The 144,179-nt window shown below is 38.2% G+C and overlaps 5 protein-coding genes, 1 long non-coding RNA gene and 1 other non-coding gene across 14 annotated transcripts in view; 3 read left to right on the top strand and 4 right to left on the bottom strand.

Moving 5' to 3' along the window:
- LOC117296854 (dimethyladenosine transferase 1, mitochondrial-like) overlaps positions 1-1,124 on the top strand; it is a 7,811-nt gene extending 6,687 nt beyond the window's left edge. For both annotated transcript variants that reach the window (XM_033779937.1, XM_033779936.1), the window contains one exon: positions 575-1,124. In XM_033779937.1, the coding sequence (XP_033635828.1) occupies positions 575-749 (175 nt within the window). In that variant the 3' untranslated portion in view covers positions 750-1,124. The remainder of the gene's footprint in view (positions 1-574) is intronic.
- A 1,715-nt stretch (positions 1,125-2,839) lies between these two features.
- On the bottom strand, positions 2,840-7,567 carry LOC117297005. Its single transcript, XM_033780122.1, has 3 exons — positions 7,186-7,567; positions 5,476-5,631; positions 2,840-4,280 (listed from the first exon to the last, which is right to left on the bottom strand). Exons 1-3 carry the CDS (start codon positions 7,411-7,413, stop codon positions 3,387-3,389), a joined length of 1,278 nt encoding a protein of 425 aa, XP_033636013.1. The 5' UTR covers positions 7,414-7,567; the 3' UTR covers positions 2,840-3,386.
- A 7,671-nt stretch (positions 7,568-15,238) lies between these two features.
- LOC117296709 lies at positions 15,239-16,336 on the bottom strand. The gene has a single exon (XM_033779747.1). It carries the CDS (start codon positions 16,334-16,336, stop codon positions 15,239-15,241), a length of 1,098 nt encoding a protein of 365 aa, XP_033635638.1.
- An 18,589-nt stretch (positions 16,337-34,925) lies between these two features.
- Positions 34,926-48,336, top strand: LOC117296946 (fucolectin-like). The gene is made up of 5 exons (XM_033780050.1): positions 34,926-35,008; positions 45,148-45,285; positions 45,945-46,034; positions 46,709-46,954; positions 47,765-48,336. The coding sequence occupies exons 1-5, from the start codon at positions 34,939-34,941 to the stop codon at positions 48,067-48,069; spliced, it is 849 nt and encodes a 282-aa protein (XP_033635941.1). The 5' UTR covers positions 34,926-34,938; the 3' UTR covers positions 48,070-48,336.
- A 5,226-nt stretch (positions 48,337-53,562) lies between these two features.
- LOC117296425 (synaptotagmin-like protein 4) lies at positions 53,563-125,888 on the bottom strand. Of its 7 annotated transcripts, XM_033779341.1 has the most exons (14): positions 114,592-114,733; positions 108,133-108,451; positions 87,362-87,373; positions 81,766-81,987; positions 77,867-78,388; positions 74,550-74,686; positions 61,996-62,174; positions 61,009-61,095; positions 59,713-60,045; positions 57,779-57,963; positions 56,990-57,254; positions 56,251-56,498; positions 55,580-55,788; positions 53,563-54,108 (listed from the first exon to the last, which is right to left on the bottom strand). In XM_033779341.1, exons 2-14 carry the CDS (start codon positions 108,315-108,317, stop codon positions 53,960-53,962), a joined length of 2,733 nt encoding a protein of 910 aa, XP_033635232.1. In that variant the 5' UTR covers positions 108,318-108,451; positions 114,592-114,733; the 3' UTR covers positions 53,563-53,959. The 7 variants fall into 7 exon arrangements, with proteins under 7 accessions (XP_033635232.1, XP_033635233.1, XP_033635227.1 ...); XM_033779342.1 differs by lacking the exon at positions 59,713-60,045; XM_033779336.1 differs by lacking the exons at positions 53,563-54,108; positions 55,580-55,788; positions 56,251-56,498; ... (4 more) ...; positions 61,996-62,174; positions 114,592-114,733 and adding exons at positions 66,753-68,983; positions 125,699-125,888.
- Positions 74,236-74,308, top strand: Trnaf-aaa. The gene has a single exon. It is a non-coding gene; the product is annotated as a tRNA-Phe (tRNA).
- A 3,239-nt stretch (positions 125,889-129,127) lies between the features above and the next one.
- Positions 129,128-135,344, bottom strand: LOC117297055. The gene is made up of 5 exons (XR_004519850.1): positions 134,848-135,344; positions 134,117-134,356; positions 133,034-133,162; positions 131,352-131,531; positions 129,128-130,454 (listed from the first exon to the last, which is right to left on the bottom strand). It is a non-coding gene; the product is annotated as an uncharacterized LOC117297055 (long non-coding RNA).
- Positions 135,345-144,179: the final 8,835 nt, after the last annotated feature.

Here is a 144,179-nt window from a genome sequence, read left to right as displayed (position 1 = left end):
GTACCTTGGTCTGATGTGTGTTCAACTTTAACCCTCAGAGCAGCTGAGGGGCACGGGTGTAAAGGACCTACATGTACGCCATCCAACGGGCATCTTACTTAATCCATCTTCTTTATGCAGGCATGATATTCTTCCTGCCTTGGTCCATTTTTCTGATTTTTATGCCCTCAGAAAAATCTGAAAAAATTGTTCCTAATAAGGCCTGAATAATCTACTTGGGCCTACACCTTGTGTTTCTGTACATGTATGTCAGCCCTTGTACTTGACAAAATGTTCCTACTTTTCCCCCAAGGATCATGTATGATTATACACAGGGCCAAAGGTGAATAATTTGTTTCACAAAACAACAGGGGCCTTTCTTAAATCCCAGTTTGGGCTCTGTCTCCTGCTTGGGCTTCACACGCTGTTTACCCAGTTGAAACACAGCGAGTATTAACCAGCTTTCAGTTCTACACATTTTTGGAGCGGCGTGTATTTTGCATGCGGTGGCGGTTGAACATCCCAAGTCGAGGTTTGAGAAAGGTCCCAGCATAATAGCACCTTTAAAATGTCTTCAACCCTTTTACTTCTTCAGGAGTTTGTTTCCTCTGGAGAGACAAGACCTGACCGATGAGATATTTCAAGTAACTAAGATTGATCCAACTCAGCGGCCGATGTTGTTAACCATGGAAGACTTTAACCTGATGTGCCACGCATACTACAACATCTGTCAGAGAATCCCTGGCATGTTTGATTACAACTACAGGTAGCACTCAAGAACAGGAGACCAGGGCCCGATTTCACAAAGAGTTATTAAAAACCAGTCTTCTCGAGTTAGGACTAGCTCTTAGTTCTTACTCTTTGTGAAATCGATACCAGAGCCTGATTTCACAAAGCAATAAAACTCCCTGCAAGACCAATTCTCAGTAGTGACAGAGATTTGTATTGTGACATCACACTTTATTTAGCAACTTTGATTGATTTTGAAGTTAAGATCAATCTTAGCTCTTTGTGAAATCGGCCCCTGGGCCCAATGGCTCTGCTTACTGCCAAATTATGCGCTTACGTTCAGCAATCTCTGCTTACTGTGCAAGCGCTAAATTTATGCGCTAGCTGTGTAAGCAAAGAATGCCTTGTAACGTGGAGTAGCAGTCACACAAAAATAAAAATTCCTTGCTAACCCGTGAAATACGGTTGACATAAGCACAGAATTCCCTGCTTCTGTAAGCACTGATTATTTACTTGCGGTAAGCAGAGCCATGAAACTGGGCCCTGTTATCTGGGAATGGAGTTGGGGCTAGAAAAGGAGGACAAGATGAGGATTGAACTAAACCCCAGTCTTAATTAACAAGCTTGCGATGAGTTTGCGAGCAGTTTTCCATGCAGCTCTAGGCAAAAAGTGTCTGCACCAAGAACAGATTCAGTGGATGTTTTATATGAATTAAACAATAGTGCGTCCTGAGCATTTTGCCATAAACAGTAAAAAATATAGTAAAGTTACTGAATGGGGTTACAACAAAAAAGGTGTGCCTTGGAAAGGTGACATGGTTTTAAAGAGTGGTTTGAACTCAGAAATTGTATACGTTATTATAACACACAGGCTCTCAACCAATCTCAGTCCATAAATTCTCGATGAGATTTATTACCAAAATATTTCTCTACGGGCTGTAACTTTGTTTGCAATAGCCTTACTTCTAAAAAGTTTACAACTTTTAAAAAACTGTTTGAATTCTGTACAAGTTACAGTATCCGGTTGTCATTAAAAAGTAAACACCAGCAGAAAAAAATGTAATTATTTGTCTCCTTTCTGTTTAGAATTTTTAATGCTTGGTAAGGTATGACAGTGGTAGAGCCCTCGCGTACTGTAATCTGGAGGGAGGGTTCGAATTCCACACTAGTCGATTGGTCTTGAAATAATATTTTTAGATATAGTTTCAGGCAGTGTGTTCCCCTCACAGGCTTGGTGATTGTTCACTGACAATAAAAAAACTGATTAAAAAGTTCAAATGATAACCAACCTGTGCCCAATTTTATAGAGCTGCTCAAGCAGAACATAATGCTTAACAATTGTCTGCTAAGCAGAAACGAGCAGGATACCAGTCACAAATTGTACACGCGACATGGTGGGTTGGCTAGTAACCTTATTCTGGGAAGCAAAAAATGTTGTTGTGCTTAGCTACTTTTTTGCTTAAGCAGCTCTATGAAATAGGGCCAAGTACTTCCTGATCATTCAATATTTATCCATCTTGGCTCTAAAGGAAAGATACACTATGCCAGCCTGCAATATGATATCTTATCTTCCAGTAAGCGCTAATTCTCCAATCAGATGCTCGAACCAGAGTGTGATATAAAAAGCTATAACCTACTCCAAGTTTTTATGTTGCACTCTGTGTAATTGTCAGTGTCAGTGCGTCACGCTCCGCAAACGGTCAGTGCAAAAAATTACATTCTAAACTCTGCGCGTGCAAAACCAAAAAACAAAAACAAAACCCAACCTCATTGACTTAATGAGGCTGGAAGATAAACTTGTTATCACACTCGCGCTTGCAATGTGAATGCATCTACACAGTAGACACTAATACTAGACACTCAAGCCTAAAAATAAGAAGCTGATAACTGTCCTGCACTTTCTGACCATTCCATACCATCCACTTTATTTTTGAATGACACTGTACTGTGAATGTACCTACACAGTACATTCCACCCTCCTGTAGACCTCTATCACGGTGTGGCCGTCTTGATTTTACTCCATTCCAACTCATTGTAACCAAACTTGAGGCTGGACGAAATAATAGTCTGGTGCCAGGTTTGTGCAACGAATGCTAGCATTCATTACTGTTATGGAAACGGGGAATATGACCAAGATGTTGACAGCGTGATAAAGGTCTGTCAGTGTCGGTTCAATATCATCCACCATGATTTCAATTGATATAAAAACTATACCAGCCTCCAATATTTGATGTGGTGATTGCATCTGCACACAGTACACACAGTAAAGCCTGCATACTGTCTGATTGTGTTGTCTGAATGACAGAGGTCAGGGGTTCGAATCCCACTTGAGTAGTAGCCTGTGGACTGTTTTCCATGGGACTCGGGGGAAAGCAAATAAGTATACCATGCGTATCACACATTCATATAGGGTAAACAAGAAAATAATATATCCTTTTTACCTGGGGTGGTTTTCACAGAGTTAAGGTTAGTCTTATCTCAAGTTAGGACGAGTTACTCGTCCTTACTTGGGACTAGCCTTACGTTTTGTATATCTCCTAGGACTAGTAGGGCTAGTCCCAACTCTTTGTGGATTCGACCCCTGATGCAGTTACTTTACCAAAAGTCAAAAACAAATAATCTTATTGGGATAAAGTTTTGTTATACTTTTGAACTACTTTATATATTAACAGCTGAACTTAAACAGCAGGCAAAACCAAATCTTCTCGCTTGCCCTCAGTTTCAAACATCATCCAATTTTGTTCCTCTCTCTTTCGTTTGTCTGTATCAAGTTTTGTAATAAACTCTTGTATTCGTTGTTGGAGAGCAGCCTCCCCTACATTGCTCTTGGCATCATGTCGAGCAAGCCACATTTTCCTCCTCAGTGCCATCTCAGAAGCGGTGATGGCGTCAATGTGTGTCAGGCGACTTAGCTCTCGTCTTGACCGACCGTGCAAGACTGCCGCACTGGCAGTTTGAGGGCGCCCTTGCATTGAGCCGCTGAACCGACGTGACGTCATAGATGGGCCGGTGAAAAATTGCATGTTCATCATTTCCTCTTCGATGGGGTATGTCGGGATACTTATTTGATCGATCCCAAATGCACTTTTTGAGCGAGGACGTGATGCTCCTTTTAAAGTGTCATCATCTGTATCAGTGTCATCTGTGTCAACGCTGTTCCGGTTGGTACTGGTCTGAACCGGTTTGGGCTGGCCTTCACTGTTCTGTCCCTGGTTTTGGCTCGATTGATCCAGTTTGAACTGGTTCTGCCTGACTCCAGTTGCGGTCTTTGCTCTGGTTGTCGTTTTGTCACTTGATGACATTGATATGTCACCTCCTCCTGACTCCGCCCTATGGGGACTCTTCCCACGTGGACTATGAGGGGTACCAGCCCTCCGTCGACCTCCAGAAGTGAACGGTCTCACTGCATGGAATCCAGTGTGAGGTCGTCTGTACGGTGTCTGAGTGGTTTGCTGGTTCCCATGGTTTCCATTGTAATCAATGGTTTGTTTGTTGGTATCCTGTTTCTTTGAAGACGGATGTGGCATTGAAGGAGTTGGTTGAAATAGCTGTCTTGGCGAGGAGGACAAAAGCTGCAAACAAAAAAATAATAAAAAAAATAAAAAAGTAATTTTTCTGTTTTAAAACTGAATGTTTCCTCCAGACTCACACGGAGACTTTGTAGATTGAAGAGAACTTGATTTATCATAATTTATCTCTTATATATAACAAGCTATCACCTATATTATTGTAAGTTATCACAATCTACCCGTACATTTGACATAATATGGGGAAAACATAAGTACTTATTTGATAGAAACATATTTCTTCAGTCTTAGTGTACTACAGAATAATAATGGTACATGGTTTTTATATAGTGATCATTTCCCAGTGGCCAGATCAAGGCGCTCTACAACAAAACTATTCTGTTAATTAGACCCTGCTTTTAAAATAAGAGTCAAAGTATCAATCAAATGCAATAATGTGTCAGTCCTCTTTATAGGTAACGATTCACCCGATTCACCCGGGGTAGGAGAAGCAGTTATGGTTTAATGCCTCCCTCAAGGACACAGGTGTCATGGCGCAGGTTCGAACCCACAATCTGATAACCAGGCCATCGGAACTTGAGTCCGATAAGCAAGAACATTTACACAATTATTCCTTCACTTTTTAAAAATAATCTGTTTACACTTGTCCCTGGTACGTTCATTTTTTTTAGAATTTAAAAGTTCATGTGCAGCAACAAGAAGAAAAGTAAATTGTTTTGTTTCTGATTTCTGATGAGTCATGTTCCTTCAGTGGCTCAATCAAGTGAAGTTTGTCACAGTTATTTTAAATTTAATGTTCGTCTTTGTTGAGTTTTTTCTTTTCTTTTTTTTCTAGCAGAGAACTGTGTACAAATGTTTTCTGATAGCGCCCTCTTTTGATATTAAATATCAAATAAAATGAGTAGTAAGGGTAGATGGCCTTTTTGACCTTCTTCATATGCATAAACAAGTACAAACAAATACATATCCATTTATAGAAAAAAGAGGCAAAGGATAAAGGGAAGGGATCCAGAAAAAAGGCGGGAAAATTAAAGCCAACCAAAGTTTATATTTTAGAAACAATTGGTGGCTGTGAACCAATAGGAGTAAGTGGTGAGGACACGGATGGTCAGTAGGCCTATGGCAGGGTGGGTTATAATATGAGATAATATCGAGTGGAATAAATATACTGGTTGTCAATTATTTCTGTCGAACTAGGCAAGAGAATAAAAAACAGCAATGGTCTTTATTTTCCACTCACATGTTGGCCGCCTTGCGTTCTATACCTCCTCATTAGTATATGGTTTTCCGTTCCCCTGTCTCCGTCCGATGAGCGCCTGGGGCCTACAATGCGATCAGCCCGGGCTACATCCAGCAACTGCCGCTGCGAGAGAAGGCTTTGGAAACCCTTCCTTACCTAAAAGGAATAATATATCACATAATTACAAAATAATGATCTTAATTCGATGAAACAAAAAACAGAATTCAGTATTGTGTTTTATTTTTTATTGTCATGTAGGCCCATTGATTAGTTTGAATTTCATCAATCAGAATGAAACAAACAAACAAACAAACAAACAAACAAACATTCAAACACCCCAAAAAACAAAAATGTTTTTGAAACAAAATAATCAAAAGGTAAAGGCCTACAATGCATAGTAAAAACGCAACTCTTCTAAAATCTTTGTTCATTTCCCATTTATATCAATGTAAACGTCAAAGAAGGCGAACACTTCTCATCAACAATGAAAGCCAAGTTATAATTCTGGTGGCAATTGTCAAAGACCAGTATCCCAGCATTGCCAGAATGATGACAACAAATCTCACACCCTTATTGCAACTGCACTTTAGACGTGTACTTCCAGCTGCCCAACTCAGAAAGGTTTTATGCTAAGCGCTAATCACGGACTCCTATCGTTTGTAAAACACGGAAGGAGTCCGCAATTAGGGCTCTTGCCTGATGATCTTGATGAATGCCTTTCTCCGGATTAAAGTAGGTGAAATAATGACCCCTGTCTGTAAAACTACATCGCAATAAGCATGCATACATAACCCTAGCCCAGGGCCCAATTTCATAGAGCTGTTTAAGCACAAAATTTTGCTTAAGCAAAATAATCCTTGCTTAGTAAAATCAGATTACCGGCAAAGACTCCACTCAACTTTTATGCTAAGTGAACAACAGCTAAATACCAGTCACAAGCAATGTATATGGCATGACATTTTGGCCAGTAACATGTGTAAAATAAGCGAGCTATTTTTGTGCTTAAGCAATTTTTTGCTTAAGCAGCTCTATCAAAATACTAACTCTTTGGGCAATGGTATAATCATGCAGGAAAATGTATGTATCCGATTACCCCTTTTACACTAATTCCGATTGTCCCGCATTACTCTAGTATTACTCTCGTTGACCAAAAGCAATACTACATTTTAAGTTAATAAGACACTAACTTAATTTTTAATGAATGAAAAAGTGGCAGTCGGATACGAAATTAGTACCATCGTGCTTTCAGTTCTTTGTTTAGATTATTTTCAACACACTTAACCCCAATATTGTTTCATAATAATAATAATTACCAAATAGCTGATTCCACACTATGCTTTGAGAATAACCAAAGTGATGTTACACTTTACAGCTAAAAAAAAGTATAATGGCGTCAGGTTGGCCTTACTGTGGGCTTGGGTTCGACTCCATGCTTGGGCTTTTAGACTTAGCCAAGTTTATAAGTTTCTAATCTTGCACGCTGGCAAATGTTTACATTTCCAACATTTTTAAAGACTTTTTGTTACATTTCAGATTGATTTGAAGTTTGAACAAAATGGAAAATGTTTCCATATCCTGCCACCACTTTTTTATTCGGTATGAAGCAAAATAACAGCATTAAATTTACCCTAATGAGAGATATATATATATATATATTTAAAGAGTTTAAAAAAGTGGTTTTATGATACGGAAATCTTCCCAAAAACTCACCTTCTTCTTATCATCATCAATGTCAGCCACACTTCGATACTTCTCTAATCTGATCCCCTCTATAGCCACAGTCAACCTGTGGTCCTCTGTCTTGTTGGCCAGCTTAGCGTCACTGTTGTCGTAAAACCCACCACCGAGACCCGACTGTCCTTCCTCGGTGACCGGTGGGTCCTTGGTCGGCCGGCCATCATCCATGGCCGTGGTGAATCGAATACTATTCCCGGCCATTATTTAGTTAAAAATTATATCATCATGCCGAATATATACAGCTGTATTGTATGTACTCTCGCAGTCAAAGGTATCATAAAATTTGTTTGTCTTCAAAATATCGAGCTATTTTTAAAGTCCATGAAGTAGTTATGGCGTTTGAAGAAGAGGAATAAAACCCATCACGGCATGGATGAAGAATCTTTTACAATAGTGCCCGGAATGTCTTAACCTCCGTTTTCAATGTCTCTTTGAATGAGAAACTATTCCAGCTGGTAATGTTGCTTTGTTCTCAAAACGAACTTCGCTTTGATTTGTTTCTTTGCAGCCAATGACTCGAATTCCTTCTGGAATACTGCAGTAGCTATGTCACAAGTTGGTGTGGACCAACAGGATCCGTTTTCACCTGATGAAGCATTTCTCGGTAGCCAGCATTCCTTGTGAAGATACGCAAGACCATGGACAACCGAAAAGTCGAGCAAATTAACAGATATTCAATAACTAACACATAGCTGCATGCAGATGATACTATGTCCTTTATGTATTTCAAACTTCAGTTCTTAATAGAGATAGGCCCTGTCACTTTGCTTTCAATTAGACGATTCAATTAGACGATTCAATTCGATTTCGAATTATGATGTAAGTTTCAACATCAGACGTCTAAACGTTTTGGTTGACCACGGCACCGCTGTTGTATGATGCCGTGTATTTTCTATTTATTCCCCGCCTATAAGCCATCAAGTATTCCTGGTTCCGTTGAAGTGCTTTCCTAAAGTACAAAGTCATAATTTTCAGATACGAAGCGTTAACGCCATTATTCCACTCTGATAGAACTTTGACTTGCTGGTAATTTTGCCGTACTGTTTACAGAGATACGAACATGACTTGGTACAAATAATCCCCCACGGCTGGTCGTTTTTTTTTCTATGGAGAGATCGGCCTAACATTCTTGCATGGGTTAGAAATGGGTTTCGGACACAAAAGGTAACTCGATTTGCTGTTGATTTTGCTTAACCTGTAAAGAGCGTGACGCATTGTTTGTTTAGTTGTTTTAAGTATCCCGTCACAGTCTGGTCCCAAAAGAAACAAGTCCATAATGTACACCGGTGGTTGAACAGAATCAAGAAAGACGACGATTTGAACAGGGTTTTTTGAAATTAGGTTAAAGGCACTGGACACCACTACTAGTAATTCCTCAAACTATATAATTAGCACAGCGGCTTGGAGAGCTGTTGATAAAACGTGAGAATCGACTCCCTCTGAAATAATGTAGTTTTTGAGAAAGATGTAATTTCTCACTAAAATGTCTGAATCTGAGAAAGACTTCAGGCCTAAAGCCTTTCTCGGGCATCTGAAAGCACCCAAAATGTGTGCACTTATTTTGTTCTTTCATTATTTTCTTAACCATTCAGGATTGTTGACAATATCTCAAAGGCGTCCACCTTTTAAAATGAAATTAAAACTTGTCAGTTATTGCATAATCTACATAATTGGATTAAACCGAACGGTTTAAAAACCAAATAATACTGTGCAATCATCCCCGTTGTTTAAGAGGTTGCTATTTTTTGTTTACCAATCGTCAACGTTACAACAACAAAATCAGATAAATTTGTCATTTTCTATTTGCCCAAGTTGGGGAATAAATAGACGATGTCAACAACACACACTTTGTTCTCGGCGACACCACCCCGTCGTTGCCAGGATGTACCCGTGTGGCACCCTGAAGTATGGGCGCCATGTTCAGCATTGAACACTTGGGTTGAACAAAAGATGGCAACTTGTCAGCTGATAAAGTTCAAGATTTCCACTTGATTGATGTATAGGATGTAGCGAGTTATAAACATTCCAAATTAACGCAATGTGTAGACAAAATTTGGAGGTCACACGGATCAGAGACCTATACATTTTAGGGCTGCTTAAGCGGAAACACCTTTCTGCTTAGCAGAAATGAGCAGGATACCAGGCACAATTGTACACGTGACATGGTATTTTGGTTGGAATAACGTTCTGGTAAGCAATATTTTGTTGTGCTTAGCTACATTTTGCGCTTAAGCAGCTCTATGATGGTCTTGGGTTGTATTGAGCGTTTTCACGAAGTGACACCAACTGGTGATGAAAATTCGTTTTAAGCGTTTTCATGAAGTGACATTATAAACCCTTAACGGTTTAATTAAAACACACGGCTATAGCTGCAAAATAATGAGACTATTAAACGTTTTAATACATAAGCTTGAAGTAGGCTACATGTCAAACAGCTTAATGGAGCGACTCTAAAAATACAAGTTTAAAAGAGTTTTTAAAAAGTGCATGTCTTTCAAAGGCGTTTTTCTATACAAAAGGTCAGTTCCTTCCAGTTGTGTCACTTCGTGGGACCGGTGACGAACACTATACTAGCAATAATACGGAGCCCCATTTATTTGTTTGAGACAAGGTATACTGTTGGTAATTATATAGCGACCAGTATCCTCATTTAGTGTCATAAAAATAACCACCCTGTGTAAAAATTTGTCATCGAATTTGAAAAAACAAACATTTATAACAGAAATATTAGTTTTGTGAGTTATTTTGTATTTTTTTGAGTATGGGAAGAAGCTGTTGTTGTTGTTAATTTAAACCTGGGGTAGCTTTTGTTCTGATTACAAAGTTGCAACTCTTGTGTGACTATACACTGCAAAAACTGGGGTGTTAAATTGATTCTCTTGGTATCTATTATGTGACAACACCAACATGGTGTTAATTCCATCAACGATATAGTGATGGGGTTAAAATACACCACGTCTAGTTGGCGTTGTCACAATAGAAGGAAGAATCAATTTAACACCCCAGTTTTCGCATTGTAGGCTCTACTTGTTTGTTTTGTCATAATTGTTGGTGCCTGTCACTGTGTTCGAGCTCAAGAAATCATGTTCACTTGCAATAAGTTAAAAACACAACACTTATCACAATGACAATAACGTTTGCGTTGTATCTATAAACCAAAGGGCATTTTGATTTTTCCAATAGTCGATTGAAATAGTACGAACCAACTCGACCTTTTGGCCTGTATGCTTTTATTGATCTCTTCACATTCTGCACGCCCTTTAATTTGAAGTGCTTTCCACACCTTATCGTATATTAAATGATACAGAAGTCATTAATAATGACAAATCACTGATATTTATTAGTGAATAATGGGCGGAGTACTAAGTACCACAAAGTACCGAAACTGTTTCATATGGTTTTTATAGGTGATTCCAGGAGATGTACTTATTCCCTTTTTTCAATAACCGAAGTACAAATTCTTTTATCAAGCTTGCAAATTGTACTCAGTGCTATTCGCACGACATCAATTTAACTGGGCATAGTTGTAAAATGTAGCATTGTTTAGCGAGATTTTGCAAGAGAATTTTGATAGTATATAGACAAAATTGTTGTCCTTCCACACGAGGTACATTAAGTAAAGTATTACAACCATGCTACAATTTAGCAAGGGACCTTTGCTAAATAACTCTCATGTGAAAGGGCTTTTAGAGTAGAAATCGTACTAAGTAGGCATATTCCAATTGTTTTCTAATCATGAAATCATAGGTCCATACAAGGCCAACTAACCCTATCGATCGAATGCACCTTATGATCTTGTTTAAACTTCGAAACACTAAAAAAAAACAGGGCCTATCTCAAAACGTATGTGGTGAATCTGCATACAAAGAAATTTCTTACAATTTGATGAGTATATCTTGCCTGCCCAAAAATGTGTTGGAAATGCCCAATGTTATTTTTTCCCCCTTCCCCCCCCCCTTTTTTTTTTTTTATTTTTTTTTTTTTTACATACAATGTGATTTTGGAGGTCAACAACGCATAAACAGGAATGCCATTATTATTACTTTGAGCCCATACTTAAACTTCTAACAAACTCAAATAGGTTTGTTTGAGATTAGTCTCCATAATATCATTGTTCATAATAATATATGACCAAGTTTTTTTTCTACTGAAAACAGAGTTAGTCCATGAAACGGAGCAAGGATGTGAAATCCAAGTAGGCTACCGGGAATTCTGTTGTTGTAGTTTTGACCGTCCACTTATGTCCGCGAGCATGTTTAGGGAGTTTGTTTGCTGATACTGCGTAGGATTTCACTGTTGTCTTGTAGTTGTGATGAAAGTTGAGCCACACGTCGTACTATAGGCCTACCAGGCACATACATGAACAACCGGACTTTTTAGCTACGTGTGCTTTATAGGATCCGTTCGTTTAGCTCCCCTGGGTCGACCCCGGTGTGTGGCGGGTTTTTTTCTAGGACGAACGTGGGTAATTATCTGCACACATTCGTCCTGGGAAAAAAACACGCCACACACCGGGGTCGACCCAAGGCAGCTAAACGAACGCACCCACTATAGGGGTTTGTTGTACGCACCTGCCCCCGTCTTCGTTTGTGTACTTGGAGTCTCAGGAAATATTAAAGGAACACGTTGCCTTGGATCTGACGAGTTGTTCGACGAGGTAAAAGGCAAACCATGCAATTTCGAGGCGTGTATGTGTGGATCATTATATTCTACTTTTACAACATCTTTTCACTCATATGCATTTTATACAAAACGGTTACAAACGCTTTTCAAAGAGTATACCAACTCGACCGATCAAAGGCAACGTGTTCCTTTAAGATAATTTTAGGGCAGGTGTCCTTCTGGGGTGCAAGAGGAAGATGGTGTTGGGATTGGAGATACCATCTGCCCGATATCAGGCATGATATTTGGACATAAGTGAAGAATCACCGCGAACCTTTTCAGTGTTATTGCTTCAATGTCTTTCGATTTTGTAGAATTGAACCAGGATTGAATTTTATACAGAGCTACTTAACCATTGGCCACGTGTTTGATGGACGCCATTTTCATGTTTTGCAGTCCAAATGCAGCACTACCTAACGTGCAGACTGGGCACTTTTCATCTGTAAGCATGCACACCGCGACAACAATAATTATTTGACCGATTGTAACAAACAAGGCGTCAAAATCACCGTAATTAAATTGTCCGTCTCCTGGTATTTTCATTTTTAGAGTATGAGTAACAATTTAAAATTATAGGTACTTTTACAACAGCCAAGTTAATTTTTTTGCTGTCTTTATTCTGGCACACTGTAAACGCCAATACTGTGGTGTTTTTTTTACACACCAAGTGACTTCTTATAATCGCTACTCTTTCAATGAGAGGTTCTACAATTTGATCATCCAGTGCTAATCTGCAAACGTAATCTTACCATTAAACCATTGTCGCTATGGCCACAGTCATCAACTACACGTTCAAAACTACACACCAGGGGCCAATTTCATGGAGCTGCTTCTAAGCAAAAAAATATTGCTTGCCACATTTCTGCTAAGCAAAAATAAGCAGGATACCAGTCACAAATTGTACATTTAACATGGTAGTTTTACTGGTAACCTTATTCTAGTAAGCATTATTTTGTTGCGCTTAGCTGCTTTTGTGCTTATAAAGGGTCTATGTTGCTTTTGTGCCTAAAGGGTCTATGTAACTTTTGTAGGACAAAAAACACAATGTCCACAGATTGACACTAAACTTACCGTTTGGAGATGATGATAGTCGAAAGCTTCCCTGAAAATATTACGTGCTGAGGTGCTGTAAGTTTTGGGAAATGAGTAAAACAATGTCATGAAAATAATGTTCGTCTCATGAGACGAAAATTATTTAAATCATTTACAAACATATTTTAATGACATTGTTTTACACATTTCTCAAAAACTACAGCACCTCAGTAAGTAATATTTGAAGGGAAGCTTGCCACTATCATTATCTTCAAACCCTGTAAGTTTAATGTAAATCTATGGACATTTTGAAAAAGTACCCAAACCCTCTAAGTAGCTCTATGAAGTTGGCCCCGGGATAACTGTTAACAGTTAAAATCTTGCGTGCAAACAAGGGATAATCTACTATTGTCATGCCGCTAAACTTCTGCAAATGAACCAACTGAATAAAAGCGTAAACAGAGGCGGCTTTCCTGACAGTTTCTCACAAATCCGATTAGCAGGATCTTGAAAAGAGTTTGGTGTCTCAAGGCTTATTAGGTCTCGAGTGACCATGGGGTGTAACATGGGACTAACGGTTGGACGGGGGAATGATGCTTTCTGGTTTCACATAGGCCTAGCTACTTCCGAAAAGAACTATTAAAGGCACTGGACACGTTTGGAAACAACTTTGTATAAAACAAGCAACGAAGAGCTGTTGATAATATAAAACTTTGTGTGAAACAATTCCCTTTGAAATAAAGTAGTTTTTGAGAAGGAGGTATTTTCTCACTAAAATATTTCAATCTCAGAAAGAATTCAGGCCGGAAGCCTTTCTCGGGCATATGAAAGCAAACATTTGTTCAACAAGGGTGGTTCTTCTTTAATTATTTGCTCGCAACTTCGATGACCAATTGAGCCAATATTTTCACAACTTTGTTATGTGATGCATACATGCATGTTGGGATACACCAAGTGTGAATACTGGTACTTTTACCAAACGTCTTTAAAGGGATATTGTGCATACATTGTGTTATAGTTCGTGAGCAGTGAATAAAAACAACATAGCCTAATCCTGACTCTTTAGGATACAACAAGTGGGGCACGGTTAGCCATTTTGTGACAGAAGGAAACAAAATTGGTTCTACAAAATATACTAACGGACACACTCAATGGATATTTATGCGAACAATATATTTTACTTTTAAAAGATCTTTCCAACAATATTCACTTCAAAACAATTACTATTAATTTGTGGGCCAACGTTCCTAATCAGAAGGCATTTTGCATGTCCCTTTAATTTCTGAGTCCTCAACAATTCAACTACACATTTCTTTGCCACTCAACGAGCATATTTGTGTATTAATTATTTGCAGTTTATCTTCAGCTATCATTAAAATCAGTGGACACTTTTGGTAATTACTCAAAATAATTATTAGCATAAAACCTTACTTGGTAACGAGTAATGGGGAGAGGTTGGTAGTATAAAACATTCTGAGAAACATCTCCCTCTGAAGTAACGTAGTTTTTGTGAAAGAAGTAATTTTCCACGAATTCGATTTGAGGCCTCAGAATTAGATTTTGAGGTCTCGAAATCAAGCTTCTGAAAGCACACAACTTTGTGTGACAAGGGTGTTTTTTTTCTTCTTTCAATTATTATCTCGCAACTTCGACGATCATTTGACATAGCAACTGTCTTCAGTCAGGGGAGTTAAAATGTGTGACTAAGCAAGTCATTGTATATAAAAATGTTCAAATCTATTTTGCAACTGGTTTGTTCTTCGGCTTCAAAAATGCAGGTTTAAAACAGAGAGGGCGACATACACCACTCGACAAGCATAACAGTTTGAGTAAGGACAGAGTGCCACGTTGATGACCGCATTGAACACATTCATAAATTCTCACATCATTTCATATAACAACAAATAATAGTGTTTTTTGTGCAGAGCTCAAATCGGTCACGCAGAGACCATTCATGGCGCTCAAGCAAATTCTAAACTATCATAGCTCCCTTTGGAGTATACAGTCTGTGCAACAAATAGCGCACCAAGCTAAAAATCAACCACAAGAACCATTTCTGTCCTCACATGTACCAAATTATACCTGGTAAGTACATGTCAGAGGTAGACAAAATTCATGTTCTACCTCAACCGCTGAAGATAATATGTAATGAAGCAAATAGTGTCTTGCTCAAGGAAACGTTATAGTGTTGTAACCGGGATTCGAACACACACCAAAACTTAATTTGGAACCAAAACTTAAGCCCGATTTACTTGTAAAAAAGATCGCGCTAACAATTTACATAAAATGTTGTGTTTTTTTTTAGTGTTTTTTTTCAGCACAAAGTTTTGATTTATTCGGAGTCATTCGAGCACATTGAATGCACTTCAAGTGGCAACACACTGAGCCGTCGACGATGTGACTTGGTAAGCGATTCCCCTGGCATGCCCGTCTTGATGAAAAGTTTAATCCGATCCTGTAGATCCCCGTCCCGTCTCGTCAAGTCCGTCTTGATCTCCTGCATGCGGAGCGCGGCACTCGACCGCCGTCTTTCGAGCTCCCGCTCGGCAGCCGTGACCGTGCTGACTGCGCTGCCCCTCCGTTTGAGTATCGAGGCGGCTTTAGCCGACTCCGCAGCGTGCACGATGGTTGCACGGGCAGCACTCACCAAGTCCGGCAGAGTCGATGGCGGGGATGGGGAGTCCGTGCGTGACTGTGGGCGTGTAAGACTCGCTACGGTGTGCCGTCTGCCGGCACTTCTTGCGGGATTGATTCCTTGATTGCTGGTCCGCATGCTATCCAAAGATGTCGACGCTGGACGCATGAATGACGAGGAACGCCTTGAGTTTTTAACGGGGCTTGTGAAGGGTCTGTCCATTGGGTGCGTTCGACTACGCGTTCTCGTAGTCGTAAAACCACCACCTCCAGAAGTTATCTTATCCTCCGAGATGACTTTTCCTTCTGATGACTCTTGTTCATTGGCCTGATCCTGTGGGGAGGAATCAGTACTCCCCATACCTTTAGCGACACACACGGCCATCACCGCCGATCGGAATCGATTCTTCCCGCCGAGGTCCACGTTACTTGCGACCTTGTTTAGGGCCGCGGCAGCCGAGTCACCGCGTTGGCTTCGCTGCCTGATCTTGCGCGGTTGATTTGCGGCGATCTTCTGGCCGAACATGTACGGGACGTCACGCCCCATTGTCTCCTTTCTCGTGAAAGTGCGGTTCGCTCTCTGGACCTGTATCTGCATGGATTCAAGTTCCTTCTCGATCTTGCGGACCTCGGTGCAGTGCCGCACCTTGTCGGCGTGGTCCTTCTGTTTGAGATGCTCGACGTGTCTCTCCAGTTTCTTGTCTTCAGACCGGTTTGTTTTATGGACCACTGACATCGTCACATTCACGCTGTGACGGCGCTCTTTCACTTTAGTGACAGCTTTGGGTGTCGACATCTTTACAATCTTTGTAAATGAAGTTCGACGGTAGAAATGTTTCTTCTCAAACCACGAACTGGGTTAAAATCACTTTAGCGTTTTGATGATTAGTTCTGTGGATATTCCATTATAACTTTTAAGTGATATTGTTTGCCGTCCGAAAAGGATAACTTTTGGCAGATGTAATTCAGATCATGGTGCTGTAAAAATGAATTTAACAAAGTCACTGGTTTCTGTATTGCAATATTAAGTACCTGATTCAATAACCATGGTCATTACCTTCTGGTCACTACTATATCTGGATATTGCTTCTGATAACTGTCGTCCTCAGGTCACAGAATCATAAAAAAAACAGCAAAAACGAATCCAGATTAGCAATCTGCAAAGTGTATCCCTTAGACAAAAGTGTCAAAAGTTTCTTGCAAGAACATCGACTATATACACCACAAATGAAGATTCCGGTATGACAAACAAAAATCCTAATCTAACATTTTCAATTTGCATCACGCACGAATCCTCCTGCGAAGTTGAACTTCTTGATAGTCCGAGCACGATCGGTAATAATCCATATGCTCGACACTCTACTCCAGATTTTGTCTGCTCATTAATGTTCCAAAGAGCAGATGGCTCGGTATTTGAAGCTGATGGGTCCACACTAGCAACCCAGACCGTATCAATCAACTTACAGTTTCACACTCAAAGACACTAATTTTATCCAGCTTACACATTATTAAAAAGACTGTAAACCAATCAGTCTAAACGAAATTAACTGTCAGTTCCAGCGTTGGCAAAGTGAATTATATAACCACTTGTCCCGTCTCTAATAATAACTTGTAGTTAATACATCAGCCCAACTGGAGAGTTATTAATGAACTCGTCTGCAGTGCAAATTATCTAGCTCTGTCTGCTGAGAGAACAATTTGAAGTCCTCCCTGTTCTAATCATGAATGTTATGTACGCCAACCTATATACTGTTGAGACGAAAGTATAATTAAGCCACATCTGTCGATCCCTCACAATGTCAATTCATTACAAATCGATTTTTCCACAAGAGACTTGTTTACGTTACCGGGGTCGCATGCGTCATGTTGATTTATGTTTTCGTAAATAATTTCATGTTTTCGAAATGAGTGAAACTTGTGATTGTCTACAGTTTCTCCAAGCTAAACACTATACTCTTTTAACAATATCCTCTTCGAGACTTGCAGGTGGATGCTAAGAGGATTTTACTTTCTCCTTGTTTCAACAGTTTGTTGCAATTTTCTAGGCTGGACCGAATTCAAAATCCACATTGGCAATATTTTTTAGAGGAATGTTTATCCAGTATTGATCGGTCGTCTGCACTCAGCGTGGAAAAAAACATTTCAGCGAAAAGTGACGTGCATAATGTCTTTACTTGACCCAGCAGGTCGATCTCACACCAGGACAACTCTTTGTTACAAGATGAATTCTGAATATTTTGGAAAACAACATTTTCTTGTGTCTCGTAGCTCCACAAACCTCTACAGTTAAATGCTGTGTAAAACAAAACAGTCAGCTTATTGAAGTTTGCAGAGAATTAGGCGTTGAAATTATTGCAATTAAACCGGAGATCAGACACACGTAGCACGCTCATATTCAAATGCTTGTCTCAATTTCACGATCCATTTTTTTTCTCCATTGCCTGATGACGTTTCAACCACAGCAGAGTCTTTTTCATGATGTAAACACAAAATATTGTACGTTGTGTCGGCACAATATCTTCCAGAAACTCTACGATATCCAGAAACAAAACAAATCTCAACAGTCCAGTCCGAGCGATTCGGTAGAAAATAAATAATTCACTTCGGAAGTCCAACAAAAAAATGTATCAACACCATTTCCTCACGAAGTTGTAATAAATTATTCTACACACGCACATCAGGGTCACTGTTCCCTGGCACTGAAAAGATCGCATCACAACATCAGTTTAATAGTAAAGAGGGTTTGGTGGGGCTCTACCCACACGGGTCGATACCCAACAAAGCTAATCCTCTCTACCCCCTTCTGTTCCAATCCCTACCCTAAGAATGTCTTAATCTGCTCAATCCATCTCACCGAGGACACTGTCTTTTCAAGGGATGTTGGAGACGCCAATATTTTGGCAACTTCGCAGGTGGGAAGTCGATAGTATCTACCGATTGGGGTTGGTGTATTACTCATGAGAAATACCATCATAAAGTATGGGTAAAATTTTATATTCGGTTTGCATTAAAGGCACTGTACACGTTTGGTAATTGTCAAGGACCAGTGTTCTCACTTAGTGTATCCCATCATAAGCATAAAATAATAAGCCTGTGAAAATTTAGGCTCAATCGGTCATCGAAGTTGCGAGAAAATGATGACAGAAAAAACACCGTTGTTGGATGAATTTGTGTGCTTTCAGATAGGAATAAAAGACTTCTAGCTAGAAGTCTTTTATTAGTTACGTGAGAAATTACTTCTTACTCAAAAACTGCGTTACTTCAGAGGGAGTCGTTTCCCACAATGTTTTATACTACCAACAGCTCTCCAATGCTAGTTACCAAGTAAGTTTTTAAGTTAATATTTGTTTTGAGTTATTACCAAACGTGTACCTTCCCTTTAACACCATGTATAAATCTATACTAGATTATCTTAATTTTATTACTTGTCTTGCTATAATTATATTCTACTGCAGCCGAGTAGTTTTTTTTAATGAAATGGGGATGATGGTTTACGGCTGTAGTCCATTTTCGCCCTTGAAACAAGGTTATGTTTTACCAACGCACACAAACCCATGAACAGTTAGATATACCCAAGAGAGGTTTGCGGTAACACCATGTGGATATCCCCTTTGAGTAGTGCTGCCGTCGATTTCACAAAACTCTTCCTAACTTTAGACTTATCTTAGGACTTAGGACGATTCCCAACCCTGCACTGTAGCATGCAGACCTTAAGATTAATCCCAAGTTAGGACGAGTTACTCGTCCTAACTCGAGATAAGACGAGTCCTTACTCTTTGTGAAATCGACCCCTGATGAATTACTAACGGAAAATACCATAATAGAGGGTGTGTGATATTAAGATACGGCTGTCATTAGTCCATTTTTATGCACTTTAGTAGTAAAATAAAAGCCCTTGAAACATGGCTTTGGTAGCCTATACCAACACATGAAAAGTTAGATAAAGACCCTTCTATTGCAACGTCAAAGCCCGAGTTTTTCAACAGAAGTTGGTGGAAAACTATGGAAAGCCATAAATGCAAAAAGAAAAGAAAAACAGATAGCTACTGTTTGTAACAATGTTACACACAAACTCCAATAATTCTAGTCTGGAATTTGTTGGGAACAAAACAACCAATTATTGGAGGTATGTTGTCAAATTGAAAGATTGCAGAAAATGTTAAATTTGTTTCAAACACCTGTAACACGATTGAGTGTTTTACTAACATTAGGCGGTCCATGCAAACCAGAGCGGATTGTTTATCAACAATGGAAAAGTCTGAAGTGCCATCTTTGAAATGACATGTAATGCTTTTGGCGACTCTTAATTAAAATGGCCGCAATTTCACTTCATATAATGGGAAGTATAAGAGATCGATTAGAGAAAAGCAACCACATTTATTCAAAATGACAGTAAGCGCTCTAAAAGCGCTCTTTCAGAAATGGCGGCCATATTTTGTTTCCAAAATTGCAGTTCCCAGAGCTCTTACTTTTGGGCAAAGACCTTTCTATAGTTGATAAACAAACCACGCTGGTTGACATAGACGGCCGAATGTATAAAGCAAACCATTTAATCGTGTTAAATATGATGTGACCAAATTCAACGTTTCTGCAAACTTTGAATAAAAAAGGTATAACATTTCATTTGTTTCCTACGGAGCTCTGGAAGTGCCATCCGACATGTTGAGATCCTGACATCGTTTAGGATGTCGTCATCCGGAGATAATTATGTCAGGATCTCAACATGTCGGATGGCACTTCCAGAGCTCCGTAGTTTCCAACAGTTAAATCACCTTTACCAATCTTTGTGTTACACTGTTAAAAACAGTGGCTTTCTGTTTTAACCTCGTGCTGTGACGTTGCTAAAGGTATGGTTTTGTAAGCCAAGGACTGTTTTTGATTTCACTACACAAAGTTGAAGATTGGTCTTTGTCATACATAAACTATTAATGTCAGCCAAGCATAACAGCGCTAGCCGTATATAGACCTTATATAATGACGACAGCATGAGTATAACTCAATCGTCTTATAGAACTGGCTGGGACCTAAAATGCCTCGTTCCTTCTCAGCATCGGAGCTATCAGCTCAAATTTGTGTCAGTGTGGCTGCCCACAAACCATCAGACACATCATTCATGACTGCCCTGACTTCAGACCACCAAAAGGCGAGCAGGACTCAGGGACCTTGATGAGGATACCATCAAGTGGCTTGAACTCACTAACATATCATCAATTTGCCTTTATTTATTGTCCACCTTGGTCCAGAGATCAAACGAAAGAAGAAGCCAGCCGCCGTCTTTGATGTAAACTGATGATATATAATGAAGCATATTTTTTAGCGCGGTGCGCACGATTAGCCAATGAACAACCTCTTTTTGACCGATACGACAAGGCGTCTCCCCCATTCCACAACGCTGAGTGTGACATAATGCACTTTCCACAGAACGGGTCATTAAACACATGTTATGCTCTTAAAACACTTCCCACTTATCCAATAATAATAATAATACCTTACTAGTAACAATATTAATATATCTTTTATATATAGTGCTTTTTTACATTAAAGGAACACGTTGCCTTGGATCGGTCGAGTTGGTCTTTGAAAAGCGTTTGAAACCGTTTGTTATGAAATGCAAAATGGTTAGAAAGATAATTGAAAAGTAGAATATAATGATACACATAAGTATCACTCAAGACATCTGAAAGCACACAACTTATGCTACAAGGGTGTTTCTTTCTTCCATTATTCTCTTGCAACTTCGACGACCAATTGAGTTCAAGTTTTCACAGTTTTTGTTTATGTTATGCATATGTTGAGATACACCAAGTGAAAAGACTGGTCTTTGACAATATACCAATAGTGTCCAGTGCCTTTAAGCAGCTCTGTGAAATTGGGCCCTGCCATTTGGGCCATTATGGAAACGATGCCTCTAATGCATTTGGTTTTGCCCATTTAATAGTTGATGCCTGCACTATAAATGAAATGAAATATTTAGGCATGCTCAGCTGAATGAGGCATGTCTTAGGGCCACGTCACACGAGGCAACTTACAGGCAACCAGTTTCAGGCAATCTCCAAGAAGAGTATCCATTCACATTGGAGTATCTTCGTTATTTTTTGGGAATCGTAAGAACTGGTTTGAAAAATTACTCACGCGCTAACCGAAGTGTTCCTGTAGCATGCACTGCAGTTGGTTGCCTCCAAGTTGTCTGCAAAAGTTGCCTCATAGTGACCAGGCCCGTATTCACCCGAAGAGATCATTAGAATGGCTACCAAAATAATTCAAGAAAAGGCTTAAACTGTTCACATGACTGTTATTTACTTGATAATTTGATACAGTGACTTTGTGTTCAGACGGAGTGTGAATATGACTATCATTAGCAGTTTACTTGTCCTCTTGCTAGAGATGTTTTGGGGGGTTTTATCGAGTGGTCTTTACCGAGAGGTCTGGTACCAGCCGGTAGAGCACCACGCCCTACTAGGCCAGTCCTTCATGAATATCTCAGGCATCTCTGCCATCAGATGTTCAGCCACCATGGATGTTTCTCTTTCAACTACGATCATATCAATCAAGTCTGTCAGATGAACAACGCCAGTGCTGAGCACGTCTGTGACAACCTTCAAGGAATGCAACTTGTTTCTTATTACTTCGAAACTGCGAGTCCAATGACGTGCAAGGTACGTACTGATCTTGTCTATGTAAGTCGAAATCTTGTAGGGCAAACCGTATGCGCGTCTAAACTCGTACATCAATGAATGTCACCATTATTCGATTTTAGCAAACACCTGTCCTTAAATCTCTCGTGAACTTTTGCAAATGGTGACCCCGGTTCAAAAACTAACACCACTGAAACCACAGACAAGAAATAATCGAAACGACTGACAAGAAAGCGACTTATGAATACAAGAAAATTACATTTATTTTAAATTAATAACTTAACGAAAATTATGTTCAACTCTCTTGGTTCGACTAGTGAATCCTTTCGCATTCAGTTTCGGTTATAACACCCTAACTTTAAATAACATGCTTGGTGATACACGATTGATTAACTCTTTACGGAGGAGTTCAACTCCAGAACCTTTCTTATTGATTCAAACAATCTTAAACTTCCATTCAACTTAGTTCAGCTTCAAGTTCGTTTATGATATACACATTGTTAATTACTTGGTAAACAATTGTACCATTACTTTATCACGGAGGAGTTCAACTCCACAACAGACTTTTCTTATTGATTCAAACAATCTTAAATCTAGTTCAACTTATGGAGTATTCCAGCTTCAGTTTCTTTTACAAGACTTTCAACTTCAATTCTTTCACAAAATCATAGCTTTACTATATCACAATCAACTCATCATCACGGAGGAGTTCAACTCCGGAACCTCAGGTAGGTCTACACTTCCAGACTGCCAAGTACGTCTCATTCGTCTACAACAGTTCGGTGGAATTAGTACATCTTTCGGCCAGCGCCATCTCTCTCTTAGAGTGTGTGATTACTCCTGAACCCACGGCCATCTATTTAATATAAAATAAACCAAAACCCTCAAAAGTATTTTGCAAACAGTTGCTAGCATTTCAAGCAATACTTCTCATTTTAGAAGAACCACATTTCTCGAGAATTATTTACAATCAACTCTTGGTTAGTGATAGGAAATATCCATGCAAGGTACGTTCCCAAAAAATAAATTTCTCTCTCAATGTTGGCCACCATGGCAAAAATAAGTTCGATACTTTAGTTCTGCAAATATTTGGTGAACACACAAAAATAACGATTGTTGGTACAAAAACTTCAATGCAATTACCATAGCTAATTCCAAGTAAAATAGTTTGAATGATACAGATCACAATAAAATAATTCAAGTAATTAGTCACGGGTGGTGTTACTGGCGAGATCCTCGGACGGGCTGAGTGTTGTGGTTTTCCCCAAAACGGGAAAAGAGTTCTTCCGACACTGAATTTGTCGGTTTGAAACGATTTTTGGGTTGTGGCTGTCTCCACAAAAAATAAATCGGAAAATTAAACCTGCTGTTTCAGGCCTTCGGAAAGTTGACGCCGATCTTCACTCTCACACAAAAACACCCAGACTTAAACCCACGTCTTCCTCTGTCAAAAGGTTCTTGAGATCTACCAACCTTTATCATGAAGCTCGAGTATTGTACTGTTTAAAACCAAACCCTTTGCCCGCCATCGGCATCAATCCTGGGGGAAATAATTTCCACTTAACGCAGATTTTTTTAGAGACGACAATCAGTATTTTTGTTTTAACAATTATTTCACTAAACTCAGATTTTAAATACAGCAATTTATGCCTTTTGTTGTATTTATACCAAACGCAGATGTTAGAAAGGACAATATGTTCTTTTTAGTTTTATATTCTCACTAAACGCATAATATAACAGAGGAACATTTTGTGTGATAGAAGGTAAACGTAAGATATTTTGTGTAAACGTAAAACGTATTTTTTTTTTTTTAATAAAGCATCATTTAACTCATCATTCAGATGTATGGTGAAGATGGAGTGTGGTTTTAGTGCATTGAGCATCATCCAAGTCAGTGATCATAGAGCAAGGACCCGCGCACAAGTACAGTATTTCCCGATGCGCCCTCTTGTGGAGTACCCTGGCGTTTTGAAATTACATGGGAAAATATCGTTTTTTAACACCGGCAACAACAAAAACACACGAGGTTAAACTGCAATAAGGTGGCCACCGACCCAAACAATCCTGTGCGAAAGGTCGTCCTAAGTGTGTAGCTTTACAGGTGTACGGCCTATGCATAATAATAAGGATTAAAGTGAAAAGTGAAAAATGAATGTTGGAACAATACTATCGTTTTCATGCGAATTGTGTGTTCGTGGCATTACTTAGATTGGTAGAATGATTAGAGACTGCTTTATAATAATTCCTGAAGCCCTATGTTCAGAAAATCTCCCCTGATTTACACGCAATGGTTTACATGTAAGGTTGTAGGGTTGGGGGTTAGGGTTTAGGAAAGTAAAGTAGAGTGGTTAGGAAATTACAGTAGGAGTGTCAGAACATAGGCGTTATCAAAAGTTATTCAATTGCAAAACAAAGAGAGTGCACAGATTGCAAAATATTCGAACAGTTCAAGATCAAACGTCAAATGACAACAATGAACTGTGAAATTGTCGGTTTTGAAGGATACACATGAGGGCGCTACATTTATAAATGCTCATTGTGTTGACGAGCCTGCACCTTTAACCCTTTAGAGACGATTCGTCTGTATAATCATCACCACAATCATGACCAGACACCATGGCTAATAAATTAACTGAAAAATAGCATGAAATTATGGAAGCGTATTGCCGCCACATGATAATATTTTTGTTCTCTCTTATCGTGTACGTACATGATAACTTGTCGTGTACATACACGATAAATCCAACTTATTGTGTATGTACACGTTAAATCCAACTTATCGTGTACATACACGATAACTTATCATGTACGTACACGATATATCCAAAATTATCATGTACGTATACGATAAATCAAACTTATTGTGTACGTACACAATAACTTATTATGTTAATGTATCTTAAAACCCTCCGATATAAAGTATAAACAAGTAGAAAAAAGAAATTACGGAAAATATGCATAATTTGCATAAATCAAAAACGGCCATTTTCGCTCTACTTTCACTAATGTGTGCACACGCCCTGATAGTTGTTGAATTGGTGATTTCACACCAAATTTACATGCAAATGTCTCTTGACACCAGGAAATCTTCCGCAACAATGTATCAAATATTCAAAGTATCAAGGTGCCAATATATCTTAATTAAATTTGTTTATTAAAGTTACGTACGTCTTATGCACTAGCAAGACATGCAGTATTGACTGCTCCTTTAAGTGATGGTTGCGCTTTAAACTGGGCACCACAGTTCAGGACATGTTTAGGGGGTTCAAAACTTTACAAAATTGATATGCCTAGCCCGGTCGTGAGGATTCCAGTATTTTTTAAATAAATTGTTTCAATTAAGACTATGTGCTTACAATGCATTATAAATCATTGAAATATTTGACTGCCCTTTAATTTGTTTCCAGAAGATGTTAAGTAGGTTCCCAATATCATTTGCCCCCGGTCACGGGGTTTCCAGTTTTTTTATTATGCCCAATCTCTGCAGCGACTGTGGTAGCTATTGTTAAGAGCATGACCACGGAGTAGTGCTATTCAATTGCTTCTTTTGTTCAGCTCATTTATATAACAGATAAACTCATCTGCTAAGCAAGTGGTACCATAGTCATACAAAAGATCTTTGCAAAAAATAGTTAATGGCCTGACGTTTCGACTCTAGCAGAGTCTTTCTCGAAGGCTAAAGACAAAAGATCTTTGTCAACTACAAATCCCTTAACAATAGAGAGATCCAGCCAGCCAGGAGAAAAACCACATGCCCAATCCCTTACTGTAATAGCTTCTGACGTCAAGACCAGTACCAAGGAAAAGCGCTATTCAATTGCTTCTTTTGTTCAGCTCAACTATAAAACAGATACGCTTTTATAATTAAGAGACAGATAAACTTATCTGCTCAGCAAGCTTGGGAAGGGCATGGCTTTGGGAGAAGAACAGGTAAATTTAACTGCTAAGTAACCTTTGGTTGAGAGACAGATAAACTCATCTGCTAAGCATTTTTCGGTAATGGGACAGGTAAATTCATCTGCTAAGCAAGCTTTGGTTGAGAGACAAATAAACTTATCTGCTAAGCAAGTTTCGGTAGGGGGACAGGTAAACTCATCTGCTAAGCAAGCTTTGGTTGAGAGACAGATAAACTCATCTGCTAAGCAGGTTTCGGTAGTGGGACAGGTAAACTCATTTGCTAAGCAAGCTTTGGATGAGAGACATCTAAACTTATCTGCTATGCAAGTTTCGGTAGGGGGCAGGTAAACTCATCCTCTAAGCAAGCTTTGGTTAGGAGACAGATAAACTCATCTGCTAAGCAGGTTTCGGTAGTGGGACAGGTAAACTCATCTGCTAAGCAAGATTTGGATGAGAGACATATAAACTTATCTGCTAAGCAAGTTTCGGTAGGGGGCAGGTAAACTCATCCTCTAAGCAACCTTTATTCAGGAGACAGATAAACTCATCTGCTAAGCAGGTTTCGGTAGTGGGACAGGTAAACTCATCTGCTAAGCAAGATTTGGATGAGAGACATATAAACTTATCTGCTAAGCAAGTTTCGGTAGGGGGCAGGTAAACTCATCCTCTAAGCAACCTTTATTCAGGAGACAGATAAACTCATCTGCTAAGCAAGTAAGTAGCACCCTAGTGGTACAACATATTTTTGTCAAAAACTAATGTCTTTCACAATAGAGAGATCCAGCCAGCCAGGAGAAGAAACCACTTGCCCAATCTCAGCAGCGAATGTGGTAGCTTCTATTGTCAAGAGCACTACCAGTTGTTCAGCTCAACTATAAAACAAATAAACTCATCTGCTAAGCAAGTGGTACCCTAGTGGTACAAAAGATCTTTGTCAAACACAAATCTCTTAACAATAGAGAGATCCAGCCAGCCAGGAGAAAAACCACATGCACAATCCCTAACTGTAATAGCTTCTGATGTCAAGAGCAGTACCAACTAAAAGCGCTATTCAATTGCTTCTTTTGTTAAGCTCAACTATAACAGATTAATACATCTGCTTAGCAAACTTTGGTTGGGGACAGGCAAACTCATCTGCTATTTACCGACCGAGAACATTAACTAATTGATTGAGCAATGCGCATGATAAGTTTGGATTAACGTACATGAAAAGTAAGTTTGGATTTATCATGTAAGTACACGATAAGCTGTGAATTTATCGTGTACGTACACGATACGTTTGGATGTATTAAGTACGTACATAATACATTGTCGTGTATGTACACAATAAGTTTGGAACTATCATGTACGTACACGATTAGTTATCGGTGGCAGCAGACTTACCAGGTAAATTTCCACTGTTTACGTTGCTCTGAGCATGCGCATAATAACCAAGAACAATGGATATACCTGATAAGTCTGCTGCTACCATATTCAATCAATTAACGACCCGGACCATTACTTTGACCGTTTTGGTTCAGTGGAAGAGTATAGGTCAGATCTTGATTAGCGGGAGCTAGTGAGCATTTTTCGTGTTTTTTTTTTTCATTTATCTCTTCGTGTTATATTTTATTACATGGGGTTTCATAAAAATAAAATAAAACATCAAAGCATTGACGACCCATGGCTATAAAGTATTGGTCATCATTGGCTCCATGCAAAATTAATAAGAGGTTTGTTATAGTCATAGCAATTTCAACTAAAACGTACAATGTCTAAAGTCGACGAGTTGTTCGCCTAAACTACTTAAAGTGATTAGAGGGTACAAGTCATCACGTGATTTAAAAACGGCCTAATAACTTACATTTGGGCTGAAAAATTGCGTGGTCGCGGTCGTCTGTCCGAGCACTCTAAAACATGATGAAATTGTCCTTATTAGCAACTTCAGAAAAGTTGATTGTACAAACTCTTCAATATTCTTTACATAATTCGAGAGAAAAAAAAGTCGATCGATAAAACAAAATGCACCAATCAAGCGGGCCTACAATAACGACACTTTCCTCACGAACGAACAATAGTTTCTTGTACACATTATTTAATAGTTTTCACATAATTTGAGGTAAAAAACTCGACGATCGATTTAGCAAAATGGAACAATCATCCATGTAGGCGACCTACTTTATGTTGTGTTGCAATTTCCTTTACTGATGATAATATGACGCCTTGTTAGTATGCGCTTGATACCCACGTGACCGGAAGAGCAACATCGGTAAATTTTTGCATGTGTGCTCCCGCGATACTACAACCATTGATGCATGCGATCTGCTGATGATACCGATAGGATATTGTTTACTCGACAAAATGTTGGCAATCTTTGCAGCTGGATTTGTGGTTGTTTGCTTCGGCTCAATTTCTCACTGTGCCCTGACAGGTGAGTTTTTTTCCTTCTAATTATACCTTTTTTCATTTATTTAAAGATGCACGCAATTTATTTGTTTGTTTTGCACCCAAGCTGTATATACGACCACACGAAATTACTTGTCAGTTATAGTAGGCCCACCAACTTAATTGTTTGTATTAATTGAGTATATTTCACTCTTTGATAGTCCATCTTCATATCAACATAAACTTAAAAAAAAAAACACTTGGCTTAAAAACCTCTTACAATATTTTCAGCTTGTCGTTCTGTCAAAACTGTTAAATTGAGCTTTATAATCGACATTGTTTCGGTTTGCATTTGGTTTTTGTTTTTCTTACTTTGTTCTTGAAAAAAAAATGCGCCATAAATGCCGTGACCTCAACCAATTTTTTAAAGGTAACAAGCAAATCTTAAGTATACCACATTAATTTCGCAATATCCACATAATAAGGTGCTCAAAGCGCATGAAAAGAAGATGAAAAACCCCATAAACAACAGAGGAAAGAGGGGACATAGGAAAATAAAAGAAAAAAGAAACTACTGAAAAGCTGTCGAAAAAAAAAAAAAAATCTGTCTTTAAATGTGTCCACGGTGCGTGTGTACCGATTGTGTATGATTCCAAAGGAACGGTGTTTAACTTCTATACCTAGCACTGACCAGTTAAACCTATACAAAAAATCCTAAAACCTGGTCCATATTTCCTGCGAATGCGAATGCGAATGCGTTCAAAAATGTTGGCGTCACAAATTCGCAACAAATAATTTGTTTACAAAATATTTGTATTACAAAATGAGGGGATTTTGTGAAAATGCCCTTCCCCTTTTACACAAAACTCACGTGTGGCCAGACCTGTTGAAATGTGCTCACATTCGCTGCAAAAACTGAATTCGTATCGCATTCGCACTCACAGGAAGTGTGAACCGGGCTTGACGTCTCCAAACCTTTTAAGGTTGTCTGTCGTCAGGTTGAAACCTGGCCTAATACTATTAAAAATCGGACACTCCAAAATATTTGTAGTACTTGGCACAAGGGTGTTTTAATTATAGTCTTAAAGCAATGGACACTATTGGTAATTATCAAAGATCAGTCTTCTCACTTGGTGTATCTACTAGTGCATAGTAATAACAAACCTGTGAAAGTTTGAGCTCAATTGGTTGTCCAAGTTGCAAGATAATAATGAAAGAAAAAACACCCTTGTCACACGAAGTTGTGTGCTGTCAGATGCTTGATTTCGAGACCTCAAAATCTAACTCTGACGTCTCAAAATCAAACTCATGGAAAATTACTCCTTTCTCGAATTCAGAGGAAGCCGTAACTCACAATGCTTCATACTGTCAACCTCTCTACCCATTACTCGTTACCAAATAAGGTTTTATGCTAATAATTATTTTGAGTAATTACCAATTTATTTGTAGTACTTGGTACAGGGTGTAATTACACTCTAAAAGGAATCCAAGGAGTATAGGCCTATTATAAACTTAAAAAGGTAGCATATATATTCCGTAAGCTTGGTGCGCTTGGTTGGATGAATAATGGCTATCAGTACAACCTTGATGCCAAACACACAACCTTGCTCTTGGAAATGCTAAAAAAACGGTAACTAAATTGCGATGCGGTTTGCCATAGAAACCTAAGTGTTTATTTTGACACGCTACACAATGGGAATTTTTTGTCTGATATTGACGCTACCAGGAACTGCAGAATCAATAAATCTTTGGGCTTGGCGACTTTTACAAAGCAAGGTTGCAATGGCGATGAAGACATCGTTGAATGATTTTGTTTTTACAAATCCTGCTGTCAATTTGGCCATGATCAATCATAGCATAGCAGGTAGTTTGAGTATTAAGGAGGTAGCAGGCAGCGGCTTGTTGATAATAAAATTGTTTTGCCCCTCAACAAAACTGAGTCTATCCCTTTTGGATCTAAGCCATTGAAAGTACTGGACACTATTGGTAGTTACTCCATTTTGTTAGCATAAAAACTTATTTTACTTGGTAACGAGCAATGGGAGCTGTTGATATGTTGTGGAACGGATCCATTTGAAGTTATGTTGTTTTTGAGAAAGAGGTAATTTCTAACTCAAATAATAAAAGGCTCCAGGCCAAAGATGTCCAGTGCCTTTAATTGAATGAAAAACCTTACGCAAAATGTTATGATTTATAAATTAATCCTGCCCCATCTTCTAAAGTTAATTAAGAAATATTGTATGTGCATTTTCCAAACATCGTTTTCTTATTCACTAATGTCAAGAATTATTTGAGTTATATGGTTACTCGGTACTTAATTTCTTTTCCTAATTAGCTAACCTTTTAGGGAAGTGGAAACACCCCCATTTTTTTTATCCTGAGAGACCACAGAGTTAATATTGCTACCACACATTATTTAACTATTATGTTTAAAAGGTCGGCCATAGTTTCGTGAGTTCTAAATGAGTTCTTTACATGGCCAGCTAAGATTATTTCTGTCTCTTGACACACGATAAATTTGTATATTTTTGGGGGTTTAATTATCCAAGTTCTTAATGGCACTGCAATGGCATTATTTACTACCACACGATCCAATTTAAAGAAGAGAAAATAAAGATTTTAAAAACGTAGGCCTAATTCGACTCCCCCAGTCTAAACACTTTGCAGAAATGACTTAAAGGCACTGGACACTATTGGTAATTACTCAAAATAATTGCTAGCCTAAAACCTTACTTAGTAACGAGCAATAGGGAGCTGTTGATAGTATGAAACATTGTGAGAAACGGCTCCCTCTGAAGTAACGTATAGTTTTCGAGGATGAAGTAATTTTCAACGATTATGATTTCGTGACATTAGAAATAGATTTGAGGACTCGAAATCAAGCATCTGAAAGCACACAACTTCATTTGACATGCTTTTTTCTTCCATTATTATCTCGCAACTTCGGCGACAAATTAAGTTCAAATTTTCACATGAGGGCTCTACATTTATAAATGCTCATTGTGTTGACGAGCCTGCACCTTTAACCCTTTAGAGACGATTCGTCTGTATAATCATCACCACAATCATGACCAGACACCATGGCTAATTAATTAACTGAAAAGAAGCATGAAATTATGGAAGCGTATTGCCGCCACATGATAATATTTTTGTTCTCTCTTATCGTGTACGTACATGATAACTTGTCGTGTACATACACGATAAATCCAACTTATTGTGTACGTTCACATTAAATCCAACTTATCGTGTACATACACGATAACTTATCATGTACGTACACGATATATCCAAAATTATCATGTACGTATACGATAAATCAAACTTATTGTGTACGTACACAATAACTTATTATGTTAATGTATCTTAAAACCCTCCGATATAAAGTATAAACAAGTAGAAAAAAGAAATTACGGAAAATATGCATAATTTGCATAAATCAAAAACGGCCATTTTCGCTCTACTTTCACTTATGTGTGCACACGCCCTGATAGTTGTTGAATTGGTGATTTCACACCAAATTTACATGCAAATGTCTCTTGACACCAGGAAATCTTCCGCAACAATGTATCAAATATTCAAAGTATCAAGGTGCCAATATATCTTAATTAAATTTGTTTATTAAAGTTACGTACGTCTTATGCACTAGCAAGACATGCAGTATTGACTGCTCCTTTAAGTGATGGTTGCGCTTTAAACTGGGCACCACAGTTCAGGACATGTTTAGGGGGTTCAAAACTTTACAAAATTGATATGCCTAGCCCGGTCGTGAGGATTCCAGTATTTTTTAAATAAATTGTTTCAATTAAGACTATGTGCTTACAATGCATTATAAATCATTGAAATATTTGACTGCCCTTTAATTTGTTTCCAGAAGATGTTAAGTAGGTTCCCAATATCATTTGCCCCCGGTCACGGGGTTTCCAGTTTTTTTATTATGCCCAATCTCTGCAGCGACTGTGGTAGCTATTGTTAAGAGCATGACCACGGAGTAGTGCTATTCAATTGCTTCTTTTGTTCAGCTCATTTATATAACAGATAAACTCATCTGCTAAGCAAGTGGTACCATAGTCATACAAAAGATCTTTGCAAAAAATAGTTAATGGCCTGACGTTTCGACTCTAGCAGAGTCTTTCTCGAAGGCTAAAGACAAAAGATCTTTGTCAACTACAAATCCCTTAACAATAGAGAGATCCAGCCAGCCAGGAGAAAAACCACATGCCCAATCCCTTACTGTAATAGCTTCTGATGTTAAGACCAGTACCAAGGAAAAGCGCTATTCAATTGCTTCTTTTGTTCAGCTCAACTATAAAACAGATACGCTTTTATAATTAAGAGACAGATAAACTTATCTGCTCAGCAAGCTTGGGAAGGGCATGGCTTTGGGAGAAGAACAGGTAAATTTAACTGCTAAGTAACCTTTGGTTGAGAGACAGATAAACTCATCTGCTAAGCATTTTTCGGTAATGGGACAGGTAAATTCATCTGCTAAGCAAGCTTTGGTTGAGAGACAAATAAACTTATCTGCTAAGCAAGTTTCGGTAGGGGGACAGGTAAACCCATCTGCTAAGCAAGCTTTGGTTGAGAGACAGATAAACTCATCTGCTAAGCAGGTTTCGGTAGTGGGACAGGTAAACTCATTTGCTAAGCAAGCTTTGGATGAGAGACATCTAAACTTATCTGCTATGCAAGTTTCGGTAGGGGGCAGGTAAACTCATCCTCTAAGCAAGCTTTGGTTAGGAGACAGATAAACTCATCTGCTAAGCAGGTTTCGGTAGTGGGACAGGTAAACTCATCTGCTAAGCAAGATTTGGATGAGAGACATATAAACTTATCTGCTAAGCAAGTTTCGGTAGGGGGCAGGTAAACTCATCCTCTAAGCAACCTTTATTCAGGAGACAGATAAACTCATCTGCTAAGCAAGTAAGTAGCACCCTAGTGGTACAACATATTTTTGTCAAAAACTAATGTCTTTCACAATAGAGAGATCCAGCCAGCCAGGAGAAGAAACCACTTGCCCAATCTCAGCAGCGAGTGTGGTAGCTTCTATTGTCAAGAGCACTACCAGTTGTTCAGCTCAACTATAAAACAAATAAAGTCATCAGCTAAGCAAGTTTGTGTAGGGGGATAGATAAACTCATCTGCTAAGCAAGTGGTACCCTAGTGGTACAAAAGATATTTGTCAAACACAAATCTCTTAACAATAGAGAGATCCAGCCAGCCAGGAGAAAAACCACATGCACAATCCCTTACTGTAATAGCTTCTGATGTCAGGAGCTGTACCAAGGAAAAGTGCTATTCAATTGCTTCATTTGTTAAGCTAAACTATAACAGATTAATACATCTGCTTAGCAAACTTTGGTTAACATACATGAAAAGTCAGTTTGGATTTATCATGTAAGTACACGATAAGCTGTGAATTTATCGTGTACGTACACGATACGTTTGGATGTATTAAGTACGTACATAATACATTGTCGTGTATGTACACAATAAGTTTGGAACTATCATGTACGTACACGATTAGTTATCGGTGGCAGCAGACTTACCAGGTAAATTTCCACTGTTTACGTTGCTCTGAGCATGCGCATAATAACCAAGAACAATGGATATACCTGATAAGTCTGCTGCTACCATATTCAATCAATTAACGACCCGGACCATTACTTTGACCGTTTTGGTTCAGTGGAAGAGTATAGGTCAGATCTTGATTAGCGGGAGCTAGTGAGCATTTTTAGTGTGTTTTTTTTCATTTATCTCTTCGTGTTATATTTTATTACATGGGGTTTCATAAAAATAAAATAAAACATCAAAGCATTGACGACCCATGGCTATAAAGTATTGGTCATCATTGGCTCCATGCAAAATTAATAAGAGGTTTGTTATAGTCATAGCAATTTCAACTAAAACGTACAATATCTAAAGTCGACGAGTTGTTCGCCTAAACTACTTAAAGTGATTAGAGGGTACAAGTCATCACGTGATTTAAAAACGGCCTAATAACTTACATTTGGGCTGAAAAATTGCGTGGTCGCGGTCGTCTGTCCGAGCACTCTAAAACATGATGAAATTGTCCTTATTAGCAACTTCAGAAAAGTTGATTGTACAAACTCTTCAATATTCTTTACATAATTCGAGAGAAAAAAAAGTCGATCGATAAAACAAAATGCACCAATCAAGCGGGCCTACAATAACGACACTTTCCTCACGAACGAACAATAGTTTCTTGTACACATTATTTAATAGTTTTCACATAATTTGAGGTAAAAAACTCGACGATCGATTTAGCAAAATGGAACAATCATCCATATAGGCGACCTACTTTATGTTGTGTTGCAATTTCCTTTACTGATGATAATATGACGCCTTGTTTGTATGCGCTTGATACCTACGTGACCGGAAGAGCAAAATCGGTAAATTTTTGCATGTGTGCTCCCGCGATACTACAACCATTGATGCATGCGATCTGCTGATGATACTGATAGGATATTGTTTACTCGACAAAATGTTGGCAATCTTTGCAGCTGGATTTGTGGTTGTTTGCTTCGGCTCAATTTCTCACTGTGCCCTGACAGGTGAGTTTTTTTCCTTCTAATTATACCTTTTTTTATTTATTTAAAGATGCACGCAATTTATTTGTTTGTTTTGCACCCAAGCTGTATATACGACCACACGAAATTACTTGTCAGTTATAGTAGGCCCACCAACTTAATTGTTTGTATTAATTGAGTATATTTCACTCTTTGATAGTCCATCTTCATATCAACATAAACTTAAAAAAAAAAAAAAACACTTGGCTTTAAAACCTCTTACAATCTTTTCAGCTTGTCGTTCTGTCAAAACTGTTAAATTGAGCTTTATAATCGACATTGTTTCGGTTTGCATTTGGTTTTTGTTTTTCTTACTTTGTTCTTGAAAAAAAAATGCGCCATAAATGCCGTGACCTCAACCAATTTTTTAAAGGTAACAAGCAAATCTTAAGTATACCACATTAATTCGCAATATCCACATAATAAGGTGCTCAAAGCGCATGAAAAGAAGATGAAAAACCCCATAAACAACAGAGGAAAGAGGGGACATAGGAAAATAAAAGAAAGAAGAAACTACTGAAAAGCTGTTGAAAAAAAAAAAATCAATCTGTCTTTAAATGTGTCCACGGTGCGTGTGTACCGATTGTGTATGATTCCAAAGGAACGGTGTTTAACTTCTATACCTAGCACTGACCAGTTAAACCTATACAAAAAATCCTAAAACCTGGTCCATATTTCCTGCGAATGCGAATGCGTTCAAAAATGTTGGCGTCACAAATTCGCAACAAATAATTTGTTTACAAAATATTTGTATTACAAAATGAGGGGATTTTGTGAAAATGCCCTTCCCCCTTTTACACAAAACTCACGTGTGGCCAGACCTGTTGAAATGTGCTCACATTCGCTGCAAAAACTGAATTCGTATGCACTCACAGGAAGTGTGAACCGGGCTTGACGTCTAAAAACCTTTTAAGGTTGTCTGTCGTCAGGTTGAAACCTGGCCTAATACTATTAAAAATCGGACACTCCAAAATATTTGTAGTACTTGGCACAAGGGTGTTTTAATTATAGTCTTAAAGCAATGGACACTATTGGTAATTATCAAAGATCAGTCTTCTCACTTGGTGTATCTACTAGTGCATAGTAATAACAAACCTGTGAAAGTTTGAGCTCAATTGGTTGTCCAAGTTGCAAGATAATAATGAAAGAAAAAACACCCTTGTCACACGAAGTTGTGTGCTGTCAGATGCTTGATTTCGAGACCTCAAAATCTAACTCTGACGTCTCAAAATCAAATTCATGGAAAATTACTCCTTTCTCGAATTCAGAGGAAGCCGTAACTCACAATGCTTCATACTGTCAACCTCTCTACCCATTACTCGTTACCAAATAAGGTTTTATGCTAATAATTATTTTGAGTAATTACCAATATATTTGTAGTACTTGGTACAGGGTGTAATGAATAATAGCTATCAGTACAACCTTGATGCCAAAACACACAACGTTGCTCTTGTAAATGCTAAAACACGGTAATTAAATTGCGATGCAGTTTGCCATAGAAACCTAAGTGTTTATTTTGAAACGCTACACAATGGGAATTTTTTGTCTGATATTGATGCTACCAGGAACTGCAGAATCAATAAATCTTTGGGCTTGGCGACTTTTACAAAGCAAGGTTGCAACGGCGATGAAGACATCGTTGAATGATTTTGTTTTTACAAATCCTGCTGTCAATTTGGCCATTATCAATCTTAGCATAGCAGGTAGTTTGAGTATTAAGGAGGTAGCAGGCAGCGGCTTATTGATAATAAAAAATTTTTTGCCCCTCACCAAAACTGAGTCCATCCCTTTTGGATCTAAGCCATTGAAAGTACTGGACATGATTGGTAGTTACTCCATTTTGTTAGCATAAAAACTTATATTGCTTGGTAACGAGCAATGGGAGCTGTTGATATGTTGTGGAACGGATCCATTTGAAGTTATGTTGTTTTTGAGAAAGAGGTAATTTCTTACTCAAATAATAAAAGGCTCCAGGCCAAAGATGTCCAGTGCCTTTAATTGAATGAAAAACCTTACGCAAAATGTTATGATTTATCAATTAATCCTGCCACATCTTCTAAAGTTAATTAAGAAATGTTGTATGCGCATTTTCCAAACATCGTTTTCTTATTCACTAATGTCAAGAATTACTTGAGTTATATGGTTACTCGGTACTTAATTTCTTTTCCTAATTAGCTAACCTTTTAGGGAAGTGGAAACACCCCCATTTTTTTTATCCTGAGAGACCACAGAGTTAATATTGCTACCACACATTATTTAACTATTATGTTTAAAAGGTCGGCCATAGTTTCGTGAGTTCTAAATGAGTTCTTTACATGGCCAGCTAAGATTATTTCTGTCTCTTGACACACGATAAATTTGTATATTTTTGGGGGTTTAATTATCCAAGTTCTTAATGGCACTGCAATGGCCTTATTTACTACCACACGATCCAATTTAAAGAAGAGAAAATAAAGATTTTAAAAACGTAGGCCTAATTCGACTCCCCCAGTCTAAACACTTTGCAGAAATGACTTAAAGGCACTGGACACTATTGGTAATTACTCAAAATAATTGCTAGCCTAAAACCTTACTTAGTAACGAGCAATAGGGAGCTGTTGATAGTATGAAACATTGTGAGAAACGGCTCCCTCTGAAGTAACGTATAGTTTTCGAGGATGAAGTAATTTTCAACGATTATGATTTCGTGACATTAGAAATAGATTTGAGGACTCGAAATCAAGCATCTGAAAGCACACAACTTCATTTGACATGCTTTTTTCTTCCATTATTATCTCGCAACTTCGGCGACAAATTAAGTTCAAATTTTCACAGCTTTGTTATTTTGTGCACATATGTTGAGATACAGCAAGTGAGAAGACTATCTTTGACAATTATCAGTGTCCAGTGTCTTTAAAATTGCCATCACACAAGATTTAACTAAAAGTTTTAAATGTTAACAATATTTTTCATGAGTTCTAAATGCGTTCTTTCAAATGCCCACCTTATGTCAAGGTTGTTTATGTCCCTTGGCAACAAGATAATTTGAATATTTGTTTAATCATCAAACTTCTTAATGGCACTGCAATGGCCTAGTTTACTACCACATAATCCAATTTGGAAAAAAACCTAATCCCATAAAAAACGTAAACACTTTGCAGAAATGACTTGAATAGTTATTTTATTGATACCATTAACTTGAATGTCCCTTTGCTCATTAGAGGGTTTTTGTACGATGGTGATGAATTAAATTTTTCTTGTTCTCGGGGAGATTGTTACACCCCTCCAAACTCAGTTAAAGGCACTGTGTACACGTTTGGTAAATTTATTACACAAAATATCATAACCTTACTTGGTAACAAGCAATGGAGAGCTGTTGATAGTATACAACATTGTGAGAAACATCTCCCTCTGAAGTAACGTAGTTTTTGAGAAAGATGTAATTTCTCACTAAAATAATAAAAGACTTCAGGCCAGAAGCTTTTTGTTCATATATCGGAAATTACTCTATTTTGTACAACAGGGGTATTTTTTCTTTCATCATTTTCTTGCAACTTCAATGAGCAATTGAGTCCACATTTTCACAGGTTTGTTATTTGATGCATATGTTTGGATACACCAAGTAAGCATACTGGTCTTTGACAAATACCAAACGTGTTCATTGCCTTTAAATATAGCAATTAAATTTGACTATATATATAGTCTTACCAGTAAAAACGTTGTAAACTGTGATGAAAATGCCTGTGCTATAGCATGCATCATTCGAGCAGACCCGGGGAAAAATGCTGGCGACTGGGCGCGGACGGAAGGCAAATAAATAACTGTGTTTTTGGAGCGTACTTCTTGATCTAAGGGTCAGGGTCCAATTTCATAGTACTGCTTAACGGTAAGCAGAGTTTCGTGCTTACTCTTGCAGACAAATTTGCTAAGGTGCAATGACAGCGTATAGACATCTCTTTTGTTGATAAACAAACCGTCTTTGTTGGCATGGTCGGCCGATTGTTAGTAAAACACCCATTCGTAAAAACAGAAGTTTTAACCGAGTTAAACATTAACTGGAAGCTTCCAATTTTTGAAATTGTGTGTAACATTGTTTACAAACAGTACCGATCTTTTTTTGATTTGCATTTATGGCTTTCTATAGCTTTCCAAACTGGGTTGGCAAAATTCGGGCTGTGACGTTGCCAAAGAAAAGGTCTATTTCATTCACAGGTTAGCAGAAAAATTGGGCGGCCACATTGCGCGTTCACCATGGATTTGCATTTTGACGTCGTTTATTTTTGTGCGGTAAGCACCGAAGGTTAGCATGTCTTTTCGTGTGCTTACGGTAAGCAGAGCTGTGAAAAGGAAATCACACAATAAGCACAGAATCGGCCGCTAGTACGCAGCGGTATGACATTGGGCCCTGGTCAGTGTATAGAAGTTCCCTGGATGTTTCTGAAACGTTACCAAATTAACAACGATGAAATTTCGAGGCATAGTTATGCGGTGGATCGTTATATTTTACTTTTACAGGCAGTGGACACTATTGGTAATTACTCAAAATAATTATTAGCATAAAACCTTTCTTGGTGACAAGTAATAAGGAGAGGTTGATGGTATAAAACATTGTGAGAAACGGCCCCCTCTGAAGTGCCAAAGTTTCCGAGAAAGAAGTAATTTTCCACGAATTTGATTTCGAGACCTCAGATTTAGAACTTGAGGTCTCGAAATCAACCATCTAATCGCACACAACTTCATGTGACAAGTGTTTTTTCTTCTTTCATTACTATCTCGCAAGTTTGATGACCGATTGAGCTCAAATTTTCACAGGTTTGTTATTTTATACATATGTTGAGATACACCAACTGTGAAAGCTAGTCTTTGACAATTACCAATAGTGTCCACTGCCTTTAAAACATCTTTCTATGCATTTTATAACAAAGGGTTACAACGGTTTTCATTGACCAACTACCAACTCGCCCAATCCCCACTAACGTAACCTTTCATTTTCAATGCCGGAAATTTGCTTCGTATAGCCGCTGTAGCCATGATCGAGTTTTTCAATCAAGGTGAAAAAAAGAACTTTTTACTTGTATTTCGTCCGTACTCGTGTTAACAATAGATATAGAATGTAATTAGATCTGTGATTGTTCCCTCCAGATGCCTTAAAGGCAGTGGACACTATTGGTAATTGTCAAAGACCAGCCTTCACAGTTGGTGTATCTCAACGTATGCATAAAATAACAAACCTGTGAAAATTTGAGCTCAATTGGTCAGCGAATTTGCGAGATAATAATGAAAGAAAAAAACACCCTTGTCACACGAAGTTGTGTGTGTTTAGATGGTTGATTTCGAGACCTCAAGTTCTAAACCTGAGGTCTCGAAATCAAATTCGTGGAAAATTACTTCTTTCTCGAAAACTATGGCACTTCAGAGGGAGCCGTTTCTCACAATGTTTTATACCATCAACCTCTCCCCATTACTCGTCACCAAGAAAGGTTTTATGCTAATAATTATTTTGAGTAATTACCAATAGTGTCCACTGCCTTTAAAAGGGATTCAGGCCTGAAGTCTTTCGATATTTGAGTGAAAAATTACCTCTTTCTCAAATACTACGGGAGCCGTTTCTCCAGGTTTTTTTTTTACCATCAACAGCTCTCCATTGTTCGTGACCGTTTTTCATGTTGCGACAATGTGACACACAGCACGTCTCAAATTAGTCAGGTCGAGGTGACAGAGTGGAAAAACTGTCAAGTCTAATTCACTCAATATAGGTCATGTTGAGAAGGTTACTCGACGATGCCTTTTTTGCATGAATCAATAAAATGCAGTATTTACTGCACCTAAACATAAACAGCCTATTAACTTAGTAGATGGTAGTTTGCACCAGGGGATAAAGAATATGAATTTTGGTTTTCGGAAAAACACTATAATTACACTCGGTACTTTCCCGAAATCTGTGTACAACAAAACATGAGTATCACAGACATATAACTCGGGTGGGATTCGAACCAACGATCTTTGAAAATCCAGATTAGGTGTCTTACCAACTAGACAACCGAGAGTATCCGGTAGGTAGAGGCAGTCGAATCTTGCATATCAGCAGTGGGTACCGCAACGAATTATAAATTGCTATAATATTGGAATAATGCACATGACCACTTTAAGCACATGTGGTAAAATTTGTATTTTGCTATGAGGACACTCACCAATAGTTGCATTATAGTTTCGAAAAACTGTATTTCAAATAACCGAGTACAGGTAACTTTTTTTTCAATTAACCAACATTTTAATCTAGCCCAAGTAAAAAAATCCATCACTAAAAGAACTATAGGGAGGTTTTGCATGCGAACGGATACGGTTAGTGCGACGGATACGTCGTCGTTATGACGTCATACGTCACTCGCTATCCGCTGTACGTGCAGACGACACTGATATCCTGCTAGCTACACGTAAGTAGGTTACGGATAGCTAAACGGATGCGTATGCGTATCCGTTCGCGTGCGCAACCTCTCTTATGTTTGTGATTCCCATGTTGTTTTTCCATTTTGGTTTTTGCGTGCAATAAGTGGTTGTGAAGGTTATTTTTGTAATAGGCCTAGATTCGGTAAAAAGACCTTTCCTAGTAATTCACACCACGCTACTAAAAGGACACACTAAAGAAAGTTTTACAATCGGGCCAAACAAAGGAAAATATTGATAATGGATTATTATGATCAGAGGTCTGACAATATAAAACGGACGGATGGCTTGAATATTTTATGTGGACACACAAAAGAAGGAGGGAGGACGGATAACTTAATATCCAAAAAACACTTTAACAATAACACACTATATCCAGGTTACAACTTAACAGGGTTAAATTTTCTAATAATAGTCAGCACAATGCAAAGAGCTGCATGTTGTTAGAGTAGAAGTTAGAGTTCTAAAATAAACTGCTCACAAAAAGTAAGGAAACTTTTTTCAGTCCAGTATATTTGTTATTATTTAATACTCTATTTGTATAATGGTATATATCATTGCAAAGCTGAAATGTTCCTCTTCAAAATGATACCAAACTTGAAATGATTACATGTTGCTGGACTTGACCACGTTAATGAGAATGAGACAAAGTCACAAATCAAATGTGCCAAAATGAGCAGTTTTGTGTTACCCTGTCAACAATCAAATTGACACTGTAATTGAAACAAGCAAGATAACTTACTGATCTTAATCCACTTTTGAGACAAGAAGTTTGGTATAGAGCAAGACAAATTACTGATCTTAATACACTTTATTGATACAAGAAGTTCAGTAACGAGCATGGTTGATCCGAAGGCGTTGATGGCAGCCTGGCACCTTCTTATCATGCTGCACAAAAGTCTTGTGATGCGCTGATGATGAGGGATGGCGTTCCATTCTTCAGGAACCTGGTTAGGTCAGCCACAGTTGATGTGTTGGTGGTTCTGGCTCGGACAGCGAGGCCAAGCTGGTCCCACAGATGTTCCATGGGATTCAGGTCTGGACTGTTAGCGGGCCAATCCATCCGGTGCACCCCAACATTGTTCAGGAAGTCAGTCACCAGTCGGGCTCGATGGGGGCGAGCGTTGTCATCTTGAAAGATGGCTTTTTGGTCATAGAGTCTGCAAGTATGGGACTGTAATCGGCTGTATAGAATATCCTCTTGCAAATACCCATCAAACAATGTGTTTTTCAAGAGATGAGGGTTAATTGTTTCTGATGAGCTCACTGGTGCAAATCTTTGTGTAAACCATTAATGATTGGTTCTGAAAAGCTTGATCGGTTTGATTATTGAGCATTACCTACTGACCATTCACAGACAACGGTAATTTTGGCACATTTGATTTGTGACTTTGCCTCATTGTTATTCGTGTAGCCAAGTTCAGCAACATGTAATCATTGCAAATGTGGTATCATTTTAAAGAGGAACAGTTCAGCTTTGCATTGATATATACCATATACAAAGAGAGTAATAAATAATAACAAATATACTGGATTGAAAAAAGTTTCCTTACTTTTTGTGAGCAGTTTATAATAAGGCTTATTTTACGCATACATTGTCGTCCTTTTCGTTTTGTCATATAGAGAAAAATAACAAATTGATTCAAGTTCGGAACAAGACATAAGCCACACAGAGAACAGTTTACCTATAAAGTGCCTCTCGTTATTTACGTACAATTTTCGTCCTTTTCGTTTCGTCATTGGTACACAAATTATTTCAGTTTCGAAAAAAAGAATAAGCTCAAGAGAACAGTTTAGACCTTTACCTGCTGCCTCCATCTTGGTCAAGTACCTCAGCAAAAAAATGCTAATAATCATTTTGCATATATAAGAACCAGACTATGTTGTTCTTCCAGCCTCGATTTGGTAACATTGATATCAATGGAAAAAGATCTAGATGACTGCGTATTAATTTTGTGCCAATTTTAGGCCTTTTCGTTTCGTCATTGGTAAAATAAATTGTTTCAATTTCGGAGAGGATGTTAGCCCCTAGAGAACAGTATACATTTAAGTGCCTCTCCTTAACGGCCAGTTGTAATATTTATGGCAGTTTTTAATTATACGAGGTTTAAAAAGGGTTGTTTACCTGCCATCAACAGGTCAAACTTAATTGGTAAGCCGTTGTTTTTGCAGCATCATCACAATGAACAAAAGTGACATGTAACTAGGGAGCGCGGTGTTCAGCATAAGTAGTAGAGCTGCATTTTATTCATTTATCTTTTTATTTAATTTTTTTTTGCTGTGAAGGGGGAAATTACAAAAATGATCTTTATAAACGCTTGCCATTGACTTTACCAACACACACCAATGACGGTCTATATTATTTTAGTGATATAGCTTTAGTTCTTCACACATGGTGAGCCCTTTCTTCCCACCACATGTTACAGTTAATCGCTTTGGGAGGCTGGAAGGTTCATGGCTAATTTAGGTTGAACATTCTTAATGGTTTCAGATTTGCAAATGATATAAAGAAGCACAGCGACTACCACTGTAAATTTAGAACCGTGGTTAGAGTTCCAAAAGATACCCACAGGCGTCCTTGGACAAACAAATTATTTTAATTTGGGAACTAATGATAAGCCCACAGGGAACAATACGCCAATGGGAGACTTTTGGGACGCTTGGTGGCAGCAGACTTACCAGGTAAAATCCATTGTTCTCGGTTACGAGCGCGTGCTCAAAACTACGTAAACAATGGAAATTTACCTGGTTAGTCTGCTGCCACCTTGTGTTCAAAAGTCCCCCATTGGTGTCTCTCGTAAAAGGGCCACTGGTAAGACTTATTTATGGCGGGTTAATTACAAGGTTATGGACACAATAGTTGTTGACGGTTTTTACCTGTCATATAAGCAGGTTGTGTACTTAGTAGCTAATAAAGCCGTTAGTTTATCAGTATCATCAATAAAGAGAGAGGGACGGGAAGGTGAGGAGAGAGCCGGTCCTCTACTTAATAAAGCCTTTTAAAGGACGAGCATTTGCCAAAATACATTTCAATAATAATACAGTCAGTAAGCCAATGACGATTATATGAAAATCTCTTCTATACAGGTTTTAATACTTCCAACCCATAGAAAACATACAAAAAGTTATAACACTACAGTATACACTACATGTAGCCTACATTACATAACACAGTGCACGAAGTTCACAAAAAGGTCAGCACACACAGAGACTAACGGACGCAATAAAACGATCCAAATAGAGAGCTACAAAATCACAATAATTTGAGCATTAATGAGGGTAAAAACACAAAATAATACTCACAAATATCTCTACAACTCACTTGATCCCATATAAATAGGTTTTTGGAGCATGGCCAGAGCCATGCTCCCTATAGAAATAGAGAGAATCACAGCCCAAATAAGTAAGATGCTCTTCCAAGTCGAAGCTGAAAAAGAGAGTGATTGTCACGTGACAATACCAAAAGTTAACTTTGAACAAGTCCAACAATGAGGGCGCACTTTGGATTCCTACATCAACTAACAAACAATACTTCTTTGGTTACAAAAGAGCGTAGTGTTTGGAAAGCTACAATACTTCATGGTCAAACAATGTTCATGTTATACTGTTGAAGGGGGAATTTACAAATTATCTGTAAAATCGCTTGCCATTGACTTGACCAACTGTTATTTTGTTTTACCCATTTACATGTTTCTTTCTAGATTTACCACTGCAAGGAAAGCCGTCGAGTCAATCATCGACAGCAAAGTCATCCAGGGGACCACTTTTATCGGCGTCTTTAGCTCTTGATGGAAAACCCTCCTTAACAAGGTTCTTCGACCACTCGTGCACACATACAGGTGAGATGAATACCGGACCCTCGCAAACTCGGCACTGTTTTCGACAGGTGTCGAGCTTGTATGTGTGCATGTGCCGAGTTTGCTAGGTGCCGAGTTTGTCAGTGCCGTCGAGTTTGCAAGGTGCTGGGGTTTTTGCGTGCCGAGTTTGCAAGGTGCCGGGTATAATGTGCCGTTTACCGAGCTTTCAAATAGTAAAAATAACAAACCACAACAAGGGCAACTGGCCGGGTAAAGTTGTTAAATAGTTTTAGGTTGAGCAAAGAAAAATCTACCAAGGAAGGACTTGGAACCCACGGGCCTCCGTATAGAATCACGATTTAGACACAAACATATGGGTGTCGCAGGCTCAAGTCTAGACTTGATGACAAGTCCTTAGGCGCTGCCTATTTCATGCAACAGTCACAGTGCGATGTTACACATGCAACAGTCTTAGGTAGCGCGAGGGTAATTGCGACTAATTCACACACACATTCTGGGATCGAGGGTGTGTGTCTCGTCCCCGTATCTACACCGCGCTGTAACTACACACCGCGCTTAACAATTACCGTCCTGACTTCAAGACTAGCTCAAGTCCCGCTCTAGTAATGTTTTCTTTGTTCAACCCCAAACTGTTTGGTTGTCCATTATACATAATAAGTTTTGTTTTTGGTCGTTTTAAGATACGGAACGTGATCCTTGGTGGAAGGTGGACTTACAATCGACACACTGTCTGGGAGAAATCACCCTGATCAATAGAGGCGACTGCTGTGGTATGAAACAACGTTTCCAATACTTTCTCAATAAATTGAATAAGCAAAAATAAACTTGGGGATACATCATGCTGTGCTCCACTACATAATGCCAGTCCTTATCTGGATGTTACCCCTATTCGCGTATGGGAGTAAGAAGGTCCTTGAATATGAAGGCCAAATTCAAGCAATTTGGTCTTTTTTTGCGCTATGTGTGACTTTTTGATGAGGGGGGGGGTCACACAAGAACGACAGCCCCCCCCCCCCCACCCCACTGTTATGGTTCTGGGTTGGATTTCACAAAACTAGTCTTATCTCGAGTTAGGACGAGTTACTCATCCTTACTTAGGACTAGCTAGCCTTCACTAGGGTCACACAAGAACGACAGCCCCCCCCCCACTGTTATGGTTTTGGGTTGGATTTCACAAAACTAGTCTTATCTCGAGTTAGGACGAGTTACTCATCCTAACTTAGGACTAGCTAGCCTTCACTTTGTAGTATCTCCTAGGATAGTCCTAAGTTAGGAAGAGTCCCAACTCTTTATGAAATCGACCCCCGGGCATGGTACAACTTAAATCGCGGATCTGTGTCCCACAGGCCCTGCCTGTCAAACTCCTTCTTCGACACGTCTGTCGAGCAATCCTCATGTTTTCTCTCTCCTTTATTGATGATTGATTGATGATGTTTATCTTGAGGTGAGCGCCTAGACGATGCTGCCGTACGGGCGGGTACAAATGACGACATTTACCAGAACGGCATCTGTGGCTCTCGAGTAACATCTGCCCAAGCATCGATCCTTGGGGGACTCACCATGATTACTTGTGACCCACCCGTTGTAGCCCAGTACGTGAGTGTGGACCTTGTTGGTGGTTCGGAAATACTGTCTCTTTGCGAAGTGACGGTGAAAGAGTACCCGATGAAAGAATGCCTGCCAAAAACAAGTAAAGCTGACAGATTAACTTGTTTTTTAAATTAGCTATTTGTTTTCTTTTCTTCCAATTAAAGGACCTAAGTATTCCGCAACAGTGACTCTAACACCCGGTTTCAAAAAAAGCGCGCCAGATTTGCGCTGAACCAAATAGATTAGGAACGACTCGAGGTCGACCCAAATAAATTTTGGTTTCAGATAGGCGAACTTAACATAACATTTACATTGGCTCAGCATAGCTCACGACAAGATCGACGTCTGAAACCAAGACGCACTCCAGAGTCGTTCCGAGTGACTGCAGCAGTCGATCTTTCGACTTCTGGCGCATCCATTTGCTCCCAACATGTTTCAGACGTTGAACTTTTCATGTACTTAACATCCGGTTTAAACAGGCGCCATAGAATTTGGTTCGGTGCGACTCTGGAGCGCCTGTCTGAAACGGGTGTCAATCTGTTTCAATAAGTGTATAAAATGTTGCTGAGCTATTTTTTTTAAGACAAAAACTATGGTACATGGTATCACTTATCATCGCTTCAGATACATGTACTTGCCTTCTGCACCCGCACAATATAATGGCCAGCTGGATTTTGAAACGCCACGGAAGGACAAGGCAAACACTATGCCCCTTCGGCTTGCTCCGCAAGTAAATGACATAACAAGGGCACTGAAAAGATGGTGCTTACTTCAAAGAAAGATAGAACCTGAAACCGCTTGTCCATCCTATGAAGAGATGAAGAATCATATTTTGACAATCTCATGGATGCATTGCTTTGGTGAAAGGGCGTAACAAAGTGTTAAAATGTAATTTTATTTTGTCTTTCAGCCACGTTAGCTCCATCAGTAGCACCAGTCACTCCGATAGGCCCGACTTTTATGAGAAACTGCATGTCGACTTTGGTCTACACAGAAACCTGCATGGACAATCAACCACTGGCTTCAACCCACGCTGCGTCACCGATGTCGTGTTTCATGGAGTGCAGATGTCACGACAACTGCACATCATTTGACTACGTCATCACTTCTGGACGTTGCCGATTTTTCAATGCAGAGGATTGGAAACTTGTCCAGCAGTCGGATTGTTTGATGTATAAGGTGGCCTGTGGTTTACCTAAACAAAAGTGCACGTAGTTGCCATATTAAGATGTGAGTGTGATTCGTACAGTTTCATATCTTATGTACCTTCTTATAAATGGAAGGTGTATACCATTGTGAACTTTGTTTACAATAAGTGTGACCTTGTACATTCTTTAGCTAGTCTGGCAGGCAAGATATTGCACTGGTCATATGGGAAAAGAGACATTTTGTCTCATAATTCCCACATAAAACTAAGAGTTATGAAAGACAAAGCTGGACAAGTTTTGAGATGTGCCCACTTTCATCATATCAAAAGTTGATAAGAATTAGACAGTGCAATCTCCATAAATATAAGATTGAATGTTTTTTTCCATTGAGCTGTGTACAAATCGTGCCTGCAGGAAGTCCAGACCTGGTTGCTCCTTTGTAAACATGTGATGTCACGGGTTATATCGTCCATACGTTTGGTAACCATAACATTTCACTCCGAAGTAATGTGGTTATGTTGTTATCCACAACACCAAATATTTATGTTATTATCCACAACATCCCATATTTATGTTGTTATCCACAACATTCAATATTTATGTTGTTATCCACAACACCCAATATTTATATTGTTATCCACAACACCCAATATTTATGTTGTTATCCACAACATCCAATATTTATGTTGTTAACCACAACATTCAATATTTATGTTGTTATCCACAACACCCAATATTTATGTTGTTATCCACAACACCCAATATTTATGTTGTTATCCACATCCAACATTTATGTTGTTATCCACAACATTCAATATTTATGTTGTTATCCACAACACCCAATATTTATGTTGTTATCCACAACATCCAATATTTATGTTGTTAACCACAACATCCAATATTTATGTTGTTATCCACAAAACCCATCCACAACATCCAATATTTATGTTGTTATCCACAACATCCAATATTTATGTTGTTATCCACAATACCAAATATTTATGTTGCTATCCACCAAATTTTGAATCTGAAAAGCGTTCTTGCCAGTAACACTTCTTAGATTGTTTTACCATAGGAGATTATTTTCCTGCGTGGATAAAATTGTGTGGACGTGTGTAACTCCATATGGTGTTTCAACTCCTTACGTTGTGAGGAACGCTTTTTTGTAACACTTAAACACAAATCACTATGACACCGAAATACCAGTTTTTACTATAAATATTTTGAATGATTTTATTTATTTCATGAATCATAATATTATAGAATACATACGCAACCGTATTTGCTGAAACCTATTAAGAATTATTCATAAATAGGTCATAAAAACCCACATACAGTTCCCAAGAATAAATAGAATGATGTGAAGGTACAAAAATAAAGTGAAATATTTGGAATTTTTAACTCGAGCTTTTTTGTTCACTAGAAATGCAGTACTTGAACCTCCATGAGAAAATGTATAGCTGTTTGAAAGACAATTTTACACAATTCGATTACGTATTCTAGGTATGAGTACAATACAAGGAAAACAGTATTATATATTAGTATTAAGGCCCTGTTTTAAAGATAAAATACAATTAGTATTGATCGACCATTACCAACCACTTATACAGGAGCACGTTGCCTACATATTTGGGCGCTTTGGGCTACAAAAAGCGTTTGTTAAGAAACGGATATGGTTCGAAAGATATTTTAAAAGGGGGAACTTAATGATGCACACAAATGGTGCAATACCCATTATTTACAATACACCGTTGGTGTTTTGTGAATGAAAAGCTCAGAAAAGGACCGACACCAAACTGAATAATTTTGAATGCATGACGTTGCATCGTTTATGGGCATGGACATCGTTAAATATTGGTCTCAAAACCTGCCGCAAAATGAACGACCGTCTCAGTAGGCCTACATAGTAAAGTAAAAAAAACACACACAAAAAACACGTCATTTTTTAAGGTGGAGGATTTTTTTTAGCGTCTTGAATTTTGGTAATTTCGACATGAGATAATGTCAAGATCCCGTCTACAACTCTTTCTATTGTAATTGTTTTAATTGCCGCTTAGCTTTAGTAGGTTTTTAAACTTAGTTTCAAACAGTTTTGTTTTCGTGCACAACTTTCAAGGAAAACTCATAAAAACGCTAATTAAAATTTACATCTAAATTTTCGGGTCACATTCGCCAAAAAAACGTAGGGCATACCCAGCTCATGGAAGGTAAAGCATGGAACAAATTAATTTGGTAAAAGTTAAGTATTTTGATATTCATGAAGCATCTCCAATACTTGATTGTTCAGGTGTCTTCTATGTGGTTTGTACACACCTTGGAGAAAGGCAGGGTAGGTAGGCAGGACAGGGAGCTGGGTTTGGGGTGTTGGGATGAAGGGGCAAGTATGTAGTAACCAAGGAGAGGTAAATGACCTTGTTAATGTTCGTTTCTTGGTTATGTTTTGTTAAAAAAAAAAAAATCCCAACATAATGCAAAAGGGCAACTCAAGTGAAGGCTAGAGAGAACAACAACAAAACAGTTGAAGAGAGAGGGAGAGAATGTATTTGTATGTACATTGTTCTTAAACTGGGATAGTTTGCAAGATGGTGAGAAACAATACAGGGAGTTACAAAGTGCACTATATCTGACAGCATTGGCCTATGGAACTACATGCATGACAGTGACTACGTAGATAGTCAAAGTGAGTGAAGAAGCAGAAAGTGTACCAGTACAGAAAGAAATACTCTCTGTATTTTATAGTTTCCATTTTTCAAAATTTCGGTATTCGTGTTCCCATAACCAATTATGTGTAAATTTAGTAAATTAGACTAGCTCTGGCAAAACCCTTATAGTCACCTGGAAGTGGTATTTTTTCAAAATAAAGCTTTTGTCACTAATATATGTGTTTTGATGAGTGGAATGTGAATAAACAGTTAACTAAGGTTTTAAAAAATCAGTTCTTATGTTATTTACAAATTTAAGAGTAGACCCCGACCCGAGAGGGCGCTGTTCATGACGTCAATCGAGGCAGACTTTGCCTGTAATGCGTAGAGTAAACACAATTGCAAAGTACATGAACAGACCAAGTCGTGAGTTTGTACGTTTCAAAAAGTGTTGTTTTTGTTTTTTTCTGGCAATGCCGACCAGGTGTATTGCCGCTGAATGCAGAAAAACACTTTTTGAAATGTACCAACTCAAGACTTGGACGTACATGTACTTTGCACGTGTGTTTACTATATGCATTGCAGGCAAAGTCTGCCTCGATTGACGTCACAAAAGGGGTAGGCGGAGTCAGCCCCCCAAACAACTTTATATATTTTTTAAACATATAAATCGTGACAAACAATTACTAAAAAAATTGTTTTATTGTTCGTAAGCATATACTCTTATGTTTGAAGAGAAAAAAATTATATTTCCAGGTGACTTTAACTCGAGTATTTTGAGTCAGTTTTCAAAGGTGAGGTATTAAGGAAAGGAAAAATCAAAATCCAACATTTTCACTTGTTATTCAAAATTTGTGTAATAATGAGTGATGAGTGACGGTAAGAATTTGGATTTTGTTCCTTTTGATAATTATATACATGTAGATTGTTCTTTGGGATAAAAACTTATTTACAAACAAAATCTCACTTTCAAAAGTTGTTTCAAAGCTTAGGGTTTTGCTAGTCGCATTTAAAGGAACACGTTGCCTTGGATCGGTCGAGTTGGTCTTTGAAAAGCGTATGTAATCGTTTGTTATAGAATGCATATGATTAGAAAGATGTTTTAAAAGTAGAATATAATGATCCACACAAGTATCACTTGAAATTGCGTGGTTTTCCTTTTACCTCGTCAACAAACACGGTCGGCCATTTATGGGAGTCATTGACTCCCATAAATGGCTGACCGTGTTCGTTCGCAAAATAAAAGGAAAACCACGCAATTTCGAGGCAAATGTGTGTGGATCACTGTATTCTACTTTTTAAACATCTTTCTAACCATATGCATTTTATAACAAACGGTTACAAACGCTTTTCAAAGACCAACTCGACTGATCCAAGGCAACGTGTTCCTTTAAGTAAGTTAAACCATTTTTAGTCGCCCACCGTTTTCTATTTGCACTCTACTTTACCATGTTATTATGCTGTTATCTACTTAATGCACGAATGTTTGTTTTAATAAAATTTTATTGTAAGAAACATGCATAGAAATTACTAATAATGTGAGAAATGTTACTTATTAAATTTATGCATAGTCAAATTGTTTTCATAAAATTACAGCATTTGTTATTATGTATACCATATTATTTCATTAATAAATTTATTAATGTACATTTATCATTATTACAATCCAATTTACATATTCATTATTAACACTGAATGACAACGTCCAGAGGTAGCGTAATTCCTGTAGACCCTTCCCAAGATGACGTCACAATATTATCAGACAACAATTTTGAAGTTGATATTTTCTTTAAAATAATACGCCTATTTAGTAAAAAAAAAAAAAGAAAAAAGACAAAGCTCACAACAATTTGAATAGTGTTTTTCAGTAATATATAAAAAAAAAAGAGGAAATTACTGAGCTGATCAGCTGCAAAAGTAACATGCCTGAATATTCGGCATCCATGTTGGATTTGGATAACAAACCACATGTCACGTCAAAAAAAAGTTCCGCTTGGCAAAAATATAATGCCAGCCCAAAACCAATAGTACACGTAATATGTGAATTTGCACTCGACTGGTTCCAAGGTATCTTTCTAATAAATAGTTTGGTTGATAGTTTCTGCTCTACAGCTTGATGAAATTGCTACATTAACTGGGAGGATATAAGGTTGGTTGCATAATAAAAACAGAGGGCGCCCTGCTGCAAACTATTGTGGAATTCAACAACCTATTACACCAGTTAGATTTCTGTCTGGTACAATGACTGAATTGGTCATAAACGAACAGTCAGTTTAGATTCCACAGACTAAAGACAGTTGCCACATCTCATGAATTTAAGAAGGCATGCATTGGTTTACCAACCTCCACACAGGAAAACCCTAGTACAACTCTGCCATACGCATTCATTCAGAATTTGTCTGTCAATGTTGCCCATCTCTTTTGAAACTATGCAAAAGTTTGCCTCCAACAATGTGGAATAGCAACTGCCTTCTATAGTATGAGGAGTTCAAATTTACGCACACAGTGTAACTGACTTTATTCTTATCGGGAAACTACGCCCTAAAGAATTCCTTGATACACGAAATGTGTATTTTGTTGGAAATTTAAACGCAAACGTAGCAAAGTATTTTGGAATGCATCGTTAACTTGTTCATGTGAGCAATGACTTAAAAGGTGTAGTGCAACTTTATTCTAAAGGGACACATTTTCATCTGATTGGGGGCTTCGGGCTGTCAAAAGCATCTAATACGAAATGACTATGGTTTGAATGGTGTTTTAAAAATAGAAAATAATGATAAAACTTAAGGCTGTGCTAGGTGGAAAAAGTAAGGTTTGAAGTGACACCCAGTAAGAAATCTCTTCTGTGAGTAAAATGTTGAGTAGAACAAACCATAGAGTAAGGACAGAGAACAAACCAACTCTTCTCAGAGCCACCACTATTCACAAAATAGATTTTTACATGGTGTCACCGCCGACCTTCACTTACTTAGAATATAATGATTCACAAATCGTCCCTAGAAATTGTGTGATTTTCATTTTACTTTGAGAACAATTACCAGTTTGGCATTTCTTTTGTTAACTCCATAAAGTAGGCCTAAGGACTGTGTTAGTTTATGAAGTAAAAGGAAAACCACACAACTTCAAGGGATTTTTGTGGGCATCATTGTATTCTACTAGTAAGAAAACAACTTTTGAACCACACTGAGTTCATAACAAACTCTATTTCATAGCCCAAAGCACCCAATCCCAGGGCAAAAAATTCCCTTTACCAACACTTTACAAGGAAAACAATTCTTCATGCGATAAAGATTTGACGAAACTGGCAAGATGATGTTAAGTAAACTGCAGCTGGCTGACCATGTTCGGTCGGAGCACAAGGGTGGTTTCGGTCCAGTGGTTTGGTTTTTTCATCATGTCTTCCCAGGCTTTGATTTCCTGGCCCTTTGCGTCGTTCCAGCTTGCTGGTTTATTCTGGTACTCTCCTGGTGAATCAAAGTTATAAAAACAGGAACTTTAAGAAAGAATTTATTTGTAAGAAAGCTTTGTTCATGCTTCTATGTCAAATATTACAAGTAAAAGATTTTAAAACAATAATGAATAATCAAAATATAAGAGCACAACAACTTTGGATAAATACTACTCAACAAATTTGAAAAATTGAAAAGCAAATCGGTAGTTACTTTGATAACATTTGGTAGTTAAATAGTGGTAATAATATTTATAGGTTGGCAGCGATTATATATTTACACCAATCAATAGTGGAAAAGAAGTGTATAACTGATTACACAATCCCACAAAGTCTTTATTGTACATTATATACTAATATTATAAATTTCTCAATAATGAAACCGGGCTAACTGATAAAAATACAGAATTCTTAAATGTAATATCATACACAAATGCACACAAAACAAAGTGATGCAGGGAAAGAAGAAAAGGGGGAAAAGATGAGGTTACAAACACAGTAATTAGGTCAATTAAATTGCAATCAAATCAATCCATTAAAGTTTAATTGATTGATAATAAATCAATCATTGGTTTAAGAAAATATACAAATCTATTAACATCTTCAAACACACATGAAAACTGAAAACTTAACAAGACTGATAATAGCAAATTTAGCAACCCTTTTATAAATTCAAGGAATGCAAAGTTTAACAAAAATGGCAATCAAATATTAACACATTAAGATCAAAATAACCACACAAGGTATAAAAGTCAAATCCCCTTTTATACATTAAGGGATTCAGTGTTAATTATGTCACAGGATGGGAAACAGTGTGATGGAGGAGTAACTTAAACTCGTTGACTCGCAGGTAAAACCATTGTGTAAACCTCTTTTATAGGAAGTGTTGGCTCTGAAAAGAGCGAGTGTGTTCTCCTGAAGACAACAGCAGGCTGAGTATACTGCTTGAAATGTCAAGCCAAAGTGCCACTTTTTAGAACCAACATTCCTCCAACAAGAGATTTACACAAAGTTGTACCCGCAAATTATAGTTTCTTATTATTTTCCACACATTGCAAAGCTTCAACATCACTTTAATATGATAGAGGTTTATTGCTGGAGATGGAATCAGGAATGTCATACTAAGAAGGCTGATGGGTGGGAAGTAAGGGGAGGGGAAGTGTCATGGCCGAGCGGTTAAGAGCACCGAAGTCCACCTGTCCTGTATCTGATCAGCAGAATGTGGGTTAATGTCCCGGTCGTGACACTTGTGTCTGCAAGACACATAACCACTGCTTCGTCCTTCGGACAGGATCGGAGGTAAAGGTGTAGGTCCTGTGTGCTGTTATAAAAACTATCAACGAACAAGAGCGACCCAAGTACACACTTAGTGCAAAGACAAGAGGTTTGTCCCGGTGTGCCTGGCAGCGCGACCATCTTCAATCTTGAAGGCTGCACTAGAAAGAAAGAAGAAGACATCATAGAAGGGGAGCAAAGAGAGAACTTACCAGTGCCAAGGTTAAGTCTGGTGCCCCCAAGAAACTCATTGGATGACAGCGTCTCATGGTCCCATACAGTCAGCTCAAGGCATCTGTTTTTCAGAGAGCGTAAGCTCACGTTCTCAAACTTAATTACATCGTCCCAGCGTGGATTGCACGTTCCTCGAATGACTGCCGTTTTATGTTTTCCGGATTTTGATCTGTCCGGCTCAAGATAGCTGAAATGGCACATGAAATGGTAGTCTGCTTATAATTTAGTTGGACTTTGAAGCATAAGCGAAATGACATGGATGGATATTTGATACAAAGCAACGACAAAAACATAGTGGCTCATTCTACTCGCTGAATTTTACACAAACAATCATCATGAGCGCAAAACAAGTAGCAAACAAAACCTTTCAAAATCAATGCAAAAATAAGAAACAAACTCATTTACTTTCAAACTAGACAGATGTGAACAATGCACACATATCCAGCAAAAACAGCATTACATATTTTTGGCAACAAGGGTGGTGTTTACTTTCATTAGTTTTTTGCAACTTTGATGACTACTTGAGCCTAAATTTTCACAGGTTTGTAATTGTATGCATATGCTGGGATACACCAAGTGAGAATACAGGTTCTTGACAATTAAGGAGTAGAAAAATAACAATTAAATAAAGTTGCTGATATTACATTACCATTTGACAAAAGGATTTGATGATCCGCCCATCCTGACTCCAACCAGATTTCTGGCTTCTTTTATTTTGAGGTGAAGAGCACCGCCCTCCGGTGACTGATGGCCCTTAAAGAATTTCTTCTCTTTCTTGTCTTTCTTTTTCTTTTTCTTGGGGTCTTTCTCATCGACTTCTTGTGTGTTGACATCGGTGTACATCATGGCAATGGTGAGGTCTCCTTTGTAGGCAACAGCGCCCTCTGCTGGCTGAGACTGAAAAGAAGCATGAAAATAAAAACAATTATTAACTATAGGTCCCCTTTCTGTTGCTTCTGGAGGTTGGTGGAGCAGGTTGTGGCATTACTGGCAGGGTCAGGTTTCGCTGTTTGTGAACAAATTGTTGGTTGCACTTATTGCATAATCTTTCTGTATGATACGTCTCGGATGTACACAGACGTTTACCCCGCTCCTCTTCGGACTTGACCCCGCTTGTAGATCTTAATAGAAAGCTGGGGGGACAGAGTGTGTAACATGCTATGTACTAGTTTAAGAGAAGCAGTGTCATTGGCTATGCTCAAACGCCTCCTCAAGACACTATTATACCCACAACCATCCTAACTCATTTTAGCTCATTTGTTTCCCTCCCTTTGTTAGCGCCTTATAAATGCATGGTAGTATTACTATCATCATATTGAAAACTTTCTTGTGTTTGGATTTGGTAATAAAAAGTTCAGTTAATAATTGGATTAAAATAATATACAAACCTTGTTGCAAAGTTGATGCCACTTGAGTTTGTAGTCGTCCAGTTTGACCGAGTCCATACTGACCAACACTTCACCAAGGAAGTCGTTCCTCCCGAAGGCGTCGTTGTTCCACACGGTCACACTTAGGGTTCTCGTTTCCAGCTCGCTCTGGGAGATGTGGTAGCGAAGCGTCATGTCAAACTGAGGGTTCACTGTGCCCTTGCGGACAAACGTTTTTCGCTTACTGGCTTTCGTCTTGTCTGGGAGGAGGTAGGTTTTCACATAGCTAAGAGAGGGAATCCATAAAGGTGGTTAAAGTTTTGAAAACGAAATTCAGGTTCTGATACCCTTTGGCGAGTTAGATACGAGTAATTTCTGCTGGAACAATGACTTGGTAAGACATAAGGTACAGCTTAAACTCCAATTCAAGTTACCACGACCGCAAACAGTAGTGCTAAATAGCTGAGTTGGTAGAGAGCTGGCACTCTTCCATGACGTGTTCTGGGTTCTTCACGTGCATTACCAATCCTGGTATGCATTACCAATCCTGGTAAACAGGACACACAATTAACGTCCCATCCAAAGGACAAAGCAACTATGGTTAAGAATTTTGCTCAAGGATACAGGTGTCATAACAAGGACTCGAACCCACACTCTGCTAATCTACTAACTGAGCTATCTAGCCCGCTATTCTAGCGGTTTCCCTATTTTGTCAATATCTTTGTTTGTGTAAGCCATTCAAAAGTCGTATACAAACAATAAAGCAGAACATTCAGGCATGATTTGACACAAAAGAAGTGATATGCTTACGGGTCAGATTTGATTTTCTTGACATCAACTGGTGCGAGGTCACGACACGCCTTGACCTTGACCTCAAAGACGTTTGTTTTGTAGTTGTAATTCAGTCCGAATCTGATGTCTCCAGTAATGACATATTTCCCATAGTTCTCTTCACCTGCTTGACTGTACAAGCTCGTCATGCTGACTGAACTCCCCTGTAAACAACAACAACATTACTAATTTTGTAAAGGAAACACAAATAACGTCAAGAAAAGTAGTGTTACCAATAAAAAAGACCACAAAACCAAACAGCAATGCAAACATAATTTTCAATCCGTAGATCCACGACAACACTTTTCCAAAACCTTTTAAAAAGACTTATTAGCAGAGAACGACAAATAAAAGTGAACAAACTGCTATGGTTTTAATTAAAATCAATTAAACTTAAAACTCTAACCGTTAACCATTCTTAATTCGAAAAAATAAAGGTTTCAAATGAACATTCTCGATCAGAAAACGTTCGTTTCAAATGAACATTCTCAAATTGACTCGTTCAGTTATATATTATAGCAAGATCAGTCAAGCCAAGCGGTTTAAAAAACACGTGCCGAGAACCCAGGATGAGAAAGAGGCCGGATGACAAAATCAAAACGGTGGTGCAAAATTAACAATCCTTGAAGAACAACTATATAGTGAGAGGAACACTGTGGAATCATGTTAAATTTATATTGAAGAACCTTTATGTAATGATGAACCATGTTCAATAACAATGGGCAAAGCAGGACCATGTTGCAATGAAAATGAAGTAAATATTAAGGACCTATATGTGTTTACAAACCATTGAATACAAAATGTTACATCGAAGAACTTGTAAATAGTGAAGAATATCGAACACCGAAGAACTATGTTATAATGAACACCTAGTTATGAAGAACCATGCTGTGTCAAAGTCACAGAGAACCTCTTCAGGTGCCAAGCACGAAGACATTAGTAAGTCTGTCCAGCAAGACTTTGACCTCAAGTTCAGTTATATCTCAAGAAAATTTAGTAAGAAATTTTGAAAATCACAAAGATACTTTTTGTGAGGATTGGGGTATTTGGGGGGCTAGGGTTGTTGGAGGATTAGGGTTTTTGGGGGACTGGGGTTATTGGGGACTGTTGTCGGGGACTAAGGATGTTGGAGGACTAGGGTTGTTGGAGGATTAGTGTTGAGGATTGTGGTTGTTAAGGGAATAGGGTGGTGGAGACTATGGTTGTTGGTTGTTGGGGACTAGGGTTGTTGGGGACTAGGGTTGTTAGGGAATAGGGTTGCTGAGGAATAGGGTTGTTGGGGAACAGGGTTGTTGGAGGATTAGTGTTGTTGGAGGACTATGGTTGTTTGGGGAATAGTGTGTTGGGGAATAGGGGTGTTGGGGACTATAGGTTGTTGAGGAATAGGGTTGTTGGGGACTAGGGTTGTGTGGGACTAGGGTTGTTGGATGAATAGGTTTTTTATGATTATGTTTTATGGAGGACTAGGGTTGTTAGGGACTAGGGTTGTGGGAGTAGGGCTATTGTCGATGTACAGTCGTTGTAGGAGTAGGGTTGCTGGAAGATAATGAGATGTAGGAATGAGTAAGGCAATTAAGGCAAAGTATCACTGAACCTTCACATGCAAATTAGTAAGAACATCACGCTATCCCAGGAGATATGTTGGTGTGTGCGGTAAGACGGAAGAAGAAGAGTTAAAATACTCAATTTCTTGAGAAAAAATCCAAGAAGGAGTTCCATGGGGAGAGGAGGTGAGAGTGGGGGGGGGGGGGTGCAAGAGGTGGAAAGATGGTGGGTGAGTACGGGGGCACTGCAGTTCTCACATCAGGCTATTGAAGGTGTTAGCATGAGAAGGGAAGTTGTACCATGCCCCGAGGAAGATGATGATTGCTGGCTTTTTGAGATCCCTCTACCGCCGTTTCATGACTCTTTACCTTGCTCAGGTTACTGCTTGTCTCGAGTTTCCTCTGGAGTGAGGACACCGACGTCTGAGACACGCTGCGGCTGCTTTTGGCGTAACTCGAGGCTGCCGATAGGGGTCTTGGGGAGGAAGCATCATCTGGGGAGATGAGTGTTGATGTTGATTGGGCAGGGGTGGAGCTGGAAGCAGGGGGCGAGCTGGAGGTCATGCTCATGGCCTCGTCAGACTGCACAGAGTCCTTTTGCTCTGGAGTAACTTCAATTTCAGGGATTTCATTTTTAGCAGAGGCAGCATTTAGCGTCAGGGAAGCTGCTGTATCTGCATCGAACTTGGCGTCGTCGTTCATCTGATGGTATAGGAAGTCAATTTAACTGTGCACTTATTTAATTTAAGTTGTATTATAAAAAAAAATGTTGAGGTACTGCATGCAGTGAGGAAAGACAGAAACAAACATAATTTGAATGAAAAAAAGGGAACACTTTGTCTCTGCATTGGATCTTGTACTATCAGTGTTTATACGATGGTTTAGAACTTCAATTTAACTGTGCATTTGTTTAATTTAAAGGTGTCTTTTAAAATAAATGTAGAGGTACTGAATGCAGTGAGGAAAAATAGTAAAAAATACGAAATGTGGAGGTGAAAACCTACACTTTGTGAGGCCAGGGGTGGATTTCACAAAGATAGTCCTAACTTAGGACTAGTCCTAGGCAATGCTAAGAGATAGGACTGGTCCTAAGTTAGGACCAGTAACTCATCTTAACTTAGCACCAGTCCTATCTCTTAGCATTGCCTAGGACCAGTCCTAAGTTAGGACTATCTTTGTGAAATCCACCCCAGACACTACAATTAACAGTGCATTCAAATTACCCTACATGTATATGTGTAAGTAAAGGCTTCACTTCACTCTCAGAAAAAGCTTGAGTTTTGCTTGGACAGAAACAACAACAATTTGGAGCAGCCCCTTTACTGTAATTTTTTTTTTTTTTAAGTGAATGGACGCCCTTTTTTTTAAAGACAACAGGACGGGCCATTTTTCAAAGTTAATTATTTTCATCTGTGACTTTTTTTTCACAGGATTCGTGAGAGTACCGAGTATACAGTGCTAACACACATCGGTGTATGGGTAAAACCAAAATTAATATTTGCCTGAGATTGTTAAAATGTATCCGTTTTTTTTGTTAGTGAAATAAAAAAGGGAGGCGGCCTCTCAAAAGGAACCGGGCCGGACAATTAGCATGTTGCTTTTTGGCTTAACATTCTAAGATACTAAAGAACAATCCACCGAATAGAATAAGTTTTGATAATTTACCCCAAACTTTCTTCTTAACTCTGGGGTAAGACCTGCATGGACCATGAAGTGATGATCGATGTCTTCTTCTTCGCCATCCCCATCATCCTGTTATGGAGAAAGTAAACATTTTGTAACCACTCTTAAGATTAAGGGAATTAAAGTGTAGCGACGAGTTCTTTCACAGCCGTTTAAAACAGGCAGGGTCGTTGCCGTGTGATTCAGCTCGGGCCTTTATCACACGGCACCGACTCTGCAAGGTTTTAAACGGCCGTTAAAGAAAGAGTCACTACTCTTTTATTTACATTCATAAATGCCTTTTTGGTTAAAACGCGTAATGAAGTATGAAACTCTGTAAAACTTATCCGTTTCCAACGTGCTTGACATGCTTGAGCTCTGTATGTTTATACAGGTACGAAGTCCTTGTGTTGCATTGGTATGACATAGACGCTTACTTCCGACAGTTTCCGGATTTTTTTGTGTGCGCGCTCGTCTAGTCTTGGTGCAACACGTTCTCGTTTTCCTTTCACACACAGCGTGGCTAACAAGAAACGTCCTGCACCAAGACTAGCATGGAGTTTCCGCTCACAACCGGTTATAAACACTGGTACCTATCAAAGGTTTAAACACCCCCACAAGACGCGCTCTCCACCAATAGGAACAGCTACACTGTCTGAGGTATTTATGAATGTACGAAATATTAGCTAAATTGTTTAGCCCGCCAGCAGCCAATTTAACAAAATGCTAGGATTAATCCCATCTCGTGTTAGGACGAGTAACTAACGTCTATGGACATTAATTGATATGGAACATAACTCAACCTAAGACCTAAGATTAATCCGAAGTGAGGAAGAGTTTAGCGAAATCGACGACTGTCCTCTTCCTTTATCACGGCCACCTCCATTGTTTTTTTTAGATTTTTCGTAACAAAAAGAAGATTGAATAAAAAATTTTTTACAAAAGACTTCTTCCTTTTTTTATATTTGGCCTAATTTGTAAGAGACTCACCACTACTTCAACTGAGATGACAGGCCCCTGATCTTTGACTTCGGTGTTAATATCAGTTACTGGTTTATTATGCTTTGCCTCTATATAGTAGTCTTGATCATCTTCTGGTAGTCCAGCCGGTAAACATGATGAATCTTGCTCGACGCATTGCATGCATCCCATCTCATCACTTGCACTGCCTAAAGAGAATGAGAAACACAATCAGCATAATAAAGACATTTGTAAAGCGCCTAATATGCAAAAGCCTCTAATTGCATAAAGATTTCAAATAAGCAGCTTCAAACAATGCTAGAGGTGGTGGAGGACTTAAAGTACCCCGGGCCGTCATCGCCTCGACAGAGAAGAAGCTGAAGGTCAGGAGGGCTCTGGCATGGAGTGCAGCATACAAATAGAGCTATATATAATGACTAGAGCGCTAACTTGCTCTGCGTTTAGAAACCACCCTGGGTGCAGACATGGTTGATGTGGTGCGTGACTACATTTTTTGGTTTGATTACACATCAAAAAGAACACACGCTCTTTCATGCAAATAGCCGTACAATTCCCATACAAAATTTCAAGCTTTTGTATGGTTTTTACAGCGCCCACACGGCACCAATACTTAGTGCGTGTTTAACAGCGCTCTAGTCAATATTATAAGTTATCACACAAGCGCGAGTGGAATACGGAAAAATATAGCGCTTCTGCGTCCCATATCCAACGAGGCCGAAGGCCGAGTTGGATATGGGACGCAGACGCGCTATATTTTCCGTATTTCCACGAGCGCGCGTGTGATAACGTATTTATCTTCAAGCAAACTTGGCGCGTGACATAGAACACACAAGACGCATGGTAGTGATATTAGCCGTGCAATATAGGTTTTTATCACCACTCCATTCTGCCAATCTGATTGGATGATTAGCGCGTACTTAAAGATAAATACATATATAGCTCTATGGGCACACTCAATGAAGAATGTGTGGATGCCATGGAGATAGAAATACAGGATTCCCAAGTTTAGTGACAACCTCAAGAGTCCACTCTCAGTCGAGGCAGTGCTGCTCTAAAGCGCTGGAACATGAATGCCAATTGTACAGCAAGATAACTCCCATAATAGTCTCTATACCAGGATGCTACGCATGGCGTCACTCGAGGAAAGACCGCCTACTGAACAGGGAAGATTGAAGAGCTGCAACCAAGGCCATCGCATCGCATTGCATAAAGAACATAACAAACTACAGGGGTACTGAACAATGATTTTTCTCTCCCTCTGTCTTTACGCAGTTGAAAAATGCAATTCGAAAATACGATAATGGAAAGGTTTGCGGTAACAGCATGTAATGACTATCGCTAATGAGTTGGGGTGGTTCTGAAAAGAACCGTTGGTTTCAACTCGACGTTTCGATCAGTATGCTCTGATCGTCTTTTAGATGGCTAGGGGGCAATAGGTGTTATTTTTAGAAGATTCTCTCATAGAATAGACTCAAAAGTTTTGATGATAAATATATGATGGCGCTGTCCAATTCAGTGAAACTTTAAGACTGTTGACTTGATACCATAGGTTTGCAAGTTTTATGGGTGGGGCCAATGTCAGTTTAAAAATAATATCCGCCATGTTGGTTGTTGCAACCATGGGGTGTGTGGTGGGTGGATATATTTGGGGTGACCGAGGAAGCCATTATGACAATTGCGTCATTAAGTTGTGAAGGTGGGGATGAGACCGCGGGGATAGTTTTTCAGATCCCCTTCGTGGCTACAATTTATACTTGCCTTCGGCTCGTACACTATATCCACGAATCAACACTTTCTCCGAGCCACAGACCGCACAATGTTCTTTGAAATGCATTGAGTTGATAAATGTCCAACAATTAGTAATAAAGAAGAGGGGGAAAATTATTAAAAGCGAGCCCAATTTCATTGTACGGAAGGGGGGATTGGAACAACATTAATTCATTATTCCCTGAGTAATCTACACAACAGGGTCAAACAAACTTCAAACTAAATATAAACTCCCGAACAAAGATATTGACAAAATAGGGACACCAACAATATAGGGCTAGGTAGCTCAGTTGGTAGAGCGCCGGCACGTTAATCCGGAGGTTGTTTTGTTCAAATCCCACACTACTTGATTCTTTGTTCAATCCCCAAAATCATTTAACATTTTTAAATATCAACTTATATGGCTGTATGGTATTTGAGGCATTGCATGGTGAGGTAACCATATTCATTATGGTAACCATTGTGTGTATCTACTTGCCAGGTAGATTTTGTTCTTTAGAAAACTGTCTTGCTTTGTATTCTACTACCGAGTTTTGGGGAATTCAGGAAAACTCTCAGTTCTGGTCGAAAATTGTCCGGACAATAACTTTAGCTTTTAGTGGATCGTTATTAACTTCACTTCCGCGGAGTGAGTTCTTGACGGTTTGACTAGCTTGCCCTAGTCATCCTCAGGAGAAATATATACTTTCTGTGGAACCTTGGTCATGCAATTACACCAGAATCAAGAATTAAAAAAAAGACTGTCAACCAATTCATGTTTACAAATGTTTTTAATAATCGTAATCAGAATTAAGTATAAACAAATGATACATGTATTAACCCTGTTAGTATTAAATAAATACTTTGTTAGACACAAAAATACTTGAAAAAAAATACTTGAAAAACTTGTACTTAATCAGCCATTTTATGATTTTCAGTCTTTGTGTCAAGCTGTAAACTCTGGGCTGGATGTAAAATGTATTGTTTTAATTGTATGCATAGAGCAGGGGACTGCATACAAACTCCTAGAGCCATGTTATATTTGCATAATGAATCGACAAAAATACAGTAACCACCACTTTAAAGTAAACAAACAGTCATGAGTCCCAAATTTCTGCTTCCCAACGATATGTTGATTTTTAAAGGCAGTGGACACTATTGGTACATAATTACTCAAAATAATTATTAGCACAAAACCTTACTTGGTAACAAGTAATGGGGAGCTGTTGATTGTGTAAAAACATTGTGAAAAACGGCTCCCTCTGAAGTAACATAGTTTTCGAGAAAGAAGTAGTTTTCCACAAACTCTCTTTTCAAAACCTCAGATTTAGAATTTGAGGTTTCGAAATCAAGCATCTGAAAGCACACAACTTCCTGTGACAAGGGTGTTTTTTCTTTCATTTTTATCTCGCAACTTCGATGACCGATTGAGCTCAAATTTTCACAGGTTGGTTCTTTCATGCATATTGTTGAGATACACCAAGTGAGAAGACTGGTCTTTGACAATTACCAATAGTGTCCAGTGTCTTTAAAGGCAGGGTAATTTAGGTCAGACCAGGGCCAGATTTCATAGAACTGCTTTAAGGTACATGTACATGTACTTTTTGTGATACAAACACAATCATGACAATGTCCACAAATTTACATTCACCACCTTTTTTATTTAACGCTTTGCCTGTTACCATTTTTAGCGCAAGATTGACTTCAGTCGATTTTACAAAACGTCACCGCAACTGCTTACATGAAAGTCAATTTGTGGAAGACGTCTTGTGTTAATGATGCACAACTTACCCCTTGCTACAGTGGCCCCAACAATGTCAACGCTGATAAAAATTCACAGACAACACACATATATGAACATGGCAGTCATATTAGTGCACAACCCACATTTGAAACTTTATCGCCCCCGCCCTCCCCCTACATGTATGTCTTTTTTTTCCCACTTGAAAATGTTTGGTTACACTTTTTTTTTTTTCAAAATACCAAAAGATCAAAGATTGGGAGTAAATTTGTTTACAATGGGGTCTGCAGACTGTGACAGCTTTCAGAAAAACACCCAGAACAACACAATAAAGAACCTACAATGTACTTGTTTGCCTTCAGCCAAATAGGAACATTCAAATATTAAGTGTATCACCGATAAACAACATGATATATAAAAAGACATATTAAAAAAAAAAAATAGTAGTAAAGATTATAGAGGTACAAATTCATTAAAAAGGCTGTTTAAAGTTCAGCATCACTGCATGAAAAAAAATGGCAGCATATTGTGTATGTACCTGATCGTTAGGATTTGTCAATAAAAAATAATCGAAATTCACAATAACATACAAAAGGTATTCAAATTGCAAGGTTACCACCACCAAGCACGTAATAACAACAACTGTTCTTTTGAGATCACAGTCTATCCTCATTGGACTGATTAAACAGAATGAATACTCCACAGTAAGTAAGTATCAAGGAAGACTTAACAATTATCTTCAGTTCCCTTACCCTGCTTTGGTTAGCCTGGAAATTTCCAAAAGACGTGCCCTAGTTAAAGGCACTGGACATTATTGGTAATTACGCCAAATAATTGTTAGCATAAAAACTTACTTGTTAACGAGAAACGGAGATAGTATAAACCTGCTGATAGTATAAACCATTGAGAGAAACGGCTCCAACTAAGCGTTACAAATACTCCATCATGATGTTATTATAGTTATTGTGTGTGCTATAAGAGTGGTAACCCAAAACGCCTAACCCCACCCCTTCCCAGTGTCTATGAAAATCCTTACAAACACCAGAATTTTCAGCGTTACAATTGGAAGGGGAGCGAGTACTGAAATTCGCTTCACATTTGCAAGAAGTATATAATTATAAACCAGGCTTTAGGATTCGGCATTGTAGGTTAACCAAATCCCGGCTCATAATATGAGTAGTATATAATGCAGTTTGTAGTTTTCTAAAGTTAAGGTTCGGCAATATAATAGACCTACGTACCAAGTCCCGGCTCATATACAAGTACAGTGTAGTATTTGAATTTTTTAGTTTGTAGTTTCCACTTCTATATTCAGTTTGTGATTTCCAGTTTGTAGTTTTCAAATTTAGAGTTTCACAATATATTAGGCCAACTTGTACGAGTAGCATTTGTATTACTATTCAGTTTGTAGTATTCAGTTTGTGATTTCCAGTTTGTAGTTTGTAAGTTAGGGTTCGGCAACAGTCCAACCAAACTGCGGCTCATAATATGGGGTAAGGAATTGAGGTAACTCCTCAGCTTCGTCATCTGCATCTTCCTCAGTGTCATCCACAGACGGATGCTGATCGCTCACAACTATCGACGGCACACCATGAGTCAATGTGATATTAAACACCGCTGTTTTAATCGGACTGTTCTCAAGCGACAAAGCAGACTGGTCCTCCTCAGATACTTCCATAATGGTGGATAACTCACTGTCTGAGCTGCTGCAGTATGCGAATTGCAAACGACTTGGCCGGCTTGAGGGTTTCTTTGTGTGTGGTGGCCTAGTGTGGCTAGTTTGATCTAAGTCGTCTGAGCTTGAATCACTATCGGAGTCCAGGACGCCGTCACATACCGGATTGACAACGTATGTGCCCTTGTTTTTCTCTGTGATCAGGACCGGGCCCTCGCTGACGATTTTGAGTTGGCTGCCGACTTCTGATCTACCACCGGGTCGTTTTGATCGGAAGGACCTGTTAATAGGGCCTGTGGTTTTCCATTGCTGGGCTTTCATTTCTGCCCAGTTCGGTCGAGGGATTACCACTTTTTGGTCGGTCCTTTGACCAGAGAGTCTTGGTGCTTCATGAGTTGACGATTTCGGAGTAGATGTTGGGATAACTGAGGGGTTATCATCAGAACTAGGGTCTGAATCAACCCAAGACGATACTGAACTTGACAAGTCACTATCTCCTTTGCTTTGTATACAAGAATCCCCTTCGCGTTTCCTAAGATGTCTCGCACGACCGTTTTCCCGAGAATTTTCCAGCGAAGACAGGTGTTTCTCTGTCGATTTAGACTCCTTGGAGAGTGAAGATCCAGTTGGACATAGTGGTTGTTTAGGGATAGAGAAGACATCATCCTCTGAGCTCATGGATGAACTCCGGTGAAAGAAATCCGGGGTTCCCCTTTTAGCCTCCTTCATCAGTTCATTCATCAAGAGTTGATTCTTCTTGAGTTTTGTTTTTAGCTGTACTTCCTGGAAGTCCGGAGAGGAGGAGCGTAGATCCCAGTCTAGCTCAAGCTCACAAAGAGAGTCGCTTTCGTCTGACGGCGTACAGACTGAATCAGATGTCGAATCGTCCAGGGAGCCTTGCCCTCTGACAAAGTGGTTTGTTTTATTCTCGGACGGGTTTCTATTTGACCGGCAATTTTCAGCGGCCGAAGCTGGCTCAGCTGTTTCTTCAGAGTTTGATGAAACAAGTTTTGTGTTTGAATGAAGTCTTTCACAAAGGTCACTGTCGATATCCTCAAAGTAACTGTCGTCTAAATCGAGTCCCTCTTGGGGTTTTAGTAGGTTCTGTTTGGAGTCGAGGTACATGCTGTTTAAAGAGTGGGTAATATCAATAGAATTGGGTTTCCCAATTGGCTCAAAGAAACCACTTGCGTCAGACTCTGAGATTGTATCAAATGAGCTTTCAGAACAGTTGATGTTGTGGTCCAGTAAGATGAAAGCAGTGTTTGGAGATATTTTCAAGAGTTTTCGAGTGTCTACTGTCGGAGGGGTTTGTCTTGCCTTGTTTTGAGTTAGGCCCCTTAGGCGATCATCGACCAAGAAGCAACCACTTTGCTCATTTTCGGAAAGTGGGCCTTCATCATCAAAATAGTTATCCAAGTCTCGGTGGTCTTTATTGTCTTGATAATCAAAGTTATCAGCATCATTTATGTTTGATGACTGGCTATGACTTGTGGCAGTCTCTAAGGTTGAAGTGTCTGATACAATCCTGAAGCCTACCGGTGGTGTGGAGTTAGCTTGCGTAATGGTATCAGCAGTCACGTCCGTTCCATAGCTAATGTAATCGGTGGGTCTTGCAAAGCCTAAGTCTGATCTTAAAATGGACCTCCCTGTTTCGTTGCCCGTACCCTGGAGCCCATAAGAGTGGAAGACTGGGGGGTCAGAGGTCAGAGGTAACAAGTCCGTTGGTGAAGCGTTTGTTGAGCTGCCACCAGTTTGTCCACTGCACAGGGAGTCTTCGAGTCCGCTGTCCGAGATGCTACGTTCACTGGACATGCCCTCGTGCAACTGGTACGCTGGTGACAGAACAACAGAAAAACGGGCTTTGAATGGTGTGATCGTCACTCTCACTTTAAACGAACCCCTCAGTACGATAGATCCAATCCAATCCATCAAAGATAAGAGCCTACAGTTTATGTGTGTTACTGTTAAGTAATGGTTCACATGATCAATTACAAAATGAGGGAGTTGGTAACAGCACTGACAGAAGAGCAAGGGAAAGACTGACTAGCAACACCATGTACTTTATCCAAAGATTAAAGTAATACTACCTCCATGGTTCATCCGTTCATCTATGATCAACTAGAAGCGAGGATGGTGGTGGTATTATGTACATGTAGTAGCACTGAAAGACCAACTAATTACACAACAAAACTGGCCAAGCTTTGTAGCAACAACTACTGTACTTCATCAGATGCAATTAGGGGACAAGCCTTGTCCAGGTATACAGGAAAGTAACGGCTGAATGAATCCAACTACAAAGGTTGAATCAGTGACTAAAGAGAATCTAATCTATTCTTGGTATAATGGAACAAGGAGCAATGGTCCCCTTAAGTCCTTGATGAATACAGTTCTGATTCTTGGTCATCTTTTGTTCAGCAAATTCCCTTTTAAATCTGCCTCTGAATACAGGTGTTGTATACAGCCTTATGGCCGTATTGGCAGCTAGAAGAACTTGTGTGTGCTATTATGGCAACACTTAAGTGACACTTATCTTAGGAAATATACTTATTTATCTTGAACTAAGAACCTTTCCACCATGTTTAAGGAGGGAATAATAACATAGGGGTCATTCCATGAACCTCTCAGATTTACATGAAACTTTTTCCTAACTGGAAAATGAAAAAATGCCCAAATTATTTCATCTTCGATATCGTTTCCGAGATACAACATCTTTAAAATTTGCTAAAACCTCCCCTTTTTGTAGCTCTGCTCCTTGGCTGATTAACGTTGTCGTGCTTTTTCCCCAACTTTGAAAGCCAATTTAAATTGATTTAAACTACAGTATGTACATTTAGCTGAAAATATGTGTGATGTTTGGCCCTAGATTCAAAATCTGGCCTTAAATAACAGATATCTCATCATTAGATCATGGATGATTAGATGAACCATAATAGCTGAGCAGAACCAAAATGCATGAATGAAAGGTCCACTCCACGCATGGCATCCCTCTGACCTTTGTCCGAACTTTGCCACATAGGGGATACAATGGCTCTGTGTAGTGGCATGCGGCTTTGTGCATCCTTCTGACCCTTTTTAAGATCGCACGATTCCATGCTCTGTGTGTGTCGTTGCATAGAATTTTGTGCTTTCAGATGCTAGAGCAAGGAATGCTTGAATTCTTGAAGCCTTTCTCAGTTATTTTCAATGCAAAATTTCTTTTTTTTCTAGCAAACTATCTTCAAAGGGAATTGTCTCTAACAATGTTTATAATATCAACAGCTCTCCAGTGCTCTTTACAGTTTTGATTGTGTTTATACTGGTGGAGTACAGTGTTACTTACTAAACCACTCACTGCCTTTAAATGTACTGGACACCTTTGGTAATTGTCAAGTACCAGTCATCTCACAAAGTAACAAACCTGTGAAAATTTAAACTCAATAAGTCGTCGAAGTTGCGAGATAATAATGAAAAAAAAAAACACCCTTGTCACATGACGATGCTTTCAGATACTTCAGGACCTTCAAATCTAATTCTAAGGTCTCCAAATCAAATATTTTAGTGGAAAATTACTTCTTTCTCAAAAACTATGTTACTTCAGAGGGAGCCGTTTCTCACAAAGTTTTATACTAGCTCTCCAATGCTTGTTACCAAGTAAAGTTTTATGCTATAATTATTTTGAGAAATTACCAAGTGTCCAGTGTCTTTAAAGTTCGCATACACAGAGCTGCCGTTATTTGTATCTTGCAATCAGGGACAATTTGTATTCAGAATAACATTCAACATGAGGCCAAATAATATTTTTAAAAAGTTGATCGTCCCCGCCCGCATCCTTTTTTGGTGCCGCATCCTTTTTTTTTACTATTTACTATTTTTTGATTTTGTAGAATAAAATAAAAAAAAAAAAAACATTTTTTTTATTTATTATCCATCTTTTCAAAAGGACTGGCCTGGGAGCTTTTCCCAAATCTAACTTGATGCTCTTGAACACTTGTAACCGTCTGTTTCAACTTTCATTAAACAATATTAGTGAATGCCTACCAGCAAATCTTTTTAGTGTTATCCGACCCTGTTTAGGTGTTTAGTGTTAACACAGGTCCTCATGCATTCTAATAGGTATAAATAAGTTTGCGGTTGATTCAAACTGAAGAATTGGTGGCCTGTTTGATTTGAAATAATTACCGGCCATCTTGAAAAAAAAATAGTAAATAGTAAATAGTAAGGCCCTCATCCTCCTCTTTTTTTTTGAAAAACTATTTTTTTATTTGGCCTAACAAGGAAAAGTTTTAATAAGTTTTAAGTTTTAAAAGAGATAACCGTTATTTATTGAGCGTTTTGTATCTGTGTACAGTAGTGAGTTTCCTGTGCGTGTGCGCAATTCTGTTTCTTCTAATACACTTTAATTTTTAAAGCCACTATACACTTTCGGTAAACAGTATTGTCCAAGTCCCACACTTATGAAAAAAAGAAAATGAAAATACAAAATTGTCCTGATCATTAGCAGGGCTGTATGCTTGGTTTTTGAAAGGGCAAGGGCACCAAGGCAATTTCTCTCTGGAAAAGGGCACCCTATGAGGAAATTGTAAATTTCCACTGGAGCATTTCAAGGGCACCAAGGCAATGACAAGGGGCAACGGAGGCAATTGCCTCCGTTGCCTCCGTTAAGTATCAGGCCCATCCATGGATGTGAAAATCTTTTTAAATTTGAGCTCTGCATGTACATGAGTGTACACCAAATTCAGCATTGATACAATCATAACCGATTTGTTATTAAACCATGTAGATTTAACACCTATCCTGAGTAGCAATCAGTTACAATTAAACACCAGTACTCACCCATGAACCAACACCGATCCCAAGCAATGGCAGACGTACAAGGACTACTACACCCCGCTCAATGAACAATGAATAACTTCTTATGAGCGGCTCCAGCATTCAACAAATACTTCCACATTGTCACTATGCATTTCGTACAGCTCAAACAGACTAAACATCACAGAATGTACAACTAAACTGCATATAGCCATTATACTATGTCCTTCTACTAGTACAGTACATTTAAATTTAAATGGCCTCCAAAATAATCAGTGGTCTGAGAGTGACAATGAATTCCATTGAAGTGGAAGACCATTATGCATAGACCTTATCGCAAATACTTATGCGCAAGCGCAGACTGTTGAATGAGGTGCATTGTGGGATATATATGGATCAAATTTGGATACCAGCAAGACCACAATGCACCTAATTCCAAGCTTTACGCGCGCGCCCCGGTATTTGTGAGAAGGTCTATAATCACTGCAGTTGAATGAACTGACTAGTGTACATGATGTACAGTACTGCAGGTGTGAATGGGATCAATAACCCAGACTTCACAAGGTATACCAGTACCAAAAACCTACATGTACATGTGAACAATACATTGCTGGCACCTGCCTCATACCATGCTCATACAAATTGCACAACAAAGTCATTTGGGGTCCAACACAGGACCCACTACTTCCTCATTACACTCAACACCATAATATTCTGGGTCACTCCACAGATTAAAGTTGCATGGCCTTACTTTTTGGCTGAATTAAATGTTGGGTTTTGAGTTTGGCAAAGAAAGGTTGTATAGGGTGGGATTTGAACCGGAACAACATGCCTGTGCTCTACCAACTGAACCATCTAGCCCTTATATTTGCCGTCTTCCTATGTTGTCAATATCTTTGTTTTGGGACGATGTTGAAACCAAGGACTTTTACTGTGAGGATTAGGATGTTTTAAAGACACTGGACACTATTGGTAATTGTCTAAGACCAGTCTTCTCACTTGGTGTATCTCAAAAAATTACAAAAAATCTGTCACACCATGGAGGTAGAATTACAAAATTGTGTGCTTTCAGATGCTTGATATCGATACCTCGTCGCGAAATCAAATTCGTGGAAAATTACTTCTTTCTCGCAAACTACATTACTTCAGAGGGAGCAGTTTCTCACAATGTTTTATACTTATAATATCAACCTCTCCCCATTACTCGTTACCAAGTAAGATTTTATGCTAATAATTATTTTGAGTACCTAATTACCAACAGTGTCCACTGCCTGTAAAAAAAGTGACAACACATATAAGAGGCGCATGCAACCTTTTTATGGCAAAAAAACCCCAGCCTTACTCAAAAATGTCAGTTTCTTAATGTCATTTCTTGGTATTAATCTAGTGCGATTGTATGCAAGGGTCAAGAATTCAAACTTAAGTAGAATTCAAACTTAAGTAAAAAACTTGTGAATATCAATGTTTAAAAAAAAGAATTTTGTTCAACTTTGTTTTGACCTAACCATCCAGGCCAATTTTGATTTATTAGTTTTAAATGTTGTAATAAATGTTATCTATTTGCTGGAGAACAAAGAAATTACAGATATTAAGATCAAAAGGCTCAAAGACCAGTAACTTTCAAAGGCTTTTCCTGGCTGAGTTGCCAAGTTTAAAAAACACCACAGGACCAGGTACAATTCTCTTCAATTACGGAATATAAGGACTAGCGAAAACGCTAAGTGGACTTAATAATAATAATAATAATGTTGATCATTTCTAGTGCCCCTATGTCTGTCAATGATGACACTCCTGGCGCAATAAACAAGAACTCAGCTAATACACAATGACACAAGACAACCAAAAGTTTGAAGGCTATTGTTTCCGAAATAGATATGTTGTAAGATGATTTTTAAGCCGACTAGTCCTTCTAGCCAGTCACTGAAAAACAATTTAGGGCAAGCTGTGATGTAAGGGTGGCGATCCATCTCTAGCTGCTACAACAGTCACTCTTTCAAAAGTGGCATCAGTCATAGCCAGGCGTAACCAGCGGACAACATTTGGGAAAGATACTTTTTCTCAAAGAATTTTTTGAAGACGATCAGAGCATACTGATCAAAACGTTGACGTTTCAACCTCCAGTTCTTCTTAGAACCAACACTACTCAGAAGAGATTTACACATGGTGCTACCGCAAACCTCGCCTGATTATACTCCCAGCACGCAAAGTTTTAAATCCTATTGAAGACTTTTAGAAAAATGTTTACAAGGAGTAACAGTCGAAACATAGGATTCGAACTGCCTCTAGCTACCGGGCAACCTCGGTAGTCCAGTTGGTAAGACACTGCTCTAAAATTGCAAGGGTCGTGGGTTCGAATCCCACCCGAGTAACATGCCTGTGATATATTTTTTCACAGGACTCGGGAAAGTACTGAGTAACAGTGCTAACACACATCGGTGTATGGGTAAAAACCAAAATTAATAGTCGAATCAGTCTTAACCAAAAAAGTAAGTGTAAAAAAAAAAAAAGTAATTATTTTTTTTTAAACAGAAACAAATATATGAAGAGCACTTACTTCGGGAGTTCACTGCAAAACAAAGAAAAGGAGAAGAAAAAATGTGGACAACTCACCTTGGTCAGCTGAATCCTTGGAAGTATTATCAGATTTTCCACGATCTCTCCGGAAGGACACTCGCTGGAAGGTGAAGCCTGTGATGGGCTCAACGACGACTGCATCCACCTCGGACGAGTCTGTTGCGGAGAGAGAACTGAGGAGAAAAGTGTTTCAAGAGATTGAATACAGCATTGGTTGGAGAAACGATGGCCCATAGTGTTCATGGTGGAAGCACCATGTGTACATCTCTTTTGAATAGTGTTTACTCTAAAAAGAAGGGCCCATTCATTTCAAAGAGCTAGCCCTTTTTTCCCTAAGGGGGTGGTGATTGCTGGCAAAAAAAAAAAGAATTTGGGATTGGTTTCTTCAGTGCAAGAGAACTTGATAAAGAGCCAATTATCTTTACTTCAATAAGATCCTTGGTTATATGGCTGCTGTGGCCTTAGTGTTTGAATACACAAACAAACATTTCCAAGTAGCTTTTCATTTCCTGGTGATTCAACTGGAAAAACATCTAGGCCCAATTTCATAAAGCTGTTAAGCAGAAAATTCTATAAACAAGTGAGTGGGGTACCAGTTGCAGATGGTAACTGTATGATATTCTGACTGGTAACCTATTTTTCCTAAGCAAAATTTGTTGGTGCTTAGCCAGTTTTTGTGCAGACATGCTCCATGAAATTTTGGCACTGGACCCAATTTTATTGATCTGCTTACCACAAGCAAAAGAATTGGCACTTAAAAGGGGTTAAGCGGAAAAGATTGCTTAACAATTTTCTGCTAAGAGAAAAATTAGCAGGTTACCAGTAATTTGGCTGGTAACCATTTTTTTCTTATGGTATAAGCATCATTTTGTTATGCTTACCTACTTTTTGTGCTTAAGCAGAGCTATAAAATTAGGACCTGAACTTTTCAGTTGAAGGGATGGTACTCAACAATAAAAGATTGTTAAAGCTGGCTGTTCCAATCCATAATTGATCTGAATATTTCATGGGCTGAAATTCGTTGAACTAAAAAGAAACTCTGTGCCAACCATGGCCAAGGGTTCTTAATTATTAACAAATTAGAACAAAAAAAGAAGAACAAAATTCAGTCAGTAAAAATTGAGAATGAGTTAAAAGGAATAGAGATACAAACATTTGTCTAATTCCATGCACTGATATATCAATAACTATGTATAGGTTTTCTCGACCAATTTCAACAGTTTGCAAGGGGCTTTGACAAAACTGAATGAACCGTTTCAATTAAATTAGTCTCATTCATTGCATGAAAGCTCAACTTATGAAATTGAACGAGCCGATAATAAATTGAGCGTATTCTGATGAAATTGGCCGTGAAGAACTACAACAACGTACGAAACTCAAATACAGATTTCAACCAATCCATGCAAAAGGGTGTCAGGCTCAGGCTGTGTTAGTTGTAGATTACAAACAGGGATGGGAGTTTCAAAATGTGAAAAGTTATTTGTTGGGATGAATTATTCAAGTGTTTAGACGATTAATCTCTTTGCTTAATCTCAGAACAGGAAAAGCAAAAAATGAATGGTTTGATGGCATTGGCTTATTTACGACAACAGAGGGCGCACTTTCAAAACAGAGGTCCTGCTCTTGGTACTCTTTTAAACATGTCAGAGCATGGAGGAATACAAACTTTATTCCTAGTGGCAATGGACACCTTTGGTAATTGTCAAAGACAAGTCTCCTCACTTTGTGTATCTCAACAAATGCACAAAATAACAAACCTGTGAAAACTTGAACTCCATTGGTCGCCGAAGTTGCAAAAGAATAATTGAAGAAAAAACACCCTTGTCGCATAAAATGTGCGCTTTCAAATGCTTGATTTTGAGACCTCAGCTGAGGTCTCGAAATCAATTCAAATAATTTAGTGAGAAATAACTCTTTCTCAAAATCTGTGCTAATTCAGAGGGAGCTGGTCTAACAATGTTTTATACTATCAACCTCTCCCCATTACTCGTTACCAAGTAAGTTTTTAAGCTAACAATTTTTTTTAGCATTATTACCAATAGTGTCCAGTGCCTTTAAAGCTATTTCTGAGACCAGTCAATTAAGAGGGGTCAATGTTCAGTTAGACAGATAAATTTATTCATGGTATTGAATTTATATTTGTTTTGTGTGTTGTTGATTTTTTGTATTGTGTGTTGCTGATTTTTTGTCAGGATCTTTAGAATTTCAGACATTAATGTACTAGGATATATTGAGGTGATTTGAAGTGATCTACAGTCATAGAGCTATATATATTGACTAGAGCGCTAACACCCCGTTATACACGCACTAAGGTTTTGAAGCCGTGTGGGCGCATCCATGTTTTCGTACGAACCAATACAAAAGCTTGAAATTTTGTACGGCAATTGTACGGCTATTTGCATGATGGTGCGTTTGTTCTTTTTTAATGTGTCATCGAAGCAAAACATTCAGCAAATGTGAACGCACAATCTGCTGATGAGCGTACAAAACTGCGAGCATCATGGCGCGTACACTTTTTTTAGAACGTCAATCACTGAGTCAAAGTTATGGTTTTCGTAGCGCGGACGCGCGAATGGGCAGTCGCGTACGAAAGCGCACACGCCGAATGAAAAAAAACGCGGCAATGTGTGTTCTCTTAAAATTAAAATCGTTCCGAACTCACGCAACACATCAAACATGTCTGCGCTCAGGGTGGCTTCAAAACGCAGAGCAAGTTAGCGCTCTAGTCAATATATATAGCTCTATGTCTACAGTACATGTATGTTGAATGACACAGAATTTAAAATTAAGTTTCTTGACCAAAAGGTCTCTGATTCCAAGTGTAATAGTTTTCCTTTCTGCACTAGTTTCATAGTGGAATTGAACAAATTCCTGTAATGTTGAAAGTGGAAATTTCCTGTAATTTTGAATTGTTAGTTTTTGTGATCATTGTACCAGATGTTAGCTAAATGAATCAATTTTTAATTATTTCACATCCAACACCATAATGGCGCCAATAACTGAATGAATAGGAATCAAAAAGAAATATTCTTGTTAAAATTTAGGAGAGAAAACCCCAAAGTAGGGACTGACAACCCCGATCGGTATTTTGGTACTTACTTAGTTCAGTCATGGCTTCATGTGACGATATATTTTTTTAAATATTGTAAAAAAAACTGTCAAACCTTTGGTAAGTGGTTAAAGGAGTGTGGTAAGTTTAGAATGTTAATGACAACAAAAAATAAAGTAAATAAAATAGAACGATAAACACAACAAAAGTAACAAGATTATCTACAAAAGCTTGCATGATTGAGACGTTAGTAGAAGTGTCGTTAGAACGATCTTAAATCTAATAAGATGATTTGAAAATCCACCTGTTATTTCGTAAGTGCGAGTCCGGCTTTAGTGTGCTAGCTTTCCCATCTCCTTTGTGCCTGATAAGCCGATTGCCGGCCTGATTGACTACCGCCGCCTTCCGCCACCTAATACCAGCCCCTCCCCTCGGTAGGTCCTCAGGGTCAGAGTTCAAATCTGTGTAGTGACCCACCCCTGAGGACGAGGTCGTGTGTGATATGACGGGGGAGTTGGGGTCACTGGAACTGTTCTCATACCTTACGCTTGGTCGGCTAGATTCCCTAGTCGTTGAGCTTGCATAGTCCGACGAGGACTGACTGTTCACGCGCCCTCGTTGCTTTCGGCCGCGGTTTCCCTTTCCTCGATTTAGCGACCCCTTGGAGCGGAGGTCGGAGGCGGTGAGCACTGGGGCGGTGGTAGGATCCGTCAAGGTTTGCTTGGCCTTAGCAAGAGACGCCTTCACTAGATCCGAGCCTAACAATGGCACCTCATCCACCTGGAGTTTCTTGTAGTACCACTCGCCAGTCTCCAGTTGAAGTTGCCTGTTGGATTAAATAAAAAATAACCTGGTCATTAGTCATTCTGATAACAACCCAGTGATTAAGTATATTTCTGACCAACAGTCAACATTGATGTAATCTTGTGCACTCATTCTTGAGTGGTTGGCTAACCTCTATGCCACACCCTTGATTGATTGATTGATTGATTGCTACAATACAAACACTACGTGTACATTGTACACTCAATACAGGAGTTTAATGCAAGCTCATGTATATGAACATAAAGCTTTCTCACAAGCTAATTCAAGCACAAGATTATAATAGGATCATGGTCAATTATTAACCCTGATACCCCCTGATACCTCTATCTTGGACCATTATTATTGACTTTTAGGCTCAATTTCATACCATAAAGCTGCTAAGCACAACAAAGTTGTGCTAGCTAGAACATGGTTACCAACTAAACTAGGATTCCACATAAACAATTTGTGATTGGTATCCTGCTCATTTCTGCTTAGCAGAAACTTGTTGAGCAATATTTTTTCTGCTAATCAGCTCTATGAAATTGGGCCCTGATGTAACCCCAAAGGCTACAGGAACTCTCTGCATATATCCTCCTTAACCATCCATTCTATGGCAAAATCAACACTAAAAATGTTTGAGCTTAGATAAGATTAGTATGTAAAAGAAATGTAAAAAATTTGCATCGGGGATAAAGAATATTAATTTTGGTTTATGCCCATACACCGATGTGTGTTAGCACTGTTAGCATTGTATACTCAATCTCGGTGGTCTAGTTGGTAAGACACTACTCTAGAATGGCAAGGGTCGTTGGTTCGAATCCCACCAGATTAATATTATGCCTAGGTGATATTTTTTATTCAAGATTGGTATGCCTGGCCAAATGATAAGCGATTACTATGCTGGCCACAATTATTTTTTTGGCACTACAAAACTGTCATTGTTTTGTAGTGGTTTTTAATGGCATTTTTTTCTTCTTTTAAATCAATTCAAAAAGAGGGAATTCTTACTTCATGAACCTGTCATTTAAAGACAGTGTATACTTTTGGCAATTGTTATAGACCAGGGGTCGATTTCACAAAGGTAGTCCTAACTTAAAACTACATGTAGTCCTATGATTCTTTAGGAGTAATTAAAATTTTAAGGCTAGTTCTAAAAAAGGATGAGTATACTTGTCCCAACTCGAGATAAGACTAGTCTTAACTCCTATGTGAAATCCACCCCAGTATCCTCGCGTGGTGCATCCCATCATACATGCACAGACTAACAAACCTGTGAAAATTAAGGCACAGTTGGTCTTTAAAAGTGTGAGAAAATAATGAAAGAAACAAACACCTGTGTTGCATAGAAATGTGTTCTTTCACGCGCCCGAGAAAAGATTCACGCCTGACACCTTTCCAAATTCAAATTTGTGTGAAAAAAGTACCTTATTATAAAATTTTAAAAACTACATTACTTTAAAGCGGTCATTTCTACCATTAAAATGTTGTATATCAACAGCTCTCCAGTGCTCTTTACCGAGGAAGTTTTGATGGTCATTGGCTTATGGATTAATTACCCAAAGTACATACTGCCTTTAAAACATTACATATGTAAGTACAGCGCCTGATTGTTTGTGTGTAATATAATTCTCAACTGAAAGACCCGTTTTTAACAGCGTTAATTCTCTTTTGAAAACATTTCAGCGGGGATCACATTTATAAACCCTGACAAGTGCCATCTGTTTTAAGTCCACCACCATCTGTTGTGTGTGGCTGGTAATTAACTCAATAGATGGTCTTTTGAGCAGTGTGAACGATCACTTTTCACCGCTGTCAGAGAGAGAACAAAAAAAAAAGCATTTCACAACAGTTTGATGAAATGATAGTGATACTTTCAATATGGTTGGACGTGATGCAAGTGACAGGAAGTCTGGGTCAAATACACTTTCAGGCATGTATGCATTCTAAATAGATTAACAGAGGGGGCCCTTTTTTTTCTTTTCTTTTTCAAAATTGGTCGCCCAACATATTTTTTTAAAAACAACCGACTATTTTTCAAAGTTTATTTTTGTTGGCCAAGATTGTTAAAAATGTATTCTATTTGTTAAAAAAAAAAAAAAGGAAGTGCCGTGGCCTAAAAAAAGGAAGCGGGTGAGGAGGCTAACCATGTAGCAATACGCATGGTGTTACCGCAAACCAATACACTTTTATAACTCACCCTGCAACGCCTCAAATCCCATTAACATTAATAATGCATAGCATGTGCAAAATGTGTTTGTAATAATTGTCAATAGTACTCAAGCACTGTCATCATTTATTGGGTCATGAAGTAGAAATACAAACAGCTTAAAATATCAAGGTCTGCAATGTTCAAACACTAGATTAATGTTTGACTTGGGTTCCAACGTGATGTTGACATACTACTATAAAGTATCATCAAACATATGCCCTAGAAAGGTGTGACTAAATAAACTTGTCTTGTTTAGAAAAACAACAATGTCATTACAATACCCTTTGAAAGGGTGACAGCCATTGCATGACATTCGGGCATAGTATTTGCCTCACATGTTCTTAATAAATTGTGGCGTGTCTGGGCGGAGCGGATAAGAGCACCTCACTCAAGCTCTGGTATTTCTGTTCAGCGGAGTATGTAGGTTCAAGTCTTGGTCGTAACACATATGTGTTCTACCTACTGAGCGTTTGAGCGCTTAGGGACATGTTTGATTTCTATGTGTTATGCGCTATATAAGAATGGTTAATTATTATTTATTATTTATTATTATTATTATTATTATTATTATTATTAGCCATCCACAATTGTACATGTAGCCCTTTGTTGGCCGTCTCCCTATTAGTTAATATCTTTGATCGGGAGTGCTAGTCAGAAGCCATAATAACCCAAAGCTGCTGTGTACAAACCTGTGTTTGCTAAGCAAAATTTAATGCTACATGTATCACCTAAGTATTAATAATATCAAAGTGTTATATAGCGCACGTATCTACCAAACAAGGTACTCAAGGCGCTGAGAATATACAAACTTTCAGAAAGAGAGGTTACTGAAGTGATGACCCAATTTTTTGTAGCACTCTAAAAGGATTTACAAGGTGCTACGGCGCATTCAGCAGCCACAGCCAGGAACAACGGGGAGCAAACCTTTTCTCTTTTCGATAAGTGCACTGGGTTCTTTTGCATGCGTTACGCAACACATGGGACCAATGGCTTTACGTCCCATCCGAAGGAGGAAGCAATGGTTATAGTGTCTTGCTTAAGGACACAAGTGTCACGGCTTGGGATTTGAACCCACACTCTGCTGATCAGAAACACCAGAGTTTGAATTCAGGGCTCTTGAACCGCTCGGCCACACCACTTCCGCCTTCACATCATTGGGTTTGCACAGACGACAACAAAAAACTTACATAGATTTATGGCACACAGTACACAACCATCTGGTTCCACTGGGTAACGTCACTTGGCAGTTGGTGCATACACGATGCTGGCACTTTGGGCAGTTGTCGCCCGACTTGAACACACGCCCCAGGGGCTCCCGGCAGCGTACACAAACACGGCAGTTGTCATTCTCATCCGACTCCTTGGCCGCGCTTTTCTTGCGCAGATCGTGAAGTTCACCTTTAAGCTTCCTGGAAGAGAGATGCAATTGTTTAAAATTTTGTGCACGGTTTCCCTTGTATAGCAGAGCAAAATGCTACACAAAATGTATCAATTGCTAGCCAAAAATCATCAATTGCTACTCAACAATTCGCATCCAATGTGCATTGGCAGTAGGGCATTCAATGTGCACAAAACTTGTTTAGTTTAAATCATTTGCTATGCAAAAGTCCTGGACGAAATCTTTTCCTGAAGGTGATTGTTACAGTTACTTTTGAAGGAAATTTCATTTATGTTGGATTCCCCTACAACAAGTTAATTTGCCTTCATACAAATCTCTACCATGTAGTGTGTGTGTGTGTGTGTGTGGGGGGGCTGAGGATACGGTTAAAGCTTTAGCTCTGTTTGTTTTTGTCATTCTGAGCATGCACTTTTTGGACACTTTCATTGACAGGGTACATGTAAGTCTGCTGCCACTGCTGCTGTAACAATTACATTCTTTCAATGTCATTAAAATTTGTTTACTAAATGTATCTTGATGAAATTAAAATATAGAACAACTTTGTACATAAGACGACACAATGAAGTGCTATTTTTAAACAGCATTTCATTAAATTAAACTGCTATATAAAAACATATGCTGTAAATGCTATAAACATGAAAAATCTACATGCAAATACTACATGCAGAGTTGATGAACAAACAGAACATGCAGAGCACAAGGCCGTACTCAAACTGATGTTGAAGGAACACGTTGCCTCAGATCGGACAAGTTGGTCTACAAAAAGCGTTTGAAACCGTTTGTTATGAAATGCATATGGTTAGAAAGATGCTTTAAAAGTAGAATATAATGATCCACACAAGTATCACTCAAAACTCTTTTTACGTCGCGAACTATCACGGTCAGGCATTTATGGGAGTCAAAATTTTGACTCCCATAAATGGCCGACCGTGTTATTGGACAAGGTAAAAAGAAAACCACACAATTTCGAGGCATATTTGTGTAGATCATTGTATTCTTCTTTTACAACATCTTTCCAACCATGCATTTTATAACAAACGGTTACAAAACACTTTTCAAAGACCAACTCGACCGATCCAAGGCAACGTGTTCCTTTAATCCGGTCTTTTCTGATGCACAGTGAAAGAAAAAGCTGGAACAGACTTGAGGCAAGATTTTTAAAAGAAGAGTTAATATTCATTAAAAATACTTACCCTGTGGGGAAAAATTGTTATTAGTCTTTAAGCAGTGAAAATGCCTTTAAACTCATTGTCACAAAATGATTTTAAGTGGAAGTAATTCAAAGGGTAATGAGGTTTTTGTAAGAAACTGACAAGAGAAATTTTACAAACTTAATAATTTGGAAAAATGGCGGTCACCAGTGATGCACCGTTAAGTTAGCGTGACAAGAATAAATTACAACCCAGGCTCTTGTTTAACCAACAAAATGGCTATGAAGTATGGCCGGGTATTTAATTTCAATGATAATTTTTCCAATTTTATTTGTCAGTTCTAAGTGAACAAACAGATGGTATTTGTTTCAAGCTGCCATCGTGGTCATGTACCCCGTGACCAAAATTGTCATTAGAATTGTTGGATTCCAATAAGCAACCAGGGATCCGACTAATTTCCAGCCAGCTTCCCTCTTGATATTGTGTGCAAAATTAGTATGGAAGAAAACTGATTTACTTGCACGTTATGGAAACAGGCAACCCTCTGTTGACGTACATGTACATGAGCCAGAGAGAAAATAAACAAAAAAAAAACAATTACATGTGGCACAACTTTCATATTTCTTAAAGACCAAAACAGGAACAAAAAGTTTGTGCTGAACAAAAAAAATTGTCATGGTGGTTTACAGTTTACAGTGCTTTCATTAAAATGTAATATAAGCATTAGTACAAACACAAACTAATGGACTTTTCGGAAAGAGTGGGAAGTCTGACGACTAAGCATCAATCCATTATTGTCACGACTCGCGAGAGAAAGAGCCATTATGCTATTACAAAGAAAAACATACTTGTGCACAAATCGAACAAAAATATTGAATTCGAAGTGAAATTAATGTGATGGAACACAAATCAATAAACAATCAACAAACTATGCTTGCATTTGAAAAGAAAAATGAAACATACATGTATAATGTGGGAAAAACACAGTCTGTTACAGATGCATACACAAAAAGGTTTAATTGAGTACATTCTGTCGAGTGTGTTGCACAAATATAACCCCCCAAAAACCACATTTTTTATATTACATACATTATATTATTGCAGGAAATGTTGAACATTGGTAATTATGTGAGTTGTACTGTATGTGTAATGGACAGATGCATATCTATGTTAGTCTTGTCTCCAGGCACTATATGCAAGGCCCTTAATGTATTTTCTACATTGCTTCCATGTCAAAGTAATCAAATTGAAACACTTACATGCTGGAGAACAGACTAACACAATGCAAATCGTATGGAAAGCAACTTGGTACACTTAAAGTAAATCCCATCATCATTTATAAAAAAAAATAAAAAAATAAAAAAATATAAAAATGTTTGCTCTTTTCACCGACACAAAAAACTGAACACTATTGTGTTCTTTGTTGGTGGTAAGATAATTATCCATGGGGCTCATTTTGTCTAGCATGCTAACCAGTTCACTAAAGGTATAACCCTTTTTATAGTTCCATGGTAAAACCACATTATGTGGATTAAAGGAAGACCACAGAATGGAAGCTGCCACTGCATATAGAGAGGAGGGGGGGGGGGATTGTGGGGATTGTCAGGTAACTGGAAAACTATCAATGCACACACACAATGGATATCAACATGAAAGGGGGAGGGGTGGGGAGGGGTGGAAAATGGTACAAAATGTACACGAACATGTAGGTCCCTTTAAACACTTTCCATACAAAATGAATTGGTACCATTTTCTGGAGATCAAAAAAAAGAGGAGGGGTTGGCTTCGGATTAAAGCTTCTGGCTACACTGACAGGAAGGAACCTTTTATACGAGTTCTCCAAGTAAACCGTGAAATGGCTACAAAATGTGCTAATGGATCTGGGAGTGAATAGTAAATCAGAAAAAGGGTCGTTTAGAAATTGTTCCTGAGCTGTAACGACGGGCTGCCAAAGCATTTAGAATATCATATATGAACCGGAAGATACGTTGCTGAGTGCTCTGAAATTAACAAGCATTCTGAAATTTATAGCGGTAGGAAGATATTATGCACATGCTGAAGCAAAGGTATAGCTTTAACTCAAAGTCCACAGCTTCGGACAGAAATTTTGCCTCACTTTGACTCAGCATTTTCACTTTACCAAGAAATTATTCTTTGAAATATGAATTCTTTAGACTTGCATATTTTGGTAGTCTATTATTTTTTTTACAGGGGCAGACTTTGTTATTGACCCTGAAAAAATGTGTGACAGTAATTTCTATCTGAAAGCCTCCTTGAATTGATAACAAAGATTGTAATGGTAGTAGGCATTCTGTGCTAAAGGAGGGAAAAGGAGAAAAAACACACACAAAAATATTGTCAGGCAAAATCACCATTCTCCACTTACTGTGCAAGTGCCAAGTTTCTGCACTCGCCGTTTAAGCGAGGAATGCTTAGTACTAGAACGCACAAGCACGAGCAAAAATTCTCTGTTGACCCGTACAAAAAAACCAGTTGATGTAAGTAAGCGCAAAATCCCCTGCTTCTGTAAGCGCTGATTTTTGTGCGAAAAAAAAAGCAAAGCCATGACATTGGGCCCAGTCCAAATTGTGTCTCCCCCACCCCCTGCTTTAATCACACCTGGTGCCTTCCAGTACATTGGAGTTACGGTTGATAAGCCATGATTAAAGCGAAGAAATTCTGCGCGGAGATGCAGCTAACACAATTAGCACACACCTCTTTTGAGCGGGTCTTATTGTTTCCATGGCAACTGCGATCCAACGCAACGATGAATACAAACGCGGTTGGATTTTAATGTCTCGGTGACATATAGAGAGTGAGTTTTGTTTGCGGATCTAATTTCGACAGACACATGGAGTGGGGTTGGTTTTTTTCCAAACCCACTTTATGGTGCATTTGTGCACGCAAACAGCATAACAAACTCATATTAAATACATTATGAAAACTTATGTTTACTAGAACAAAAAGGTGCTGCATCAAAAGTGAAAATCGGAAACAGGGTGCAAGGAATCGTACTTGACAAGGGCAGCACAATCATACATGTAGGAGGTGGGGGGAGTGGTGGTGGATGAGTGGGGGCGAATCGAGGGGTTGGAGGGCAAGGGATAGAAGAAAGTAGAACAGCAATGGAATGAAAAACAGCAATGGAATATAAACTAGTTTAATTAACATCAGTTAAATTTGTGTGTACATTTATATGAATTGTAAGTGCAAAGAACACAAAGGGTGACAAACTCTTGTTTAAAAATACATTGTGAACACTGCCTATAATACTTGGGGGGAAAAGGTGCTGCCTCAAAAGAGGAAAATAAAACGTGGTACCAGCAATCATATGAAAACTTTTAAAAAATTACGTCGTTTCAATCAATTTCTTGTCGTTTTAAAATCTTTCCTTTTCTAAAAATAAAAAATATTGTTGGACTGTCATTCCTATTGATGTTTTCACTGGAGCAACTAATAAATGAATTGAAATTATAAAATGAAAAGGAAACGTGATGAATAAAAGAAGGCAGTGCATTAACAAAAACAACAAATAAACGGTGCCTTGCTTCTGTTACATTGTAGATAGATGTACATACAGTGTATAAAATAAACATGAACTGGTGGTTTGGTGGGGATTGTGAGGGTTGAGCATTAGGCCGTCTCCGAACTGGTGGTTGCATTTACGCATACGACTTTTGCTGTTGTTCTTAAAGAGGCCCTAAATTTCAACACATGATCCCGCAAATAATCTAGCTCTATACCCTAGCTGTGGCTGCCAACTCGAAAACAGCCTTATGACTTTTGCTTTCATTCTCTCATAAACCTTTTTAAAAATTTCTACGTAGGCATGCCTCTACTTCCCCGTTTGCCTTCGTTGACATTGATCCTTTTTCTTCTTCTTTTCTATCGAACAAGCCGGTAGATTGGGCAACAACAATTACAATTGATTGTAAACCCAAGCCTAATCTTTCCTAATGCTCCTAAGAGGATTCACTCGGCTGCGTATCAATTTGACGAGAAGCCGGTCAAGTCAATAACCATTCCGTCTACGCGTCCTTCTACTCCACTTAATTAACTTCGCTTATAACGATGTAAATAATTGTAAACGAACCCTCTATGGATACAAAAAAACAACCAGACAATGAGAAATGAAAACATGCGTGCCGAACAACAACAAAAAAACTAATAATAAAACAATGAAAAGACACAAGAAAATCAAACACACAGGAACGGATGAATGGTAAACCTTACCTTGCTCGTCTTCTGTGATTACGGAAGCAGGGTGAGACAAAGAGGTAGAAAATGAAAATGATGGAATGAGATTGATCAAGGCGGATGAAAGACAATGGCGTATGGAATGGGAAAAGACAACAATAAACATGTCTCGTAGATTTGTGTCCCGAAACAATTTGAAACACCAGGGCTTGAATTTAAGGGGGGAAAAACACAAGACAACAGGGATATCTCAACAGGCCTGATACTTCACCGAGGCACACAGGCGATTGCCTTCATGCCCCACTGTCTTTTCATTGGTGCCCTTGAAATGATCCAGCGGAAATTTACAATTTTCTCATAGGGTGCCCTTTACCAAGGAGAAAATGCCTTGGTGCCCCTGCCCTTTAAAAAAAAAAAAAAAAAACAGGCCGGTCTCAAAGAGATATTCGCATGGTGTTACCGCAAACCTCTCTCTTAGTTACTTCCACCATGGAAAGTTTCAAATCCTACTTATAAAGACCACTGGGCTTGTAGGCTACAATATTTACTGGTCCAACTTATATTTTACAAGACAAGAAAGAAACTTTCTCTATAGTTTAAAATGCACAATAGATATTGGCAGGTAAAATATTTCTATTTGAGCAAGTGGCAAATTTTGAAAAACACAAGACCACCAGACTTGTCTGGTTCTGAGTTTACTGGCCAAAGGCTAAAATCACTGTGTGGTCCAGTTTTGAAGACATTATACACTGCCTTTAAAATCACTGGCCTGTGAATTTGAGGTCTCGAAATCAAGCATCTGAAAGCACACAACTTTGTGTGACAAGGGTGTTTTTTTCTTTCATAGCTATCTCGCAACTCCAACGACCAATCAAGCTCAAATTTTCACAGGTTTGTTATTTTATGCATTTTAATTATGTTGAGATACACCAAGTGAGAAGACTATAGTCTTTGACAATTACCAATAAAGTAATACAAATAAAAAAATATAGGAAATAAAATATAAGCCAGATGTTGCTTCGATTAAAACAAACAAGAGAAAGTTGTTTCGATTTCTGTTGTTTTTTACACCACCATAAAATTGATACCTTTCTAAATGGACATATCAACTCTGAAATATGCTGGTACAGTTTTTCCCACCAGAGTATTCATTAAAAACTGCTTCATGATGCCTTAAAGGCACTGGACACCTTTGGTAATTGTCAAAAGACCAATATTCTCATTTGGTGTTTCTAAACATCTGCATAAAATAAAACTATGAAAATTTGAACTCAGATATATGTTGAAGTTGCGAGAGAATAAGGGAAGAAAAAACACCCTTGTCGCATAAGTTGTGTGGGTTTTCAGATGCCTTTGATTTCAGACCTCAGATGACGTCTCTTATAATTCAAAAATTTTAGTGAGAAATTCCTTTTTTTCTCAAAAACTATGTTACTTCAGAGGGATCCGTTTCTCACAATGTTTTTTACTATGAACAGCTCTCCATTGCTCGTTACCAAGTAAGTTTTGATGCTAAACATTATTTTGAGTAAAAGCTAATTGCCAATACATGTAGTGTCCAATGCCGCTGATCATAAAAAAAGAAATATTATCTACTGATAAAAAAATGCGGGCAATTTTACAGTTGACGATATTCAATGCAATAACTCCCACTGCACTTTACAGGGACAAGTTGCCTTTGGAGTTGGAAAGTAGGGCTATAATATATGTGTTTGCTGTGAATTTTTTATGAGTATGGTTGAAAACATATTTTTTTAATAGAATATAATGATCTAATGAATGTCAAGTTTGCATCGGGATAATTTACAGAGTTGATGATATTCAATGCAATAACTCCAACTAAGCTTACTGGGACACAATGCCTTCATATTTGGCAGTTTTGGCTTAACAAATGTTTGTTATGAATTTTCTGAGTATGATTGAACATTTGTTTTTAAAATAGAATATAGATGTTAACTTTGCATCGAGGGATAAAGATTATAAAAATTGTGGTTTTACACACTGATGTGTGTTAGCACTCTAAACTCGGTACTTTCCCGAGTTCTGAGAAAACAAATTACAGGCATTACATATGATCCACATAAATATCCCTCAAAATTGCGTGTGGTCTTCTTTTTACTTTGTAAAATAACAGTTTACCAACTTGTTTTTATTTTTGTATTGTTTCAATTTCAGTTTTGTAAACATCTTTCAAAACAGCCCCAGATCTGAAGGCATGCAGTGTATCCCTTAATATCAAACAGAGCATACAAATTATGTAAACATTTGCTTTTCTTCTTTGTTTTCCTTTTTTGGTGGTATTAAATATTTCGTTTTTAATAAGGGCACCAGTAAGCAAAAACAATGGGATTTAAAGACCAGCACAAGTGTATAACTTCTGTGCATAAACACAATAAAGTTATATATCATGAATAAGCCTTTTTGAGGTACATGGCGGACAGGATAGGAGTGTTCTCTTTGCTTTGGGTGTACGTATACCATAGAGCTATTACAGTGTATACCATGTGTATAATGTACATACACACAAATTTACCCGAACCTTTATAGTGTAGTGGCATTGTGCCCGCAATATTTAAAAAAGGCTTATAGAATGGCTGTCAATTATATCACTTTTCATGAACAGAATAGCCATTCAAGTCGGACTGTTGCTATCACATGTCCATTTATCGATCAATCTGAAAAGTTTTTTTTTTATTTATTTCATTCTTTTGGGGTAAAAAAAAAACAAGTTGAAAAAAGACTACTTTTAATTTCTGAAATGTCAATGACATATGCTCACACTATAAGCCCTGTTTCCATTTTGTCTTCCTTCCACGTCATTGGAGTTGCTATTTGGAGTAATCACTATGGAAATTTAATAACTAGATCAACCTAAAAACTTAGTCTATTGTTAGATTCAACCTTCAACTCTCAGAAAGTGCCCCTTTGTCTATCCCCCCCCCCCTTCACGGTAGATTGTACTGAAAAACAACCACAGTCAAGTACAATCGGTTGTAGAGGTTTCAATGTGGAAATTATGATGGTTTATTGAGGACAAGGGGAGAACAATAAAGCAATGCAGGTCAGCACTTATCATATTCATAAATCACTCAAATTCATTCAATGGAATGTCAAGCCCCTCAATAAAACCCTTTATTTGATAACTGAGTTTGGCTTAGACTAGCAATAAAGGCACCAGGACTAGAAAGGGTTTTATTGATGGGCAGTTTTGTTTATCAACACTGAACAAAAGGAGGCGAGGGGGGCAAACAAAATGACCCATATTGAGAATGTTTTCACTTTTTTTTTCCAGGGCATCCTTCATTGTTCTTGAACAATGGTGACATTTTTTAACAAACCCCGTTATTTGCAAAATATTGGCGATGGAAATAGAAGAAGAATAATAATCTGTTTTAAAACGTGCCCTTACATGAATAAAACCCAACCTCAACAACAACAATTATGCCATCCCTAAAAATCTATACTAATGAAAACAAAACCGGCAAATTTTTGTGTATTTTCCTTCACACGATCACGCGTCACAGCAAGGACAATATTATCCATTGTTCAAATTCTTACTGCCTTACATAAAGCAGTTCTTCAAGCACCTTGCATGGCAGGATCTAAGAAAATATCCGTTTATATAAAATACTTTTTGGATCTTTCACAAACTGCAACTCTTTTGTTTACCACTTCACTTTTGTGTAAAATAAAAGGCTCACCACGCCTCTGAATAATATTACAATAATGTCTAAGGTTTGTCACAAATGCAAATCCCTGGCATTTATATAAAATACTTTTTGGATCTTTCACAAACTGCAACTCTTTTGTTTACCACTTCATTTTTGTGTAAAATAAAAGGCTCACCACGCCTCTGAATAATATTAGAATAATGTCTAAGGTTTGTCACAAATGCAAATCCCTGGCATTTGCTATGTTCTGTTTTGAAAACACTGAATTAGCGCTGCCACTAGGCGACTAAACATAATGGACAAACAATTGAATATCTCAAAGTTATTGATTTTTAAACCTTAACAAAATAATGAGCAGGCCTGATATTTCACGGAGGCAATAAAGGCGATTGCCTCCGTGCCCCACTGTCATTGCCTTGGTGCCCTTGAAATGCTCCAGTAGAAATTTATAATTTCTTCATATGGCACCCTTTACCAAGGATGCCTTGGTGCCCTTGCCCTTTCAAAAAAAAACATACAGGTCTGGATGACTATGAAGTTAGGCAATCCAAAATGAAATTTCTAAGGCCAAAATAAAAATGCATATAAAAAATACAATGCTATTCAATTCATTTATATTTCCGGTTAATGAAAACACTGAAACACATCACCACAACTCATCGTGTCTTGTTGTGATGCTGCAGTTTTATTGATTTTTTTTCTTCAAACGGCCTTGGTGATGAAGATTTGAGATGAGAGTTAACTTGTTGCCGTGGTTACTAATGAGACAAAACACTGCATGGATGTCGTTACAAATTATACGGCCTGTAGGTATGTAAATTACCTTTAAACACTATTAAAGGAATACCGAAGGCCACTGAGCTCTCTCTGAGTAATAAACTGTTCTTAGTTTAATGAGCAAGACTTGATGTTGACAAAGTTTCATGTAGCTGAGTTAAGATGCGCGTATCATTGAGCTATTGTCCTTGAGTCATTCCCTTATGCAAACTTGTTTATGTATAGTATGACTGCTTAAGGCACAACGGCTTCCCTTATACAATGACACGCCTTACATCGAGCTTATGTTATTGACTCGCAAACTTGCTTAGCGTAATTGATTAGTTGAAATGAGTTACTAGACATACTGTAAACGATACGCCTCCACAGTCAGAATACAATTGTTGCACACTGTAACGAGGGTCCATTGGGTTTTAGCGCACCCAAAACCCAGTGGAGGGGGGAGGGGGTGGCGCCCCCAGGCAAAGCATCCAAAAACAGCTCAGCAAAAATAAAAGTTCATGATGCAAGATATTTTTGCACATCAGCTCCCTCCATGAGGACAATGACCCAAGCTATGTTCATGAATGATTGACAACACACAAACAACGTGGGGCCCAATTATAGCTTACCGCACAATTCTGCGCCATATAGCCTATATGACCTATATGTACAATCATGTACAGTACAGGTCATTGTAAGCGCAGAATTCCACGGTGGCAGCACCATAACATCCTGCATTGCACAATTTATTTGTTTTGCACTACGAAATTGCCACTATCATAGTAATATTTGAATGCGAAATTTGTTTTTTCAAAATCGATTCAGTAAAGGGAATCCTTTTAAAAAAAAACATGAGGATTGAGGATGGCAATTCTCTTGTGCAAAGAAAACAAAATGTGACCTGCACTCAATGAGGGGGGGCTAACTGGTTACCAATGAAATCAACTGCATGATTCCACGAGTTATATATAAGAACTAGAGGGCGCACTGGTGATTCTGCTTGCGCAAACGCGACGGGACCGCAAGATGACAAGCGCGCCATTCTGTACGCGCTTTACGCGCGTTGAATATGAAATACACGTTTGAGTTTTTTTTTATTGAACGCTCATGCGCTGCTGTTTGTTCAACTTACAAAATGGCCGCACAAACACACGATGTGAGATGGCTGTTTTGTCAACTTAGAAAATGGCCGCCTGCGCGCATGCCGGGGCGCGTATATAGGCCAGTGGGCCCTCTAGTTCTTATATATAACTCTATGCACGATTCACAGCAACTGGACATGTACGATGATGAATTTGACCACTGGCTCACACTAACGGCAAGGCACGTACACTATGAATTATTGATACAATACAATGAGTACTCAATGGGTTTACTAATGAAATGAAAACAACAATTTTACCCGACCCATGAATGATTGTGTTTAACACTTTAGAACAAAATAACCAGGGCCCAATATCATAAAGCTGTTAAGCAGAAAATACTGCTAAGAACATTGTTCACAACATGGACACACTTTACATACACGTTAAGGACACACACATACAACACATATGAGGCACTTCATATTGCATGTGTCTTACACATATTTATGGGGACAAGACAAAGACTTTCCACATCTCAACTACAGTATGTAACAATGTACCACAATGTAAGAGAGTACATTACATTGTCAAACTCACTATTAGTGTCGCCCAACAACTACATTGTACTATAAGAGAAGAGCCCTGCATTTCATTTAGTCTGATTAATGTATTTTGTTATGGTGGAAGAGATAATACTTCTAGAAATTGTATTCTTGAAATAAGAAAAAACTTATTCCAAGAACCTTTTCTTGTGTCACACCCAAAAAACTTGTTACCAGAAAATCGCACAATGATTTTTTTCCTTCAAAAACATGTACACATAAACTCACCAAGTGTTGCCCAGCTAATTTAAGAAGATGCACTTCATTTAGTCTGATTATTGTCTGTTGTTATGATGGCAGAGGTAACACTGCTAGTGTATTCTTGAAATAAGAAAGGACTTATTCCAAGAAACCTGTTTCCCTTCAAAAACATGTAAGTAGCGTTAAAACCTTCGAAAGACTGCAAACGTACAATGTATGCAGACTCTGCTAGGGTTGAAACGTATAGGGCCACTAACTTTTTAGATGTTGCATACTGTACATGTATCTACAGAATTGTGTCTGGTAGATTGCTGCTTCATTATCAAGCTACAACAAGAAGTCATCAGCCAAAAGCCAATCGAATCAGACACGTAAATGTACATCTCGAGGTTTGAATTTACATGTCAGAAGATTTCACCTGTTGTTTCATATACTACCCCTGCCACGGGAAAAACAACTTATGTTAGGACACTGACTATACTTTTCATGCTCTTTGGGGATTATTGCATGCATGACTGGGGGAATACAAATCAAATACATGTAATACACAACACCTTCTATTAGGGTGTTAAAGTTTTCTGAAGTAAAGAAGAAAAAAACCCAAAGATGCATATCATTTTCTTGGTTGCATCTTCGCACTGTTCTAGAAAGTATTTCACTTACAATAATAATTGAATGCATGTCTGTTTTGAGACATAGCACTTTGAAATTTAGGGCAAAACTCAAAACCTTTCCAACTTCAATTCAGTTAGTGTAGACTAGATGAACTGGACCCACTTTCCGCAAAACTCTGCACTTATGGTCCTAAGAATAACACACTATACAGAGCACGATAAGCGCAGAATTCTCTGTTTGTAAGTGCCATGAAACTTGGTCCGGTACAACCATTCCCCCCCTACCCTTGTGTCAGGAGATTGTGTCTCCTACATGCCGTATTAAGTGGACATTTTACCTGAACGCCATGATAGCGGCCCTAGTTTTAAATCAACTCCCCGCAGCCCATGTTTATTTACCAAATGGGTGTCCACACATTGAAATGATGAGTATTGTACCAAACAATCCAATCGAGCCAGAAACATCGTTTTTTAAAGGGAATCCGAGTGAATTATTTACTCAATTAGTGTTCTTGGTTATCTGTTTAATCTTCTCTTCAGAAAGCTTTGTCATTTGTATAAACACTGGCATGCAAAAAATACACAAGGAATTACATGTAATAGGACCCATCACCACTGGAAACCATCTGGAAAAGAGAGAAAAAAGTATTGTAATAAGTTAAACGGGGAGCACCCAGGCAAGGCACAGTGCCCAAAACCTCCGTCGAAATCCACGATACCAAACTTTGTTTAGGGTTATTAGGTTTATTTAGGATAGTTTGATCAACTATATAAAAAATATAAAATAAATAGGCCTAAAGATACAAATTGACACCAACAAAATATGAAAGTAACACTTTAACAGTCCCCTAGGTAGTCTCCCAACTTCTGAAATATACTCCGAGGCAGTAGAATTAAACAGTAAGACAAGTTCTCAAGAACATATCTTCCCAGCGAAGTAAGTTACACTTGTATGGTGTTACCCATGCTGTTACACAAACTGTACACATAATGCTAATACTCTTCATGGTCAACTGGTTTTTGAATGGTCAGTCGGGTAACAAGAAACAAAAATATGTTTTTGTTAAGGCGGTATAGGTTAAGGGTACAAATCCATCAACTTCAAGTCACTACCTAGTGACGAATTTTGGAGGATTTGTGAAGCTTGGAATTTGTCAAGTTTCCATGAGGCTATGTAACAGAAAAACAGAAACAGTGTCCACACAGAAATACATCCATTCCTTTACATGTACCGGTATACAATTGTTTTCCTTGTTCTTTCAAGTGAAATGTGAATTGCTTCATTCTTCATGCACTGTCTATAACGCAGTTACGAACTTACAAAAGCTCCTTTGAATTCCGTTTTTGCAGGGACATAATTTACGTACGTCCACACAAGACGTGCACAATTTATCAGTTTATCACTAATTCGACAGGGATCCATAATGGCTTTTGCACCTTTCATTTTTTTTACGAAGACGAAACTGCATCAAGGTCCCTGTGAACAATACATGCTGTGTAGTGATGTTGACCAGTTGTTGACATCGCGTAATTCATTATATATTCATAAATCTGTACAATACAAAAATAACCATGGCGCCCAAAGTCACTCATAGCATCTCACATTTCATTTCGGGAGGAGTGGGGGTTGGAAGACAGACAAATCCATTATTTCTAGAATACTATCGTTGATATAGTCATTGCTAGTTTTCAAAAGTGATACATACATGTAGGACGTACGGGATGATTCCAGCTTCTTAATGAGCTCACTAGTGTGGCTCGTGTTATAGACATTTGTAGGTTGTAATGTTATTGTCAACTGGAGCAATTTGAAAAATGATTTCAAAGGTCAAAATTTCATCACTGTATGCAGGCCTGTATGCTTTATCTTTGAACAGGCAAAAGCACAACTTAGGCATTTTCTCCTTGATATATATATATGAAAGGGCACCCTACGAGGAAACTGTAAATTTCTGCTGTAGCATTTCAAGGGCACCAAGGCAATTACCAGGGGGCATGGAGGCAATCGCCGTTGTTGCCTCTGTGAAGCATCAGGTCTGTGTATGTATTGTGTGTGACATACAAGTACATTTAAAAAACTTTGTTTGGCACAAGTGTATTGTTGTTTGTTAGTAAATTGAAATGCTCCAATAGAAATTAACAGTTTCCTCATAGGGTGCCCTTTATTAAGGAGAAGATGCCTTGGTGGCCTCGCCCTTTCAAAAGCAAAGCATATGTACATGTAGGTGTGTCTACAACTCAAAACTTCACATCTACACAGCCAAGACTGCATGCACATCTACAACCCCCAGACTGATGCAGGCCTGATACCTTGCCTCCATGCACCCTGGTTATTGCCTTGGTGCCCTTGAAATGCTCAAGTAGAAATTTGCAATTTCCTCAACATAGGGAGCCCTTTACCAAGAAGAAAATGCCTTGGTGCCCTTGCCCTTTCAAAGAACGAGGCATACTGGCATGCAGATGTACAGCCGTAAACATCCAACCTAGCTACACTGCACATCCTTGAAGGGACACGTTGCCTTGGATCGGTTGAGTTGGTCTTAGAAAAACGTTTGAACCCTTTTGTTATAAAATGCATATACTGGTTAGAAATATGTTTGAAAAGTCGAATATAATGATCCACACAAACATGCCTCGAAATTGCGTGGTTTTTCTTTTATTTTGCGAACTAACACTGTCGGCCATTTTATGGAGTTACAAACTTGACTACACAAAATGGCGTGCCGTGTGAGTTCACGTTGCACAAGGAAAACCATGCAATTAAGAGGCATATTTTGTGTGGATCATTATATTCTTATGTTGAAACATATCTCTAACCATACGTGTAAGCATTTTTAAAAATAAACGGTTTTAAACGCTTTTCATGAGACCAACTCGACCGATCCAAGGCAACATGCACCCCAACAGCTCCATTCTCTAGTGTGGATTAAGACTGTCAAGGTGTCAACCATCACATGTTGTAATACATGCAGTAATATCTTGATAGACGATAGATAGAGCAAGAAAAAAAAAATAGTGTCACGGTGGCATTGAAATCACACTTAGATGCCTCCAGAGATAAATAATAATATATAAATATTATAAAAGAATATTATAAAAGAAAATGCATCCCGTGTTATATTGCTTGCTTTACTGTTAATCAAGCGTGTTGTAAGAAACACACAAATAATCCCATAAATAATGCCATCACCCGGCCATGTATATATACATCATAGTCACACATGAAGTCAACTGTGAATTGTAATAACTACATGAGGCCTCTACATATCCACTGGGCCGTGACAGTAAGAGAGAGGTAGTCAGTCAATTGGTTCAGAATCTGGTGAGCTTTTTCAGTATGTAGCATTAACATTTTATATTTGTTGCTGTTTTTCTATTTCATTTTGATATGCAACAAAGACCAAAAATTGCAAAATGAAGTATAAAACTTTACAAACCCAGCAGAACAGGTTCTACTTGTTTTGCATAGTTTTCTTGATAACAGTTATCGGTGAAAACCCAAAGATAAAAAGAAAAGAAAAAAAGAACAACGAAAAGGCCAACACACAGACAACGAACTGGAAGCGATTAACAGTTGGGTGTCTTGCTCAAGGGCACAAGTGTAACACCTGGATTCGAACCTCAGACTCTGATGGCGTGGCCGAACCACTAAAACTTGAGTCTTCTGGTGCAGGAGACTAAAAGTCATGATCGTACACCAACAAAGGGCAATTTAAAAGGAGACAAAAGCTTTCAAAGCCTCCCTTCAGATTCTGACAAATACGTTGCTGAAAGCCTGGATAAAGATATCATGAATGTACCCTGGTACCTTAGGTGGTGTGCTGATTTGTGGAAAACATTCATGTGTTCTGACACGCTTCGTCAGAATGTTAAATGATTGTACAAACTGGCTTCTTTTCATTGGAAAATCTTTTGAAAGGGTACTAAGCCAAGATCAGGGGCAACAGACATGACAGAGGCCATGGCCAGGCCCTTGAATTCCATCTTTTAAGGGGTAAGACTGTTTCATTTTGCAAAGAGTACTTCCATTTGAAAATCTTTTGAAAGGGCACCAAGGCCAAGACCCGGGGGGCAACTGAGGGCAAAGGCCTTCGTGGCATGCTAATGCAAGGCCTGCTTTTGTGGGTATGGACAGACATGGCATGTTGAGATCGTCTGGGAGTAGTAGTGCATGAAATTAAGTGTGGTCTGATTAGTAGCTGTAGCGATACACCTGAGTGCACTGAACATAACTTGCTTGGGTGACATCCGTGTAGACACTCCTAACAACCAACTTAACACTCATTTTAAGAAGGAGGTGAAAACTGTAACTGGCAGACTGTTCAATTTGGGGTATACGTTTCATTATTAATGGTGTTTTTTCTTTCGATGACCAACCGAGCACAAATTTTCACAGATTTGTTATTTTATGTTGGGATACACTAGGTGAGAATAGTGGTCTTTGACAATTACCAAAGGTGTCCAGTGCCTTTAAGGAGGTGGAAAATATTACTAGCAGGCCAGCTAGCATTCAATTTGGAGTATGTTTCATTATTAAGTACACGAACAGCTGAATGAAATTTTGAGTGTGCTCCTTATGCATGTTACTGTATACTTTAAAGGAACATGTTGCCTTGGATCGGTCGAGTTGGTCTTTGAAAAGCGTTTGGAACCGTTTGTTACGAAATTCATATGGTTAGAAAGATATTTGAAAAGTAGAATATAATGATCCACACAAGTATGACTCGAAATTGTACGGTTTTCCTTTAATGTTGCGAAGAAACATGATCGGCAATTATGTGGAGTCACCACAAAATGGCCGATTGGTTTCTTGGGACAAAAAGGTCGATCGTGTTTCTTCGCGACATAAAAGGAGAACCATGCAATTTCGAGGCTTGTTAGTGTGGATCATTACATGTATTCTACTTTTAAATTATCTTTCTAACCATTTGCATTTCATAACAAATGGTTCCAAACGCTTTTCAAAGACCAACTCGACCAATCCAAGGCAACGTGTTCCTTTTAAAACGTCTTCTCCTTTGATAACAGCTTTTTTACACACAGTTGTTTACCATCGTATACTGTATCATTTTATTCAAAGAAAAGAACAACACAAAGCAGGCAATATAGACCATGCTTTCCTTGGGACAAAGATTCTAAAGGTGATGCAAATCAACGAGACTGATTTGCATGTGTTAGAATCGGTAGCGGGGTCACACTCTCATACATGTATGCGCATACACAAACGCATCGTGGTGTTTCCCCTATCACCGGAGTTCATCCCGACTGTCACTGTTCCCCCTAAGGGGGGTCTAAGAAGTAGTTTAATAATCAACCCAGGGGCCATTTAGTTTCAGGCAGAAATAAAAGAATAACTTTCTTTGCTGGTCAACAGTACTTGAATTGTGCATATTTGCCCCTTTTTTGTCACAACTTTTTGTTCTTCTAAAAAGAGAGGGTGAGAAAGAGCAGCTAGACATTGGTAGCTCATTCCATTTGAACTTAATTATTCAGCAGACTGATACAGTTCATTAATTAGGATATTTTTTGCAAGGCTGCGTCAAACGTCATTGGATCAAAGAAGGAAAGGTAGGGCCTACAAGGAAGACGAAATTACCGTTCACAATTCTTTTTTCCATAACTGTTAAGGGACTGCTTGAGACACAGCAAAAGAAAAACACTTCTGTTCACCTACCTAGGAGTTCCTTTTAAATGTAATGCACTTAGTTGCCTGCAAGATACATGTACAGATGTGTACCTCGTTCGAAAAGTCCCTGAAAGTCTGAAAACGCTGCGTCAATTGTTTTAATCATCTCAACTGGTATTGATTGGTAAGATTGCACTGGGCATTGATGTTGTTGTTCTTCCTCTGTTTTTCTTTCCTTAGTAGAATAATCAGAACGCTGAACCAGGTCCAATTCACAAACATAGTCCAATAACTTAGGACTAGTCCTAAGGACTCTTTAGAACTATTACAAACTGAGAGCTAGTTCTAATTTAGGACAAATAAGTCGTCCTAACTCAATAACTTGTCCTAACTCTAGATAAGACTAGTCTTAACTCTTTGTGAAATCCACACACCTACACTGGCAAAATGGGCATTTTAAAACAAATCTTCTCCTTTGTGACCTTCAACCTACATTATCTGACAAAGATGAAGTGGGCAAGAAATAGTGCCCTGGCGAGCCACTTAATATTTCATAGCACGAGACACTGATTATCTCATCAGCATGATTTGGTGAAGAACAACTGGCGAGGTAACGGGCGCCAGGTACAAAATACTGGCGCCAGATGAAATGGCGAATGGGATAACATCTTGAAAGTTATGCACCTGGAATTGATGGTGTGCAAAATTAACCCCTGAAACACAGAATATGAGATCACAGCTCTAAGTTGACACCAAATGTATCCTCCACCAAAAAATAATCTTTTATTTACCAAAGAAAGGAACTCATCACCTGATGTACAATGTACCTTCACCAAGTATGTACTCATGCATGAAACAAAATTATGGAAATAATTTGACTAATGTTTGCCGTTAACTAGATGTACCTTCACCAAGTATGCAATCTGATGCATTCAAGACAACATTACGGTAGGATTTGAAGCTAAGTTTCGCCTACAGTTCACATGTACGAAGTTTGCCATTTAACCAAATGTGCCTTCACCAGGTATGTAAAACTCATGCATTTATAAACCTGAAGAGGGGGGGGGGGAATGAGTAAGGAGGTTGGGTGGACGCAAGATTTAGACTACACAGTTTGCCGTTGAAGCATGGTGGTTACCTTATGGTTGAAGAAACAAAGACTTCTTCAGATAATACTTTCCGTATTACCGAATCACATTTATTTAAGAACGGCATGTGAGAAACTCTGGAACTAAAAAACTTTTGTTTTTTCCTGATAAAAAAGGGTTCTCTCTTTAGCAATCATTATGCTCAGGTTTTAAGATTTAAAAGCCGTCTCGCATTTTAAAATTGTTTTGGTCGAGATTTACACAAATGTTTCGGGGGAGGGGTCATGTTTATGTATGAAGGGGTCATGGAGTATCACTTAAGACACATTTGGAAACAGTGGAAGATCGACAACCTGAGAGCATCTTACTTGCCGATCATGAAAATCTCAATTAAAACCCAAAACTGCCTTGGTCGAACCCTGGTACCATTGTGTTATCCACATTCATTCAGAACTGTGTATGCGTTAATCGCCGTCTCTTACATACATGTAACTACGAAAAAGTTTTCCAAACACCATGTGATAATATAGTAACTGTCTGGATAGTCTAAGGATTTCAAATTGAAGTGTTTGAACTTGTGATCTCAGCAGGTCATTGTACCAGATTTTATTTGAATCTAACATGCAAATGACTTATTGACCACAACCTCTGGCTTGTGAAATAGCACCCGCATGTAACAGTGTCATCTATCTTAAGAGGGTTCAGACTCAGATTGTCAGTTTGTTTGTGTCGTGTGTGTGTGCTCCCAGTTTTAAGCGATTAAAAAACCAAGGAATCAGGATAAATTTTCAAAAAAATAAATGGTTACATACGGTTCAAACTTCCTGGGAATGCGATACGAAGAGAATGTTGGCGTCATAGGACTGTTTTCAGAGCCAATATTTCTTTGGAGATGAGCACTACTCAACTGTTGCACATTATTTGTTGCAAATTTGTGACGTCAAAATTCGCATTCACATTCAAAGGAAGTATGAACGGGGCTTTATAAACAAAAAAGTTTCATTTGGACAGGATGGATAGAAAAAAAGGGACTGTGATGATCCCCAGGATAATTGATTTGAATTAAACATGCATACACATTGTTAGAGTCGATCATGATTGCTGCTATAGAAATATCTTGGGTCTCATGAATGTTTAAAAAGGTTAGATGAGACCATTAATGTTTCATTAGGGAATGCCACACGTGGGTTAATTGTCAAACAACGGCAAACAGTGTATAAATCAACAGATGTGAACGACATGGATAGTTTGAGAAGGGGGAATAGAGTTGGAATGAGAATGAGTGGAGAAGGGAACAATGTTTTAATGTTGTTAAACGGAAATGATATTGAATTTTTGCTTACTCGCTGTGAATGCCGGGTGAGAATGGAATAAAATAATGATAAAAAGACGGGAAGGAAAATAATGACAAATTATTAATGCATGAAAGTAGGGAACATTTGAAGGGTCTGTATCCTAGAAAGGGAACAAAATACAATGCCATGGGGGCTGTGTTCAATAGTTGTTATATAATAATTTCCAATCATGCCCAATGCAACAACAAGAAACAAGTTGTGCCTGTTTCTGTATTCGTCATGTCTTTGGTTGGACATTGACAAAGGATTAACCTAACCAATTTTCCCAGCAAAAAATTTGAATAAAAAATGAAAGCAAAATTGCTCTGATAAAATTTGCAACTTTTCCACCTTTTTTCAAACTATTTTGTCCCCAAAAGTACGTTGTGGACACTTTTATTGTGAGGCTATGTAGATTGGGTTTTTGCATCGCATTCAGCAGGTACATGTAATGTGAAATGCCTGTAGAGATTTGGATTATTTATCTTTCCCCTGGGGCTTGTAGGAGTCTTAAAGTCCAGTGTATTTGGCACGTTGGGGCTGTGAATCATGCTTTTAAAAGAGGGTGCTGTGGAGAAATGTAGGTTAGAAAATTGTGAATAAAATGTGAAACTTTACAACCCAATCTCTGAAATGGCACCGTGCGAAGCTATTTTTATGGAAAGTTTGACGAACGCTTACACACAATGTATGATGTGCAAAAGTATAACGTATGCACTGCATACTCTACACTTTTACATAGACCTGGGGCTGATTTCACAAAGCAATTGTGACATCGCACTTTACTTAGCAACTACGATCGATTTGCAGTTGAGATCAATCTTAACTCTTTGTGAAACCGGCTCCCTAATCCTTCACAAAGACGACAGAGACAATTGTTTTGACTCCCCTGGTAATTTTCTGAGTGCCTCTTGGAATGTGTTCCAGTGCAAATTCAAATTTCCACCATGGAGGTGCTATTTACCATGGGAATATGCCTTGCCCTCACAGGAACAAGTACTGTACGCCAGTCAGCAACAGTTCACGTCATAGGCCAAGTTTCTGCTTACACAGAAAAGGTTGCTTAAAAAATTTCTACAAAGCAAAACATGTCAAGACACCAGTCACAGATTGTATTTAGAATAGTTTTTTGGCTGGTACATCTAACTATATTTGGGTAAGCTTAATTTTCTTTTGCTTAGTTCCTTTTTTTCCCTTTTTTTTAAAGAGCTGATCACAGAAACAAAAAGTAGCTAAGCACAACGACAATATGCTTACTCAGAATAATGCAAAGACCATCTACAATGCATGACCGGTATTCTGTTATTTTTGCATAGCTTAGAGTTGTTTTAAAGGAAGGTACACGTTTGGTAATTGTCAAATACCAGTGTTCTCACTTGGTGTATCCCATCATAACCATAAAATAACAAGCCTGAGCAAATTTGGGCTCAATCGGTCGTCGAAGTTGCAAGAAAATGATGAAAGAAAAACACCCTTGTTGGACGAATTTGTGTGCTTTCAGATAGGAATAACAGACTTCTAGCTAGAAGTCTTTTATTATTTTAGTGAGAAATTACCCCTTTCTCAAAAACTACATTACTTCAGAGGGAGTCGTTTCCCACAAAGTTTTATACTATCAACAGCTCTCCAATGCTCGTTACCAAGTCAGTTTTTAAGTTAATATTTATTTTGAGTAATTACCAAATGTGTACCTTCCTTTTAAAGGCAATATTTTCTGCACAGTACATAGCTCTCTGGCCCCGCTCACATGTATCTGCTTTGACTTGTTAATCTGTTAATCCACACATGATCCACAGTACACACTTTTGATGTCCTGTAACCACTGGACATCTTTGGTTGCATATAGTAATCAAAGACCAACTTGATGCCTATGGTCAACAAAATTGGTATCAATATCCGATATCTTTTGATACCACATCAAATAAAACTTATCAATCCAAGATGAGCGAGAACTACCAGTTCCTAAACAATTATTTGGCCGCCCTACATCCTGCAACAGTGATGCTTATCACTGTTGTTGACTCTTTGCTTAATGCATACCTTTGACGCTTAGCGACGTGTGCATGATTCAGATCATTTATCGTAATAGAGAATTCAAACAGTACAATAAACATTGTACCATGACCTTTGGTAGTACATACAGCACAATAATGAGTACATTCTGGGGCTCAAGTTTAGAGGGGAAACTTCTAAAGACCACAGAGCTTTTAAAGCTCTCAAAAGGTATACTGTATTTTTTTTTTTTTAAGACCAGAATTGAAAAGAGAAACCACTCTTGCGGGCCTGAAATTACAAAGAAGCCTAGCCATGGTTCGATTTCACAAAGAGTTAGGACTCGTCTTATCTCGAGTTATGCTACAGTGCAGGGTTAGGACTCGTCCTAAGTCCTAAGATAAGTCTTAAGTTAGGAAGAGTTTTGTGAAATCGACGGCATGGCCACTAATAAACTGGTTTTGGCCTTGGCGTCCCTTCAAAGTTTCACAAAAACTTTTGAATTATCAAAGAAAGTTCCCTTTGCAAAATTAAAAATGACATTGCGCAAACAAAGATGAAACTCCAGGCATGACTTATCTATGAATGCATTATGTGTTCAAAAATTTATATCTGTGAGAATTTGTTTCAAAAGATGATAGTTTGAAAAACAGGCTTGATACACATGTACTTCTCGGAGGCAACAAAGGCGATTACCTCCATGGCCCTCTAGTTAAACTTCATGCCCTTAAAATGCCCCAGTAGAAATTTACAATTTCCTCATAAGGTGCCTTTTACCAAGGAGCAGAAAAAGAATTGATGCCCTTGCCCTTTCAAAAACGAAGCATACAGGCCTACACATGTATGTGGATACTTGCTTGATACAAAGAGCTGAGTTGCCTGCAACCGTTAGGAAACAAAGAGCTGAATGATTGAGTCTGTTAACGATGCAATCAATCTGTGCACTGGGGAATTCATCAATGTAATCAAGCAACCAATTTGTTTCAAACTCATCAACATTAAATGCATAGTTCATAACTCTATGGTTCATGTACAAATGTATGCATAGTGCTGCAAAGAACTTAATCAAAAATGGCAGACGTAATCTACAACAAATTGGTACTACATGTAGTGTACATGTATGTTAAATTCACCGTAAAAACACAGAGTAATTCAACATGTGTATCCACTGCTTAAATGTTTGTTTTATTAAAGATGAGACAAAACTTCCGTCTGATGAGAAGAATCAGAAATTAAAAACAGAGTTTCAGCAAGAGTACTTGGACAAATTGCTTTAGAGTTGTCAACCACCTATTTTGTCCAGAACCAACACTACTCAAAGAAGATTTTCACATTTTGTGAACTTCTCCCAGTTCTCCATCATACAAATGTGATAGGTTTTTTCTCAACTAGTGCTTGTTCGAATTAAAACAGTTTAATTAATTTCTAGTCTTGTAGAGAAAATTCTGGTCCACCAAAAATGTTGAGGTACACTCAAAAAAAAAAAAAAAAAAAAGAGGAAACAAATTAAGTAAGTAAATACAATTTTACCCCTGAAGGTAATATATTTCTTGTAGCTGTACAACAACTAAACAATCTCCAATAAGTTTAAAAAATTTTTAATGGCCTCATTATTTTCTTGAGGTCTTGTTTTTTATTTGTTTTGTTTTTTAAATAAATATTCTCGTAGGAAGAAAACGAAATGGTTTCAAATGTGTTTTTAAATGTGGTTAATGGCCTCAAGTTTCTACAAAACATGAGGTTTTGTTTTCATTTTTTTAAATATATCTTCCATCAGGTGCTGTTCCCTGAACCAGAGAATCACCCAAAAAATGTACATAACTTAGCGACACCTGATAGAGCACGTTTTATTTTGTACACACCACTGTGCTGCATCACTGATATCATCTACATGGTTAGATGAACAAAAAGTTAATTTCAACATCGCTAAACCCGTGCAGTAACTCTTGTTTTATATCGCAATGTTAAATGAGGTGTAATACAATCGATGTAGACGAAAAGACGCCACAACACGGTACGGGTTGCCGTAACGTAATTAAAATTGTTTAATAAACTGGTATGTGGAGGAATGCGAGAAGATTAAACGAAGGTCCTAATACATTCATTGAATGTGTCAAGCAGTATTTCTTTAAAATCAAATTATTATAGTTGTGTGTTTTTTTTAGCTTTACAATTTGCTTTTGGATGAGGGGGTCAGTTTACCCCAAAATGGGTTAACCCCATGTCTTCATTGAACAAAATTATTCAATGAAGACATTGGTTTTCAAAACTGGATAATAAAAATCTGAACAACGAAAAAAGACATAACATTATGATAACAAGCAAGTTAGCTTGTTATCTTATCATGCGTTTGTACACAGTACATTGCATATAGTGTACATTTGTCGGTTCAAATACTGCTCATAATAAATAAATAATTTTAAAAACAACTTTTGTTTTATATTTAGCAGCAGCAGCTTCATGCTTCAGTTTTGTTAATAATACAAAAAAAATATTTAAAATAAAGTAATAAATAACATGAAAACAAACCCAAGGTCTCCTATACATATACATTTACGCTATTTCCAAAATATTCCCAAGCTGGAAAAAAATAACCAACTTATTTAAAATCCTTGGGAAAAAGAAGTGAACAAAAAAAACATGCCAGAGGGTTGGTGATAGGCACAATAGCATCAGAGAGCCTATTCTCTGAAGCGTATTCAAGTTCTACTGCAATGACCTGACATACTTCAGTCGTATGTAGTCTCTACAAATTGTATCATGTACAAAGGTACACACACCTTTTGAAAGACAGATTTCCGACTGTTACACAGGGTCAGGTGTAGTTTGAATGGTAGTATGCAATATTAGAATTCCATCACGAAATGGCAGTTCCAAAGGTGCATTATTCTGAGTGAGTTTTACGCACATGCCCCATGCCTTTGGAACCGTCTCCCACATCAAATTCGTTCTGCAGAGTCAGTGAAGTTTTTAAGAAAATTGAAAAAAAAAATGGTTGATTGCCATGGACCAATCATCTTTCCCATTATTAAGTGCCTTTATTAATTGGCTTATTTTTGTAAATGTATGTTTGAGTTTCATTCAACATTAACCTTTGATGAGACATGTTTGTAATTTGAAGCAAGACATAGCACAATGTAGAAATAAAGAAACAAGACAGCCTTCCACTTGGACACAATTCAGACTGACTTCACTGTGGCGCCATAGCATTCATCACGACTTGCATCAATCACATTGACCCAAACTTGTTATTCTATCAAAACTTCATGGTGTATTCAGACCTCAAAATAACCCACGACACCCACAGCATGCCCCTTTCCACATACCAGAGGAAAATGTCCATGCTCCTTCAAGAGCGAAGTTTAAGGTCTGCAAATTAAACGCTAGAAACTTTGGATCATGATACATGTAAGTTTGTATGTAAGATAGACTCAATACTACATGTAAGTCTCATTGCATTACTTGAATTCAGGCTGGATTTTCTTTGATTTACCATTATTTTTTCCTGCCCCTTTATACTGGAGCTAAAACAAGTATCATTGACTTTTATAGATCTAGTGCTATTTTGTCGTAGTGTGCAAATGTAGATAAACCCGCAGAATCACACAGGGAATCTAAAGTTAAATTGGAAAAAACATAAGAATGCATATTTCTTTTTGTATTAACACATCTGCAAGTAAGCAAGGCGTCCCTTGTGAACAGCATCGAACTCTAACAACGATACCAACTTAATAACCGTGAAATTGAAATGATATTGAAAAAAAAGAAAGACCTGTGAGATAATCAAATGTTTTGCCAGCATCAGAGTCTCATACCCTCCTCTTCTCTAACTTACTTGACTCGGTCTTGCTCGTAAGATCGCAGCTGTTCATCTCGGTCCAGCACGGAGAGAATGATACTCCGCTCCTCTGGGGACAGATGTTCTAGATCGATCAGCGAAGGAGAAAGGCGTTGAGGGACCATCTGTCCAATGCTCCCCGAGGACTGGTGATGGGGTAGGTCTTGACCGTCGGAAGACATCGAGTGAGGGGGGTGGGGGGAGGCGACGATGGGGAAGGGAGAATATCTTTAGGCTGACCAGGCCGACGATGAGGATGAAGGGGACTCGTGGCAGCAATGAGGAGAATTGTCATCTGAGGCTAGACATTTTGAGTCTGCAGGGGGGATATAAACACAGACAGGTTATCATTATGAATAGTGTGTAGGCTTGTGGGTGAGAGTGATCAAGTGTAATGTGATCACTGCATTTAGGCAATTGCTACGAATGACCAGAAAAAAACTTTCAAGGAGAAATACCGCGCAATCTTTTTTTTTCTTTGTAAGCTTTCTACAGACACACCGACACTTGAAGCGCACTAGGCGACTGATCTTTTTCATCATACATGTACATACAGACATGATTCTTAACGGTGGCAATTGCATTATACTCCAAGCCCCTGGCCATTCCTTAGTGCCCATTTGCATGTAAATTGACCAATTTTCATTTCTAGATTTCCCTCTCGAAAAGAGGTGCCCTTATATCTTGGAGGTTACAGGTAGAATTCTGCCTTTTATGCCTTACCTATGAAAAAAAAAACTTGCTCAGAAGGGCTCCAATTTTACACTCAACAGCAGGACTGTATAGCAGGTTTTAGTGTCAGGCCAGAAAACTCATGACCGGAAAGGTCCGGCAATCTCGTGTATTTAAAGGGTGTATGTAACTTTTGTTGGACAAAAAACACAATGTCCACAGATTTCCACTAAACTTACACAGTTTGAAGATAATGATAGTAGAAAGCTTCCCTGAAAATATTACGTGCTGAGGTGCTGTAATTTTGGGGAAATGAGTAAAACAATGTCATGAAAACAATTTTCGCCTCATGAGACGAAATTTTTTTTAAGCAATTACAAACGTATTTTCATGACATTGTTCTACTCATTTCTCAAAAACTACAGCACCTCAGTAGGTAATATTTGAAGGGAAGCTTTCCACTATCATTATCTTCAAACCCTGTAAGTAGTTTAATGTAAATCTATGGACATTTTGAAAAGGTACCCAAATACTTTAATAAACCTTCACTAAAAGAGTTTTTTTTTTGTATGGACTTTTCGGTCTGCTTTTTATGTAATAATTTTGTTTTCTTTATTTGCGTTACTTTTATGGAAATTTGTGTAATTTGCCCCTTCGAACATCCTCGGATGGAGAAGGCATAAAAGAAATGAAATAGCAATAAATTATATATAATTTGTATCATTATTAAAGACACTGGACACTATTGGTTACTTAACACAGGCCGCTAAAAGTAAACCTACACTGTACTAAAACCACTCTGTAAAACGCTTAGGCAAACGTCACAGAATATAGTCCAGGTGGAAACCACGGTAGAATTACACCAAAGCCAGTCATGGTAACTTTTCGCGTGGCAGTGGAAGAAAAAGTGCAATGGGAACACGGCTTAAAGCCATTGGACCCTTTCGGTTCAGAAAAAAAAAAAAAGTTCACAGATTTACAAATAGCTTACAGGGTTTACAGAAGGCAATGGTGAAAGACTTCTCTTGAAATATTATTCCATGAAATGCTTTACTTTTTGAGAAAACAGCAAAACAATATAAATTCTCGTTAACGAGAACTACGGATTTATTTGAAACACATGTCATGACACGGCCAAACGCGCGGAAACAAGGGTGGGGTTTTCCGTTGTTTTCTCCCGACTCCGATGACCGATTGAGCCTAAATTTTCACAGGTTTGTTATTTGATATAGAAGTTGTGGTACACAAAGTGTGGGCCTTGGACAACACTGTTTACCGAAAGGGTCCAATGGCTTTAATACAAATACAATTTACCCATGATCACAGCTGCTACTCTGTGGATTCACAAATGGTTTACTTCACCACAGACCTTTTCGCAATCACCCAATGCGTAAGCGCTAACTGTAATAAGGTGCATGCTGGTCTAGCTAGCGATCAAACTTGATCGCTAGCTAGACCAGCATGCACCTCATTCTACACTATACGGTACTGTAGCGTATTGAGTAGTTCCGATACATGGCCATTAGACTTTGCTGATATTGACCTAAGTTTTCACCAAGGTCTACCATGACACAAAGTAATTCATTTGTGCAGAACAAGGGATCTGGAAGGACTTCCAGCAACTATGGTGACGACACAATAGACCAAGGTGGCTGCACTTCATGGCCCATCTCACACCACCCATTATAACCATTATTAATTATTTCATGGAACAGGTCACTGGTTTTTATTAAGATGACCACAGACCATGACCCGCAGGTGATGATCAATCAGCCCGCAATATTAAAGCAAGTGTAAAAATTAAACAATAAAATTGCACTTTTTTTTCCACAAAAGCAGAAGGTCAATACATTGTGTAGCTGCCAACATTGCATTTAGCATTTAGGGAGATTTTGTGCAACAATCAGATTTAACTTGGCCTTACCCATTACATGTACGTACACTGCTCTAGAATTGAAAAGGTTATAGGTTCAAATCCAACCCAAGTAATATGCCTGTGATTTTTTTCACAGAGCTTGGGAAAGTACTGAGAATAAAGTGTATAAAACACATTGGTGTATGTGGGCAAAAACCAAAATTAATATTCATCCCAATGCAAATTTCCATCTATTGTAAAGGCAGTGGACACTATTGGTAATTACTCAAAAATAATTATTAGCATAAAACCTTACTTGGTAACGAAAAATGGGGAGAGGTTGATAACTATAAAGCATTGTGAGAAGCAGCTCCCTCTGAAGTGACGTATTTTTTGAGAAAGAAGTAATTTTCCACAAATTTGTCTTGAGACCTCATATTTAGGATTTGAGGTCTCAAAATCAATCATCTGAAAGCACACAACTTTGTGTGACAAGGGAATTTTTTCTTTCATTAAGCAACTTTGACGACTGATTGAGCTCAAATTTTCACAAGATTGTTATTTTATGCATATGTTGAGATACACCAAGTGAGAAGACTGGTCTTTGACAATTACCAATAGTGTCCAGCGTCTTTAAATCGCAACATTATGTATATTATGTAAAATACAATCAATAAAATGTGAAAATTTCATTCCAAAAGGCCGTCACGTTTTTGAGAATCGTTGTTAATCCATGTTGATGGACTGATCTATTTTATGAGCAGACAACCTGCTGTTTATGTTTGTAAACTTGAATTGATTTCTCATTGTGAACAGCGGCAATGATTGCACCATGCAGGCCTTGAACTTTGATCATGAAGGGGCGCAACAATTTTTCTCTGCTAAAAGGGGCACTTCTACATGTATGAGGAAAATGTCAATTTGTATTGGAACTTATCAATGGGCACCACAGCAAAAGCACAGGGCACCAGCATTTGCGGTAGGTGGCGAGGGTTATTTCTAGGCCTGTATTACCTAGTGCATGTTTGCGTGATCGAGTGGGTGTTTTTGTGTGGGTGTTTTACTTTGTATGTGCTGGTACCTGTGTGAATATTTACTTCTGTATATTATATCAGAAGTGGATCATCGCTTGTAACCCGTTCCACACTATTGAGGAAAACAAATAGAGAGGAATTAAGAGAAAAAGGCATGAAGTGTGACAGGTTTTTGTCACTGGACACAGGCACAAAAACACTGCAGTGAAGAGAGCTGTGGAATGTGCCCTCATAGACAATCTGTGAACTTTTTTTTTTTTTTCTGTACCAAAAGGGTCCAATGGCTTTAAACGCACAAGTATCTAAAAGAACAACCAAATTATGCTAACTAGAATAATGTAACCATTCAAGATACCATGTTACAGCACTGCTCTGTGACTAGTTTCCCGCTTATAATAGTTGCTTAGCAATATTTCATGATTAAAGGAACATGTTGCCTTGGATCGGACGAGTTGGTCTATAAAAAGCATTTGCAACCGTTTGTTATAAAAATCATATGATTGGAAAGATGTTTTAAAAGGAGAATACAATGATCCACACAAACATGCCTCAAAATTTCATGGTTCTCCTTTTGCTCTGCGAACTAACACGATCGTCCATTTATGGGAGTCAAACCATAAATGGCCGACCGTGTTAGTCGACGAGGTAATAGGAAAACCACGCAATTTTGAGACATATTTGTGTCGATCATTGTATTCTACTTTTTAAACATCTTTCAAACCGTATGCATTTTATAACAAACAGTTAATCATGCTTTTCAAAGACCAACTCGACCGGTCCAAGGCAACGTGTTCCATGAAATATAGGACCTGGTCAGGTTGCTCTGTGGAAGAGAGCTGTGGAATGTACCTTCTGGTGTTAAAAGCACAAAAGGTATCTAATTATCTAAAACTTAAAGCACAACACAGTTAAGCTTACCAGTCAAAATACCTTGTCACAGCACTACTTTATGACTGGTTTCCTGCTTTTTTAGCAGAAAAGTTGTAAGCATGAGCTCTTTGAAATTTGGCCTGGTCAGCTTTGCTGTTCAGTAACACACCGTAAGCTATTATTAGAGAAAGCTGTCATGGGGTGGATTTCACAAAGAGTTAGGACTAGTCTTATCTAGAGTTAGGACCAGTTACTCGTCCTAACTTAGGACTATCCATGCAATTTGTATATCTCCTAGGACTAGTCCTAAGTTAGGACTAGTCCTAACTCTTTGTGAAATTCACCCCAGGCTTGTCGAGAGGTACATGTATCTATCTCACCCAACAAAAATTATGCACATGGTCAATTTGAAGACTGGGTAGCCCTCTGGACTACCGGTAGTAGTGGGAAAAGGACAGTGCATGGCCTAGAGCATGTACACATCTACATGAATGACAATTAAGTTAGTAAATGCTGGTAGCCAGAAAACGTTAACACAGTAAGGTCTAATTTCATGGCTCTGCTTCCCACTGTAAAAAATTATAATGTAGGATCCTTCCGAACTCTAGTCTAAAGAAGTACAAATCTGTGCGCAATTCAACGCCCAATAGCTTGAACTCAGACGCTGGTTTTTGGTCATGGCTGTTTCCTGTGGTTCAAAATTCAATAATATTATCATTTGATTGTATAAAAACTTTGCACAATAGTCGTCCTCGATCAACCATCGCTTCAAATAATACAAACATATTCTGTTTATGAAGCAACTCATTGGATATTTGGGAATTCAGTCAAGCCAGTTATAAATCAGTTGTTAATAAATTGAAACGTTTACACAAGTAGTGAACAACAATAGGCCGCAAGAAGTACTTATTATTTAGGTCAATATTCCAATCAAGCACACTACAAACACAGCTGTTGACACACATCCAAGTTTTGCCATGAGTTACAAACTATGAGTACTCCTACAACAAAAGTTCCCAGTAAGTTTACTTCAGGGCTCAATTTTAAGACTTGACCAAGGGCCTGAGGCCAGTGATTTCAGTTTCCGACCAGTAAACTCAAGACAGGCCGAAGGGACCACCCCTGTGGTCTTACTTTTTTCTTTTTTTAATTCAACATCTTCGTCTCAAAAAAATAATGTTCAAATACCGAGTCCGAGTCTCACAAATATCTTTCAATTCTACAGAGAATCACCCATTAAACAGTAGAGATCAACCTAATTCTCTTAGTGTTTTATTCAAACGAAACACATACTTCTCTTAGTGTTTTATTCAAATGAAATAGTTTAGATGATAAACCATGTTCTCATTTTGATTACCAGTCTCTTCTCATTTTGATTCTGGTCGTGTAAATAAAATCCCGAGCTACAAGTCCTGTGGTCTTGTGGATTTTCCCCAAAATTGTGAGCCCTGTATTCATCTACAGCAGTTGCTCACATGAAAGCTCTATCAATGATTGTGGCACTGTCGCACATTTCAAAATATGCCACGCCCACTCCACACCATACAGGCCCCAAGGTTTTAGTCCCATGGGAATTGCACTTTAATGTTTGTTTGTGCACTTGTGTGAGGATTTAGGCCTATGATAACACCATGGAGGTAGAAATAGTAACACTAACAAAAGTTGTAATTCTAAGTATAAAACGTTTATATTTAGAAATGACTTTAACAGTCTTTAAAGACTTGAAAGTCTTCTCAAGTATTTACAGTTTCAATGATGAAATGGGTGATACACATACGTACATGTAGTAAAATCACACATGAACACACAAGCTTTGGAGATGGAACACAAAGCAAAACATTTTGAGCATACAGCAGATACGCATGTAACGCAGTGACTTGCCGACAAGATAGTCCATGTGCAGTGGTCCAAAGAATTTACCAACGTTCCCTCATCTATCAATGACCCAACCTAGTCTGTGTACAATACATGTTAAGACGAGCGAGAGAAAATGTATTCCTATCCAAATATTCATGAGTCACTCACCTAAAATATGAAGTTATTGAACCAGCCTTTGATATTATCAGTATATCACCCTGATCGCTATTAAGTGTCCTCCACAGGCTTTTGTCTACTACAGATCCAAACAAGAGTATTCCATCCTCACATCTGTGTGATGGTATGCGAGTGCAGGTGGTGGTGGCTATTATTAAGTACTGGCATTCGTGCACTGGAGCAGTGCAATGCAGTCTCTGTGACAGGCTTATTTAGGTTTGTAGATAAACCACTCTGCACGATCATGCATGACAGCACACCCACAAGGTAGAATAGCACTGCATGTGTGTGTGTGTTACACCACACTACCCTATATAACCACTAGTTGCACAAAAGCCTGGTGGTACTAACATGCTTAAAGCCATTGGACCCTTGCGGTAAACAGTATTGTCCAAGGCCCACACTTCGTGTATCACAACTTCTATATCAAGTAACAAACCTGTGGGAATTTAGGCTCAATCGGTAATCGGAGTCGGGAGAAAATAACGGGGAAACCCACCCTTGTTTCCACGCATTTGGCCGTGTCATGGCATGTGTTTAAAATAAATCTGTAATTCTCGCTATCGAGAATTGATATTGTTTTACTGTTTTCTCAAAAAGTAAAGCATTTCATGGAATAGTATTTCAAGAGAAGTCTTTCACTACTATACCTTCTGTAAACCCTGTAAGTTATTTGTAAATCTGTGAACTTTTTTTTTTTTTTTTTCTGAACCGAAAGGGTCCAATGGCTTTAAAGGCACACACTATGAGTTCAAAACCTCATTGTGATCTGTTTCTATTTCTAATGGGGGAAAAGGAATGGCTGGGTTTTTGTGTATTGTTATGATCATAAACGATATACTGGACATGGTGGCTTGAAATTGCATTTGACTGCGAACAAGGCCAGCGATTTATGCATCTCAAAGACCAGTTAACTTGACTCTGGAATGCGCCGGTGCATCCGCTGCTCCCTTTCAATGGATGCTCTTCATATGTATACCTTTTTTGCTTTGGGACCATTGAAACCTATATACAGCTATTAGGCCTAGATACACAATAAAACTGTAACCTGTGAACATTTCAGGTGGTCGCGTTTTTGAGATATCGCCGAGAGATAAATCCTGAGAGATTATACACACCGGTAGTCTTAATGTTTTCCAATTGAATAGCATTACCTCACTGTCTTAAAACTGAAAAAGTTATGTTCAAATGTTGACTTTGAGTCAGATAAACCTCTTTTCTATTTTGATGAGAATAAAGACAAGTGAGATAATGTTTTCTTTGTCTTGGTGTTTGTTCAAGAAGAAAAAAAGGACGACATTGAAATACAATGTCTGTATGATACATGTTTAAAATCTGGAAGGTTTCTATGATTGATTCTCTGGTTCTGTATAAATGGAAATAAAAAATAATGATATGGTCTTGTACACATTTAAGCTATCAAGGCCTGATTGTGGAATTTTCACCCAAATCCCAGCCCTGTGTGAAGTGTTCCAGATCAACAGGTTATTTATTCAGTTCTCATTGAGCAGTTGGGGTGCAGTTCAGTATAAAAGAAACATGGCCTTGCCCTAACGAGAACTAAAAGTGTCAAGAGCCTGACATTGGAACTACTGCTATCTATTGGGGTGTGTACAGGTACATGATGTACTTGCACCATTATGAAATAAATACTGTACACATACCAGCAATTTATCTTTTTGTATTGACGTAACAACCTTGAGGGAGGTCATTTAAAATGTGCTGGCATCATGTGGTCATGATATAAAAACCTACGGATGTTGACATTTTATGACAAGTTCATTACACCCAATGAGAAATTTATTGTTAAATACAAAAAGTTTTAGAGAACTGAACTTTAGGGATACTCTGTTCCTGTAAGAGCAAGGCAGTTCTCCCTTACCTTTAGAATGAATCACCAAGTAAACTCAAACCCGGACAAGTCCAGAGGTGTTGTGTTTTTTTAATGTAATGTAATTCCCCATTATCACATTGATTTGGGTCTTATTTGTGTATCGTTAGTAAAAAATTAACTTGGTCCAGTATGAGTAAAGATTTTGAGGTACAAGCTCTACAGTTAAACATGGATTTCCCCCAAACCAAGGCCTGTAACTTAAGGCCTGGGTGAAATGGCACATGGATGTGTGCTGCAACATGTAGTTAATAAACAACAAAACAGAGAAACATTTCTTTAAAAAAAAGAGGCACCAAGACAAAACAACAGGGAAACTTTGGGATTTTAAAAGACTTCTGTGTACTTCCGTGTGACTAGGGTGTTTTTTCTTCCATTATTATCTCACAACTTTGACAACCAGTTGAGTTCAAATTTCCACAGGGTTTTTATTTTGTGCATGTTCAGATACACTAAGTGAGAAGACTGGTCTTTGACATACCAAAGGTGTCCAGTGTCTTTAATTCACATAAATTTGTGTAACATTTGTATTAAATGTATACATGTACACGGGGGGGGGGGGGGGGGGGGGGGGGGGGACTTACTGAGGCGGGCAGTGCACATTTGTACTGGTGGGTCTATTCACTTCTGCTATGTTGTTTATTTTACAATAATATGAAAATGTTGGTCTGGCATTGAAAACCCACTGACCCGTATCTTCTCTTTCATTTGGTGAACTAACATAGTTACTGTGTAGTGCCACGGAGGAAGGAAGAGAAGGAGCTCGAACGACCCGCAAAAAGTATATAAATACTCTTTTATTATTATTATTATTTATATTGTAGGTACTGCACATTGTTATTGTTATATGAAGCAAAATATGATTTCAAAGCAATTGGTATCTGGGACATCTGCTCTGAGATACCACACCTTGCACTTTAATTAAACCTTACAAATAAACTGTGCATTTTGCTTACAGTCCCCTAAAAACTTAAGTAAATTTGAATCTGTACCTTTCCGAATGAATGGCCCTCTGCGATCACAACTGGGGTCCTCAAATTAATCGCAAATTCCTGTGTTAATGGTGCACCCTTCACGCAGAATTTTGTGTTTTGCGCTGTTTTTTGATCAAGCAGTAAGAAAAGATTTATCTCAAAATATTTCTTATGGGTAAAATTTCAATGCTCAAAGAATTGAAAGATGTAGGTAATTGATCCTTAAAATAAAGATGCACGACTTGAGGTGGTACTATTCAAGAACAGCACTGCCGGACTGGTATCATGGGCTTTTACAAGTTTACTGGCCCGATGCTAAAATCACAAACCTCGTCGGGCCTGCTGTTAAGTGTTAATTTTGAGCCCCCTGATCCCAAATCTCAGATTTGTTATTAAACCCTAAAATCACATTGATCTAAAAAATTACATCCCGACAACCATAGCCAACTCAACCTGATCCAGACAATCAAACAGCTCTTGAAAACCAACAACAAACAAACAAACAAACAATGCGTACAAACAAACGCCCACACTGTACTTCCTCTGGCTTTTTCACCTGTCAGTATGTAACTCAAACGTACCCTCAGTGACTTAAAATTTTGAGGCTGCAATTTTAAGGTCAGACCTGTAAGGCCATCTATAGACTATAAAGAGAGGTATCAATCAATAGAGAGGCATACATAAATCATGGCCGATGATGACCATGACTATAAAAGATATGCTTTCATAACACCTCAATGACTTGATGAATAGACAGAGCAACTGAAAGAACTCTGATAGAGCGTATATTCAGAGATCTCGATGCACTCAGCGTAACCTTATGAAGCTCAAAATAAGAAGAAAAATTGTCCATTCAAAAATATTATTAATTGGATTTTCGTTGGCAGGGGGAAATTTCACTGGAGTCGAAAACAATTTTATCACACTTAACGATCAAACCACAGCCACAGGCAACTCTGTAGCCATAGCCAATAATTCAGACATGATCCAGCTTATTTTATTTTTATTTTATTACATGTAGGGCCTGATGGTTTTTTTTTTTTCATCAATATTGATTAAAAGACATTAACTGATTATTCATAAATACCTCAGACAGTTCCGCTATTCCTATTGGTGGAGAGCGCGTCACGTGGGTGTGTATAAACCTTTGTTTATGACTGGTAAAAAGTGTTAATTCATAAGCGTGACACGCGACCTTGCACCTGTTCTTATAAGACAGTTTCTTCATTCCTATTGGTCGAGAGCATTGGCTGAAACAGTTGTGCCACATTACGCGATACGCGCACAGCATTCCCTTATAAGGAGTTGTTTACCCGAGGGTGGCAGAGGGCTTTACCATTTCATAGCTAGAGGGTTGTTGTGTTGAAAGAAATCATTTAACAATTATAATTTTTGCATTTATTTTACTTTTTGACCAAAAAGTGATGATGTTTTTGACCGAAAAGGTATTTATGAATGGGAATCAAGGTGTGTTGAATCGGTTTTCAACTAGTGGTTTAAACCCGCCGAGGCCTGGTTCTTTATAATTTACCTCGACTTTGTCTCAGTAAATTAATCAAGAACCATGCAGGCCTCGTTGGGATTAAACCACAAGTTGAAAACCTCTTCACCACACATTGATTCCCTTAATTATCCAGGATCAAAGCCTCCGGCCGGGAAACTCAGGACTGAACAAGTCCAGTGGTTTTATGTTTTTATATTAGTAATAGTAGCCAATGTGTTATAACATCTTTGAAGGCACTGAATACTATTGGTAGTTGTCAAAGACCAGTCTTCTGACTTGGTGTATCTCAACATGTGAAAATTCTAGCTCAACTGGTCGTCGAAGTTGCGAGATAATGATGAAAGAAAAAACACCCTTGTCACACAAAGTTGTGTGCTTTCAGATGATTGCTTTCGAGACCTCAAAATCTAATTCTAAGGTCTCAAAATCAAATTTGTGGAAAATAACTTCTTTTCTGAAATCTATGTGACTTCAAAGGGAGCTGTTACTCACAATCTGTTTTAAATACTTTCAACAGCTCTCTATTACTCCACCAAGTAAGGTTTTATGCTAATAATTATTTTGAGTGATTAACAATAGTGTCCAGTGCCTTTATTTCTCACTAAAAAAATTGAATTTGATTTTGAGACCTCAGAATTTGATTTTGAGGTCTCAAGTTCAAGCATCTGAAAGCACACAACTTCGACGACCAATTGAGTTAAAGTTTTCACAGGTTTGTTATTTTATGCTTGTTGGGATACATGTACACCAAGTGAGAAGACTGGTCTCTATGGCAATTACCGAAGGTGTCCAGTGTTAATATCTTTCAATTGCTAACTATCTGTCAGTTGTGTTAAGTATTACGACAAATTATTGAGATACTTTCAAAGTGATTGTTTAAAAATAAACAATTTTTAAAATATAAGTTTTCTCTCTATAAGGCCCAATATCATAGAGCTGCTTAACGGCGGATTTTGTCCTTAGCAGCGATTCACATTTCATAGCGCTGCCTACTGTAAGCACACAAAAAGCATGCTAACCTTCTAATGCTAATACTGCACACAAATTTGACGTCACAGTGCAATATCCATTGTGAACGCACAAGATGGCCGCTTTATTTCACTGCTAACCTTTGAAACACATTACACTGTAGCAATTTTTTTCTGCTATACATGTAGTCGTAAATTTGCTTACTGTTATGCATGCATCTCTATGAAACCTGGTCTTGTATTCTAAATGCTGAATTGTAACATACAAAACGCTGTGATCTAGTGGATTTTTCCCCTAAATTGGAGCCCTAATAATCCTAAAAAGTCAGACACCGACTGTGCTGTATCACAAGGTAGCCCCAGAAAGGCTATAGACAGCAATTTTACTAAGCGGAAGCCATTAAGCTAACCTGTAAGTACACTTTATTACTGACTACACGTACTACCGGTACAGTGCACAGTACTTTGTCCCATTCAGTATACAAAATACCTACTCAATCAAGTTAATTTTCACAATACTTCCGAGGTCAGTTTGATTGTACAGGGTCCATTTACTTTGAAAATATGACAGTGATTGAGATTTTAATGAGAAGAGTGGGCTCGCAATTTATCATTTGAAACGATTTGGATGCAAATCTATACTCCTTTTTCTAATTTTAAAGTTACAGCGTGTTGATAGCTTTATGTAATCTGAATACATAAACTGCATAATGAGTACGTCCTGCTCAAAATTATCACTGGACCTTCAGGCTTGAGAGTAAACTCACGCCTAGACAAGGTGGTCTTGTGTTTTTTCAAATTGAATAGTTGGCTACATCATTTTGTAATAACTTTGTTTAAAAATTTGATATTAAATGTCAAGACAAATGAGATTGTACTAATAAAGATCTTCGTTTTGCTTCTGGTCCTTGATTCTGGTCATTGTAAAATAAACAGTCTCCTAAACATTTTTATTTATATGTAGAATCCCTGTGGTTTGTGATTTTAAGTTTTATATACCCCAAAATTTGAGCCCTGTGAAACCTTCAATGAAAAGGCATTTTCGAGGCAGGTCACTAAAATCAAGGATTTCTCCTTGGTCTTCTATTGTTGTAAACTCGGGGGCCATTAGCCTTTTCAAGTTGTGGTGGACACATGTCTCTGTACATGTACTGTCTGGTCTGTGTACTGTCAGGTTTGGGCATGTCAGACAAACTTCCCAACTGAAGTGGTGTCATACAAAATGCGTCAACCTTCTTAAAATCACTTTGGCTTTGTAAATTTGTGATTTGTAAGTCCAAATGTCCTTCAAAGGATGGGTGAGTGCTGAGTAAGGCGTTGAAAAAAGGCTCTAAAAATTGCAATTTATTTTGAGCAGTTTTGTTCAAATAATCCTCAACATGTAAATAATAAAGGTCAAATACAAACCAAAATCACAGCATTTTAATTGTATTACTTGAACCTTTCCACGCAATTTCTTTCTTTCTTTATTTTGTTTCTTGTGTTCCCTCTTCCCACTATTGCTTAAATGTTTTTGTCTTCTTTTTTTTATGAGGTTGAGCATCTTTTAGGTGGAAATTCCGCAATGTAAATTTGTCCTTGTTATTAGTATTATTATTAATATTATTATTAATAATGTTCATCATTTTTTACATTGATTTTGTCTTTTAACCAAAATTCAAATAATAACTCTGAAACTGAACAAAATGACATTTTTTTATGGCCTGAAATTTGCATGCCTCATTAGTACGCAGGAGTGTGGAAACTCATTATATTACAATAATATTATGGTCCAATAAATATATTCATCACAACTTTCCGTTGATATTTCTCTAAGAATATTTTATTATAATTATGGTAAAAGTGAGACTGCACTAAGAGGAAGGCCAGTCTGGTAGTAGAGGCCATAGCTGATTGATCATTACCTTGAAGTACAGAATCTTTAAATAACAAAATTTGTAATTGCTTTGTTCCAATCTTTAAGCTCACTGATCAAAAGCTTTATATCACGCATCAGTTACCAAACGTCTGGAGATGCTTATTTTCTTCTTGGAATATTGAAGTCAGGTTTCGTTTTGCAATGGACACTTCCATTGGAAAGTCAATACAGTCTAGCTATATTCACATTACTCTACTACCCAGGGGCAACCAGGGGAATAACGGCAGGCCCTTTTTTACCCCTGATCTAACCCTTCAAATGGGTATACCTGAGGGAATACATAACCCTGCCCTGGAGTAGGGACAAGCGGTGAAACCCAAGGTTATTATTGAAACTGGAACCCGACAGGGTAACTGTGGGGCAAAAATACTCCTGGGGCATATCCAGGGCTGTATTCCATGAGGATACCACACACACAGTTAGGGGGCACCAAACCTCTGAGGGGGCACTATGATGAAACCAACCCCAGGGCAACAGAGGCTACATGTATGTACATCCTTAAGGGCCTCCTGAAAATTACAGCGGGGTGGGCCTTAAGACTGGGAGGAGGGTGGTGGTGGAAACAAACAGCGTCAACAAAATCAACAACAAAAACAGCAGCAATAATAACGGCAACAACAGCAATGATGTCCTTAAATTAAGGGGGCCGCTATTACACGTCTTCCCTTTTCACAGATGAAGGCTAAAATGGTAACTAATTAACAGAATGATGACTACAGGATAGATTGCACCCATTAAGCCAGTCAGTGCTTAATACCATGCTACAAGTACTTATTGCAGAGCTGCCTCAAAGGTACCATCAATGGGTGTATGCAGAGTACACAATATTGACACCGGGATTTGACACGCCCCACCGCCCACTAATTATACGGTAAAGCATCATTTAAAGTCACCTGGAAGTGGTATTTTTTCAAAATAAAGCTTTTAACACTATGTGTTTTGATGAGTGGAATGTGAATAAACAGTTAACTAAGGTTTTAAAAAATCAGTTCTTATGTTATTTACAAATTTAAGAGTAGACCCCGACCCAAGAGGGCACTGTACGTGACGTCAATCGAGGCAGACTTTGCCTGTAATGCGTAGAGTATACACAATTGCAAAGTACATGTACGGACCAAGTCGTGAGTTTGTACGTTTCAAAAAACAAACAAAAATTGTTTTTTTTCCGGCAATGCCGACCAGGTGTATTGCTGCTGAATGCAGAAAAACACTTTTTGAAATGTACCAACTCACGACTTGGACGTACATGTACTTCGCACGTGTGTTTACTATACGCATTGCAGGCAAAGTCTGCCTCGATTGACGTCACAAAAGGGGTAGGCGGAGCCAGCCCCCCAAACAACTTTATATATTTTTTAAACATATAAATCGTGACAAACAATGACTAAAAAAATTGTTTTATTGTTCGTGAGCATATATACTCTTATGTTTGAAAGAGAAAAAAAAATTATTTCCAGGTGACTTTAAAGGTAAAAATACAAGGTTGGTTTGAGCTGACAAGAGTAGTCGAAGACAGTTTTCATTGTGCAATTAAGACCATTATGTACTACTTTGCCCACTTGCTTAAATAGCCAATCAATCCTCCACTACGTTATAAACCCTTATCTTACACCACTCAAAACCAAATCTCATTTAAGAGCAACGGGATTCCTAGGGCCAGTGAAAAGCATATTTGAGCCTGCAGTAAATACCCCCCCCCCCTCCACATTAGAAAACTTCTTTTAAGTATAGGCGTATATGTGACTGGCACTCAGGACTTAATTCAATGCTAGTCAGTTAACTAGTCCACAAACTTTTCTACTACATGTATTCTGTCATTTAACATCTAGGCCTATGACTTATTAACACTGAACTGGCCATCCAGACTACTTTGACTAGTTCTCGAATGTGTTTTAATTGGCATTTGGCCAGCGGACCAAAAGGGAGAATGCTGACTGTAGGAGTTAAAAGGACCAGGGAGCTGGGTTGACATGGTTGAGGGTTTTAAGTTGATAATAATTGCCATCAGTGTTCAAGAAAATAGAAAAATACCCTGTATCATCAATTTAATATGAAACCAAGCAACCTTGTACAAGTACCAGGTTGACTCGGACTACACACATGATGCCAATATAGGACCTAGATGTACTAGGTGTCCTAAGAATAGTTCACATAAAGATTTTGTATCCAGCTCCCAAATCTCTACCAGAGCTAAGCTTTTTACAACAAAAGACACTCTGATCAAAGTCTGAAGAATGAAGAAAGCCAAATGACCTCGCCCTGCTAGCTGTGGCAGGGCTGGCTCTGGTCAACAGTAGGCTAAATGGGAATCATCAACAGACTCATTGATGACCTTTGAATTGATTCAATTGGCCTAAACCAGGACCATCCAGATTACCATTCTATTCCGGAGCTCAGCTTTTTTCAACAAAAGACACATTTATACCAAAGTGCAAAGAAAGTGGAAAGCTGACAAACTCCCTTTTATTGGAGCTCTTGGGCTTCCAGACTGGAAGCCAAAATGAGAATTGCACAGTTATACCATCCGTATTTCAAGTCCACGCCCAATTTCACACAGCTGCTAAGCACAAAAATTTGCTAAGCATAATGCCTTGATAGTAACAGGATTACCAACCAAATTTACACGTTTTCAGGATCTTTTAAAGCCATTGGACCCTTTCGGTAAACAGTATTGTCCAAGGCCCACACTTCGTGTATCACAACTTCTATATCAAATAACAAACCTGTGAAAATTTGGGCTTAATCGGTCATCAGAGTTGGGAGAAAACCCACCCTTGTATCCGCGCATTTCGCCGTGTCATGACATGTGTTTAAAATAAATCCGTAATTCTCGTTAACGAGAATTTATATTGTTTTGCTGTTTTCTCAAAAAGTAAAGCATTTCATGGAATAATATTTCAAGAGAAGTCTTTCACCATTGCCTTCTGTAAACCCTGTAAGTTATTTGTAAATCTGTGAACTTTTTTTTCCTTTTCTGTACCAAAAGGGTCTAATGGCTTTAAAGCAAACAACAGCTGAATACCAGTGACAAGCAATATGCAACACATGGAAATTTGGTTGGTAATCAATCCGAAGAATTTATTTGCTAAGCAAATGTTTGTGCTTTAGCAGCTCTATGAAATTGGGTCAAGGCATCATTGTTTTACATTGCAATCATTAGTTGCAAATAACATAACCCTCCTCCTGACGGCGAACGTTATCCGCCGTCAGGAGGAGGGTTACGTTATCGCAACTATACAATCATGGTCCTTGCTGACCCACCTTCTTGTTGGCTGTTACGGCTATCTTTTATTATAATAACATCAGTCACTGTATTAGACGGATGTAAAAAAGTGAGCCATAACAGCCGGCCCAACAAATTTACTACCAACCAACTGCCAATAGAGGCAGAAAAAGCTACACAATCTTCCTTGTAATAATCCATGTTCTTAATCTTAATCTACTGATGCTATTCTTTTACTTTAAACCACACACAGTACTGTCCACCACACAGCAGCAAAATACCAAAACGTTTATAACAATAGTTTCAACCACAAAAACACAAAAACAAACACCCCAACAAACTTTTAAAACAAAACCCCAAAACAATGTTCTTCACAAAGTACACGACGCGAACACACCGACAAAAAGCAAGAGGCTGTGGTTGTCTCCCCCCCCCCCCCCCCCCCTCCCCTTGGCGGAGTGTGACTGCGTCTCCCCACACCTCCCCTTTCATCGACCACATAATGCACAATATCCCTGAAACTACCTCCATGGTTAAAAACAACAGGACAACTGGTAATGTGTGTGGTATTAAAGCATCCATTCAATTCAATTCAAGGCAATACAACACTCAAAACCTACCTCACCTGTTGATAACTATACTATACTCCCAAGAAATGACGTTGTCTTTCTTCAATAGTGCAGGAGCACGTTTCTTAAAGAGTTACAGTTAGTATAGTCCTCCAACCTCTAGATAATTGTCTTGGAAGTTCTTGTTGTGTCTTTAGTCAGAAGTTGCCGACAGAGCAACGCCGATGATGCTACACTTCAACGCTTGTGTATTGATCCAATGTTGCTTCAGCTCCCATCTCACACACGCATACACTGTTCAGATTCAACACGCGCTGGTTTTTCTCTATGGTTATACACACACACACACATGGAAGAGGGCCCCTTTCGAAACCTCGCTATACATCCAGGCTTCAACTTACGCTTCGTTAGCTATTTCGAAAACGTGCGCTTTTTGATACGGCGTTTCATACACGTACACACTTGTGAAGGACGCAGCCTAAGCTGTAGCCTGATTTGGATTTGCAGTTTCGAAAACGGCATACACAAGCAGCAGCTCGCAATACCAATGAACAGTTGAGGGCGCCCTAATTATTTATTGTCAATGTCAACAGACAACATGCGGACTCTGCTAGTGTTAGCTGTCACATGCACAGTGTCAGTGACTGCCATCGTCACTAGGTCTATTTTTAAACGATTTGTATTTGCCGAGATTTTTCACGAAACCGCAAACTTGTTATTTCAGAACTTTAGCCGTTAAACACAAGGATAGAATCGGTGTCTGCATGGAAGAGGATTTCTACATCCATGGTTTCCGGCGTGGGTATGACTTATAATTATGAAAAAGACAGATGTTACTTCTCTAGACCTAGTCTCTAGAAACTGCCTTTTTGTTGAGTTAATTAAAATTAAATTAAAAAACATCTTCAAATCAAAAAATGCATTTTTCTGCTAGACTAGGCCGACACTGTACTCAGTGTTGTTTTTCTGTCGCATCGCACTTTTTTTGACTTCTCAATATGGGGGGATGTTCAACGCCTTATTTTTTTAGCACAAAATGTTCAGTTAAAATTAGTTGCGATAATAACCCTCCATCGACCGCGACCATCGAGAGGATATGGGGGCATTGGGCACTGCATAATATGATTTATATCGCAACTACACAGTGAACTAACTGGAAGTCAAGGAGTATGTTGTTTAAATGTAATGCAAATTTGCTTTGATGAAGTTGTTCCCTCTGTTCTGTAGCAAATAAACGCTTCAACTTGAAACCAAGTTACTATTAATATTAATGCTGATATAAGACCCAAGCTGTAAAAGGCCCAATTTCATAAAGCCTGTTATAGACAACTTTCTAAGCATAGACAAATTTCTTAACAGAAATGGGTTGCCAGCCAAAATTACATGTTGTGATTGGTGTCCCACTCAATTTTTTGCGTTGGACAGAAATTTGTCAAGCGGTTTTTCCCTCTTTAAAATAACAGCTTTATGAAATTGGGCACTGGTCATCTCGCTCGGTCCAAGTTCATCTCGGTCCAAAGTCAGCTCAGACTAGAGTCACTTCATTCTGAAGACAACTAGGTCCAAAGTCAGCTCAGACTAGAGTCACTTCACTCTGAAGACAACTCGGTCCAAAGTCAACTCGGTCAGAGTCATCTCGGTCTAAAGTCAACTCGGTCTAAAGTCAACTCGGTCCAAAGTCAACTCGGTCCAAAGTCATCTCGGTCCAAAGTCATCTCGGTCCGCAGTCATCTCGGTCCAAAGTCATACTGGTCTGAAATCAACTTGGTCAGTGGTCATCTCGGTCCGAAGGCATCCTCTGTACTAAGTCAACTCGGTCCGAAGTCATCTTGGTCTCAAGTCAACTTGGTTCGAAGACATCCTGGTCCTAAGTTAAATTGGTCCGAGTTCAACTTGGTCCGAAGTCATCATCAACTCACTCCATTCAAATAAAGTGTGGTTGACGGGGAAGAGGCAAGACCTAATTGGCTGTATCTTAGAAATGAGCAATAATAAAAAAAGGCATCTTTCTACTAAAGCTTTTTGGTATAAATTTTGCAGTTTGTTTTATTCTGAAAACACAAACATTTCAAGTAAACCTATTAAAAATAAATATTATATAAAATAGAGAATACTTAATATTATATTAATTAGGGAAACTTATAAACAGTAAAGTCAATTAATTAAACAACACAAATCCAAAGTTAATGTAGATAGGCCAATTAAAGTCAATAATGTAATTTATGCTTAAGCACAACGGTGGAGTTCTTTATAAACAGCATCTTCAAAGATACCGTCTATAATCATTGTTGAGGTAACGGTAAACATTTTTTGACAATAACGCTTGTTGCTAACCAAGCTAAATTCCAACACACAGCGGTGCTCAAAATTTCACAATGTTAAAGACGGTGGACACTCTTGGTAATTACTTAAAATAAATATTAGCAGAAATCCTTACTTTGTAACAAGTAATGGGAAAAGTACTTATAAAAGAATGATATTTTTTTTCATGTGTTCATTCATTAATGGTGACCAACCGACCAAGGGTCAAATTTCAGGAAAATATTACATATAATACAAAATGTAAACAGATGATAACATTACATAAACATAATTTTAAAATTGAAACATCAACATTTTTAAGAAGGAATTTCTTAGCGCAAGTAAACAAAATGCATGTTGTTTATAATGGTGCTTAGCTATTTAGTTTTACAATGCGCTGTTTGAAAAGTGGGGGGGGGGGGGGGCTGTGGGCGAGTAGTGATATTTGGAATGGTTTAAGTGCTAGGATTAAGTTACTGCATGAAGTTCTAGGGCAAGGAGTACCATTGTATTGGGCTTGGTTTCACAAAACACCAAGATTTATCTTAAAAGATGAGTTTTCATTGTTACTGATTTATATTGTAACATCAAACTTTGCTGAACAGTTAAAATTGATACGCTCGACTTATAGCTCTTTGTGAAACCGAACCCTGGTGTTGTGACTATAGGGGCCATGGTTTACGTCCCCCTTGCAACAGAGTCCTGCTCTTGCGTTTCGCTTAAACATGCACTCTGTCTTTAGTCGCACTCAAAATGTACACTGAAATATCAAACACTTTGCAAATTTCCTACACTGGCATTATCCCACACATCTTTGAGTTTTACTTATTGAGAAATGTATGCGTATAAATTAAGGGCAAAGAACAATTCCAATAGATTTTCTCTTAAATGTGCAACATGAAATTTGTTTACTCAAAATACAAAGAAGATACATGTTGTAAACAATAACAACTTAGTTTTATCAAAAGATTGTGTGATTTTCTACCTTCATCAAATAAAATATAATATGAACTGTCTATAGCTACCGCACAACCTCAGTAGTCTAGTTGGTAAGACACTGCTCTAGAATTGCAAGGGTCGTGGGTTGGAATCCAACCCGAGATATTCTATGCCTGTGATTTTACCGAGTATACCAAGTTTTTTTTGAGAGAGAGATCTATTTACAAAATCTATCACCTGGGCCCAATTTCATAGAACTGCTTATAAGCACAGAAAGTAGCTAAGCATAACCAAATTATGCTTACCAGAATACCCACTGACTACCATTCACAATTTGTGAGTGGTATCCTGCTCATTTCTGCTCAGCAGACCATAGATACCTTTAAGCAATAATTTCTGCTTAAACAGCTCTTTGAAGTTGGGCCCTGTAGAGTTGTATTCCTAACCCTCTCTGTTTGACACCATCAAAATCCAAAGAGTGTTTGACTGAATTTGATTTTCCATTTAATAACTTGACAATGCTTAGCATGGGACCAATTTTCTGAACTCCGTTACTGAAGCTAACACTGTACAATGGTGTTGGAGTTTGATGGATTCAAAAATTGAGTATAGACAAGGCTGTATCTGAATTAGTGGCTACGGATGTGGCTTGATCGTGAGGATCATACAGACACCTGTAGCCATAGCCGCATCCACCACTTCAGGCACAGACTATTACGATTGTTGTCTCCCGAGTCTATGGTCCAATTTCATGGAGCTGCTTACGCAGAAAAAGTAGCTAAGCGTAAACAAATTATGTTGTTTACTAGATTGCAGTTACAAGCCAAACTACCATTGCCCAATTTCATAAAGCCTGTAAGCACAAAAATTTGCTAAGCAAAGAAAAAGATTGTTTAACGGAAACAGGTTACCAGCCACAATTATTGGACTGCATGGTCCCCCACGTATTCTGCGTGGAGCAGTTCAACCAATAGAATGCATTCTCTTTGCCTCGTGATCGTTATTGTTTTAGTTATCGCTGCAGTGTGACTCGGCCTTAATACTGGCAATTTGTCTTGCGATGAATGTTATTGCTTTGTGGAGAGTAATTTATCAAGACTTGACAAGGTCCTTTGACGGGTAGCACATTGTCCTTTGACGGGTAGTACATTGTCCTTCGACGGGTAGCACATTGTCCTTCGACGGGTAGCACAGTCCAAAAAGCGTTGGTTGCCCTCAACATCCCTCTGTCATAGCAACAGTTAAACTTGCAAGCCGTTAAAGAGTTGCCTTGCTATACTACAGTAGGTTTAACAGGAGTCCTTCAGCTGGTGGTCCACAGGCCAACAAGTGTTGACTCTATCCCACGCCTCTTAAATGGTTGAACTTGCAGCGGAATCTTGTGGCAAGAAAGTCCTTCAGCTGGTTGGTGGCACACACTCCAAAAAGTGTCGATCAGCCTATCCCTACATTACTGAATGGTTGGACTTGTAGCGCAGAGTCGACTAGCAAGACCCATGTATGACACAGTCGTTCTTCAGCTGGTGGTACACGGACCAAAAAGGTCATCGTCTCAATCTGTCTCAATCTGCAGAAGAAAGTAAACAATTTTCAAAGATTACTTTTGATATGAACTCTTTTAACACAAGTATCAGTAATTGTGCTGATGAGTAGTTAAGTCCGAATGCTATAACAACTTGTTCTCCACTGAGCTCCAGTCAGTGCTTCCACTCAACGGACATAATCACTCAACATAGACAGGTGAGGTTTGTGGTAACACCATGTGTAAATATGAGTATTGTTGATTCCGAGAAGAACCAGTGGTTGCCAAGTCTACGTCTGATCAGTTTGCTCCGATCGTCATCAGGAGGATGAATACGAACAGTGATGATGAAGAAAATTAGAGCATACTGATCGAAACATTGATTTGTCAACCATCACTTCCTCTCAGAGATTTACAAAAGGTGCTAAGTACTGCAAACTTCATCTGTGCCCTATTTCATAGAGCTGCTAAGCACAAAAATTTGCTTAGCATGAATATTTTGCCTTGATAAACACATGATTACCAACCAATGTCCAAGTGATTTTCAGGATAAGCAAACAGATGAATCAGTAACAAGCAACATACAACAAATGGAAATTTGGTTGGTAATCCTGCTTTAATCAAGGAAGATATTTCATGCTAAGCAAACTTCTGTGCTAAGCAGCTCTATAAAATTGGGCCCCTGGTTCTACTCACACCATGCCAACTTTTGAATCCTACTTCTGACACACATTCAACTTTTTTCTCGTTGTGCTTTTTGTTATATCTTTTCTGAAAAGCTTGACATTTTTTTTAAAAGCTTTCCACCAGTTGGTTGTAAAGGATTGCAATCGATGATTTGAAACATTCAAAGGCGCTAATTCTGAAACTCTTTTGCTGAATTTGTCATGGGTTAAAACTTCAAAGAAAAGTTTCATAATATTATTTCCAAATTAATTTTACCAAGTGGTCTGTTGTTGGCTCTTTGCAGCTGTCCAGAAAGCATTTGGGTAGTCTGGAACATCCATATGTCACTTGAAGGGCTGATCTTGTAACGGAGAGTAATCTGGCTAGACTTGACAGAGCAGCTGGTGGTACAATAGTCCAAAAAGTATATCTCATCTCCAATGTCATTATCTCAATCTGAGGTAGAAAATAAACCATTTTCAAAGGTTAATTTAATAAACTCATTTAGTCCAAGTATAAATTGTTGTGGGCCCAATTTCATAGAGCTGCTTAGCAAAAAACTTGCCTAATAAGAAGTTTCTTCCTTGATAAAAACAGGATTACCGACCAAGTTTACACATGATTTTCAGGATAAGCAAGCAACAGCTGAATACCAGTGACACGCACTATGCAACAAATGGCAATTTGGTTGGTAATCCTGTTTTTATCAAATAAGAATTTCCTGCTAAGCAAATTTGTGTGCTAAGCAGCTCTATAAAATTGGGCCCTGGTGATATAAGTCTAGTCTGAATGCTCCCATTTGGAGAAAAATGTCTCCCCCATCGCTCCAATCACTTTGATCTTCAGCTCATCATGCACAGAAAGCATGCCACAACATTGCAGGTCTGCATGGTTTTTTTGTAAATCTTTTTTGAAAAAGTTTGACCTCCTTGGTTGTGTAGGTGTTATCAAACTAAGGGATGGAAATTAATGTGTTCTGTCAAATCAACATTTTGAATCTTGTTGAGGTCCGCATTCTGGAACATTCAAGGGACACGATGCCTTGGATGAGGCGAGTTGGTCTTTGAAAAGCATTTGAAAACGTTCGTTATGGAATGCATATGCTTAGATCGATAGTTTAAAAGAAGAATATAAATGATCAACACAAACATACCTTGAAATTGCACGGTTATCCTTTGACGCCACATAGAAACAAGGTCGGCCATTTTGTGGAGTCAAAATTTTGACTCCTTTCAATGGCCGACCATGATAGTTCGCGACGTAAAAGGAAAACCGTGCAATTTCGAGGCATGTTTGTGTGGATTATTGTATTCTTGTTAAACACTAGCTGTCTATCTGTGCATTTGATAACAAACGGTTTCAAATGGCTCCCTCTGAAGTAGCATAGATTTTGAGAAAGGAGTAATTTCTCACTAAAATAATAAAAGACTTCTAGCCAGGAGTCTTTTATTCTTATCTGAAAGCACACAAGTTCGTTATAAAGGCCGTTTTTTCTTTCATTATTATCTCGCAACTTTGATGACCAATTTTAGCTCAAATTTTCACAGGCTTGTTATTTTATGCTTATGTTGGGATACACCCAGTGAGAAGACTGGTCTTTGACAATTACTAAATGTGTACCTTCCCTTTAATACAAGTTTCTGATGAACAGTTACGTCTGATTGACTGTGCATAGATAGTCTCTTCCAATGAGCTCCAACGCATTCCAATTATTCAGGTGTTTGGTTTTTTTGCACCGGCCGTTAAAAATCTTTCTTCCAAAACCTTCATATCTTTTTTAATGTAGTTTTCCACCAATTGGTTGTATAGCTGTTTGTTGCAAACTTAAAGTTGGGGATGAATGTATTCTTAATAAAAAAATGACGGAAACATTACAAGCCTTCGCTAAATTTGTGGGCAGAACACGTTGAACCTATTCTCTTCAAAGAAAAGTTTTTAAATGAATTTTGTCAACTTACCAAGTGGTCTAGTTGGCTCAATGCTCGTCCAAATAGATCTGGTTGAAGTAACCATTCCCTGCATCCTCCAGCATTGATCCTTCAAACAGCTCCAGTTGTAGTCACTTCATCATCGGAGACTTCTCAAAACTGAGGGAAAATTAAGAAGCCACAGACAAGTTTAACCAAATGCATCTACAAACATACAGCATCTTCATGTCGATAAGAAGCCGAGTTCCATTGTTTTAAGGAACATTACAGAATTGGTTTTTGCTAACAAAACAGTTGCTGGTAGTGTAAGCACTTTATGTAATCCACCATATAAATAAACTGACCAACCTGTAGAAGTTTGAGATCGATCGGCCATCTGTGTCACGAGAGAATAGTGAAAAACCGATTACAAATTTTGCATTGCATCGATGCCAAAATAAAAATGAATAAAACGCTCACTGAGCGGTAAAACTCTAAACGCGAAGTTAGATTATTTATTTCTCATCAATATGACATTTCAGATAGAAATATTTCAAGGGATGTTTTCAACTATCAAAAGCAAGTAAACTGGTTCAAGAACCTCAACGGTTGGCTGGTCATTGATTTGTTTTAAAATTTCAAATACTAGCATTTTGACTGAGTGCTGAATACAAATGTCTTTATACGCTTGAGAGATTTGTTTGAGATTCAGAATCTGAGTATAATGGTCTTGTTTCCTTCCCGAGTTGTTCCATTTAGTAGAAAGATTCTTTAAAGGGTCTGGGTACTTTCTGTAGGACACAAAACACAATGTCCACAGATTTACATTAAACTCACACTGTTTGAACATAAAGCTTCCCTTAAAATTATTATTATTTAATTTATAATTGTGAGGTGCTGTAGTTTTCGAGATGAGTAAAACAAGTCGCAAAAATCATTTTTCGTATTTTCGTGACTTTGTTTTACTCATTCCACAAAAACAACAGCACCACAGCAAGTAATAATTTAAGGCAAGCTTTCTACTATGATTACCTTCAAACGGTGTAAGTTTAAAGTAAATCTGTGGACATTAATGGTGTTACAAAAAGTACTCAAATCCTTGTAACTTGTAACTTATATAAACCGATACATTACCAAATCTTTTGCATGGCCCATGCCAGTTCCTGCTGGTTGGTATCTCCTCATCTCAGTGAAGATTTGGCAGCACACAACCTCCTTATCTCCTCATCTCAGTGAAGATTTGGCAGCACACAACCTCCTTCTTATCTCCTCAGCTCAGTGACGATTTGGCAGCACACAACCTCCTTCTTATCTCCTCAGCTCAGTGAAGATTTGGCAGCACACAACCTCCTTCTTATCATCTCATTCATGAATCTGCATTTTGGGAGAAACAATATATGGAAATGTTAGCATTTTGGGGTCACATCAATTAGTTAAAGTCAGGTTCATCTGACCCATTAACCCCCAAACTTGTCCAAACCAATGTCATCTGAATCTCCAGTGCTGCCCCCAACTTTTAAACTCTCTTCCCAGCTACATCCGCTCTCCACAGAGAATAGAACAATTCACAAAACTCAGCTCAAATCCCATTTGTTTTCTATTGCCCTGTTGTTCAGTTTAATCCTTTTGTTTGTCTATTATTAGTGTATTTATTGTTAATTTGTTGCTCATCGCATTTTGTTTTGTGTAAAGCGCATTGGTATTTCTTTCAGTTACGAAATGCACTTTAAGAAGTAGCTATTATTGTTATCTACGCTGTCCCCAGAGCTTCCAGCTGTCAACATTGCACATCAAAATCGTTTGCCACAACGCTTTGCTTGCCATTTATATTCATACAATTACCCCATAATTCAATTGATACTTACCTTTGTTGCAAATACTTGACCCATGACCTTGGGTCACAACTGGGAGACATCAGAAGGAGTTTCAACATTGTCCGTCTTCTCATTTTCTGCGTTTCAATCATCTTCCACATCATCCAGTTTGGCAAAAAACTAGACGAGGACTGCGGGAAAACAAAAACAAAGAAAGAAACCTAAGTGGGGGCCATGTCAAGCGCTGTTGGCAAAAATGGTTAAGAATATTTTGGTAAGAAGCTGTTGAGAAAACGTTGGTTAAGAGCCCTGTTGAGAAAACGTTGGTTAAGAGCCCTGTTGAGAAAATTTTTGTTAGAGGCTGTTGAGAAAATTTTTGTTAGAGGATATTGAGAAAATGTGGGTTAGGAGCTGTTGAGAAAATGTTGATTAAGAGCCCTGTTGAGAAAACGTTGGTTAAGAGCCCTGTTGAGAAATCGTTGGTTAAGAGCTGTTGAGAAAATGTTGGTAAGACGCTGTTGAGAAAATGTTGGTTTATAGAGGCTGTTGAGAAAATGTTGGTTTATAGAGGCTGTTGAGAAAATGTTGGTTAGAAGCTGTTGAGAAAATGTTGGTTAGAGGCTGTTGAGAAAATGTTGGTTAGAGGCTGTTGAGAAAATGTTGGTTAGAAGCTTTTGAGAAAACGTTGGTTAGAAGCTTTTGAGAAAACGTTGGTTAAGAGCTGTTGAGAAAACGTTGGTTAAGAGCTGTTGAGAAAATGTTGGTTAGAAGCTGTTGAGAAAATGTTGGTTAAGAGCTGTTGAGAAAATGTTGGTTAGAAGCTGGTGAGGAAATGTTGGTTAGAAGCTGGTGAGAAAACGTTGGTTGAGAGAAGTTGAGAAAATGTTGGTTAGAAGCTGTTGAGAAAATGTTGGTTAGAAGCTTTTGAGAAAACGTTGGTTAAGAGCTGTTGAGAAAACGTTGGTTAAGAGCTGTTGAGAAAATGTTGGTTAAGAGCTGTTGAGAAAATGTTGGTTAGAAGCTGTTGAGAAAATGTTGGTTAGAGGCTGTTGAGAAAATGTTGGTTAAGAGCTGTTGAGAAAATGTTGGTTAGAAGCTGGTGAGGAAATGTTGGTTAGAAGCTGGTGAGAAAACATTGGTTGAGAGAAGTTCATAAATGTTGGTTAGAAGCTGTTGAGAAAATGTTGGTTAGAAGCTTTTGAGAAAACGTTGGTTAAGAGCTGTTGAGAAAATGTTGGTTAGAAGCTGTTGAGAAAATGTTGGTTAGAAGCTGTTGAGAAAATGTTGGTTAGAAGCTGTTGAGAAAACGTTGGTTAGAAGCTTTTGAGAAAACGTTGGTTAGAGCTGTTGAGAAAATGTTGGTTAAGAGCTGTTGAGAAAATGTTGGTTAAGAGCTGTTGAGAAAATGTTGGTTAGAAGCTGATGAGAAAATGTTGGTTAGAGGCTGTTGAGAAAATGTTGGTTAAGAGCTGTTGAGAAAATGTTGGTTAAGAGCTGTTGAGAAAATGTTGGTTAGAAGCTGTTGAGAAAATGTTGGTTAGAAGCTGTTGAGAAAAGGTTGGTTAGAGGCTGTTGAGAAAATGTTGGTTAGAGGCTGTAGAGAAAATGTTGGTTAGAGCTAATACTTAACCTTTTGCCAATGAACCTGTTGAAAGAGTAGAGAGTTAGTCCTTTCTAAATACTCTAGGCCTATCTAAATACTCTAGGCCTTTCCTTACCACTAATACAAACCAATGCATTGCTGACATCTTTTCTCCACGGATGATCCGTTTTCTTTTTCCTCTGGTCTTGTCTCTCATCATCTTCAGTTCTTGTTTGTTCTTATTTTTTCGCTTGGCATTTATTTGTCCTTGATATTTTGTTTCTTTTGCAGCGCATGCATAAAGCTAATGTGGTTTATTTTGCAGCGCTCGCAGCTAATGTTGTTTATTTTGCAGCGCTCGCAGCTAATGTGGTTTATTTTGCAGCGCTCGCAGCTAATGTGGTTTAAGGAAGTTTTACAACGATCCCTATGATACACTTAAGGCCCTATTGGAAGATTTTTTAAAAAAATTGTGTTTGCTACAAGTTTTGTGACACTTTTTTCTTGTACTTGAACTTTGATCTAAATAAGAAAAGGTTACAGTTTTTTTTGTTTATTTTTTTGTTTGGTTATTACTTGTAAATTTTCAAAGACCTACAGTTACAAATGCCTACATTCAAAAGTAATGTAATGCTGACATTAGGAGTGTAAATATTTATTTAGCTGGGCTAAATTATCTATTTGCTACCTCCTGAATCAAACATTAATCATCAAAATGAATGGTGATTGGACAGAGACAATTATTTGTCACCTAATTATTTTTGACACAGTAAAAGGCCTAGCAGCACAAAGGGGCGACATTTTCAATGACTTAAATTTTAATTGCTTACATTCATAAGGAATGGAATGCTGATATACAGTTAATAAATATTAATTTAGCTGGACTAAATTATCTATTTATTATTCTTAATATCAAACATTCCTCGTCAAAATGAATGGTGATTGGACTAAAAATAATGGACTGCAAAGGAACACAGTTTTTTATTTGTTTATACCTCAAAGAGATAACTTTTATTTTTTCATAAGAATTGTTGAAAATGATTATGACTAAAGTCTGAAATTGATTCAGATAGGCCTATACCTTTGTTAATTAGCATATTTTGAAATATAGTTATGACAATATAAGTAATTATGACAACTGACGACTTGAAGTATCAACCCCGACAGAAATTTACAGTAAGACCAGTCTCCTAATTAAAAAGCATCATTGGCTTCGACCAATATGCAGCTCAAGAAATGCCCAGAAAGTTTGAAGTCACATTGAAAGCTACACAAGCAAGGACAACATCAACAAGATTGACGAGGGAGAGGGGACGTTACAAAAGGGGTGGGACTCTGCAAGAGAACGGGTTAGATCTTCTCTTACACTTTGAAGTCTTCGTCTTGTCTTGATCTTGATCTTGAGAGTTAACTTGCGTTATCCGACCTCCACTATTGCACTCGGAAACTTTTCCGTATGGCGCCACCACTTTTTCATTCGATATGAAATAATACAGTATCTAATTAACCTCAATGAGATATCCCTTTTTTGTAAAAATGAGTGAAAAAGTGGTGGCGCCATACGTAAAGTTATCCTTGCACTCTTTCATGAATTTGATTTTTTTTGTCTTCTCTTTTTTCTTATGTTTTTCTTCTGTTTTTGGGTAGTTTTGTTTGAGAAAGACAAATTTAAAGTCATGTTTTTTTCTTTTTTTCTTTAAGGGTGTTTTATATTATAGAAAGTCCATCCATTAACATTATTTAACTCTCTAACACAAAAAAGAGTTATGTACTTTCCATACAATTCCATAATATTCATGGTTGAACATGTTCTTTTTTTGCTTTTTCAAAAACTAATCTGTGCACCAAAGGGTGACAAATCTTTTAGTCATGTGAACACACAGAATTTGTTTCTCATTTTGGGCCTCAAGCAAAATGCCACAAGCTAATTTAAAAAGTGGAGGTCGGATGTATTGCCAAGTTTTTTTACCTTGATCCATTGGTGAACCTCCAATATGCGTCCACTACCACATATCCATAGATAACATCACCCATCTGGTAGCAGACTCTCGAGAGTCATTGAGCACAATGATGTTCCCCTTTATCTGCAACTCGAGAAACGGTCGCTTGAAGCTTGGCTGGCAACTGGCAGCTCACTGCTGGCTGGTACATATTCGGATTCTATAGTGAGAAAAAAATAAATGATACATTTTACATTTTTATTTTACGTTTTACATTTTAAAATCACACACAGAGAGACATGGTGCATTTTAATTGGTCATAGACTGGTCGCAATGGGGTATTTCCATTTGAGATTGCACCCGATTCGACCGACAAAATATTTGCTTCCTTTTTGAGAGTGGTTGAAACCATTTTAGCCGCGCCAAGAGTTATTAATGTATTCAATAACAGCGTTTAGAATATCCAAATAGTAGTAATTCTAGCAAACATTAACCATTTACTAATATTTACAAGTTATGTTCCTATCAAGTAACTTACCTCAACAATATGTTGGAGAGGTGTCCCAGCTTCTGGCCCGCGAGAGAAATGCACAAGGTTTTCGAGTCTTGTACGTCCAACATTGCCAAAGCACTCAAGCCTCAAAGCAATAATTGGTCTAGAAGTGCAACAGTTATGTTGCTGAATCAGTTCTGAATGCACATGAGTATGGTGCAAATAATGTTCATGAATTTATCAATCATGTCAAGAAAGTTCACTGAAAACGCGACGTCCAAAGATAAGAGCCGAGAGGTACGGCTATGCTGCCATCCGCACGGTTCGCGACACAGTACAGTAATGCCATGCGGGCTGGCCGGGTTACGTGTGTATACGCACAGCCCAATGAGCAAGTCGAAAACAGCGCAAAACACCTTACTTGCATAGTAACAATGATCTCAACTTCAGGTGGCATTCCAGAGTCGCCCGAAGTCCAAGGAATGCACACCAAGGAACTGGATGTCACAATACCTGGAGGGATTCATTAATTTATTCCAGTGCGAAATGACAAGAAGTAGGCTAAGCCTCTTCAACCATCAGAACAAAGGTGTTTTTCAAACATGCCTTTTGTGGACGGGTTCGGGTACAAATCAACAATTTAACAAAATTGTACGGAAGCGCAAAATGAACATTGGGAATATAAAGTCATTATTATAAGTTATATGACTCACAATCTCATAGTTATGAAATGAGCATAAGTCATAGCTTTGATTTATGCTCATAGTAGCTTAGTTCATACGAACTGCTTGCATTCACGGCTAAATGGGTTACTCAACAGGGCCAAATTTCATGAAACATGTAAGCAGCAGTTTTGTGCTTATACGGAGCGGCCCTTATTAGCAAAAAATGTTGCTAAGGGCCTACTTGAGAAAGCACGGTGGATTACAGTTTTGCTTACGCGCATTTTTCTGTCACAGTAAGCACACAAGCTTTACGAAATAATTGGGCCGTGCTCTGTACTGCGCCGGGCCCAATTTCATAAAGCTGTTTAGCAGAAAATACTGCTTAACACATTTCTTTGCTAAGCAAATTGAGTGGGACACCAGTCACAACAACATAAACCTAATGTAATTTTGGCTGGCAACCTGGGTCTACTAAGCAATAATTTCCTTTGCTTAGCAGGTTTTCGTGGTTAACATGCTTCATGAAGTCTTATTAATAGCACACTCGGATTTCTTTGCTGAGCAAAAAATGAGTGAGGCATCAGTCACAACTTTGTAAACTCAATGTAATGTTGGCTAGTAACCCGTTTCTGTTAAGCAACTTTGCTTAGCAAGTTTCTGTGCTTTCCATGCTTTATGAAACTTGGCCATGGTCTTATTTAGCACCCTCGGAATTGCATGTGTCAATCTGCAAACTCAGTGGCATACGGCCAACGCTCGCAGGATTGCAACATCGCTAACCGGCCCCCCATCCTCGCGCACCCTATTGTACTACAGGTGTTTCAATTGGTTGCATTTAATTGTGGCTTTTCTAAAGAGGGATTTAGGATTAGCAATGCCACAAATCTGCATATTAACCAATTTGTGTAATCATGTTTTGTAAAGCCAATTGTTGTAAGCACAGTTGCATCAAAGTGTGGCCTTTACTGCCCTAAGTAGGCCTACGTGCGATGGAGCATGGAGGTAGAATTAGAATTCTACCTCCATGGATGGAGTAACTCTATTATATTATGCATCGTCGCTGATATATTTTTTAACAGTTCCCCAAATTTTATAGGAAATATAACTTTTGTATAATAATAGCAAAGGATTCAAATACCATGGAGGTAGAAAAACAGACAGTGTTTCTATTATTCTAAATCTAATATAACCACATGTAATAATACTTCAATTTATTTTGCTATGTGTGCTGGGATTTTGCTATAGACAGGTAGCATATATATACGGGTGCCCGGATGCCCGTCAGTTTGTGAATTTCTGGTGGTGGGGGGGGGGGGGGGGGCTATGTGTGCCTGTATTTTATTAGTTTTTGGGTGGGCGTGCCCGTTGAGGCATCATGATGCAATTTTACCGAGCAAGTAGGTCAATGGCCAAATTTTATATAAGCAGAATTTTCTGTACCAAATTTCATAGAGCTGCTAATAAGCACAAACATTTTGTTTAGCATGAATTTCTTCCTTGATAAAAACAGCATTACAAACCAACCATTTATTTCAAATTGCTGTAGGCCTACTGGTATTCAGCTGGTGTTTGTTCATCCTGAAAATCACGTGAAAATTTGGGTGGTAATTCGAATTTTATCAAGACAAACATTGCTAAGCAAATTTTTGTGCTAAGCAGCTGTATAAAATTGGGCCCTGCTCAGCACATTACTTGGCTAAGCAAGAAATCACCGGGGTAACAGTGGCAGCAATGATAACTGTTGGTTTTCTGGCTGTAATTTATAATTTTTTGCTAAGCAACATTTTTTGGCATCAAGTTTGTGTGCTTACAGGCCGTCCTATGAAACTTTGTTATTTTCCGGCCGATGGGAAATCAGCTCAAATATGCAATGCTGGATTATTTATTAATGCACGCAATGTGTTTGTAGTCGAAAGTTGAAAAATTTTCTGGTTTGGAATGAGTTAAAACAAAAGCGTTGGTTACGAAACAAATATTATCATTATTTTATTAGGCCACTTGCAGTTGATGCGGCGATTTTTTTTTACTTCTTTAGGTGCCGATAAATGTGTGTAAGAGGCCTTATCTTTTATTTATGTGATGAATCAAAATGTTTCTTACCCCTGGACATTTTGTAACGGTGATAAAAATTTGGTTGACCGAGTTTGTTAACCGATAGAGGGCGCCGTTGTGCTTTAACGGTAGTCGCACTGATGCAAAATGTCAAGGACGCAAAAAGGCATAACTTTGGGGATTATTTTATTTTATATTATAAAGACATTGGTCTCAATCTCGTCTTCATTCCTGGTGTGTAAATTAATTGATCACATTAAATACAATTAATATTCACTATTTTGTGTTCTTTCTTCAGCTCTTCATAGGTGAGATTGCTAATTAATTAGTGTGGAGCGTAGTAATTTTAGCTGGGTTAGGCGGTTGATGGGTCTATTTGTTGCGTGCTGTTTCTGTGTTGGTGTCTCTAAACGTTTGGTAAACGAGGAGAGAGTAAAATCCAACATAGGAATCGCTCATGAATTCATTAGAGAGGCGGATCGGATGGTTTTCTTTGAATTGTGAATAAAGCTGTCAGCAGAGTAATTTTGAGCATACCTGTACCAGTGAGCAACCTCGAACTAACTTTAAGGTGTAAAGCATTCTTATTGTCTCCGGACTTATGTAAAAACACCAAATTTATTTACGCTCCAACCGAGTGTATGCTTTGGGACACCTAGGACAGTTCTTTTTGGCTGAGGGGAAAGCAGCTCATTGTTTGTAAACGGCGATTTTTAGCGGCAGTTTACTTTTAAGCGAAGACTTGTTTTTAGGTGACAGTTTTACGCGGCGACTTTTTTTTCACGTGTGGACTAATTTTTGGGCAAAACGTAATGGGGGACGCAATTTATGTTCAGGTGTCGACTCTTTTAAGGGGGTAGAGTTTTTTCGGGAGGCATCGATTTGTTTGGGCGGCGACTTTTTGGGGTGGCGACTTTTTTAAGGTGGATTTTTTTGAAGCTTGGGGGGTTATTGTTTTTTCACGTGCCAACGTTTTTTTTTTTGGGGGGGGGGGGTGAAAGTTTTGGGGGGTTGATGAATTTTTTGGGTCGGTTGGGTCTCGACGCTTCGAACAGCATACTCTGCTCGTCTTCAGGAAAATGTGTGGTTGCTGTCAACAAATACTTTTATTTTCGCATGTGTGGTTGGTGTCAAAAATATTCTCGTTTTCGCGACTGTGTGGCTGGTATTAAACAATTATTTCATTTTCGAATAATTTATGTGGTTGGTGTCAAAAATATTTTTATTTTCGAATGCGTGGTTTGTGTCAAAACATTTTTATTTTCGAATGTGTGGTTGGTGTCAAAAATATTTTTATTTTCGAATGTGTGGTTGCTGTCAAAACATTTTTATTTTCGAATGTGTGGTTGGTGTCAAAAATATTTTTATTTTTGAATGTGTGGTTGGTGTCAAAAATATTTTTATTTTCGAATGTGTGGTTGGTGTCAAAAATATTTGTATTTTTGAATGTTAGGTTGGTGTCAACAACAAAAAATATTTTCAAATGTGTGGTTGGTGTCAAAAAATAATTTTATTTTCGAATGTTTTGTTGGTGTCAAAAATATTTGTATTTTCAAATGTGTGGTTGGTGTAAATAAAAAAATAGTTTTGAATGTGTGGTTGGTGTCAAAAATATTTTCTTTTTCGCAACTGTGTGGTTGATTTCAAAAATTATTTTATTTTCTTTAAACTTTCGAATGTGTGGTTGGTGTCAACAGATATTTTTTATTTTCGAATGTGTGGTTGGTTTCAAAAAATGTTTTTGTTTTTTTCGAATGTGTGGTTGTGTCAAAAAAGAATTTTATTTTCGAATGTGTGGTTGGTGTCAAAAATCATTGTATTCGAATGTGTGGTTTGTGTCAAAAAATTATTTTATTGTCGAATGTGTGGTTGGTGTCAAATAATGTTTTTTTTCGAATGTGTGGTTGGTGTCAAAAATACTTTTTATTTTCGAATGTGTGGTTGCTGTCAAACAAAATATTTTTATATTGCTGGTTGTGTAAAAAGTATTTCTTTTTCGCGAATGTGTGGTTGATGTCAATTTTTGTTTTTTCGAATGTGTAGTTGGTGTCAATTTTTAATTTTTTTTTTTCGAGAGTGTGGTTAGTGTCAAAACATTTTTGTTTTGAATGTGTGGTTGGTGTCAAACATTTTTGTTTTATTTTCGAATGTGTGGTTGCTGTCAATAAAATAATTATATTTTCGAATGTGGGGTTGATGTCAAACAATTATTTTCGAATGCGTGGTTGGTGTCAAAAATGTTTTTATTTTCGAATGTGTGGTTGGTGTCAAAAAACTATTTTTATTTTCGAATGTGTAGTTGGTGTCAAAAATATTTTTCGAATGTGTGGTTAGTGTCAAAAATATTTTATTTTCGAATGTGTGGTTGGTGTCAAAAATATTTTTATTTTCGAATGTGTGGTTGGTGTCAAAAATATTTTTATTTTTGAATGTTAGGTTGGTGTCAACAACAAAAAATATTTTCAAATGTGTGGTTGGTGTCAAAAAATAATTTTATTTTCGAATGTGTGGTTGGTGTCAAAATTTTTTTTATTGTCGAATGTGTTGTTGCTGTCAAAAAAAATATGTTTATATTGGTGGTTGTGTAAAAAGTATTTTCTTTTTCGCGAATGTGTGGTTGATGTAAATTTTTGTTTTTTCGAATGTGTAGT

The sequence above is a fragment of the Asterias rubens genome, chromosome 11 (genome assembly GCF_902459465.1).
Source record: "Asterias rubens chromosome 11, eAstRub1.3, whole genome shotgun sequence".
Classification (NCBI taxonomy): domain Eukaryota; kingdom Metazoa; phylum Echinodermata; class Asteroidea; order Forcipulatida; family Asteriidae; genus Asterias; species Asterias rubens.
Note: the sequence above shows the minus strand (reverse complement) of the source record. Positions and strands in the feature narration are given on the sequence as shown.

What these genes read in the sequence shown, in the direction of transcription:
- LOC117297005 (XM_033780122.1), bottom strand. Translation starts at nt 7,413, where the DNA reads ATGGCCGGGAATAGTATTCGATTCACCACGGCCATGGATGATGGCCGG. An exon ending in TTGATGATGATAAGAAGAAG is followed by an intron (nt 5,632 to 7,185) that starts GTGAGTTTTTGG and finishes TATTCCTTTTAG; the next exon opens with GTAAGGAAGGGTTTCCAAAG. An exon ending in GAACGCAAGGCGGCCAACAT is followed by an intron (nt 4,281 to 5,475) that starts GTGAGTGGAAAA and finishes TTTTGTTTGCAG; the next exon opens with CTTTTGTCCTCCTCGCCAAG.
- LOC117296709 (XM_033779747.1), bottom strand. Translation starts at nt 16,336, where the DNA reads ATGTCGACACCCAAAGCTGTCACTAAAGTGAAAGAGCGCCGTCACAGC.
- LOC117296946 (XM_033780050.1), top strand. Translation starts at nt 34,939, where the DNA reads ATGTTGGCAATCTTTGCAGCTGGATTTGTGGTTGTTTGCTTCGGCTCA. An exon ending in TTCTCACTGTGCCCTGACAG is followed by an intron (nt 35,009 to 45,147) that starts GTGAGTTTTTTT and finishes GTTTCTTTCTAG; the next exon opens with ATTTACCACTGCAAGGAAAG. An exon ending in CAATAGAGGCGACTGCTGTG is followed by an intron (nt 46,035 to 46,708) that starts GTATGAAACAAC and finishes GTTTATCTTGAG; the next exon opens with GTGAGCGCCTAGACGATGCT.
- LOC117296425 (XM_033779336.1), bottom strand. Translation starts at nt 108,317, where the DNA reads ATGTCTTCCGACGGTCAAGACCTACCCCATCACCAGTCCTCGGGGAGC. An exon ending in ACTGTGTGCCATAAATCTAT is followed by an intron (nt 78,389 to 81,765) that starts GTAAGTTTTTTG and finishes TTAATCCAACAG; the next exon opens with GCAACTTCAACTGGAGACTG. An exon ending in CAAGGATTCAGCTGACCAAG is followed by an intron (nt 68,984 to 74,549) that starts GTGAGTTGTCCA and finishes TTCTGTCACCAG; the next exon opens with CGTACCAGTTGCACGAGGGC.